The 144179-nt window shown below is 45.3% G+C and overlaps 1 pseudogene; it reads right to left on the bottom strand.

Moving 5' to 3' along the window:
• Nucleotides 1-76342: 76342 nt before the first annotated feature.
• LOC123426012 lies at nt 76343-112130 on the bottom strand (annotated as a pseudogene).
• Nucleotides 112131-144179: the final 32049 nt, after the last annotated feature.

Raw genomic sequence — 144179 nt, 5'->3', positions numbered from 1 at the left:
ACCACAACATCTCACACCACTCATAAACATGCTAGCACTACCATGATGGAACAACTCCTAGCAACACAAGAAAGGTAAGCCAAAAAAGCAAGTGGATCTCATGATGCAAAATGATGACATGAAATGAAGCCACATAAAATGACAACTTTATATAACATCCAAAACATGGTTCCTAAAAATAGGAAAGGAGCACAAATATGGAAAGGAATACATTTGGGCTGTTACAAGTGCCTTGGGGCATGTCTACGTAGTTCTCGAACCGTAGGGTCTGCACACTTAAGGTTCGGTGATGTTTTAGTATAGTTGAGTTATATGTGTTGTTACCGAATGTTGTTCGGAGTACCGGATGATATCACGAACATCATGAGGGTTTCCGAAATGGTTGGGAAACAAAGATTGATATATAGGATGGCTTCATTTGGTTACTGAAAGGTTTTCGGGCATTACCGGGAATGACGAATGGGTTCCGGAAGTTCACCGGGAGGGGGCAACCCACCCGGGGGAAGCCCAATGGACCTAGGGGTGGCGCACCAGCCCTTAGTGGGCTGGTGGGATAGCCCAAGAGGGCTTGGCGCCATAAGAAGATAACCAAAGAAAAAAAAGGGAGGTGGGAAGGAAAGAAGGACTCCACTTTCCAATCCTATTTTGAGTAGGATTGGAGTAGGAATCCTACTCCCTTCCTGGCCGGCGCACCCTTGGGGACTTTATCCTCAAGGAAAACCTCCCCCCCTTCCTCCTATATATAGTGGTGATTTAGGGCTGATGTGAGACAACTTTGTGATGTGCAACTCAGATCTAGACACCATAGTTTTACCTCTAGATCCTATTTCTGCGGAGCTCGGGCGGAGCCCTGCAGGAGTAGATCCTCACCACCACCAGAGCACCGTCATGCTGTCGGAGAACTCATCTACTTCTCCGTCTTTCTTGCTGGATCAAGAAGGCCGAGATCATCGTCGAGCTGAACGCGGAGGTGCCGTTCGTTCGGCACTAGATCGGAACGGATCGTGGGCCGGATCACGGGACGGTTTGTGGGACGGTTCGCGGGGCGAATCGAGGGATGTGAGGACATTCCACTACATCAATCGCGTTTCTTAACGCTTCCTGTTGTGCGATCTACAAGGGTACGTAGATCCAAATCTCCTCTCGTAGATGGACATCACCATGATAGGTCTTCGTGTCTGTAGGAATTTTTTTGTTTCCCACGCAACTTTCCCCAACAGTGGCATCATGAGCTAGGTTCATGCGTAGATGTTATCTCGAGTAGAACATAAAGGGTTTTGTGGACGGTGATGTTCGATTTGCTGCCCTCGTTAGTCTTTTCTCGATTCAGCGGTATTGTTGGATTGAAGCGGCCCGGAGCGACATTGTTCGTACGCTTACGAAAGACTGGTTTCACCGATTGACATGCAACCTCGTTGCATAAAGATGACTGGCGGGTGTCGGTTTCTTCAACTTTAGTTGAATTGGTTTTGACTGAGGCGGTCCTTGGAGAGGTTAAATAGCAATTTGCACATCTCCATTGTGGTCTTTGCGTAAGTAAGATGCGATCATACTAGATACCCATAGCGGCCACGTAAAACATGTAACAACAAATTAGAGGACGTCTAACTTGTTTTTGCAGGGTATGCTTGTGGTATGATATGTCCAATGACGTGATGTGATATATTGGATGTATGAGATGATCATGTTGTAATAGTTAATATCGACTTGCACGTCGATGGTACGGCAACCGGCAGGAGCCATAGGGTTGTCTTTAAACTAACATTCGTGTTTGCAGATGTGTTTACTATATTGCTAGGACGTAGCTTTAGTAGTAATAGCATAAGTAGCATGACAACCACGATGGCGACATGTTGTTGGAGATCATGATGATGAAGATCATGGTGTGGCGCCAGTGACAAGAAGATTGTGCTGGTGCTTTGGTGATGGAGATCAAGAGGCACATGATGATGGCCATATCATGTCACTTATGAATTGCATGTGATGTTAATCCTTTTATGCACCTTATTTTGCTTAGAACAGCGGTAGCATTATGAGGTGATCACTCTCTAAAATTTCAAGACGAAATTGTGTTCTCCCCGACTGGGCACCAATGCTATAGTTCGTCGTTTCGAGACACCACGTGATGATCGGGTGTGATAGACTCAACGTTCACGTACAACAGGTGCGAAATAGTTGCACACGTGGAACACTCGGGTTAAGATTGACGAGCCTAGCATGAGCATACATGGCCTCAGAACACATGAGACTGAAAGGTCGAGCATGAATCGTATAGTTGATATGATTAGCATAGAGATGCTTACCACTGAAACTATTCTCAACTCACGTGATGATCGGACTTGAGTTAGTGGATTTGGATCATACACCACTCAAATGACTAGAGAGATGTACTTTTTGAGTGGGAGTTCTTAAGTAATATGATTAATTGAACTAATTATCATGAACATAGTCTAATGGTCTTTTTGAATTACGATGTAGCTTACGCTATAGCTATACTGTTTTTATATGTTCCTAGAGAAAATTTAGTTGAAAGTTGATAGTAGCAACTTTGCGGACTGAATCTGTAATACTGAGGATTGTCCTCATTGCTGCGCAGAAGGCTTATGTCCTTAATGCACTACTCGGTGTGCTGCACCTCAAGCATCGTCTGTGGATGTTGCGAACATCTGACATACACGTTTTGATGACTACGTGATAGTTCAGTGCATAATAATTAATGGCTGAGAAGCAAGGCGTCGAAGACGTTTTAAAACATCGCGGAACTTTTGAGATGTTTTAAGAGATGAAATTGATATTTCATGCTCATGCCCTTGTTAAGAGGTATGAGACCTTCGACAAGATTCTTTTCCTACAAAGTAAAGGAGAAAAGCTCAAATCGTTGAGCATGTTCTCAAATTATCTCAGTACAACAATCGCTTGAATCAAGTGGGAGTTAATCTTCCAGATGAGATAGTGATGCTTCTCCAAAGTCACTGCCACTAAGCTGCTAGAGCTTCGTGATGCACTATAACATATCAAGTATAGATATGATGATCCTTGAGTAAATCGCAATGTTTGACACTGCGAAAGTAGAAATCAAGAAGGAGCATCAATTTCTGATGGTTAGTAAAACCACTAGTTTCAAGAAGGGCAAGGCCTAGAAGGGATACTTCATCAAACGGCAAACCAGTTGCTGCTCTAATGAAGAAACCCAAGATGAAACCCAAACCCGAGACTAAGTGCTTCCGTTATGAGGGGAACGGTCACTGATGCACAGCTACCCTAGATACATGGTACATAAGAAGTCTCGCAAAGTCGACAGATGTATATTTGATATACGTGACATTGATGTGTACTTTACTAGTACTCCTAGTAGCACGAGGGTATTAGATACCGGTTCGATTGCTAAGTGATTAGTAACTCGAAGTAAAAGCTACGGAATAAATGGAGACTAGCTAAAGGCGAGGTGACGATAAGTGTTGGAAGTGTTTCCAAGGTTGATGTGATCAAACATCGCATGCTCCCTCTACCATCGGGATTGGTGTTAAACCTAAATAATTGTTGTTTGGTTTTCGCGTTGAGCATGAACATGATTGGATCGTTTTTATTGCAATACGATTATTCATTTAAAGAGAACAATGGTTATTCTATTTGCTTGAATAATTACCTTTAATGGTTTATTGAATCTCGATCATAGTGTTACACATATTCATAATATTGGTGCCAAAAGATACAAAGTAATAATGATAGTACCACTTACTTGTGGCACTGCCACTTGAGTCATGATGGTATAAAATGCATGAAGAAGCTCCATGCGGATGGATCTTTGTACTCAATCATTTTTGAAATGTTTGAGACATGCAAACAATACCTGTTGGTATTAATGCATGAAGAAACTCCATGTAGATGGATCGTTTGGACTCGCTTGATTTTGAATCACTTGAGACATGCAAAACATACCACATGGAACAAGAGAGTAACTTGTTGGGAGTGATACATTTTTTATGTGTGCAATCCAATGAGTACTGAGGCGTGTAGTGGATATCGTTATGTTCTTACTTCACTCACGATTTGAGTAGATACAGGAATATTTACTTGATGAATCACAAGTCTGAAATATTGAAAAGTTCAAAGCTATTTCAGAGTGAAGATCGTCGTGACAAAAGGATAAACTGTCTACGATATGATCATAGAGATCTGAGTTGTGAGTTTTTGGTACACAGTTAAGACAATGTGGAAATTGTTTCACAATTTATGCCACCTACAACACCATAGTTTGATGGTGTGTCCGAACATCATAGCCGCGCCCTATTTGATATGGTGCATACTATGATGTCTCTTATCGAATTACCACTATCGTTTATGGGTTATGCATTAGAGACAACCGCATTCACTTTAAATAGGGCACCGTGTATTTCCGTTGAGATGACACAGTATAGATTATGGTTTGGAGAAACCTAACTTGTCGTTTCTTGAAAGTTTGGAGCTGCGATGCTTATGTGAAAAAGTTTCATTCTCATAAGCTCGAACCCAAAGCGGATAAACGCATCTTCATAGGATATACAAAACAGTTGGATACATCTCCTATCTCAGATCCGGAAGCAAAGTGTTTGTTTCTAGAAACGGGTACTTTCTCGAGGAAATTTTTCTCTCAAAAGAATTGAGTGGGAGGGTGGTGGAACTTTACGAGGTTAGTGTACCGTCACTTCAAACAGTGTGTAGCAGGGCGCAGGAAGATGTTCCTGTGGCGCCTACACCAATTGAAGTGGAAACTGATGATGGTGTTCAGTGAGCTTCGGATCAAGTTACTACAAACCTTGTAGGTCGACAAAGGTCGCGTACTAGTACAGAGTGGTACGGTAACCCTGTCTTGGAGGTCATGTTGTTGAACAACAATGAACCTACGAGCTATGGAGAAGCGATGGTGGGCCCGGATTCAGACAAATGGCTGGAGGCCATGAAATCCGAGAGAGGATCCATGAAAGAAAACAAAGTATAGACTTTGGAAGAACTACTTGATGGTCATAGGACTATTAAGTAAAGATGGATCTTTAAAAGGAAGACAGACGATGATGGTGAAAAGTCACTATTAAGAAAAGCTTGACTTGTCGCGAATATGTTTTTGCACGGTATGTTGTGATATGATATGGCCAAAGAATTGTTCTTGCTAGACAACCATAGAAGACACGTAAAACATGCAACAACAAATTAGAGGATGTCTAACTTGTTTTTGCACGGTATGTTGTGATATGATATGGCCAAAGACATGAAGATATATATTTGATGTATTAGATGAGCGTGTTTTGTAATAGGTTAGATCGACTTGCATGGCAATGAGTACGGCAACAGGAAGGAGCCATAGGGTTGTCTTTAATTAATTTGTGTCATTTTCTTTACTTTATCGCTACGTGTTAGCAATAGTTGTAGAAACAATAGTTGGCATGGCAACGTCATGGCGGCATGTTGATGGAGATCAAGATGATAGAGATCATGGTGTTATGCCAGTGATGATGGAGATCATGTCTGTGCTTTGGAGATGGAGATCAAAAGCACAAGTTCATGGCCATATCATGTCACTTATGATTTGCATGTGATGTTAATCCTTTTAGGCATCTTATTTTGCTTAGGACGACGGTAGCATTTTAAGGTGATCTCTCACTAAAATTTTAAGATAAAATTGTGTTCTCCCCGAGTGTACACCGTTGCAAAAGTTCGTTCTTTCGAAGCAACACGTGATGATCGGGTGTTATAGACTCTACGTTCGCATACAACGGGTGCAAGCCAATTTTGCACATGCGGAACACTCGGGTTAAACTTGACAAGCCTAGCATGTAAACAGATGGCCTGACAACACAAGAGACTGAAAGGTCGAACATAAGTTATATTGTAGATATGATCAACATGGAGATGTTCACCATTGAAACCACCTCATTTGACATGATGATCGGACTTGGGTTGGTGAATTTGGATCATGTAGCACTCGGATGACCGGAGGGATGTCAATTTGAGTGGGAGTTTGAAGTAATATGATTAACTAAACTCATTGTCTTGAAAAATAGTCTAAGTAATGTTTGCAAATCTATGTTGTAGATCAATGGCTCGCGCAGTAGCACCCCTGAATTTCAATGCATTCCTAGTGAAAGCCAAGCTGAAAGATGATGGAAGTAACTTTGTAGATTGAGGCCATAGTCTGAGGATTATCCTCACGACTTTCCAAAAGTATTATGTCGTTTGCAGACGTTACGACTGCCTGGCTGGCGCGTTCTGATGACTACTCCGTAGTTCAATGTGCAATATTGTTTGGCTTAGAACCGGGACTTCAAAGACGTTCTAAATGTCATGGAGCATATGAGATGTTTCAGGAGTTGAAGTTTATTTTTCAAAAGAATGCTCAGATCGAGAGGTATGAGACCTCCAATAAGTTCTATGCTTGCAAGATGGAGGAGAACGGGCGTGTAAGTGAGCACATACTCAGAATGTGTGGGTACTCCAACCGTCTGGCTGAGCTCGGAGTTACTCTTCCGCTAGAGGTGATCACTGAGAGAGTTCTTCAATCACTTCCACCTAGCTAAAAAAGCTTTGTGTTGAACTATAATATGCAAGGGATAAATAAGTTAGTCGCTGAGCTATTTGCGTTCCTGAAAGTCGCTGAGTCAGAAATTTAGAAGGAGCATCAAGTGTTGATGGTCAATGATGGGGTTATAGTACCAGGGTAGGGTCATAGGTCTGCTCTATAGGTCCTACCCAAGGACTACCCTTCATAGAAGAGAAGGCCCTTAGACAGTTCCGACTGAACTAAGGGCGCCCCCATCATCCAGTCGGAGACGATCCACTCGGAGCATATCTAACGTACCGACTGGAATCCACTCTGTACATCGTAACCTCCTAGGAGGGCAATGGTCATACGTTTTCATACACCATTGTTAGCATTTAAAGCTTACGTTACTTGTAACCTAAGCATTTACTCGCCACTATTCCACCCTTGTCCACTGGGCCATTATGAAGGGAAGCGCACTCTATATAAGCCGCCCTTCCCCGCCGGTGCAAGTGTTGGCACTTGGTGTAATCCTATAATCCACCCGACACAAAGCTCCCAAGAGCACTGAGATGTAGGGCTTTTACCTCCATCGTAGAGGGGCATGAACTCATACATCCTCGCCGTAGCTAAGGCTCTGCCCATATACTTTCGTACCCTATACTTCTACTGTCAGACTTATACCCACGACAGTTGGCGCCCACCGTGGGGCAGGCGTCTAAGCGACTTTCGGCGAGTTTGCGATTTCATGTTTTCGTCATGTCGTCCGGCGGAGATCTGTGCATGGGTCGTGAGAACCTCTTCGGTGCCCTCTCCTTCATCGCCGATGATTCGGCATGGCTTCGGGATGCGCCCCTCATCATTGAGGCACTTCCCAATCGCGGGGCAACGCACTTCCGTGCCAGTTCCTGCGGTGTTGTTCTTCTCCAGCCATCGACCCCGGCGTCGATCTTCGCCCCCGTCACGCGCCGCAACAAGCGATCCCGTCATCCGCGGCTCCAGCGTTGGCTGCGACACGCCCAGGCGCGACGAAACGCGTCCTCTCAAGTGGCGGTGCTTGAATCGGTTGTGGTCCCGCCGCCATCCCAGTGCTTGGAGTCAGTTCCGACTGAACTACCTTCCGAGTATCGGGGACGCGGGCCTGCAGCCGAAGTTCTCATGGCCGATTCCCACGAAAGTCCCCTCAGGACTGGGCGGAACGAGCGTGAGTTCGGAGAATCATCCAGCGCTCGTCGCCAGCACCATCATTCTTCCAGTGGACGCACTCGCCAGAGCAACGTCGAGGTGTTCCGCACACCCATCCTCAACTTGGCTGCAGCCGCCAGAATAGCCAATTCTCTCCAGCCGACTGATTCAGAGACTGGTAGGGGAATCGAGCAGATCCATGCCTTGTTGCATACGGTGCAGCAACAAAATTCGGCGGTCTCCCAGTCGCACAACATAATCCACAACAGTTCTGTTCAAGCGAACATGCATCGGTCAGTTTTAAGTCCCGAATCTCACCAGCGACACAGAGGGGGCAGCCGTCCCATGGACCCGAGTCGGAATCCGCTTCCCATTCGGTCTCATCCTGAAGATCGTCACCGTTCGCGCACTCCTCCGCGGAGTGGGCCTTATGGGCCCCGGCATTACGATGATCGTCGTTCGGGCGGTGGAGTGCATGATCCAAGGCCTGATGCAAGTGGGTACATCGCCCAGAAGAAGGTCAACAGAAGTCGAGCCCACCGTGATGGTCACGATAGAGACCGTCCGAGTGGAAGCAGAACCGTTATTTCTGGCCCCGAGTGCTTCAGTCGGGCCATCCGCTCAGATGACATCCCTCCTAACTTCCGATTGGCGACGCGAATCAGCAAATTCACAGGGGAGTCCAAACCACAAACTTGGTTGGACGAATACAGAGTGGCGGAGATGACCATGTCGCCATGAACCATCTCCCACTGATGCTCGACGGTTCGGCGCAAGCTTGGCTAAACCAGTTAGCTCCTTCAAGCATCTACAGTTGGGAAGATCTGGCCTGAGTCTTCATCAGGACCTTTGAGGGAACGTGCAAACGCCCTGCTGGTCTCGTGGAGCTTCAACACTGTGTCCGGAAGCAAAATGAGCCCTTGCGCGATTTCATCCAACGCTGGATGACCCTCTACCACACGGTGGAGAATGTCATAGAGCACCAAGCAGTCCGCGCCTTCAAGGCAGGCGTTCGGTACAGAGATCTGTACCTGAAGTTTGGTCGGACAGGCGACATCTCCATGAGCAAGATGATGGAGATAGCCGCGCGCTATGCAAATGGCGAAGAGGAGGACCGCATACGTAGCAGCAAGCATAAGTCAGTCACCGATGGAGATGGGAACAACAGTCAGAAGCAGAAGCAGAAAGCTCAATCCACTCCGCGGGCAGAGGCAGCAGCCGTTAGAAATGCCAAGTTCAAAGGCAAGGGGAAAGCACAATACACCCCCAAGAGGAGGCAGTCAGGAAATTCCATCCTAGATCAACCGTGTCCAATCCACATGAAGACGGATGAAGAAGGCAATGTCATATTGCCTAAGCATACCACTCGACAGTGTCACCTCCTGATCCAAGTATTCGGTGAAGGACAGCCGAGTGAGAAGGACACCGAGCAGGATGATGAGGAAAAGGAGGATCCGTTCCCCCAACTCCATGCAACGTTGACGATTTTTGCTGATGTGGAAAGCAAGAGTAGACTGAAGCTGGTCAACAGGGAGGTAAACATGGCAACCCCATCCACTCCCATGTTCCTCAAGTGGTCACAGACTGCAATCACCTTTGATCACTCAGACCACCCAGCACACGTACCCACCCGAGGGAGGCAAGCTCTGGTCGTCGACCCGGTGGTGGAAGGAGTTAGGCTGCACAAAGTCCTCATGGACGGCGACAGCGGACTGAATATTATGTACACTGATACTCTCAAGGGAGTGGGCATTCCGATGTCCAAACTTAGCGAGAGCAGTATGCAGTTCCATGGAGTCGTCCCAGGAAGAAAGGCCAAATCACTCGGCCAGATTGCGTTGGATGTCGTCTTCGGCTCGGACAAGAACTTCCGCAAGGAGAAGCTGACATTCGAGGTGGTAGACTTCCAGAGTGCATAGCATGCGATTCTGGGCCGTCCGGCATATGCGCGTTTCATGGCCCATCCATGTTACGTCTATTTGAAGCTGAAGATGCCCGGTCCCAAAGGTGTGATTACTGTCACACGCAATCGGCAGCGGGCCGAGGAGTGTCTGCAGCAGGGGTCGAGAATTGCCGATCATCAGATGGCTATACTCGAGCTGGATGAGTACAAGAAGACCGCCGACCCCGCTGACCTGATGCGTTCAAAGAAGCCAGCTTCCGAGTCCACACTCCAGTCGGAGGGAGACACGAAGAAAGTCAGCATCCACCCGACGGACGACGTCGCCGCCCTGACTTACATCTCCACCACCCTTGATCCAAAATAGGAAGCCGAGCTCATCCAATTCCTCCATGAGAATTGGGACATTTTTGCATGGAAGCCTGCTGACATGCGAGGTGTGCCCAGGGAGTTGGCTGAGCACCGACTGCATGTGGATCCTGCCGCTCGGCCCGTCCGAGAACGCCTGCGTCGGTCCGCCGTGCACAAGAGGAAAGCAATCGGAGAGGAGGTGGCTAAACTTTTGGCAGCCAACTTCATTCGCGAGGTACACCACTCCGAGTGGCTCGCTAATGTTGTCATGGTGCCCAAGAAGGACAAGTCTCTCCGTATGTGCATCGATTTCAAGCATCTCAATAAGGTCTGTCCGAAAGACCACTTCCCGCTCCCCCGCATTGATCAAATCGTTGATTCGACTGTGGGTTGCGAGCGCTTATCCTTCCTTGATGCCTATTCGGGCTATCATCAGATCCGTTTGTATGGTCTAGATAAATTAAAAACAGCCTTCATCACCCCATTCGGGTGCTTCTGTTACATCACTATGCCATTCGATTTGAAGAATGCAGGAGCAACTTTATGCGCATGATCCAAAAATGCCTCCTAGACCAGATCGGTCGAAATGTGGAGGCATATATGGATGATATTGTCGTCAAGTCACGCAAAGTTTCCGACCTGCTGACTGACTTGGCAGAAACATGAGCCAACCTACGTAGGTACGATATCAAGCTCAACCCAGCCAAGTGTTCATTCGGCGTTCCCAGCGGGAAGTTACTCGATTTCTTCGTTTCCGAACGAGGGATCGATGTCAACCCCGAAAAGATCGGGACCATTGTTCGAATGGAGCGGCCGGTAAGAGTACATGATGTTCAAAAGCTCACAGGTTGCCTAGCGGCTTTGAGCAGGTTTATCGCTCGACTCGGCGAGAAGGCGTTACCTCTGTACCGTCTCATGAAGAAGTCAGATACCTTCGAGTGGACAGACGAAGCCCAAATCGCATTCGATGACCTGAAAGCCCTGCTTTCCACCCAGCCGGTTCTTACTTTCCCGCTCAGTAAAGAACCCCTTCTTCTGTACATCGCGGCTACAAATCAAGTCGTCAGCATTGTTCTGACAGTCGAACGCGAAGAAGAAGGCAAAGTGCACAAGGTTCAGCAGCCAGTATATTATGTTTTCGAAGTCCTGACTCCTTCCAAGAAGAGGTATCCCCATTATCAGAAGCTTATTTATGGGATCTACATGACTGCAAAGAAGGTGGCGCATTATTTCCAAGACCACTCAGTATCTGTCATATCTGATGCTCCGTTGTTGGAAATTCTCCACAATCGGGACGCGTCAGGCCGAGTGGCAAAGTGGGCAATGGAGATGCTATACTGCGACATCAAGTTCGAAGCCAAGAAAGCTATAAAGTCTCAAGCTCTCGCTGACTTCATAGCAGAATGGGTAGAACAACAGCAACCGACTCGCATCTACTCGGCTCATTGGACCATGTTCTTCGATGGGTCCAAGATGTTGAATGGCTCCGGCGCCGGCGTAGTGCTCATATCCCCAAAAGGTGATAAACTCAAGTATGTGTTGCAGATCCATTTGGATTCTTCCAACAATTAAGCAGAGTACGAAGCTCTCCTTTATGGGTTGCGCATGGCCATCACACTCGGCGTCCGTCGCTTGATGGTCTATGGCGACTCAGATCTAGTGGTTAATCAAGTAATGAAGGAGTGGGATGTAAGGAACCCCACCATGACTGCATACTGCAACGCAATAAGGAAGCTCGAGAAGAAGTTCGAAGGTCTAGAACTTCACCATGTTCCCCGACTGAAAAACCAAGCAGCAGATGAATTGGCAAAACTTGGATCCACTGGGAGACCGGTCCCGAGTGATGTCTACCTCGAGCACCTACACCTCCCCTCGGTAAAATAAGATCCTTTGACAGAGGAACCAGTACAACCGAAGAGCTCAACAGATCCGACTGAAATCGAGGTCCCCGCTGTGGTTGATTTGATCATGGAGATTCTAGCTGTCATTCCCGAATGCACTATGCCGTTCATTGCGTACATCATCAGGCGAGAGTTACCAGAAGATGAAGTCCAGGCTAGGCTAATCGTTCCCAGGTCAAAGTCCTTCACCGTCATTGATGACCAGTTATACAGGGAAAGTGTTTCAGGCGTCCTTCAGCGGTGTATCTCTCTTGAGGAGGGACGGTTAATCTTGGAAGAAATTCACCCGGGAACCTGCGGTCATCATGCCTCCTCAAGGGAAATCGTCGCCAAAGCATTCAGAGCTGGTTTCTTCTGGTTGCAGGAGAATCAAATGGCAAAAGATATGGTCGACCGTTGTGAAGGTTGTCAGTTCTATTCAAACAAGTCCCACAAGCCAACGTCTGTGCTGAAGACAATTCCTCTTGCTTGGCCATTCGCCGTGTGGGGATTAGATACAGTCAGACCATTCAGAATAGGACAAGGACGATTCACCCATCTGCTGGTAGCAGTCGACAAGTTTACCAAGTGGATTGAAGCCAAGCCTATCAAGAAGCTTGATGCCCTTACGGCCATCAAATTTATCAGAGACATCATCGCCAGATACGGGGTTCCGCACAGCATAATCACCGACAATGGCACAAACTTTGACTCGGACAGGTTCAAAGGTTTTTGCGCAGGCCAAGGTATCCGAGTGGATTTTGCTTCCGTCGCGCACCCCCAAACAAATGGACAAGCAGAGCGGGCGAATGGACTTATTCTTCAAGGGTTGAAGCCTCGACTCCTGTGAGAAGTTGGACATGCCGCTGGCGCATGGGTCACCGAGCTTCCTTCGGTGCTGTGGGGCTTCCGCACAACTCCGAATAGATCGACAGGGCGATCCCCTTTTTCCTCGTTTATGGATCAGAGGCAGTCCTTCCGAGTGACTTGTTTCCCAACTCTCCACGAGTCGAACTCTTCTCCGAAGCCGAAGCAGAGCAAGCCAGGCAAGAAGGAGTGGACCTTTTAGAAGAGGAGCGCGAGATGCCACTGATCCATTCAAGAATTTATCAACAAGATATGCGGCAATTTCATACGCGGCACGTCAGGAGCCACACATTCCAAGCAGGAAACCTGGTGCTCCGAGTGGATCAACAGAGACCACACAAGTTAGCTCCCGCCTCGGAAGGACCGTTCATCATCTCTAAGGTGCTCAACAACGGAGCTTATCGACTCTACACCCTCTACAGGGAGACGGACGAGCCGCGAGCATGAAATGGAGATCTACTGAAGCGCTTCTACACATAACCGCCGACTGAGACAATGTAAAGAACAAGTATCATTGAAGTAATACAAAGCAGATTGATTTCTTGCCGATTCTAAATTCTTCCGCGTTTGCAGACTCCAGTCTAAAAAACTAACTCCGAGTGTGCACTAAAAGTCACGCTCGGGGACTTAGCCGCGACCCAGAGTCACCTAAGTAACAACTCGCTTCGAGTGTGCACGAAAAAGTCACACTCGGAGGCTTAGCTGCGACCCAGAGTCGCCTAAGTACAAACTCGCTCCGAGTGTGCACTAAAAGTCACACTCGGAGGCTTAGCTAAGACCCAGAGTCGCCTAAGTACAAACTCGTTTCGAGTGTGCACTAAAAGTCACACTCGGAGACTTAGCTGCGACCCAAAGTCGCCTCAGTACAAACTCGCTCCGAGTGTGCACGAAAAGTCAGACTCAGAGACTTAGCTGCGACCCAGAGTCGCCTAAGTACAAACTCGCTCCGAGTGTGCACTAAAAGTCACACTCGGAGACTTAGCTGTGACCCAGAGTTGCCTAAGTACAAACTCGCTCCGAGTGTGCACTAAAAGTCAAGCTCGAGGACTTAGCCGCGACCCAGAGTGGCCTAAGTAACAACTCGCTCCAAGTGTGCACTAAAAATCACACTCGGGGACTTAGCTGCGACCCAGAGTCGCCTAAGTACAAACTCGCTCCGAGTGTGCACTAAAAGTCACGCTCGGGGACTTAGCCGCGACCCAGAGTCGCCTAAGTAACAACTCGCTCCGAGTGTGCACTAAAAATCACACTCGGGGACTTAGCTGCGACCTAGAGTCACCTAAGTACAAACTCGCTCCGAGTGTGCACTAAAAGTCACACTCGGGGACTTAGCTGCGACCCAGAGTCGTCTAAGTACAAACTCGCTCCGAGCGTGCACTAAAAGTCACACTCGGAGACTTAGCTGTGACCCAGGGTCGCCTAAGTACAAACTCGCTCCGAGTGTGCACTAAAAGTCACACTCGGGGACTTAGTTGTGACCCAGAATCGCCTAAGTAAACAAATCACTCCGAGTGTGCACGAAAAATCACACTCGGGGACTTAGCTGCGACTCAGAGTCGCCTAAGGAAAAAGCTTCCTCCGAGTGTATACTCGAGATACACTCGGAGACTTAGCAGACCCTCATTGAGGCTCATGTGGATGTCAAGACAACTCACAACTACATGAGTAACAACTCGCTTCGAGTGTGCACGAAAAGTCACACTCAGGGACTTAGCTGTGACCTAGATTTGCCTAAGTAAACAACTCGCTCCGAGGGCGCACTAACAGTCACACTCGGGGACTTAGCTGCGACCCAGAGTTGCCTAAGTAAAAACTCGCTCCGAGTGTGCACCAAAAGTCACACTCGGGGACTTAGTCGCGACCCATAGTCGCCTAAGTAAAAATTCGCTCCGAGTGTGCACCAAAAGTCACACTCAGAGACTTAGCTGCGACTCAGAGTTGCCTAAGTAAACAAATTGCTCCGAGTGTGCATTTGAAGTCACACTCGGAGACTTAGATGCGAACCAGAGTCGCCTAAGTAAAAAAGCTTCCTCCGAGTAGGCACTCGAGATACACTCGGAGGCTTCGCAGACCCTCATTGAGGCTCATGTGGATGTGAAGACAACTGAAAACTACATGCTCCGCATGTTTGCCATTGGCTTCACCAAGAGACGTCCAAACAAAAACCACGAGCCAAAATCATGTCAAAAAAACTTAGCAAAAGAAAAGCAAAAGATCCGATTCGAATTCAAATTGGTTCTACTATCAGTCGGCTTGGTGTGAATCACGTTTATCGACACCGAGCCACGAATGTACCGGCCAACAGCAGTGGCCAAAGTTTATTACAGACTCCACTCGGCATACCGAGGTAAGTGTGCGTTCAGCATAAAGTTTATCAAGCGTCGTCGGGACTGGCAGGCTCCACAAAGGTGTCGACGTCGATGCCATCTACAATCCGAGTGGCTGTGTCGAGGAAGGTCTCCATGAAATCTTCAAATCGAAGCTTCTTGGTGTTGGCGACCTGCAACGTCTTCAGTTTGTCTTCACGGGCTTCCTTTCAGTGCACTCGGACCAGAGACAGCGCCACGTCTGCACCACACCGAGCAGCAGACTTCTTCCATGCCTGCACTCTGCTTGGAACGTCCTCCAGTCGAGTCATCAACCCCTCTATCTCGTTCCGGGAGTCATCTTCAGGCCACAGCTCCTTGTCGATTCGGCCGACAAGTCTTCTGAGACGACCAATGAAAGGGCCCACCCTGTTAAGGCGAGAATGCACTCGGAACATATCCCGGTTAGCTTCATCGCCGAGTGGGACATTCGGAACAAGCGACCGTTCAATTTCGGTTGTTTTGGCCTCAACGTCCCGACAGAAATCTGCAAAGAAAAGACAACCGGAAAATAAGAGCGGAGTGAACTTCAAAGTCAAAAAACACTCGGCAAGAACTTACCACCAAGCAGTGTGACCATCTTCTTCGCCCAGTCGTCGACGTAGTTCTCCTGCGCTCTGCACCGAGTGTTCATTACCTTCAGCTGGCCCATCCATTCGGATATGTGCCTCTTCATTTTTTCCACCTCGGCTAGCAGTGCCGTGTTAGCCTCCCGAGACTCCTCCAAAGATTTCTCTCGGTCAACGAGAGCCTTCTTCACGCCAGCCAGGTCATTCACAGCCACCTCCAAGTCCGCAGAAAGTTGAATCTTCTCAGCCTTCAGAGCATTGTACATCGATCCCATTTCACAAGTCTTCTGTCAAAGAGACACAAAGGGAGGATCAAACACATTCAACAAAGAAAAAGTCTCGATAGATATTACAAAACAATCAAAACTCAAGATTCTTCAGACCCCGGCCGATGCAAGCAATCGACAACGGTCTCGGGGACTGCACCCAGTGGGTTCACTAAGAGTGACCCCACTGGTATGAAGCTCGAACAGGTCGGTCCTATTGAGCTCCATAGCAAACCAACAACACTATGAGATTACTATCACTCGACCCGAGTAACACTACTCTCGGGGACTACACCCAGTGGGTGCACTCGGCATGCCCCCACTGGTACCATTCGGGCAGATCAGCTCTGATCTTTTCAGACTATGGAAAATACATATAAAGACAACTACCGGTGCAAGCACTCGGCAGAAGTCTCGGGGACTACACCCACTGTGTTGACTCGGAGTGAACCCACTGCAAAACCAACCTATTGCATCCGGGTACCTCGCTGAAACCCCCAGTGGGTACCAAGAGGAATGTAAACACTTACTAGCGCACTTACTCGGATGTCGTCCCGAAGCTCCAAGCTTTTCTTGTACAGGGACGCGATGGAGTCATACGCTCCCTTGGCGTCGCCCACCATCAGCTCCACCTGCACCATGGCGTCCTTGGCGGCTCCTACCTGATCTTCCGGGAGGCGTCGGTCATCATATTGAACAGCCGACGGACCCGGTGCGGCAGAAGGCTCCGTGGGCATCCCGAGCTCCGCTCCAGTCGGTTCCGCCGTGAGGGCTCCCGTCTCAGTCGGCGGCACCATCTGAGTCGGCGACACGCTCATGGCGGGATTGGCAGCAGGTTGGGTAACCCCAGGGACAGGCGCCAAAGCTGGCTCCGACCTCCTTTGATCATCGTCATCCAGATAGATCACCTCCGAAGGAAGCCCGACTGAACATAATAAAATTACAAAAAAAGGTCAAGATCAAAGACAAGACTCGCGAAACAGTAATACAGCTCTCGGAGTCGTGACAACGTACCTTGCTGGGACGTGGAGGCGTTATCAGTGTCCATGGGATCATCGTCCTGGCGTGGCAGAGAGGTGGCGGAGGTAGCAGCTTTGTTGACTGAAATCCACTCGACGGATAAACATGAGTTCCCAAAAAGAAGAGTCCAATCAGATACTGAAGGAAGATGGAAGAGTAAAGATACTTATGCTGAGGCGACCGAAACAGCGATCCTCATCCGGGGCAAGGCTTTCCGAGGTTTAGGCCCACTAGGTTTAGCCACCTTGGACGGCTAGTTCACGGGCTCGGCAGAAGCACCCCTGGTTCTCTTCATACTCCGAGCACTCGGAGCCACGGGAGGAGCTGGCGGAGCACTCGGGGCCGCGGGAGGAGCCGGCGGAGCAGCAGGGTCATGATGGCGCTTGGTTCGGTGCTCTGGTGGTGAGGGTGACGAGCTCTGCTCTCCACTCTCCTCCTCCTCCTCTTCCGTCTCCTCCTCCGTCTCCCCACTGTCGGAGACGTACTCGGCGCTATCCGCGCTGTCCTCCATGCTGCCCTCCTCTTCCTCGACTGGATTCCCGTTCGAGACTGCAGAATGCCAGTTTCTCCACTCCTGCACAAAACACAGTCGGCAACGTCAGTCAGCGAGACAAGAAAAGCAATAAAGCTGAGAAGGGTAAAAGCACTCGACAACATGTACTCACCTCATTCGGAGGAGGATTTTCAACGCGAAAGGGCTTCACCCGCCGGGCTCCCATGGGGTTATCACACGTGCCTGTGATGCTGCGGACCCATGCACTCACAGTCTCCCCGCTCACGTCCTCTGGATGAGACCGAGTGGTATCCGAAGGCCCCGTGTAATGCCACATAGCATGGTCTCGGGCCTGCAGTGGCTGGATGCGCCGACCGAGAAAAGTCTCCAGCAGGTCCATGCCGGTGACTCCCCTCCGGACAACGGCTATCAGCGCGTCGAACAAAGGCTGGATCTGGGTTCTTTCTCCCTTAGAGAGCGCAAGCTTCCTGGGAGGGCCCGGACATTCTAAACTGAAAGGTGGCAACCCACTCGAAGCATTAGGACAAGCAATGTCCTGGCAATAGAACCAGGACGATTGCCAGTTCGTAACTGACTCGGATAGCTGGAGGGAGGAATAGCTACTCTTTGTTTTCTTCTGGAAGCCTAAACCCCCGCAGAGCTGGAGGATGTGTGTCTTATCATCCGACTGGCTAAGCTTCTTAACAGTTTGGGATCTAGCGGAGAAGACATATTTAAAGAGCCCCCAGTGGGGAGGACATCCTATGAAGTACTCGCAGAGGGTGACGAACGCGGAAAGATGAGCTATTGCATTCGGAGGAAAGTGATGGAGCTGCGCCCCGAAGTAATTCATGATACCTCGGAAGAAAGGATGGGGAGGCAAGGAGAAACCTCTGGCCACGTGGCTGAGCAGCAGAACACGCTCCCCCTCCTTCGGCGCCGGCTCCGTCTCGCCTTCCAGCAGCCTCCAGGACTTGTTGGCGACCATGTCGTGCTCCACCAGCTCCAGCACGTCGTTCTCCGTCACCGAGGAGGGGAGGAAGTCCCCCTGGATCCAGTCTCCCGGCAACGCCCGCTACCGCCGCTGAGTGGAGGCCGCCCGCTTCTTCTTCTTCTTCTGCGCCTCGAGCTTGCTGGTCTGCCCCTTCGTCATGGTGAGTACGACGGATCCGCAGAGGAGGAGAGGTAGGAGGTGGCTTGAGTTGTGCTGAGAACTACGGGAGGAGCGAGATTAATTGGAGGAGGATGAGCAGCGCAACAGGAAATCCCGCCGGGGAGGATTTAATAGGCCTCCGACTGGGTCACTTACAGGTGGGCCCAGGATCGTATCCCCCCAACCGGCCGCTGCAAGATTAGTGGAGAAGATAACGGCGCGGTAATCGAGGAGGCGAAACCTATTCGATGGCGATGTCGTCATCCCCGCTGAGCGCGCGGCAACCGAAATTTGAGGATCCCGGAAAATCCGGCGCTATCAGTTTGACCAGTCACGTCAAAAGATTCCGCGAAAGCACTCGGTCCCTGACGGTTCATTTCACTCGTGTATTCACTCGGATCACTGGCTGAAAGGATAAAATGGATCGAGGCAAACAACGCTAAAGTCACCTCAATACCAGTCGGTTCCAAACTCCAGACACCACTTCATCGTTCCAACCCCGATCCATTCGGGGACTAATGATGGGGTTATAGTCCCAGGGTAGGGTCATAGGTCTGCCCTATTGGTCCTACCCAAGGACTACCCTTCATAGAAGACAAGGCCCTTAGACAGTTCCGACTGAACTAAGGGCGCCCCCATCATCCAGTCGGAGACTATCCACTCGGAGCATATCTAACGTACCGACTGGAATCCACTCTGTAGATCATAACCTCCCAGGAGGGCAATGGTCATACCTTTTCATACACCATTATTAGCATTTAAAGCTTACGTTACTTGTAACGTAAGCATTTACACTCCACTATTCCACCCTTGTCCACCGGGCCATTATGAAGGGTAGTGCACTCTATATAAGCCGCCCTTCCCCGCCGGTGCAAGGGTTGGCACTTGTTGTAATCCTATAATCCACTCGACACAAAGCTCCCAAGAGCACTGAGACGTAGGGCTTTTACCTCCACCGTAGAGGGGCCTGAACTCATACATCCTCGCCGTAGCTAAGGCTCTGCCCATATACTTTCGTACCCTATACTTCTACTGTCAGACTTATACCCACGACGGTCAATAAAACCACTAGTTTCAAGAAGAATGGCAAGGGTAAAAAAGGTAACTCCAAGAAGAGTGGAAACATAGTTGATCCTCCCATGAAGAAACCCAAGGCTGGACCCAAGCTAGAAAGTGAGTGCTTTCATTCTAAGGGAACTGACCACTGGAAGCGGAACTGTCCCAAGTATCTACCCGACAAGAAGGCGGCCAACACCAAACAAGGTATATGTGATATACATGTTATTGATGTGTACCTTACCAACTCTCGTTGTAGTGCCTGGGTATTTGATACCGGTCCGGTTGCTCACATTTGCAACTCAAAGTAGGAACTATGAAATAGATGAAGGCTAGCAAAGGACGAAGTGATGATGCGCGTGGGAAATGGTTCCAAGGTTGATGTGATCTCCATCGGCACGCTCTCTCTCCGATTACTATCATGATTAGTGATGAACATGAATAATTGTTATTTAGTGTCTGCGTTGAGCATGAACATTATATTTGGATCTTGTTTTGATGTGAAACGGTTACTCATTTAACTTAGAGAATAATGGTTGTTCTATTTATATGGGTAATATCTTTTATGGTCATGCACCCAATGTGAGGGGTTTATTCTTATTGAATCTCGGTAGTGATGATACACATGTTCATAACATTGATGCCAAAAGATGTAGAGTTTATAACGATAGTACCACTTTGTTGTGGCACTACCACCTAGGTCATATTGGTGTAAAACAATTGAAGAAGCTCCATGCTGATGGACTTTTGGAGTCACTGGATTTTGAATCACTTGACACATGTGAACCATGCCTCATGGGAAAGATGACTAAGACCCTGTTCTTTGAACAACAGAATGGGCAAGTGACTTATTGGAAATCATACATACTGATGCGTGCGGTCCGATGAGCATTGAGGTGTGCGGTGGATATCGTTATTTTCTCACCTTCACCGATGACTTGAGTACATATGGGTATATTTACTTAATGAAACACAAGTCTGAAACGTTTGAAAAGTTCAAACAATTTTAGAGTGAAGTTGAGAATCATCGTAACAATAAAATTAAATTCCTACAATCTGATCGAGGAGGAGAATATCTGAGTTATGAGTTTGGCAATCACTTAGACAATGTGAAATTGTTTCACACTTGACGCCACCTAGAACACCACAGCGTAATGGTGTGTCCGAACATCGTAATCAAACCTTATTGGATATGGTACGTTCTATGATGTCTCTTGCCGATTTGCAACTATCATTTTGGGGTTATGCATTAGAGACAAATGCATTCACTTTAAATAGGGAACCATATAAATCCGTTGATACGGCGTCGTATCAACTATGGTTTGGCAAGAAACCAAAGTTGTCGTTTATTGAAGTTTGGGGATGTGATGCTTATGTCAAAAAGCTTCAGCCAGAAAATCTGGAACCCAAGGCGGAGAAATGCGTCTTCATAGGATACCAAAAGAGACGGTTACCTTCTATCTCAGATCCGAAGGCAAAGTTTTTGTCGCTAAGAACAACTCATTTCTCGAGAAAGAATTTCTCTCAAAAGAATTGAGTGAAAAGAAGATATAACTTGATGAGGTCATTGAACCTTTGTTTCAACCAAGTAGCGCAGCGTAGAAAGATGCTTCTGTCGACCATGCATCGGTTGAAGAGGAAGCTGATGATGTTGATCCTGAAGCTTCGGATCAAGTTACAATCGAACATCGTAGGTCGACAAGGGCACGCACTGCTCTTGAATGGTATGGTAACCCTGTCTTGGAGGTCATTTTGTTGGACAACGATGAACCTACGAGCTTTGGAAAAGTGATGGTGGGCCCAGATTCCGACAAATGGTTAGAGGCCATGAAATCCGAGAAGGTATTCATGTATGAAAACAAAGTATGAACTTTGGAAGTATTACCTCAGGGGCGAAAAGCCATTCAGAATGGATTGATCTTTTAGAAGAAGATGTACACGGACGGTAATGTCACCATCTATAAAGCTTGACTTGTGGAAAAATGTTTTTCACAAGTTCAAGCAGTTGACTGCGATGAGACTTTCTCACCCGTAGTGATTCTTAAGTCCATCCGAATCATGTTAGCAATAGTTGCATATTTCAGTTATGAAATTTGGCAGATGAATGTCAAAACATCATTTCTTAATGGTTTCCTTAAGGAAGACACTACTAGAAAAAGGGCTATTAGTGGCGCACCTACTTTATCTATTAATGGTGCACTGTAGGTGCGCCATTATTATCACGCCACTACTAATAAATAGTAATGCGCACCCCTGGTGCGCCACTGTTAAGCACCACCTGATGGTCCGAGTTGAAATCTAAACTACCATCACATAGAAGAGGGTTTGTCTTAACATTACAAGTCGATATCGAAACTACCATCACATAGAAGAGGGTTGCGGTCACGATGAGCATCATCGCGATGAAACTAATCTTCATCCGGTTCCTCCTCCGCTCCCTCCTCTCTCCCGCTAGATAGCGCATGTATCTAGCTTCCGCCTCCGCCCTAGTGGTGTACCCTTTGTAACTATTGCCGCTGAAATGGTGAACCTGTCTCCGACACTCCTCCCAGTCGTCGTAGACTCCGGGAACCTCACCCTTGTACACGACATACGACGGCATCTCTATGCACTAGACAAACAAAAGCAACTAACAGATAATATATAAGCAATATATAAGTATGCAACAAAAGGGTCGGAAGAGAAAAGCAACACATTAATAGCATGATTCATGGTCCTACTAATAAATAGCATCGACTACACATATAAGTTCAACGACTGTCCAAACTAAAGAGACATACAAGTTCATTAAAGTTTAAATACAACATAGCATCATTACTTTCGACTCGACTCAGGGACCGGAGCATGGATGAAGCCGCTGTCTTTCGTGATGGTCATGAATGTGCGGTCGTTGTCAGCCTGCATATGTAGCGTTGTGTCAATATCATTGTTGGACGGTGGACAGTTTAGGTAGAACTGCCCCGATCTAGCAAGGACATCTTGATAGTTGATTTCCCCCAACTCCGACTGGATGCGAAAGAATTCTTGTCTGATGTCCTCGTCCTCGATTGCCGACAAGCGTGTGGCCCAATCTTTGAGCTCATTTGGTAGCATACCGTGATGCTGGTCCCGTATGATCGCCCGCATGTGATGGAGGGCGTAGTAGGCATCCTTCTGACTGCCAGGCGGCTGCTTGACGCAGGAGAACGTCGTTACGTGGGTGAACACGTGCTTGCCATACCTAAGAATTGGCCTCCTGAAGGTGCCTCCAAATTTGGCGTAGCCGGGGAGGACATCATAAAGAACTTTCTTGATATTTGTGTATCTTTCTTTGACTGATGGTCCGAGTCGAAATACGTGGCCATGAAATATTTCGGGCTTAAGAGGATGAGTGTGCAATGTGTGTCACTGCAAAAAACACGGAATCATATGTTAGAAAAAAAAGAACGATGGAAATCTAAGAAATCATATGTTACGGGGCGATGAGGGGACGACTTACTCAGAAAAGTAAGGCACGAGGAAGTTATCCTTATCTGTGTTCACCAGAATGACACCTTCGAGGTATGAACTCGCGACTTGCCGGTCCCTAGCGTCGTCCAAGAGCTTGGCACGCATGTAGAAGGGGTCGACTATCACGATGTCTGGGGTCTTGTCTATAATGATCTACATCTCCATACTGAGCGAAAATAGCCGAATGAAGGTGTAGTGCGGCGGATAAAGGTTAAGCATAGCGAAGATGTCATCAAACAGCAGGACGATCATACGCCAGGTGATGCTATCGACAAAGCCCTTGCCCTCTTGCACCTTGGCCACGAAAACCGGGTATGCCCCATCATTCTCGGAGAGACGCCGCTTCTCCATATAAAGAACAGCGTCATGCATACGCCACATAGCACAGGTTGCAGCATTGTGCATATTAGTCCATAGCATCGGCCTACCCGCCACATGCACCCTCCTCTCAATATCCTTAGATATTGGTGGCCGTCCTGATCATGTATCGTACTCGGTGCCGGCTGGCTCGCACCCTTGTTAGTTTTTCTTTTTCGTCCCTTCTACTTCTTCTACTATAATGGGATCGAGTTCTGCTCAGAGACCACCTTGTTGAGTGTGTTGGGGCTGATAATATTTGGCACCTCGTCTATTTGAGTCTCGGTGAAGGAGGGAGCTGGAGGCCTCTCCTGAGAACTGAACAGCCGACGCTTGTTGAAATTGGGTTTCTCCGCGGTACCAGCTAGATCACCATCTTCTTTTGCAGGGTTGGGTTCTTGAGAAGGAGGCCCGAACAAGTCGTCATCGTCACCCTACCCATGTTCGTTGATGTACTTATCGATGTGCCATATCCATGTCCGGATCAGCTGACGGCGGTAGCGTTGCGGCGGTCTTGCCATGGCTTGACGCCGACACGACTGGCGGTGTTGTCTGTGGGGTGGTGTCCCCTGCCCCAAACGAATCTGGCTCTTCGGCCAAAGCATGGACCAGTTTAAGAAGGCGCTGAGGGTCATCACATCATCTTCGTCGGCCCCAGCGGGTCGATACAGAGGTAACCAGTCGTCGCAGCCCCGCAGCACCCGAACTAGTTGAACCCTATAACGGTGGGTGCCATCGGATTACCGTGGAACAGGCGGTTGCCCGGTTCAACAATTTTGGCCTTGGCGACATCAATCAACTCGCCATCCACGAAGTGTAGGAGAGTGCATGGAACGTTGGCGGCGCCCTGCGAAAACATGTAGGGCGTCAGGGATGCCCAGTCAAAAAGGCAAGGAGATGAAGTCATTGGACGAGGTTTATAGTTACCGTGATGGCGTCGAGCTCAGCTAATGTCGAGGCACCGCCAACAGCGGGCGTGCAAGTGACGGAGGGGCCGCTTGATGCCGAGGTGCCGGCCGGCGTATTCTTCCCACACACGGGTGCATTTACCTCCAATACCAGCGCTGACGCCGGAAGCACCTGCAATGTCGCCTCCGCCGGAGACACCGATGCTGGCGGTTGTGCGAGTTACTGCCCGTGAAGCTGGGAATCGGGGGCGGCCCCTGTTGGCCGCTCGCAATCCACCCCCGCAGCCCCTCAAGCAAGGCAGGCATACTCGCGGTGATCGTCGCTCCAAGTTGGTCTCGCACTTGCTCTTGGACTATCTCCGCAATCCGCGCCACTTGTGCCTTGAGTTCTTTAACCTCGCGCTCCTTGCTATCCGAGATGGTCTTTCTGTCCTTTCGCCCAGCCTTATAGTATTCCGACCATTTCGTTGACAAGCCTTCACCGGCCACACGACCAGCTGATGACGGCTTACTGAGCTTATCCTTGTGTTTCATTACGTTCAACGCCCTATTTAAAGTGTTTTGCCAAGGGGCATACGGGGAGCTCGGAGACCCCGCGCTACTGCTTTCAGTTTCCTGCAGAAGGAATGTGAACCATTTAGAAATTTGGCTTCATTAATTAGAATGCAACCATATGGAGCGAATTACACGGGGGTGTATTGTAATGCCCCAAGTGTGTAGCTTACCATATTTGGAACCTTCCCATGTGGGTCCAACTTGTCATTGTCTTGAGAGCTATCAATGTATGTGATTTCATGTGACACCTTGTTATTTTCTTCCTTTGCATGCATGCATTCCATATCATGCCATGTGTCATGTGTTGTTGCTTGTGGTCATATGAGGTGATGTGTTATCTTGTGTGATATGTGGTTTTGTGTAATGTGTGGTGTGGTGCAAGTCTAGTAGATTGCATGTGATAGTAGGAATAGATGTGGTTTGCATAGCCTTCAAAACTATTTCCCTCCTATTTATCTCAAGCCCAAATATTTTTGCCTCTTCTCTGTTTAAAAAAAATGCCCATGTGTTAGCATATTTTGTTGTGATTTTTGAGATATGGAAATCCTGTTTTAAAAGGTGTTTCAACACGTGCAAAAATTCCCAAAACAGCCAATAATAATATTGTCTTGTAGATATTTAGAAGCTCCATATAATTCTTTCCCATTTTATTCAAATAGGTCATGATTTATCATGACCAGGGACATTTTTTTTTATTTAATCCCCAACAGATTTTTCTTGGCTTTCATCTCTTTCTCTGAGTATTTTTTATATTGGAAAGCCTCAGGGTTTTACTTCTATCAATCTGGCGCCACTAGTGGGCTTACTCCCACTAGCAGGCCCATCTTCCCCTCTTCTCTTTCTCTCGCAACCCAGCTTCCCAATTATCCTGTAGACGGTGTCCTGTTCCCCCCTTCCTCCGTCAGCTCTCCTTCAGAGTTGCAGGTTCAGAGCGACGGCAACAAACGCCGTCACGAACGTCGAGGAGCGTCCCTCGCCCCTCCTACTCCATAAAAGGAGCCCCCCTTGTCGTTCGTGAAAGATAGGGTTTCCCTCTCGCGCCGCCACCACCATTCCCTCACCATCTCTCTCTGTGTCATCGAACTTCAGGTAAGGGGATCAGTCCCTCCGCCACGGCCGAGAGTTGAGGAGCTCCCCGTCATCACTCCCGTGCTTCTTCTTCCCCTCTGACGACTCGGGAGCACGCAGGACCCTCCAGGGATCCATCCCCGCGGCTAGTACGTCAAGATCTGCCCTGCTTCCTCTCCTCCACGACGGCGCCTTCCTTCCCCGACGAGCATCACCGATCGGCTACTTCCCGCTCCTTCCCCCACTTCCTCTCCGGCCAAAGATTCCCCTCATTCTGTAGGTGAGGTAGAGCCATCTCCCCTTCCTCCCAGTCCCAGATCTCGAGTAGCAGGCCACAGGGTCGTCGGCGTCTCTTCACTGTCGCTGGAGCCGCCGCGTTACGTCGAGCCACCGTTGTAGAGCCTCTCGGGGAGAGTTAGGCATAGAAATGGAACCGTGGGAACTTGTTTTCCCTTCCATCTAGGAGCCGTAGTGTGATTTGCAGCATATCGCCGGCGAGTAACGTCCCCTGTTCTGGCCACCGTCGGGCAGAGGAGTTGCTGAGAGGGGTTACTCAAAAGAGTAAACTCCCCTCTCATGTTAGGCTCCGAAGTAGTAGTGCAGTGGTGGGAATGTTTTGTGCTAGTTGGAGGTTGCGGGTTCGATCCCCCCTCGGCACCCTTTTGTGTTTATTATTTTTCCTTTGGCACTGTGGCTAGCAGAGATCATTCCTTGCTCTCTTGCCTTCTGTGTCGAACCAAGTGCACCTAGCCGAGTGGTAGTCTTGCTGTAATATGTCCAGGAGGTGCAGGGATTGATTCCTGCCCCCTCCTTTATTTTTTCCCTGTTGCATTTTTTTAGCCTTAGGCAGGTTTGTGTAGATGTTGCTGTGGCGTGTTTTGCACCATGGGGATTTTTCCCTTCACTCAAAACAGCTTGTGGTGCTTGGTGAATTAGCTAGCTTGTAGATACTTTGGTGTAGGTTTGTGTGGGTTGTCTTGCTTACATGTTAGTATATATTGGGTGGATGATGTGTGTGTGCACCTTGTGGATTCGCACATACCTAGAGTTGTGTGTGTGTGAGCAGCTCATCCTCTTGGGGAGGATTTGATGCACTAGTGAGTGTAATTTGGTGATGTGTGTGTGAGGGTTTCCCACATACCTAGTGTGTGTGTCATATGTAGATGCTTTGGTATTGTGAGTGTGATGTTGATGGTGTGTGTGTCCACATACATGCCCAAAGCATGGAGGGCCTTGTTGATCTCATGAGCATGCTTTTGTAGTAGGGTTGTAGAAACTATGGTATCACTAGTGTGTGTGCCCTCAATATCATGTGTAGGTGTCTTTATTGTGTTGTGGTAGATTCATGTGAGAGTGTGGTGGTGTACCATGGCACATGGGCATGAGGTCTACCCGTCATGTGCCCCCTTGATGTTTTGGACATATGCATATGATAGTGTAGGTGTGTTCTAGTGAATAGCAGATGTGATGATGCACTATTCACTACATATGATTCTGTATAGTTTTTCCTTTCTAGTTTGTGCTCATTTGTTCCAAGCAAGTGCATAGGTATTTTATATGCTTTTGGGGTAGAATCATCCTAGGAATCCATTGGTGAAATCAGTTTTTCCATTGGAACACTTTCTGGAGATGACTTATTTCAGATTTGTTCTATGTTTAGAGCTTGGTTCCATGTGTTGTGGTCAGCCCAAGGGTTTGATTCTTGGTTGTGGTAGTAGAGGGTGACCCCCCCTCTACCACATATTGTTTTTGTTTCATGCTTAGGGAACCATATGTGCAAGTTGTGCCCAATCAAAGTAGGCATGTGGCTGAAATTCCAGATTAGTGAAAATCTGAGATTTTCACAAAGTCTGAGAATCTGTTTATATTTTCTTCTCCTGTTGATGAGCTTGTGCAGGTCAATGTGTTATGATTAAGCCTTAGCTTTCAACTGGAAAGTTGAAGCTTATGTGTTTGTGTAGCTTCCTGTAAATTTTCATTCCATTTGGAGTCCTGTAGATATTTTTTTGGCTGTTGTCAAAATGCTTCAGAGCATAAACAGATAGTGAGAATCTGGAATTTTCACTACGTCCCTGAAATCTGATATTTTGGGCAAGTTTCCAGCTGTGTAACTTTCTGTGTATAACTCCTTTGTGTGATATTTTTGCTTGTGCTTGTAGTACTCTTGGATAGCTACTGCCACATATCTTATTTGGCATGTTTGGGTGGTTGTAGGTGCTTTGCATGTAGCTCACAAAGTGTTATGATGTTGTTTATGGCAGATTGTGTAGTTTTGGTACTTTGATGTTTGTGAATGCATAGTTGATGGTGTGGTGATATTCTTTGCACCACCCCATCCATATTGGTTTGTTTTATGTCTTGGCAACCTGGAAATACCAGAGTTATGCCATTGGATTGTGTGGTGATGTATTTGACACGTAGGACGTCATTTGTTGTTTCGTTGTTTCCAGTTGATCCGTAGCTCCGTTTGTAATGTTCTTTATATGCGTTTGCATTGCTTTCACGAGACGCATCTGATCATGTCATTCTCATGCATGTCAAGATAGTTTAGGGTACAGTTCTTTCCAGGAACTTGCATTCCCTTCGCATGCTTGTGCTAGTGAGTAGTATAGAGATGCATGCTCATATTCATCTCATGCATCATGTGCTTGTTGCATCTTGAAGTGTTGTTGTTCATTGGATGTTATTTTTATGTTGGGTAGCACCGGGATCGAAGAACGAGTACGTGGATTCGGGAGAGTACGTGCAGGACGAACAAGAGCAGTTCCAAGCTGAGGATATCACAGGCAAGATGATATGACCTTGATTCCATCTCTAGACTTGTCATGCTAGATTACGTTTCTTCCATAAAATGCTTGCTCCCTACCACTGAAATAATTGCCTCCTGATATGCCATGAAACCCAAACACTTATCCCTTCCTAGTAAATCTTGAATGGCTAAGTAGGCTTGCTAAGCTTCTAATGTTAGCGTTGCTAGTTGCAGGTGCTTTGTCTCATGTGATAACATGAGTTGATATAATTATGTTAAATCTGTTATTTATTTAATGCACCTATATACTTGGTAAATAACGGAAGGCCTAGCCTTTTGCCGGGTGTTTTGTTCCGTTATTGCTGCCTTAGTAACCGGCTACCGGTGTTTGATTCCATAATGATCACTCCTAACACGTTCGGGGTTGTTATGGGGACCCCCTTGATAAATCGCATAGTGATAAGACTTGTCCGGCAGGACCCAACATTGGTGTTAATTTGCTAATCACTTAATAATAATTTGCATAGGGAATGATCACCCCGAGGATCTTTAATCAACAACCCGGGCCAGTGCTCCTCATGAGTGTTGGTCCAAATTAGAGTCGTGTGCGGGGCCAACCCGGGGCAACTCGGGAGATGTCTATCAGGCCACTGTACGCAGTGCTCATCCGGCGTGTCCTGAGACTGAGATACGCGACTCTTCTCAGGGTCGTCGACACGTCGGGAGGTCCTGCTAGTCTTGTCTTACCTTAGCGATATAGCTTGCGTATAGGAATCCCGATGAAGCTTGGGTTCTCCCCAGATTTGAGGTTTTCCTCTAAGGAATCAGACGAGATCATGAGATACGTGATAGAGGATTACTTTTCGGCCCGTGTATGTTTGTGATGGACTAGTTGGAGCACCCCTGTAGGGTTTAATCTTTCAGAAAGCCATGCCCGCGGTTATGTGGCAACTTGGAATATTTGTTAACATCCGGTAATAGGTAACTTAAACATAAGCTAATAAAATTGCCAACTATGTGCGTAACCGTGACTATCCCCTTCGAAGATCTCTCTTCGACCGGGAACATGGTGGGGTTACGATTGACGTAGGTAGGTGTTCAGGATCACTTAGTGATCATCTCTTATCGACCGCTAGAATAAACCACCTTCAATTCAAGTTGTACGTAAGTTAGCCACCATATAAGGCTTAGGATGCTGCAACCTAAATACTTCACTTTCCCAACCTCATAACTTGACTAGTTCTGGCACCGAGGTCATAGATTGCTAAGTCCCCGTGGCTCACAGATTCCTTCACAACACCAACAGGTTTAGGTACCCCCGAGACAGGTGATCTCGACGGCACGCAGCTGGCGTGGCAGTACGATGAGGAGAACTACCGCGTGTACGTGAACTATCCAGAAGACGGAGGCGTGGTCGTGATCATGGGAAAGCATGCAGGGTAGCATAGTCATTTCCCTTGTTTTGTAGTCAGTAGCGGAACTACCTTGTTTGCATGCGTGATGTAACTCTGATATATTTTTGAGATGACAGTTGAATCCCTTATTGTCATTCCTCTATTATTTATGTATGTGCTATGTTACCATGTTTGTGAAACGCTTAGATGCGCTTCTTTCCAATTCGGGGCCTCGATCCCCAAATCGGAAAGGACCGCATCTTAGTCGTTACAAGTTGGTAATCAGAGCCTTACGACCATAGGAGCCTTTGTGTGATCGTACTTGGCCGAGTCGAGTCTAGTAAATGTTTTGAGTCTTAGTTATATCGGAGAGTAGGATTCTTTTTTCTCCTCTTCCATGCTCTGGTGAGGTTCCCGTCTTAGGAAATCTTAATTCTACTCCTCTTCTCGCTCAAAAAAAAAATTAGGATCACGCGGGTATTTGTGAAATCTATATGATTTCGATGTGACGGAGTTCTGTCTTGGTGCCTCCTGTCTGCCTTGATTTCTTCCGGGGAGTTGAGCTCCAGGTGATTCTTGCGCACATCGAATCATTCAGATTTCTGAGTATCTAAGAACGAAGGATGTTCGTAATTGCTTCAATACTAGCTAGTAGTGGCGAGAAAACCCCGATGTCCCAAGTACTGGTGTAGATTGTTCGGGAGTACTGCCATACTTTGTATCGTTGTGATCACGAGGGTCTGTTGTACATGAAGGTCCGAGATTCTGGTTGTGTTGACGGATGTGATACAGTTGACGGGTTAGTATAGGAGTTGTGTGATATTACTCCTTGTATCCGTGTACACAATTGCATGACTAGATATTTCGGGAATTCATAGGTGGGATATCAAGTAGTATCTTATAGGACTATCTTCCTACAGATGCATGATTGAGGTTGGGATTCGATGTTCAGTGGGTATGTTTGTTCACGGTCGACTTACAGCAGTTCTCGTTGTGTCTTAAAGAGTCCTTGTAGATCGCGACGACTCGGGGATACTTCGTAAGTCATGTGCACTACCTTGCACAGGATGGCTACTGTAAATTCGAGCCCGTGTGATCTTGTCCACAAAGATATCGGATGAAATCTCGATCATATGTTTGTTCCGAGCAGTTCTAGCTCATACTTGTTTGAAGTGGTCTTAATCATAATTTTGTCGACCTTCACTTTGAGGAAGCATTATTACTATTTTGTTCGAGTGCAATTACTTTATTCCTGTTCAGATATTCCTGTCATTTTGATTCAGCAATATCTTCAATTTATTCTGTGGGCTAATGTGTTGTCCATCTTCAGGACGGCTCCACCAACTCGTCAGAATCCAGGGCATGAGGATGTGCCGCCACCACCTCCTCCTTCGGAGAATCCTCCGCCGCCGCCTCCTCCTGTAGAGGCTTGGCAAGCGGTGATGGTTCCTACAAATGCAAACACCCATATGCTGCTAAAGTTGTTGCAAGAGAGAGCTAATTAGCAGCAAAGCAATTTCCAGCATGGTGGCAATCAATTTGCTAATCTGAGTGAGCTCCTGTCGAATTAGCCGAAGACTTACACTTCCTGTGACCAGCCGTTTGATGCTGAGGATTGGATCCGCGACATGAACAAGTATTTCGAGTGTAGCAATGTTCATCCTGAGGATTTTGTCAAATTTACAACATTCCAGTTGAAGGGGCAAGCATCTATCTAGTGGCAATAGTTGAAGGATTCCAGAGGCGCTAGAGTGATCACTTGGGATGAGTTCTGCCGTGACTTCAGATCCCACTACATTCCTTCCAGCTTCGTGGAGGAGATGCGTGAGAAGTTCATGCGCTTGAAGCAGGGTGGTAACTCCGTGTACAAGTACAACGTTGAGTTCCATGAGCTAGCCCGATACGCCTTCTAGGATATCCCTGATCAGAAGAGCAAGATTTGTCAGTTCAGAGGTGGCTTGAAAGAATATTTGCAATTAGCTCTTGCTTTGCACGATCCTGAGGAGTTCGACAAGTTCTACAACTTAGCTCTCAGAGCAGAGGCAGCCTTGCTCAGGGTGGAGAATTCTAAGAAGCGCTTCAGAGATTCCAGCTCTTCCTCTACTCAGGTGGTTCAGAAGCAATAGAAGTTTTGGGTGGCTCCTCCTCCTCCTCGGCACTCGCAGCAGCTCAAGCATTCTGGTGACCGTGGTTCTTCCCACCCACCCAACCCAGTCTTTCAGCAGAGATTCCAGCATCAGAAGCAAGGGCCTCCTTAGACTCAGTATCGACAGCCAGTTGATCTTACTTGTCACAAATGTGGGCAGAAGGGTCATTATGCCAACAAGTGCACTTCTCAACTCCAACTACCGCCTCCTCCTCCAGGCAAACCTCCAAGCAATGCTCTTGTCAAGTTCAACCCCAGATCAGCTCAAGTCAACATGGTGAATGCAGCTGAGGCAGAAAACTCGTCAGATGAGATTATGGGTAACCTCCTCGTTAATGATATTCCTGCTAAAATGTTATTTGATTCTGGTGCATCACATTTCTTCATGTCCCGTCCATTTTTTGCAAAGCATGAGTTTGTTTGTCAAGATTTGGTTAAGCCTATCTCTGTAGTTTCTCCTCAGAGATTGATGAATTCCAATTGTCGGGTCCCGGATGTCTCTGTCAGAATGGGCAGTTATTCTTTTCTGGCGTCTCCTATTGTCTTGGGCAACTCCAACATTGATTTGATCCTTGGTATGGACTGGTTGGCCATGAACAAGGCATCGGTTGATTGTGAAGCTAAAGAATTGAAGCTTACCCACACTTCCGAGGACGTGATTATATTCACGGCGCGCGATGATACAATCCGTTTGTTCTCTTTGAATGAAAAGGGTGAGATTAATCCTATTTCGCAAGTCCCAGTGGTTTGCGAATATGAAGATGTGTTTCCAGAAGAGCTGCCATGCATGCCTCTGCCAAGAGAAGTTGAATTCGTGATTGAGCTTGAGCCAGGTACCGAGCCGGTGTGCAAACGGTCGTACAAATTGGGTCCAGAAGAATTGAAGGAACTTAAGAGGCAACTCGATGAGCAGGAGCGTTTTGGTCTGATCAGACCAAGCTCGTCTCCGTGGGGCTGTGGAGTTATGTTTGTCAAGAAGAAGGATGGCACGGACCGGCTGTGTGTCGATTACCGTCCATTGAACAAGAAGACAATAAGGAACAAATATCCACTTCCGAACATAACTAAGTTGTTTGAACAGTTGAAAGGTGCTAAGGTCTTCTCCAAGCTTGATCTGAGAATGGGCTATCATCAAATTCACATTCAGGAAGAAGATATTCCGAAGACTGCCTTCAGGACTAGTTTTGGCTCGTATGAGTATACGGTCATGTCTTTTGGTCTGGCAAATGCTCCTCCGACATTCTGTCGATTGATGAACTACATATTCTCTCCGTTCAAGAATGACTTTGTCTTGCTCTACCTCAACGACATTCTGGTCTTTTCTGAAACTGAGGAAGAACATGAAGAACATCTCAGATTGGTGCTTGATAAGCTGAGGGAGTACAAATTGTACGCCAAGTTTTCCAAGTGTGAGTTCTGGCTGAAAGAAGTTGTCTATCTTGGGCACATTATCTCTGCCGAGGGCATTAAAGTTGATCCGTCCAAGGTGCAAGCCATTATTGAATGGGAGCCTCCGCAGAATGTGAAGCAGCTTCGAAGCTTTCTCGGGCTTGCAGGCTATTGCAGAAGGTTCGTTGAGAACTTCTCCAAGATTGCGAAGCCGCTCTCAAGTCTTCTACAGAAAGGTGTGAAGTATGCTTGGTCTCCAGAGTGTCAGTTGGCCTTCAACACACTCAAAGAGAAGCTCACCTCCACTCCAGTCTTGGTTCCTCCGGATGATTCCAAGTCTTACCACGTGTTCTGCGACGCTTCTCTCCAGGGTCTTGGTGCAGTTCTGATGCAAGAAAAGAAAGTGGTTTCTTATACCTCCAAGTAGTTGAAGCTAGCGGAGAACAACTATCCTGTGCATGATCTTGAGCTAGCAGCTGTGGTACACGCTCTGATGACTTGGAGACACCTCTTGTTGGAACGAAAGGTTGAAGTTTTCACCGATCACAAGAGTCTCAAGTACATCTTCACTCAGCCTAACCTGAATCTTCGGCAAACACGTTGGGTGGAAATGCTCCAAGATTTTAATCCGAGTGTTGAGTACACGCCAGGAAAAGCTAATGTCGTGGCAGATGCCTTGAGCAGGAAGGCGTACTGCAACAGTCTGATTCTGCAACCTCTCTAGACTGAGCTTTGTGAGTCTTTCAGGAAGCTCAACCTTCAGTTAGTACCACAAGGATTTCTTGCACACCTTCGGATCTCTCCTACCTTGGAAGATCAGGTCCGAGCAGCACAACTTCTTGACACTATGGTGAAGAAAGTCAAGATTGGCGTGGAAAAGAGTCTTCCTAAGTATAAGTTCTTCACTGTTCATGCCAGAGACACGTTGTTCTTCGAGGATCGTCTTGTCGTCCCGAAAGGTGATCTCAGAAAGGTAATCATGGAAGAAGTGCATAACTCTCTGCTCTCTATTCATCCTGGAAGCTCCAAGATGTACCACGACTTGAAACAGACCTTCTGGTGGACTCGCATGAAGCGTGAGATTGCTCAGTTCGTAAATGAATGTGATGTATGTCGAAGGGTGAAAGCAGAGCATCAACGTCTAGCAGGTCTTTTGCATCCATTGCCCATTCCCGAGTGGAAGTTTGATCACATTGAGATGGATTTCGTCACCGGGTTTCCGAAGTCGAATAAGGGTAATGATGCCATTTTCGTTGTCATCGACAAGTTGAGTAAACTGGCTCATTTTCTTCTAGTCAAGGAATCCATTTCAGCAGCTCAGCTTGCAGAGTTGTACACCTCCAGGATTGTGTCTTTGCACGATGTGCCTATGATGATCTCTTCAGATCGCACAAGTATCTTCACTTCCAAGTTCTGGGACTCTTTTCAGTCTGCGATGGGCACGAAGATCCGCTTCAGCACAACTTTTCATCCTCAGACTAGTGGTCAAGTGGAGCCAGTCAATCAAGTTCTTGAGGATATGCTGAGAGCCTGTGTTATCTCTTTTGGTATGAAGTGGGAGGATTGTCTGCCTTTTGCGGAGTTCTCGTATAACAACAGTTATCAAGCTAGTTCTGGCAAGGCTCCGTTTGAAATTCTCTATGGCAGGAAGTGTCGTACCCCGCTCAACTGGTCCGAGACCGGTGAGCGTCAGATCCTTGGGAATGACCTGATAGAAGAAGCTTAGGAGATGTGTCGGGTCATTCACGACAACCTCAGAGCAGCTCAGTCCCGTCAGAAGAGCTATTATGATAGCAAGCACCGTGCGATGTCTTACGAGCTTGATGACTTTGTCTATCTCAAGGTGTCGCATATGAAGGGTATGCAGCGCTTTGGCATCAAAGGCAAGCTTGCGCCTCGTTTCGTGGGCCCGTTTAGAGTTGTTGGCCACAGAGGCGACCTTGCGTACCAGCTTGAGCTCCCGTCAAACTTTGCGAATGTCCATGATGTGTTCCATGTTTCTCAGCTCCGGAGGTGCTTCAAGACCCCCGAGCGCACTGTTCATCTTCAAGACATCGATCTTCAGCCTGACCTATCTTATCGTGAGCATCCAGTTGCGGTTCTCAAGGCGACTGAGCGCAAGACCCGCAACAAGACTGTCAAATTTCTCAAAGTGCAATGGTCACACCATTCTGATAAAGTGGCTACTTGGGAACGCGAGGATCACCTCCGTTCTGAATTTCCGGAGTTCTTTCAGGCGTAGATCTCGGCGCGAGATCTTTTTGTAGTGTGGGAGAGTTTGTAATGCCCCAAGTGTGTAGCTTACCATATTTGGAACCTTCCCGTGTGGGTCCAACTTGTCATTTGTCTTGAGAGTTATCAATGCATGTGATTTCATGTGACACCTTGTTATTTTCTTCCTTTGCATGCATGCATTCCATATCATGCCACGTGTCATGTGTTGTTGCTTGTGGTCATATGAGGTGATGTGTTATCTTGTGTGATATGTGGTTTTGTGTAATGTGTGGTGTGGTGCAAGTCTAGTAGATTGCATGTGATAGTAGGAATAGATGTGGTTTGCATAGCCTTCAAAACTATCTCCCTCCTATTTATCTCAAGCCCAAATATTTTTGCCTCTTCTCTGTTTAAAAAAAATGCCCATGTGTTAGCGTATTTTGTGGTGATTTTTGAGATGTGGAAATGCTGTTTTAAAAGGTGTTTCAACAGGTGCAAATATTCCCAAAACAACCAATAATAATGTTGTTTTGTAAATATTTAGAAGCTCCATATAATTCTTTCCCATTTTATTCAAATTGGTCATGATTTATCATGACCAGGGACTTTTTTTTGATTTAATCCGCAACAGATTTTTCTTGACTTTCCTTTCTTTCTCTGAGTATTTTTTATATTGGTAAGCCTCAGGGTTTTACTTCTATCAATCTGGCGCCACTAGTGGGCTTACTCCCACTAGCAGGCCCATCTTCCCCTCTTCTCTTTCTATCGCAACCCAGCTTCCCAATTATCCTGTAGACGGCGTCATGTTCCCCCCTTCCTCCGTCAGCTCTCCTTCAGAGTTGGAGGTTCAGAGCGACGGCAACAGACACCGTCACGGACGTCGAGGAGCGTCCCTCTCCCCTCCTCCTCCGTAAAAGGAGCCCCCCTTGGCGTCCCTGCAAGATATGGTTTCCCTCTCGCGCCGCCACCACCATTCACTCGCCATCTCTCTCTCTGTCGTCGAACTTCAGGTAAGGGGATCAGTCCCTCCGCCATGGCCGAGAGTTGAGGAGCTCCCCGCCGTCGCGCTCATGCCTCTTCTTCCCCGCTGACGACTCGAAGAGCACGCGGGACCCTCCAGGGATCCATCCCCGCGGCTAGGACGTCAAGATCTGCCCTGCTTCCTCTCCTCCATGACGGTGGCTTCTTTCCCCGACGAGCATCACCGATCGGCTACTTCCCGCTTCTTGCCCTACTTCCTCTCCGGCCGAAGATTCCCCGCATTCCGTAGGTGAGGTAGAGCCATCTCCCCTTCCTCCCAGTCCCAGATCTCGAGTAGCAGGCCACTGGGTCGTCGGCGTCTCTTCTTTGTCACCGGAGCGGGCGCGTTACGTCGAGGCGCCGTTGCAGAGCCTCTCGGGCAGAGTTAGGCATAGAAATGGAACCGTGGGAACTTGTTTTCCCTTCCATCTAGGAGCCGTAGTGTGATTTGCAGCATATCGCCGGCGAGCAACGTCCCCTGTCCCGGCCACCGTCGGGCAGAGGAGTTGCTGAGAGGGGTTACTCAAAAGAGTAAACTCCCCTCTCCTGTTAAGCTCCGAAGTAGTAGTGCAGTGGTGGGAAGGTTTTCTGCTAGTTAGAGGTTGCGGGTTTGATCCCCCCCCTCGGCACCCTTTTGTGTTTATTATTTTTCCTTCGGCACTGTGGCTAGCAGAGATCATTCCCTGCTCTCTTGCCTTCTCTGTCGAACCAAGTGCACCTAGCCCAGTGGTAGTCTTGCTGTAATATGTCCAGGAGGTGCAGGGATCGATTCCTGCCCCCTCCTTTCTTTTTTTCCCTTTTGCATTTTTTTAGCCTTAGGCAGGCTTGCGTAGATGTTGTTGTGGTGTGTATTGCACCATGGGGATTATTATTTTTTCCCTTCTCTCAAAACAGCATGTGGTGCTTGGTGAATTAGCTAGCTTGTAGATACTTTGGTGTAGGTTTGTGTGGGTTGTCTTGCTTACATATTAGTATATGTTGGGTGGATGATGTGTGTGTGCACCTTGTGGCTTTGCACATACCTAGAGTTGTGTTTGTGTGAGCAGCTCATCCTCTTGGGGAGGAGTTGATGCACTAGTGAGTGCAATTTGGTGATGTGTGTGTGTGTGGGTTTCCCACATACCTAGTGTGTGTGTCATATGTAGACGCTTTGGTATTGTGAGTGTGATGTTGATGGTGAGTGTGTCCACAAACATGCCCAAAGCATGGAGGACCTTGTTGATCTCATGAGCATGCTTTTGTAGTAGGGGTGTAGATATTATGGTGTCACTAGTGTGTGTGCCCTCAATATCATGGGTAGGTGTCTTTATTGTGTTGTGGTAGATTCATGTGAGAGTGTGGTGGTGTGCCATGGCACATGGGCATGAGGTCTATGTTGGAATTATGCCCTAGAGGCAATAATAAATATAGTTATTATTACAATTCTTGTATCAAGATAATCGTTTATTATCCATGCTATAATTGTATTGAATAAATACTTATATACATGTGTGGATACATAGACAAAACACTGTCCCTAGCAAGCCTCTAGTTGGCTAGCAAGTTGATCAAAGATAGTCAGGGTCTTCTGATTATGAACAAGGTGTTGTTGCTTGATAACTGGATCACGTCATTAGGAGAATCACGTGATGGACTAGACCCAAACTAATAGACGTAGCATGTTGATCGTGTCATTTTGTTGCTACTGTTTTCTGCGTGTCAAGTATTTGTTCCTATGCCCATGAGATCATATAACTCACTGACACCGGAGGAATGCTTTGTGTGTGTCAAACGTCGCAACGTAACTGGGTGACTATAAAGATGCTCTACAGGTATCTCCGAAGGTGTTCATTGAGTTAGTATGGATCGAGACTGGGATTTGTCACTCCGTGTGACGGAGAGGTATCTCGGGGCCCACTCGGTAATACAACATCACACACAAGCCTTGCAAGCAATGTGACTTAGTGTAAGTTGCGGGATCTTGTATTACGGAACGAGTAAAGAGACTTGCCGGTAAACGAGATTGAAATAGGTATGCGGATACTGACGATCGAATCTCGGGCAAGTAACATACCGAAGGACAAAGGGAATGACATACGGGATTATATGAATCGTTGGCACTGAGGTTCAAACGATAAGATCTTCGTAGAATATGTAGGATCCAATATGGGCATCCAGGTCCCACTAATGGATATTGACCGAGGAGTCTCTCGGGTCATGTCTACATAGTTCTCGAACCCGCAGGGTCTGCACACTTAAGGTTCGACGTTGTTTTATGCGTGTTTGAGTTATATGGTTGGTTACCGAATGTTGTTCGGAGTCCCGGATGAGATCACGGACGTCACGAGGGTTTCCGGAATGGTCCGGAAACGAAGATTGATATATAGGATGACCTCATTTGATTACCGGAAGGTTTTCGGAGTTACCCGGAATGTACCGGGAATGACGAATGGGTTCCGGGTGTTCACCGGGGGGGCAACGCACCCCGGGGAAGCCCATAGGCCTTGGGGGTGGCGCACCAGCCCTTAGTGGGCTGGTGGGACAGCCCAAGAAGGCCCTATGCGCCATAGGAAGAACATCAAAGAGAAAAGAAAGAAAAAAAAGAGGAGGTGGGAAAAGGGGGAAGGACTCCTCCTTCCAAACCTAGTTGGACTCTGTTTGGAAGGGGAGGGTTGCCCCCCTTGGCTCGGCCGAACCCCTTGGTGGTCCTTGGACCCCAAGGCAAGGCTCCCCCTCTTCCCCCTATATATACGGAGGTTTTAGGGATGATTTGAGACAACTTTGCCATGGCAGCCCGACCACCTATCTCCACGGTTTTACCTCTAGATCGCATTTCTCCGGATCTCGGGCGGAGCCCTGCTGAGATAAGATCATCACCAACCTCCGGAGCGCCGTCACGCTGCAGGAGAACTCATCTACCTTTTCGTCTCTCTTGCTGGATCAAGAAGGCCAAGATCATCGTCGAGCTGTACGTGTGCTGAACGCGGAGGTGCCGTCCGTTCGGCACTAGATCGTGGGACTGATCGCAGGATGGTTCGCGGGGCGGATCGAGGGACGTGAGGACGTTCCACTACATCAACCGCGTTTCTTAACGCTTCTGCTGTGCGGTCTACAAGGGTACATAGATCGAATATCCCCTCTCGTAGATGGACATCACCATGATAGGTCTTCGTGCGCGTAGAAAATTTTTTGTTTCCCATGCGACGTTCGCCAACAGTGGTATCAGAGCTAGGTTCATGTGTAGATGTCTTCTCGAGTAGAACACAAAAGTTTTTGTGGGCGGTGATGTGCGTTTTGCTGCCCTCCTTAGTCCTTTCTTGATTCCGCGGTATTGTTGGATTGAAGCGGCTTGGACCGACATTACTCGTACACTTACGAGAGACTGGTTTCATCGCTACGAGTAACCCCGTTGCTCAAAGATGACTGGCAAGTGTCAGTTTCTCCAACATTAGTTGAATCGGATTTGACCGAGGAGGTCCTTGGATGAGGTTAAATAGCAACTCATATATCTCCGTTGTGGTGTTTGCGTAAGTAAGGTGCGATCCTACTAGATACCCTTGGTCACCACGTAAAACATGCAACAACAAAATTAGAGGACGTCTAACTTGTTTTTGCAGGGTATGCTTGTGATATGATATGGCCAACGATGTGATGTGATATATTGGATGTATGAGATGATCATGTTGTAATAGATAATATCGACTTGCACGTCGATGGTACGGCAACCTGCAGGAGCCATAGGGTTGTCTTTATACTAACGTTTGTGCTTGCAGATGCGTTTACTATTTTGCTAGGATGTAGCTTTAGTAGTAATAGCATGAGTAGCACGACAACCCCGATGGCGACACATTGATGGAGATCATGGTGTGGCGCCGGTGACAAGAAGATCGTGTTGGTGCTTTGCTGATGGAGATCAAGGAGCACGTGATGATGGCCATATCATGTCACTTATGAATTGCATGTGATGTTAATCCTTTTATGCACCTTATTTTGCTTAGAACGACGGTAGCATTATGAGGTGATCTCTCACTAAAATTTCAAGACGAAATTGTGTTCTCCCCGACTGTGCACCGTTGCTACAGTTCGTCGTTTCGAGACACCACGTGATGATCGGGTGTGATAGACTCAACGTTCACATACAACGGGTTCAAAACAGTTGCGCACGCGGAACACTCGGGTTAAGCTTGACGAACCTAGCATGTGCACACATGGCCTCGGAACACATGAGACCAAAAGGTCGATCATGAATCATATAGATGATATGATTAGCATAGGGATGCTTACCACTGAAACTATACTCAACTCACGTGATGATCGGACTTGAGCTAGTGTAAGTGGATCATGAACCACTCAAATGACTAGAGAGATGTACTTTTTGAGTGGGAGTTTAGCAAGTAATTTGATTAAGTTAAACTCTAATTATCTTGAACATAGTCTAAGTCCACTTTGAATATATTTGTGTTGTAGATCATGGCTCACGCGACAATCACCCTGAATTTTAATACGTTCCTAGAGAAAGCTAAGTTGAAAGATGATGGAAGCAACTTTGTAGACTGGGCTCGTAATCTTAAGCTAATCTTACAAGCTGGGAAGAAGGATTATGTCCTTAATGCTGCGCTAGGAGATGAACCACCGCTACGGCTGACCAGGCTGTTAAGAACGCTTGGTTAACACGTAAGGAGGACTACTCAGTAGTTCAATGTGCAGTCTTGTATGGCTTAGAACCGGGACTTCAACGTCGCTTTGAGTGTCATGGAGCATTTGAGATGTTCCAGGAGTTGAAGTTCATCTTTCAGAAGAACGCCCGGATCGAGAGGTATGAGACCTCCGATAAATTCTATGCTTGCAAGATGGAGGAGAACTCGTCTGTCAGTGAACATGTGCTCAAAATGTCTGGGTACTCAAACCGTCTAGCTGAGCTGGGGATTGAACTCCCGCAAGAGGCTATCACTGACAGAATCCTTCAATCACTGCCGCCAAGCTATAAAGGCTTTGTGTTGAACTACAACATGCAAGGGATGAACAAGTCACCCGGCGAGTTGTTTGCGATGCTGAAAGTCGCAGAGTCTGAACTCCGTAAAGAGCATCAAGTGTTGATGGTGAATAAGACCACTAGTTTCAAGAGAAACGGCAAAGGCAAGAAGGGTAATTCAAAGAAGGGTAATTCAAAGAAGAGCGGCAAGCCTGTTGCCAATCCGATGAAGAAACCCAAAGCTGGACCTAAGCCTGAAACAGAGTGTTACTATTGCAAGGGTATGGGTCACTGGAAGCGCAATTGCCCCAAGTATCTGGCTGATAAGAAGGCGGCTAAAGAAAAATCAGGTATATTTGATATACATGTTATTGATGTGTACTTAACCGGTTCTCGTAGTAGTGCCTGGGTATTCGATACCGGTTCTGTTGCTCATATTTGCAACTCGAAACAGGAACTGCGGAATAGACGAAGGCTGGCGAAAGATGAAGTGACGATGCGCGTAGGAAATGGTTCCAAGGTTGATGCAATCGCCGTCGGCACAGTTTCACTTCAGTTACCATCAGGATTAGTTATGAACTTGAATCATTGTTATTTAGTGCCTGCGTTGAGCATGAACATTATATCTGGATCTTGTTTATTGCGAGACAGTTACTCTTTTAAGTCAGAGAATAATGGTTGTTCTATTTCTATGAGTAACATCTTTTATGGTCATGCACCCAATGTGAGAGGATTGTTCATATTGAATCTTGATAGTGATACACACATACATAACATTGAGACCAAAAGAGTTAGAGTTAACAATGATAGCGCCATATTTTTGTGGCACTGCCGCTTAGGTCATATTGGTATAAAGCACATGAAGAAACTCCATGCCGATGGACTTTTGGAGTCACTTGACTTTGATTCACTTGACACGTGCAAACCATGCCTCATGGGCAAGATGATTAAAACTCCGTTCTCCGGAACAATGGAGCGTGCAAGTGACTTGTTGGAAATCATACATACCGATGTGTGTGGTCCGATGAGCGTAGAGGCACCAGGCGGATATCGTTATTTTCTCACCTTCACTGACGATTTAAGTAGATATGGTTATGTCTACTTAATGAAGCACAAGTCTGAAACATTTGAAAAGTTCAAGCAATTTCAGAGTGAAGTTGAAAATCATCGTAACAAGAAGATCAAGTTCCTACGGTCTGATCGTGGGCGTGAATATCTGAGTTTCGAGTTTGGTGCTCACTTAAGACAATGTGGAATTGTTTCACAGTTAACACCGCCTGGAACACCACATCGTAATGGTGTGTCCGAACGTCGTAATCGTACTTTCTTAGAGATGGTGCAATCTATGATGTCCCTTACCGATTTGCCGTTATCATTTTGGGGTTATGCATTAGAAACAGCTGCATTCACTTTAAATAGGGCACCATCAAAATCCGTTGAGACGACACCATACGAACTGTGGTATGGCAAAAGGCCAAAGTTGTCGTTTCTTAAAGTTTGGGGATGTTATGCTTATGTCAAAAATCTTCAGCCTGAAAAGCTGGAACCCAAAGCGGAAATGTGCATCTTCATAGGTTACCCAAAAGAGACAGTTGGGTACACCTTCTATCTCAAATCCGAGGGCAAAGTGTTTGTTGCCAAAAACGGAGCTTTTCTCGAGAAGGAGTTTCTCTCGAGAGAATTGAGTGGGAGGAAGATAGAACTTGATGAGGTTGTCGAACCTCTCATCCCTCTAGATGGTGGCGCAGGGCAAGGGGAAACCTCTGTCATTGCGACGCCGGTTGAGGAGGAAGTTAATGATGATGATCATGAAACTCCGGTTCAAGTTCCTGTCGAACCACGCAGGTCGACGAGACCACGTGCTGCTCCAGAGTGGTACGGTAATCCCGTTTTGTCAATCATGTTGTTAGACAACAATGAACCTGCAAGTTATGAAGAAGCAATGGTGGGCCCAGATTCCAACAAATGGCTAGAAGCCATGAAGTCCGAGATAGGATCCATGTATGAGAACAAAGTGTGGACTTTGGAAGTACTACCTGAGGGCCGCAAGCCTATTCAAAACAAATGGATCTTCAAGAGGAAGACGGACACTGACGGCAATGTGACCGTTTATAAAGCTCGACTTGTGGCAAAGGGTTTTTCACAAGTTCAAGGAGTTGACTACGATGAGACATTCTCACCCGTAGCGATGCTTAAGTCCGTCAGAATCATGTTAGCCATAGCTGCATTTTTCGATTATGAAATCTAGCGGATAGATGTCAAAACGGCGTTCCTTAATGGTTTCCTTAAGGAAGAGTTGTATATGATGCAACCCGAAGGTTTTGTCGATCCTAAGAATGCTAACAAGGTGTGCAAGCTCCAGCGATCCATTTATGGACTGGTGCAAGCATCTCGGAGTTGGAACAAACGCTTTGATGAGGTGATCAAAGCATTTGGGTTTATACAAGTGGATGGAGAATCTTGTATTTACAAGAAAGTGAGTGGGAGCTCTGTGGCGTTTCTAATATTATATGTGGATGACATATTGCTGATTGGAAACAACGTAGAGTTTTTGGAGAGCATAAAGCATTACTTGAATAAAAGTTTCTCTATGAAGGACCTAGGAGAAGCTGCTTACATTCTAGGCATTAAGATCTACAGGGATAGATCGAAACGCCTGATAGGACTTTCACAGAGCACATACCTTGATAAAGTTTTGAAGAGGTTCAAAATGGAACAGTCCAAGAAAGGGTTCTTGCCAGTTTTACAAGGTACGAGATTGAGTAAGACTCAGTGCCCAGCAACTGATGAGGATAGAGAGCATATGAGCATCGTCCCCTATGCTTCAGCCATAGGTTCTATCATGTATGCAATGTTGTGCACTAGACCGGACATAAGCTTGGCCATAAGTATGGCAGGCAGGTTCCAGAGTAATCCAGGAGTGGATCACTGGACGGAGGTCAAGAATATCCTGAAGTACCTGAAAAGGACTAAGGAGATGTTTCTCGTGTATGGAGGTGACGAAGAGCTCGCCGTAAAGGGTTACGTCGATGCAAGCTTTGACACAGATCCGGACGACTCTAAGTCGCAGACCGGATACGTATTTATTCTTAATGGGGGTGCGGTCAGCTGTTGCAGTTCTAAGCAAAGCGTCGTAGCAGATTCTACATGTGAAGCGGAGTACATGGCTGCCTCGGAAGCGGCTAAGGAGGGTGTTTGGATGAAGCAGTTCATGACGGATCTTGGAGTGGTGCCCAGCACACTGAATCCAATAACCTTGTTCTGTGACAACACGGGTGCCATTGCCCTAGCAAAGGAACCACGGTTTCACAAGAAGTCCAGACACATCAAACGACGCTTCAACCTCATCCGCGACTACGTCGAAGGGGAGGACGTAAACATATGCAAAGTGCACATGGATCTGAATGTAGCAGACCCGCTGACTAAACCTCTTCCACGAGAAAATCATCATCAACACCAGAACTGTATGGGTGTTAGATTTATTACAATATAATTCGCATGATGATGTGAGGGCTAGATTATTGACTCTAGTGCAAGTGGGGGACTGTTGGAATTATGCCCTAGAGGCAATAATAAATATAGTTATTATTATAATTCCTGTATCAAGATAATCGTTTATTATCCATGCTATAATTGTATTGAATAAAGACTTATATACATGTGTGGATACATAGACAAAACACTGTCCCTAGCAAGCCTCTAGTTGGCTAGCAAGTTGATCAAAGATAGTCAGGGTCTTCTGATTATGAACAAGGTGTTGTTGCTTGATAACTGGATCACGTCATTAGGAGAATCACGTGATGGACTAGACCCAAACTAATAGACGTAGCATGTTGATCGTGTCATTTTGTTGCTACTGTTTTCTGCGTGTCAAGTATTTGTTCCTATGACCATGACTTCATATAACTCACTGACACCGGAGGAATGCTTTGTGTGTGTCAAACGTCGCAACGTAACTGGATGACTATAAAGATGCTCTACAGGTATCTCCGAAGGTGTTCGTTGAGTTAGTATGGATCGAGACAGGGATTTGTCACTCTGTGTGACGGAGAGGTATCTCGGGGCCCACTCGGTAATACAACATCACACACAAGCCTTGCAAGCAATGTGACTTAGTGTAAGTTGCGGGATCTTGTATTACGGAACGAGTAAAGAGACTTGCCGGTAAACGAGATTGAAATAGGTATGTGGATACTGACGATCGAATCTCGGGCAAGTAACATACCGAAGGACAAAGGGAATGACATACGGGATTATATGAATCCTATTCACTGAGGTTCAAATGATAAGATCTTCGTAGAATATGTAGGATCCAATATGGGCATCCAGGTCCCGCTATTGGATATTGACCGAGGAGTCTCTCGGGTCATGTGTACATAGTTCTCGAACCCGCAGGGTCTGCACACTTAAGGTTCGACGTTGTTTTATGCATATTGGAGTTATATGGTTGGTTACCGAATGTTGTTCGAAGTCCCGGATGAGATCACGGATGTCACGAGGGTTTTCGGAATGGTCCAGAAACAAAGATTTATATATAGGATGACCTCATTTCATTACCGGAAGGTTTTCGGAGTTACCGGGAATGTACCGGGAATGACGAATGGGTTCCGAGTGTTCGCCGGGGGGGGCCAACCCACCCCGGGGAAGCCCATAGGCCTTGGGGGTGGCGCACCAGCCCTTAGTGGGCTGGTGGGACAGCCCAAGAAGGCCCTATCCGCCATAGTAAGAAAATCAAAGAGAAAAGAAAGAAAAAAAAGAGGAGGTGGGAAAAGGGGGAAGGACTCCTCCTTCCAAACCTAGTTGGACTCGGTTTGGAAGGGGAGGGTTGCCCCCCTTGGCTCGGCCGAACCCCTTGGGGGTCCTTGGACCCCAAGGCAAGGCTCCCCCTCTTCCCCCTATATATACGCAGGTTTTAGGGCTGATTTGAGACAACTTTGCCACGGCAGCCCGACCACATATCTCCACGGTTTTACCTCTAGATCGCGTTTCTGCGGAGCTCGGGCGGAGCCCTGCTGAGATAAGATCATCACCAACCTCCGGAGCGCCGTCACACTGCCGGAGAACTCATCTACCTCTCTGTCTCTCTTGCTGGATCAACAAGGCCGAGATCATCGTCGAGCTGTACCTGTGCTGAACGCGGAGGTGCCGTCCGTTCGGCACTAGATCGTGGGACTAATCGCGGGACGGTTCGCGGGGCGGATCGAGGGATGTGAGGACGTTCCACTACATCAACCGCATTTCGTAACGCTTCTGCTGTGCGGTCTACAAGGGTACGTAGATCGAATATCCCCTCTCGTAGATGGACATCATCATGATAGGTCTTCGTGCGCGTAGGAAAATTTTTGTTTCCCATGCGACGTTCCCCAACAGTCTACCCCTCATGTGCCCCCTTGATGTTGTGGACATATGCATGTGCTAGTGTATGTGTGTTCTAGTGAATAGCACATGTGATGATGCACTATTCACTACATATGATTCTATATAGTTTTTCCTTTCTAGTTTGGGATCATTTGTTCCAAGCAAGTTCATAGGTATTTTATATGGTTTTGGGGTAGAATCATCCCAGGAATCCATTGGTGAAATCAGTTTTGCCATTGGAACACTTTCTGGAGATGACTTATTTCAGATTTGTTCTATGTTTAGAGCTTGGTTCTATGTGTTGTGGTGAGACCAAGGGTTTGATTCTTGATTGCGGTAGTAGATGGTGACCCCCCTCTACCACATATTTGTTTTGTTTCATGCTTAGGGAACCATATGAGCAAATTTTGCCCAATTAAAGTAGGCATGTGGCTGAAATTCCAGATTTTCACTAAGTTGAAGCAGGTCAATGTGTTGTGATTCAGCCTTAGATTTCAACTAGAAAGTTGAAGCTTATGTATTTGTCTAGCTCCTTGTAAATTTTCATTCCATTTCGAGTCCTGTAGATATTGTTTTGGCTGCTGTCGAAATGCTTCAGAGCATAAACAGATAGTTATAATCTGGAATTTTCACTAAGTCCCTGAAATCTGATATTTTGGGCAAGTTTGCAGCTGTGTAACTTTCTGTGTATAACTCCTTTGTGTGATATTTTTTCTTGTGATTGTAGTACTCTTGGATAGATACTGCCACATATCTTATTTGGCATGTTTGGGTGGCTGTAGGTGCTTTGCATATAGCTCACAAAGTGCTATGATGCTGTTTATGGCAGATTGTGTAGTTTTGGTACTTTGATGTTTGTGAGTGCATAGTTGATGGTGTGGTGATATTGTTTGCACCACCCCATCCATGTTGGTTTGTTTTATGTTTTTGCAACCTGGAAATACCAGAGTTATTTCATTGGAGTGTGTGGTGATGTATTTGACACGTAGGACGTCATTTCTTGTTTCGTTGTTTCCCGTTGATCCGTAGCTTCGTTTGTAATGTTCTTTATATGGTTTTGCATTGTTTCCATGAGACACATCTGATCATGTCATTCTCATGCATGTCAAGATAGTTTAGGGTACAGTTCTGTCCAGGAACTTGCATTCCCTTCTCATGCTTGTGCTAGTGAGTAGTATGGAGATGCATGCTCATATTCATCTCATGCATCATGTGTTTGTTGCATCTTGAAGTGTTGTTGTTCATTGGATGTTATTTTTATGTTGGGTAGCACTGGGATCGGACAACGAGTACGTGGACTCAAGAGAGTACGTGCAGGACGAACAAGAGCAGTTCCAAGATGAGCATATCACAGGCAAGATGATATGACCTTGATTCCATCTCTAGACTTGTTATGCTAGATTATGTTTCTTCCATAAAATTCTCGCTGCCTACCACTGAAATAATTGCCTCCTGATATGCCATGAAACCCAAACACTTATCCCTTCCTAGCAAATCATGAATGGCTAAGTAGGCTTGCTAAGCTTCTAATGTTAGCGTTGCTAGTTGCAGGTGCTTTGTCTCATGTGATAACATGAGTTGATATCATTATGTTAAATTTGTTATTTAATTAATGCACCTATATACTTGATAAATAACGGAAGGCCTAGCCTTTTGCCGGCTGTTTTGTTCCATTATTGCCGCCTTAGTTACCGGCTACCGGTGTTTGATTCCATAATGATCGCTCCTAACACGTTCGAGGTTATTATGGGGACCCCCTTGATAAATCGTGTAGTGATAAGACTTGTCCGGCATGATCCAACATTGGTGTTAATTTGCTAATCACTTAATAATAATCTGCATAGGGAATGATCACCCCGAGGATCTTTAATCAACAACCCGGGCCAGTGCTCCTCATGAGTGTTGGTCCAAACTAGAGTCGTGTGCGTGGCCAACCCGGGGCAACTCGGGAGATGTCTATTAGGCCACTATACACTGTTCTCATCTGGCGTGTCCTGAGACTGAGATACACGGCTCTTAGCAGGGTCGTCGACACGTCGGGAGGTCCTGCTAGTCTTGTCTTACCTTAGCGATATATCTTGCGTATAGGAATCCCGGTGAAGCTTTGGTTCTCCCAAGACTTGAGGTTTTCCTCTAAGGAATCCGACAAGATCACGAGATTCGTGATAGAGGATTACTTTGTGGCCCGTGTACGTTTGTGATGGACTAGTTGGAGCACCCCTGCAGGGTCTAATCTTTCGGAAAGCCGTGCCCGCGGTTATGTGGCAACTTGGAATATTTGTTAACATTCGGTAATAGGTAACTTAAACATAAGCTAATAAAATTGCCAACTGTGTGCGTAACCGTGACTATCCCCTTCGAAGATCTCTCTTCGACCGGGAACATGGTGGGGTTATGATTGACGTAGGTAGGTGTTAAGGATCACTTAGTGTTCATCTTTTATCGACCGCTAGAATAGACCACCTTCAATTCATGTTATACGTAAGTTAGCTACCATAGAAGGCTTAGGATGCTGCAACCTAAATACTTCACCTTCCCAACCTAATAACTTGACTAGTTCTGGCACCGAAGTCATAGATTGCTGAGTCCTCGTGGCTCACAGATTCCTTCACAACACCAACAGGTTCAGGTACCCCCGAGACATGTGATCCCTACGGCACGCAACTGGCGTGGCAGTACGATGAGGAGAACGACCGCCTGTATGTGAACTATCCAGAAGACTGAGGCGTGGTCGTGATCATGGGCAAGCATGCATGGTAGCATAGTCATTTCCCTTGTTTTGTAGTCCGTAGCGGAACTACCTTGTTTGGATGCGTGATGTAACTCTGATATATTTTTGAGATGACAGTTGAATCCCTTATTGTCATTCCTCTATTATTTATGTATGTGCTATGTTACCATGTTTACGAAACGCTTAGATGCCCTTCTTTCCAATTCGGGGCCTCGATCCCCAAATCGGAAAGGACAACATCTTGTCGTTACATGTATTCCTTACCAGAACACGCTCCAGCTCCTTCACCTTGGGATCCGTGGTAAGCTCCTTTGTTACCGGTTCCACCTTGTACCGGGCCCTGACATAGTTCCCTGTCTGCTCTTCAGGGTATTTATCAAAGAGGGGCGGTAGGCCTTGCTCGGCACGCTCCGCGTCCTCCTTGTCCCATTTAGGTTCCGCCACTCTGTAACCGCCGGGACCGAGTTTGTGGACCCCTAAGTTCAAGTCCCGCATATCTTTCCCCCACTGACTTGATTCCGCGGATGCGTTGCCCTCGCACTTGATCTTGAAGTCCTGGTAGTCAGCTTAGCTGATCGAAGGATTTGTCTCCTTGATGTTCTCATAACTATCACCTCTTAGAATCCTTCTCTTTCCCAAGGCTCTCCAAGTAGTCAGGGCCATGCTCATCTTCGTGAGGGCGGCACTATTCACTTTATTCCCTGCAAGGCGTGTGTTTGCGATGTCACCGGGGAACTTGTATCGTTCGTGCAGTTTCGTGAAGAGGAGGTTGCGCAAATTCGCTCGGCCTTGATGCCTTAGGTTTTCGGTGTTGATCGAGACGGTGCTGCGGAGAATGCACCCGAGTTGTCCCGCGTACCCACCGACTAATTCTTTGGGCGCCGTTGGATTCCCACTGGAGGACACTTCAGTAAATTCCTCCCTAACGGTGCCGAGCACGTTTGGGCGCCGATCCTTCCTTTGCTTCTTCGGTTGGCTGCCATCTGTGCATTCGCTGCCATCATCAGTGGTGGCATCCCCGGCGGCACCATCAGTTGTGTCATCCCCGACGCCACTAGGAGTTGTGTAGTCGTGATCGGTGTCTTCTGCGGCGTCCTCATAGCGGTGAGGTTCTTCCTCCAGCTCCTGGGGCAGCTCCCCGAATGGCTTGCCCGAACCGCCGGCCTCATCGTTGTTGGCCATGTTCGCTCTAAATAGGAAAAAAAGGCTACTAGAGTTATTGCACGGGGTTGAATTATCACCAACTATAATTCCACCGTATCCAATTTTACTTTTCTTTTACCCCATAGGATCGCAAAACATGACACACGAGAAGTTCCAACATATCCATACCAAAAAGTAGTAATAGTGAGTGTTTCATTTTTAGGCCCTTTTAGTGAAGAAAAAGAAAACAAAAATAATGTGCTAGTATAACAAGATAACACTAATCCAGTAGTGTGATAGTATTGATAATGTCATGTAATCTAACATTTGAATAGATCATTTTGGACCTGTTTCACTCACATAAAAAATAAACATAAGAATTAAAAAGAAATAAGCTCTGTTTTCAAGAAAGGATAAGGATTTTGTTTCCGTTGAGAATCGGGCACCTTCTAGGTAAAGAAAATTGGGCATGACCTTTGCTAATTTTCTTGACCTAGGAGTGCCCAATTCTCAACCGAAACGGTAATTAATCTACGTTTCAGGAGAAAGGGGTAACAAATATGAGTCATTACAACCTTACTGCACAAGCAGGATGCCAATAAATAGTACGATGGAAGATTTAAATACTTCAGAAATAAATTTAACATAACCACTACAATCAAAAGGCATAAATCAGTGATCAACATAAAAAATTCATTGTCCAAGTAATAAAATTCATTCTCCACCGTAAGTAAGTAAGTAAATGTGTTTGAGATTTCAGATAAGCTCATTGTCCAAGTAATATCATTATTTCACCAAGCAATAAGCTAACCAAATACACCTATGGAGATCCATGATCCAGGGCATGTTGCATGTGGTAGAAAATTTGTAATCATTAAGAAATTTCCTTACTGGAATGGCAGCTCTTGGTAATGCTAAGAAATTAATTGGTTGAAAGAACAATGTACTTTCAGCACCACCAACAACAGTACATTGACGATTGCCAGCATTTCCTTCAAAGTGATACTTACTGAATCGACCGACATTAAAATCAAGACACGATTGCAATTCTGTGTGTTGAAATAAATCGGAATAGATGCCAGGAGCACCTATGCAGATGATAAATAAAGCTATGAGTCTTGGACCACTCACAGCTATTATCTAAGTAACAAAAATATTTTGATAGCGAGCATTACCAAAGTGATCGAACATCACAGATACAAGCTCATAAATGTAGCGTTGGTCGCCCTAAATCAGTGCCTAAGGATCAACTAAAACTTGCACGACCGAGACACACAATCCCATCCGAAGTGCAATTCCACTGCTGAACATCTTCTATTCATTAGGACATAGGACATTGATCTAGTTTCTTACCGAGTTACGGATGGAGGAACACCGACCGGTGTCGATTAGCAGATGCGGGTTGAGGAGTTCGAGCAGTCAGCCGCGGGCGCGGGAGTCAGCAGCGGCAGGTCGGCACAACGACCAGGCGCAACGGGGCTCCGGAGGTAGCCGAGGGGTGACGGCGGGAGTGCGACGATGCGGGCGGCGTAGCGGATGGCCGGGGAGCGCGTGCGGGTCGGCAGGGAGTCGGTTATTGGCGGGAGACTGGTGGTGGAGTAGAGGCTTGGAGGGCGGCGGTGGTGGCTGACTAGGGGGCCGCGGCGGTGGCCGGGGCATGGGGCAATGATGAAGGGGCCGCGGCGGTGGCTGACGAGGAGGGCGGCGGCGGTGGCTGACGAGGGGAGATGGGAGGGAGGGAGGGGTACGGTTGGAGTGGAGATGTGGGGGAGAGGCGAGTGAGGGGAGGGAAGAAGGGGATAGTGCGGGGAAGGGTTAGCAATGGCGCACCATTTAGGGGTGCGCCATAAGTGGCATATGAGTGGCGCACCTTTTAGTGGCGCGCCATAAGTGGGGAGGGATAGCAATGGCGCACCTTCTAGTGGTGCGCCATAAGTTAGGTGATAGCAATGGCGCACCTTCTAGTGGTGCGCCATAAGTAAGGTGATAGCAATGGCGCACCTTCTAGTGGTGCACCATAAGTAAGGTGATAGCAATAGCGCACCATTCCCTTGGTGCGCCATTACTAACTTTTTTTTATTTTTAGTTGCATGCATGTAATAGTTTCGCCACCTATCTAGTATACTTTGTATTTACTTCATCTATTTTCTTACTAAGAACTATGAAAAGAGTCAATCACTCATTTTTCCACTTGTTTAGCCAAACGAGCTAATGTGTTTTATGAGTAGCGCGAGAAAAGCATGTTTTACACCTAACCCGTCCATAAAGCTCACGGAGAGAGACACTTAGAAAAAACATGTTATGAGGTGATATCACATTGTGCAAAGATTTAGAATTACATGACATGGTTGAAATCAACTGACGTGAAATAACAGTCATCAAAGATTGAGCTTTCCACTGACACACACACGCGGCTGACATGTGATTCGATCTTAATTAGCTATCTTTTCACAATGATCTTCTTGCCCTTGTTTCTCACGGTTGAATAATTTAGCCTTGGAACCACTTGAATTCTTCTTTTGAACGGACGTCCTTTAGGTAGGGTGGTCCTGCTTCTTCTTGTGTTGTGTGCTCCTTCATCGTCGTCGTCGTCATCTTCCATCTTCGGGTCGCCGTACTTGTCGAAGTCTTGCTCATTGGCGACTCCATCCATTCCGATGATGTTCCTTTTGCCTCTCCTCAAGTCAACACGATTGGGCTTTGACGGGTCGGTAATGAAGAAGCATTGGTCCACTTGGCAAGCCAGTACCCATGGCTCATTTTTCGCAGTGACGTTTGCGCCTGCGGTCTTCGATTTGGCTTCGTGTATAACCATGGTGGTGAAATACCGGTCTTCTATTAGGACGCTCTTGGCCCATCTGACACGGAACATCGAAACCTTCTCTCCAGCATAGCTTAGCTCCCAGATCTCCTCGATCCTTCCGTAGTATCTGTCCTTGTCGTTACTGGTGTAGGATTCCATCGTTACCCCGGAGTTCTGATAATCGCTCGTCATGTCCTTTTCCTCGGTGTAGAATGTGTAACCGTTGATATCGTATGCCTCATAGGTCATCAGGTTGCGCTCGACACCCTGTGACAAGGCGAATATGAGTTTTTTTTCCGTGGAAGAATCCTCGTGTAAAGGGTACGACAGAAGCTTGTCCTTGAACGAACGCGTGAAATATGAGTTGTGCTCTTTGATTATATCTCCATCCATCCTCTGTTGGCCTCGCTCATTGTACGTCTTCTCAATAAAGGTTTTGTGCTCTACCACCCAAGGATGGACCACGTCTATGTGTTGTAGCGCGACTAGGTTTGCTATTTCAAAGTCGGCGAGTTGACCCTTGAAGTCGACAAGCATTTCGCGGCGACCCTCACGGTGACCCCATCCAGCGAGCCTGCCGAGGTGCCTGTTGACGGGCAGACCAATGGGGTTCTTGATTCCTAGATAATTCATGCAGAAGGAGATGCACTCTTCGGTCAGAAAGCCCTAGGCTATGCTTCCATCTGGTCGTGCCCTGTTGCGAACGTATCCTTTGATGACACCATTCATCCTTTCGAACGACATCATGCTGTGCAAGAACGTCGGCCCGAGTTGGATGATATCCTCCACGATATGGACCAGCAGATGCACTGATAACCCACAAGTATAGGGGATCAATTGTAGCCTTTCTCGATAAGTAAGAGTGTCGAACCCAATGAGGAGCTAAAGGTAGGACAAATATTCCCTCAAGTTCTATCGACCACCGCTACAACTCTACGCACACTTTACGTTCGCTTCACCTAGAACAAGTATGAAAATAGAAGTACCTTGTAGGAGTGATAGGAAAGGCTTGCAAGAAAGTAAAGAACACGTAAATAAAACGAGGGGCTGGTTAGAAAAATAAACAACTACGAGTGTCTAACGAGTGTGGAAAAGTGGTGGTAGGAGTTGCGGAATTGTCCCTAAGCAATTGACTACGTTACTAGATCGATAGCAAGTATTATGTGGGAGAGGCCTCTGCTAGCATGTCATCCCTTACTTGGAATTCTATGCACTTATGATTGGAACTATTAGCAAGCCTCTGCAACTACTAACGTTCATTAAGGTAAAACACAACCATAGCAATAAGATATATTGGTTCCCGTTCAATCCCATATGCATCAATTTCTATGCTAGGTCTGAAGCTTCTGTCACTCTAGCCTACCAATACATAGTCCTATAAACATACAACTAACCCTATGGTGTGATCCACGCGCGCGATCATATGATGGGCACCAAAGGACAGCAACATAACCACAAGCAAATTAAACCAACCATAGCAATTCATCAATCACCGATAGGACAACGATAATCTACTCAGACATCATAGGATAGCAACACATCATTGGATAATAATATGTAGCATAAAACACCAAGTTCAAGTAGAGGGTACAGCGGGTTGCAGGAGAGGGACCGCTGAATATAGATGGGGGAAGGTGATGGAGATGTTGGTGAAGATGACGGAGGTGTTGGTGTAGATCACCGTCACACGATGATGTCCCGAGCGGCGTTCCGGCACCGCCAGGAGAGAGGGGGAGAGATCCCCCTCCTTCTTATTCTTCCTTGACCTCCTCCCTAGATGAGAGAAGGGTTTCCCCTCTGGTCCATGGTCTCCATGGCGGCGGAGGGGCGAGAGCCCCTTCCAGATTGGATCTCTCTCTCTCTCTGTGTCCTTCTGTTTCTGCGCTCCCAGATTGTGTCTTTCACCGTTTAATAAATTCCCGGAGATCCGTAACTCCGATTGGGCTGAAATTTTAACACGATTTTCTTCCGGATATTATCTTCCTTGCGGCGAAAGAAGGGCTCCAACCGCCTTAAGAAGTGGCCACAAGCCCGCCTGCCGCGGGCCCACCCCTGGCCGCGGCGACAGGACTTGTGGGTACTCCGTGCATCGCCTCGCGTTGATTCTTCTTCCCAAAAATCATAAATATTCCAAAAAAATCCCCGTAAGTTTCTATTATGTTTGGACTTCGTTTGGTATGAATATTCTGCGTAACAAAAAACATGCAACAAACAGGAACTGGCACTTGGCACTAGATCAATATGTTAGTCCGAAAAAAAGTATAAAATGTTGCGAAAAGTATATGAAAGTTGTAGAATATTGGCATGAAACAATCAAAGATTATAGATACGACGGAGACGTATCAGCATCCCCAAGCTTAATTCCTGCTCGTCCTCGAATAGGTAAATGATAAAAAGATAATTTTTTATGTGGCATGCTACCTAGCATAATCTTGATCATATAATCTAATCATGGCATGAATACTAAAAGATGAGTGATTCGAAGCAATAGTCTATCATTTGACATAAAGAAAATAATATTTCAAGCATACTAACAAAGCAATCATGTCTTCTTAAAATATCATCCCCAAGAATGTTATCCCTACAAAATCATATAGTCTTGCTATGCTCCATCTTCCCCACGACGTATTTAAATCATGCACAACCCCAGTTTTAGCCAAGCAATTGTTTCATACTTTAGTGTTCTCAAACTTTTTTCAACTTTCATGCAATACATGAGCGTGAGCCATGGACATAGCACTATAGGTGGAATACAATATGGTGGTTGTGGAGAAGACAAAAAAGGAGGAGATAGTCTCACATCAACTAGGCGTATCAACGGGCTATGGAGATGCCCATCAATAGATATCAATGTGAGTGAGTAGGGATTGCCATGCAACGGATGCACTAGAGCTTATAAGTCTATGAAAGCTCACAAAAGAAACTAGTGGATGTGCACCAAACTTACTTGCTCACGAAGACCTAGGGCAATTTTGAGGAAGCCCATCATTGCAATATACAAGCCAAGTTATATAATGAAAACTTCCCACTAGTATATGGAAGTGACAACATAGGAGACTCTCTGTCATGAAGATCATAGTGCTATTTGAAGCACAAGTGTGGAAAGAGGATAGTAGCAATTGTCCCTTCTCTCTTTTCTCTCATTTTTTTTGTGGGCTCTTTGGCATTTTTTTATATTTTCATTTTTTTGTGGGCTCTTTGGCCTCTTTTATTACTTCCTCACATGGGACAATGCTCTAATAATGATGATCATCACACTTTTATTTACTTACAACTCGATGCTTAGAGCAATGATGACTCTATATGAAATGCCTTCGGTAGTGTACCATGACAATGATCTAGCATAGCAATGACATCAAAAAATGGACAAGCCATGGAAACATCATGCTAGCTATCTTACGATCATGCAATGGCAATATGGAAGTGGTGGCACATGTCATGAGACGGAACGGTGGTAGTTGCATGGCAATAAATCTCAGAATGGCTATGAAAATGCCATAATAGGTAGGTATGGTGGCTGTTTTGAGGAAGGCTATATGGTGGGTGTAATGCACCGGCGAAAGTTGCGCGGTACTAGAGAGGCTAGCAATGGTGGAAGGGTGAGAGTGCGTATAATCCATGGACTCAACATTAGTCATAAAGAACTCACATACTTATTGCAGAAGTCTACTAGTCATGGAAACAAGGTAGTACACGCATGCTCCTAGGGGAAAGGTTGGTAGGAGTTAACCATCGCGTGATCCCGACCTCCACACAAAGGATGACAATCCTTAAATAAATCATGCTCCGACTTCATAACATAACGGTTCACCATACGTGCATGCTACGGGAATCACAAACCTTAACACAAGTATTTCTACGAATACACAATTACTCACTAGCATGACTCTAATATCACATATTCCTGTCGCAAAACTATTGCAAGGAATCAAACATATCATATTCAGTGATCTACAAGTTTTATGTAGGATTTTATGACTAACCATGTGAATGGCCAACTCCTGTTAACTCTCTAAATAGGTATAAGTGAAGCATGAGAGCTTAATTCTTTCTACAAAATATATGCCCCGCTCTAACAAATATAAGTGAAGCAAAAGAGCATTCTACAAATGGCGGTTTTCTATGTGTAGGGAAACAGGCAATCCAAACTTCAAATGATATAAGTGAAGCACATGAGTCATTCTATAAAGCCAACCAAGGACTATCTCATACCAGCATGGTGCATAAAATAAAAAGGTAAAATAAACACAAAAGACGCTCCAAGCATTTGCATATATCATGTGACGAATTAAAATATAGCTTCGAGTAAAATTACCGATAGATTGTAGACGAAAGAGGGGATGCATTCCGGGGCATCCCCAAGCTTAGACACTTGAGTCTTCCTTGAATATTACCTTGGGGTGCCTCGAGCATCCCCAATCTTAGGCTCTTGGATCTCCTTATTCCTTCATCCATCGTGCTCTCACCCAAAACTTGAAAACATCAATCACACAAAACTCAACAAAACTTCGTGAGATCCGTTAGTATAATAAAATAAATCACCACTTCAAGTACTATTGTGAACTCATTCTAAATTCATACTAGCATTATATCTACTGTAATCCAACTTCATCATGGTTCATACCCCCCGATACTACCCATAGATTCATCAAAATAAGAGAACAATGCATAGAAAACAGAATCTGTTAAAAGAGAACAGTGTGTAGCAATCTGTATATTCCGTATACTTCTGATATCTAAAAAAACCTGAAAAATTACGAACGTCTGGAAAATTTGCATATCAATCATCAGCAAAAAGAATTAACTCAAAAGCTCTTCCATAATAAAAATGAAAATTAATTTTGTGAGCAGAAAGTTTCTGTCTTTTCTCAGTGTGATCAAACAACTATCACCCAAACTAATCGTAAAGGCTTTGCTTGGCACATTATTTTTAAAAACACAAAGGAATTGTACAATGGGATAATTATTTTTGTGATAAACTTCCATGAAAAATTCTACATTGTTTCCATGAGCATGAACACAAGTGTTCAAGGTCGACCCTCACTTCCGCAATGCATCACCTTTCAATCGCTTCTCTTTTTGAAAAAGTTTTAAGTCCCCTCTATATATTTGTTTGTTTTTAAACTAAATAAAAGCACTCAAAAGAAATAAATGACTCTCTAAAACTTCCGGGTTGTCTCCCAGGCAGCGCTTTATTTAAAGCCATTAATCTAGGCATAAAGTGCTCAAGTAATGGATCCACCCAGATCCCAAGGTATATCAAAGCCAATTTTAATTAGCAATGATTTGAAATTTAGTAGTGAGCACAACGTAACATATATCATGCAATGAATAAGTCTAACTCTCTTCCTATGCATTGGCATGTCATAAAGGAACAATTCATGCACATCAAGTAAAGGCCAATACATAGCATAAGCAGTTTCTTGCAATTTTATCGTATTAGAAACATAGAGCGATGTACTTCCTCTCTCATAATAACTGCAAGTAGGAGTAGCAAGCACATGCATATTATATTCATCAAAATCATCATGTGTAACATAAGGAACTATAGCTAGCTCATCTTCATAAGCATCATTCATATTGGCATCATGGACACAAGCATAGAAAGCATCAAGTTCATCAAAAAGGGATATTTCAAACGAATCCAAGGGATCATAGCATTCATCCTTCGGTAAGAACGAAGGGAAATTAAATAATGTATGAGTAGAAGAGTTACTCTCATTAGAAGGTGGACATGGGTAGCTAGTCCATTCTTCCTCCTTTTGTTCTTCGCTCTCCTCTTCATCTTTTTCATCTAATGAGCTCGCAATTTCAGCATTTTCTTCTTTCATAGTTTCCTGCAAAATAATAGTCTCTTCTTGGGCAGCATAGAATTTCTCCTTAAATCGTTCAATATGGGCATTATATACATAATTAGTATAACAATAACGGAGCATAGCCAAATTTTCAGATCGGTAAGGAGCATCATCATTATCATCACACCTTTTAAACAGAGACTCAATTTCATAAGCACCCATAAAAACAACAAACTCTTCTATTTGATCCACATCATAGTAATCATATATACCATTAGCATAAGAAGCCAAGGTTCTATGATCATTAAACTCACAAGAAAAGGGAAGGTGTGGAGCCTTCATCCTAGAGCAACAAGTAACACCATATCTCTTGCATAGTTCCCAAGCATACCATTTCAACAAATGGATTTGATCCCATAAAATTTTCCCTTTTTGAGTCGAGCGATAATCCCTAAAATATTCACGTTGATCCAATGTGTATCCCATTATATAATTGAATGGGGCTTTCTTAGGATTATTTAAGAAGTGCATAATATTTTCCACATAACGAGCCTCGAGGGTTTTAGGAGGTTCCCCATCTCCATGAGTAGCAAATACACCTAATTTTTTTGTATTTCGTGTTCCATATCCATAACTAAAGATAGAGAACAACTTAGAACAGAAAAATAAATCTACTTAGTGATAAAGCAAACAAGCACACACGAGGATATTCACCCCACGCTATCTCTCCCCAGCAACGGCGCCAGAAAAAGGTCTTGATAACCCACAAGTATAGGGGATCAATTGTAGCCTTTCTCGATAAGTAAGAGTGTCGAACCCAATGAGGAGCTAAAGGTAGGACAAATATTCCTTCAAGTTCTATCGACCACCGATACAACTCTATGCACACTTTACGTTCGCTTTACCTAGAACAAGTATGAAACTAGAAGTACCTTGTAGGAGTGATAGGAAAGGCTTGCAAGAAAGTAAAGAACACGTAAATAAAACTAGGGGCTGGTTAGAAAAAGAAACAACTCCGATTGGGATGAAATTTTAACACGATTTTCTTCCGGATATTATCTTTCTTGCAGGGAAAGAAGGGCTCCAACCGCCTTAAGGAGTGGCCACAAGCCCCCTGCCGCGGGCCCACCCCCCTGGACGCGGCGACAGGGCTTGTGGGCACTCCGTGCATCGCCTCGCTTTGATTCTTCTTTCCAAAAATCATAAATATTCCAAATAAAATCCCCGTAAGTTTTTATTACGTTTGCACTTCGTTTGGTATGGATATTCTGTGAAAAAAAACATGCAACAAACAGGAACTGGCACTTGGCACTGGATCAATATGTTAGTCCCAATAATAGTATAAAAAGTTGCCAAAAGTATATGAAAGTTGTAGAATATTGGAATGAAACAATCAAAAATTATAGATACGACGGAGACGTATCATGCACCATAACGTCGAAGAATGCGGGCGAGAAGTACATCTCAAGCTCGCATAGTATCACCACGATCTCTTCTTGTAGCCTTCTGAGTTGCCTCACGCCAACCGACTTCCGAGAGATGACGTCGAAAAAGTTGCATAGGCCGAATAGTGTTTCACGGACGTGCGCGTCCATGATCCCACGGATTGCAACTGGAAGTATCTGCGTCATCAGCACGTGACAGTCGTGAGACTTCATCCCACTGAACTTCTGCTTCGCTGAGTCTAGGTATCTGCTTATCTTCCCTGCGTAACCGTAAGGAAGTTTTACTCCTACGAGGCAGGTGAAAAACTGATCGGTCTCCTTCTCACTTAGAGTGAAGCACGCGGGAGGGCAGTCATATTCGATCTTCTTGGCCTTTTTGCCTTTGCGACGACTTTTCGTGTCCTTCTCCTCCTCCTCCTCATCATCATCATTAGGGCATTTTGCGTGAAGCTCCTCCCTGATGCCCATTGATTGCAAGTCTGCCCTTGCTTTCGGCCCATTTTTGGTCCTCTCTGGCATGTTGAGCAGGGTACAAAAGCAGACTCTCGCACACGTTCTTCGTGATATGCATGACATCAAGGCTGTGAGGCACACGGAGAATCTTCCAGTACGGCAAGTCCCAGAAAACAAACCTCGTTTTCCATACCTTCAGAAGCGGCTCTGGCGCCTTTTGCTTCTTTCCCGGCGGTGGGCACTCTTTCCAATTTTTCAACAGCTCGTCTATTTCCTCGTCGCTCCTCGTACGTGGGGGTCTTAGGGGTTCGGTTTCACCATCGAACAGATCCTTGCGTTATCTCCATGCGTCATCGTCGTGAAGCCACCTTCGATGTCCCATGAACATGATTTTCAAAGACCGAGGATCTCTATCTAGCTGGTGATACGTTGTGTCATCCATGCACCTGATGCATGCACAAAATCCGTGGACCACCTAACCCGCGACATATCCGTAACCGAGATAGTCGTGCACCGTCGTGAGCAGTGCGACTCTCATAGGGAAATATTGTTTCGTTGCGGCATCCCACGTATTGGCTGGCGTTTTCCACAGCATGTCTAGCTCCTCTTTCATCAGCCCCAGATACAGATTGATGTCGTTCCCTGGTTGTTTTGGCCCTTCAATTAGCATACTCATGTGAATGTACTTCCTATTCATGCACATCTATGGGGAAGGTTGTACATCCACACAAACATAGGCCAGGTGCTATGTGTGCTTCTCTGGCTGCCAAACAGGCAGACTCCATTGGTGCTCGCGCCCAGCATGATGTTCCTTGGATCGTCCCCAAATTCTGGGTGTTCGAAGTTCAACGGTTTCCACTGGCTCGCATCCTTAGGGTGACTCAGCATCTTGTCTTTTTTATTTATCTCTGGATCATTTCCGTCATATTCTCGCTTCTTCTCCTCCCTATCCGCGTGCCAACGCAGGAGCTCTACTTGCCTAGGGTCCACGAAATACCGCTACAGACGAGGAGTGATTGGAAAGTACCACACCACTTTTCGAGGAGCTTTCTTCCTCTTCTTGTATTGAGTGACACCGCACGCTGGACATATGGTAGACTCCGCATGCTCGTCCTGATGAATGATGCAATCGTTCATGCACACATGGTATTTCACGTGCGGTAGATCCAGAGAACACACGATTTTCTTCGCCTCCTCGAAACTGTTCGGGCACTTGTTCCCCATGGGAAGACGTTCGTGCCAGAATGACATGTTCTCGTCGAAGCATGTGTCGGTCATTTTGTGTTTTACCTTCATCTCCAGAGCCATGAGCGTTACGTTCAGGCTGGTATCCTCAGGCCTGCATCCTTCATACAATGGATTAACCGCGTCTATCTCTAGGTGATCCAGCTTGGCTTTCTCTCGGGCGGCAGCTCTTGTGTTACCCGTCTGCTTGAGAAGCAGCTCTTGAATATGAGGGTCCTGCACCCAGCCCATTGATGGTCCATCATCATCTGCTCCGGCATCTTCATCTTCATGATCATGCCCTTTGTCTTGATCTTCCTCATCATCATGTCCGGCATCTTCTACATGTAGTGCCAAATTCTCGCCGAAACGGAAATGAATCAACATTCCGGCAAAATATTGGCAACTATCGCATTTCAAATACCGGTACCTGCAAACACAAACAAATGCAACACCACAAACATACGTAGATATAGGCCATAAAATGTGTGTACACGTGTTGGAGGGAGAAAAAAGTAGATCTAGAACATAAAGAAAGATTTCCCCTTACTTACCTATCAAAAAAAAAAGAAATTTAACCACTTAATTTGGATGAATATATGGTGCAAATGAGGTGAGGAGTAGGAGGCAGCCGAGACTAGTGAGTGTGAAGCAGTGGAGAGAATGAAATGGGGGGAAAGTGAGTGTGAAGTGGGCTGTCAAAAATAACTACTCCTCCCAGGTTACCAATGGCGCACCCAGATAGAATGCGCCATTAGTAACCAGGATTACTAATGGAGCACCTAGTAAGAATGCGCCATTAGTAGTTTTAAAAAAACTGGAAAAAAATGTTAGTAGTGGCGCACCGTGGACGTGGTGCGCCATTACTAGTTAAAACTAGTAATGGCGCACTTTCCATGATGCGCCACTAATAAGTGTAGGAAACGGTGTGGGGCCAGGACAAAGATAGTAATGGCGCACCAGACACAAGGTGCGCCATTAGTAATATGGACACTAATGGCGCACCACATGCATGGTGCGCCATTAATGTTCATATTAGCTATAGGCCTTTTTCTAGTAGTGAGAGTTGTATATGATACAACCAGAAGGTTTTGCCGATCAAAGAATGCTGACAAAGCATTCGGGTTCATACAAGTTAACGGAGAAGCTTGTATTTAAAAGAAAGTGAGTGGGAGCTCTATAGCGTTCCTAATATTATATGTGGATGACATATTGTTGATTGGAAACAATATAGAATTTTTGGAAAGCGTAAAGGAATACTTGAACAAGAGTTTTTCAATGAAGGACCTAGGAGAAGCTGCTTTCATATTAGGTATCAAGATCTATAGAGATAGATCGAGATGCTTAATAGGACTTTCACAGAGCACATACCTTGACAAAGTTTTGAAGAAGTTCAAAATGGAGTAGTCCAAGAAAGGGTTCTTGCCTGTATTGCAAGGTGTGAAGTTGAGTAAGACTCAATGCCCAGCGACTGCAAAGGATAGAGAAAAGATGAGTGTCATCCCCTATGCTTCTGCCATAGGCTCTATCATGTATGCAATGTTGTGCACCAGGCCAGATGTCAGCTTTGCCATAAGTATGGCCGGAAAGTTTCAAAGTGATCCAGGAATGGAACACTGGACGGCGGTCAAGAATATCCTTAAGTACCTGAAAAGGACTAAGGAAATGTTTCTCGTTTATGGAGGTGATTAAGAGCTCATCGTAAAGGGATACGTTGATGCAAGCTTTAATACTGATTCGGATCACTCTAAGTCTCAAACCGGGTACGTATATATTCTCAATGGGGGAGCAGTAAGTTGGTGCAGTTCCAAGCAAAGCGTGGAAGCTGATTCTACATGCGAAGCACAATACATAGATGCCTCTGAGGCAGCAAAGGAAGGTGTCTGGATGAAGGAGTTCATGACAAATCTTGGAGTGGTGCCCAATGCACTAGACCCAATGACTCTGTTCTGTGACAACACTCGTGCCATTGTTGTGGCCAAGAAACCAAGGTTTCACAAGAGGACCAAACACATAAAGCGACGCTTCAATTTCATCCGCAATTATGTCAAGGAGGAGGGCATAAATATTTGCAAAGTACACACGGATCTGAATGTCGCGGACCTATTGACTAAACCTCTTCCACGGGCTAAACATGATCAGCACCAGAACTGTATGGGTGTTAGATTCATTACAATGTAATTCACATACCGATGTGAGTTAGATTATTGACTCTCGTGCAAGTGGGAGACTGTTGGAAATATGCCCTATAGGCAATAATAAAATGTTTATTATTATATTTCCTTGTTCATGATAATCGTTCATTATCCATGATATAATTGTATTGATTGGAAAGTCAAATACATGTGTGGATACATAGACAACACGGTGTCCCTAGTGAGCCTTTAATGGACTAGCTCATTGATCAAAGATGGTCGAGGTTTCCTGGCCATAGACATGAGTTGTCATTTGATAACGGGATCACATCATTGCGAGAATGATGTGATGGGCAAGACCCAAACTAGGAATGAAGCATTTGATCGTGTCAGCTTATTGCTATTGTTTTCTGCATGTCAAGTATCTGTTCCTATGACCATGAGATCATGCAACTCACTAACACTGGAGGAGTACCTTGTGTGCATCAAACGTCGCAACGTAACTGGGTGACTATAAAGGTGCTCTACAGGTATCTATGAGGATATCTGCTATCGTATTACCGAACGAGTAAAGAGACTTGCCAGTGACGATATTGAACAAGGTATGGAGATACCACCGATCGAATCTCGGGTAAGTAGAATACCGAAGAACAAAGGGAACTACATACGGGATTAGCTGAATCCTTGACATCGAGGTTCGAGCAATAAAGATCTTCATGGAATATATAGGAACCAATATGGGCATCTAGGTCCCGCTATTGGTTATTGACTGTGGAGGTGTGTCAGTCATGTCTACATAGTTCTTGAACCCGCAGGGTCTACACACTTAACGTTTGACGACGATATAAGTATATAGTCGAGTTATTATGTTGGTGACCGAAGGTTGTTCGGAGTCCCGTATGAGATCCCGGATGTGACGAGAAACTCTAGAATGGTCTGGAGATGAAGATTGATATATAGGATGAAGGGAATCGGAGTCCGGAAGTGTTCCGGGGCATATCGGGGATTCACCAGAATACTGAAAGGAGTTTCAGGGGCCCCGACAAAGTGTTGGGGGGCTCATGGGACAAGGAAGGGGGCACACCAACCCACTAGGGGTTGGGCGCCGTCCAACCTCAGCCCACCACGGCTAGGAGGTGTCCACATCACCAAAGGTCGTTGGCCACCCCTTACTTGGGAGGCAAGGCGCCTTGGGGGGGCACCCAAACCATAGCTGTCGCCCTCTTAGACATCGTCATCTCCTAGATTGATCTTGGTGAACATAGGATTTTTTTTGTTTCCCATGCAACGTTTCCCAACAGGTGGGTGGTATGGAGGATCGAACACTGAACCTCCTATTTTGTATACAAGATGTCGTTGTGAACAAGCTAGATCGTGTTGTGTGTTAACATTAGGTTAATTCGCCTTTTAAATAGTCCCACATCATCCCCTGATGTCTAATCCCCTGATGTCTAACACATCCAATTTATATAATTTTTTGGCTTCCCAGCTATTAAGAAGCCGTCTCGGGAAAGAGGAAATAGAGGGTAATTAATTGCATGACCCCTTGAAATAAAGGAGCAAGGAGATCGAGGATGCGGCATATATTCCCTGACGTATCCCCCCGCCTCTCATTGTTGTAATTGATCAGAGCATCTTCAATGGTTGTAAGATAGTTGTTGGTAGATTTTGACATATAGGATTTTTGATTATGTGTCATGCAATAAATGAAGAAATAGAACAAGGTTGTATGTAATTAACCAACACCCTTGCACAAGCTTCAATGTAGAATGAGAGAGCACCTTATTTATTATCTCACATCCTATTGGACAAACTAGATATAACCTATTGGAGTAGTTGTGTGTTAAGGTGTTGGTTGATGACATGACATATTTTACCAACAAGCTAACCAACAAACTATTGGAGATGCCCTCATATGGTTGTTTTTGCCATATCCCACTTCAGCGCATCAATTAAGGTTTTGTATATTACTCTAAAAAAATAAGGTTTTTTTGTATTGGACCAATATTTATTTGGTTGACTTCGATAGAAACTTTTACAACCAGCTGCATAGTATGTAAATCATTAAATGTAATGCTTCAGTCTTCATGTGTTCTAAAAACAAAATGCTTGGAATTTTAGGTTATCAACCAATGAGTTTATTTACTCATGTGTATTATTGTTTGATTCAAAGGCTTACAATAACTTTTGAAAAACTATAGGGTGAACAATATCTTATCTTAGGAACAGATGTATTATTAAGTTTAGAATAATCAATGTAATTTGCTTCACAGTCTGCCATGTAATTCATGTTTTTTTGGCATAAGAAAAACTTTTCATAATTTCCGCCACTTATTGTCTAGCTATCCACCAATGATTGAGTGATGGAACAAGAAATATTTATGTCGCAGATAAACGATAGTGCAAAATAGATGATTGGCTAATAAAGGTAAAGACATCAGATAGCATATGTACGACAAAGAGCTAGATAGCAGAGAGTGAAGATGAAACGAGCTCTAAAGATTATGCTTTTTCGTATAATAGTCGGCCGAAGAACCACACTCTACACATGTCGTGAATGTTTATTAGGTGTTCGTTCCTTGCAAGCTTCACCCGGGAGAGACTCAATGGTCATTGGTTGTCTCCAGTGGCGGAGGCAGGGGTGCTGGCACCGGCCTTGCCCCCCCCCCCCCCCCCCATGCTCTCATCACAAATACATCTATATGTACTCTTAATCCTTCATTTGTCAAACAAAATTAGCTAGGATAAGGTGATTTGGCCCCCTCTAACATTATATGACATGTTTTTGCCCCCTCTATATCCATTTTCTGGCTCCGCCACTAGTTGTCTCGCACCAAGCACATAGCCTTGGCATTGGTCAAGGTTAGACACATCATGATCGGATGGACCCAGAGAACCGACGATATGGGTTTTTTTGAACAACGGTAGGCACCAAAAGGTTCCAATATATTCAGCTCGAGCACATAGTAGTACATCTGAGATTACAGGATTTGTCGTAAGATATAAAAGAGAAGAAAAGTAGAAGTAGAGAAAGTAGAGCTGAATAAAAGTCCTAGAGGGCAGCAAGGAAAAACTCCTTGCTGAATCACAGCATGACTAATAAAGCCTGTCAAAGTGGAAGATGAGAGATTAAGACGGCAGCGATTGGATTGTCGTTTTCAACCCTGTTACACATGTAAAATATACACATCATAATCCGTTGTTTTTATTTCCTACTGAAAATCATACATGACCAATAAAATACAGTTATAAAACTAATACGGGTGTATTAGAATACACCGATTCCAAGCGGCCCCTAACAGGTTTAACAAAGTAGCAGGCCAAATACTTCCAAAAGGACGAGGAAGCAGCATGCTCTCTTGCTCCTTGGCGCATCAGACCAGACAAAGGTCTGGTGGCCCGTGCGAGTCAAGCAAGCAGCATGCTTCCCAGCTCGGTGGCACATCACACCAGACAAAGGTCTGGTGACCAGCACGGCTGGCTGGAGCTGTGAATGCACATGCACAATTTAACTGCTTCTCATCCTTTCTCATAAAATGGAGAACTGATATTGTTGAAGGGACTCCAGTGGAACAACAACCCTGCAAACGGAAAGCTAGAGAGAAACGACTGATCCAAATTAAAGCAATGGACCGTATGAAGCTGAATTCCTGGAGGAATTTTTTTTAGCAAGAAGACCCAACACTGGATAGGAAGAAGGCGAGTGTAAACGAACAAAACATGCCATTTGAGTCCCTTGAGTAGATCTGAAAACCTGCTGCGCCAAATTATGGGCCACACCATTGATTTCCCTAGAAACATGAAACACCTGAGGAGCTAGATTAGTTGTGTTATTAACAAAAATAGCCAGCTCTTTTCTAATATTCCCAGGGGTAGATGAAAGAGTGGTGAGAATGAGCATAAGTTACAGCACGGTTGGGACGCCATATATTGAAATAAAGTATGTGGACATGTTTGTGTGGAGGGGGTGTTATGAGGGAGTTTACAGCTATGTTTTTTTTATAGGGGCATGTAATATTATTTTTCTTCCGTTACAACGGACGAGCATGTTTGCTAGTTATAATAATGGAAGAACCCTCGTTGATATGTATAGGCCTGTGATTTGATATTTATGTTATTTCCTTGTGGATGCTTTCAGAAAATGACAAGATTGTGGCATGGACAAAATAAGATCTTAAAAATCTCAAAGATTTGTTTCTTTTAGACTTTACTCCTATTTTGTACTAGTAAGCTTTCACGTGCAATGCACGTCTCGATTAATATATATAGTTCTTCAAACATATTAAAATCACTAAAGTTCAAATTGTTGGTGAAACTACATAACTACTCATTCAAGTACAAGAAAACATTTTTTCTTGCACAAAATGGTAGACAAGTTGTATCACACTTCTAACTATGAGCTGATAAATTAGTTTCATTAAAATCAGCTCCCAACATGTTTTTGAAATGACAGTTGTAAGCACAATGAATGCATATGGTGCAGGAGCAACACAAAAAGTCACTTTGGTGGACAGGTACATTGGAGCTCTATATTTTAGACAGTGTCAAAATGGTATTTTTGAAGTTCTATAAAATCTAAAACTAATTCCACATGTTCATATGGATGTATGTTACACCAGTGCAAATTCTGATGGTGAGATAAGTAACCATGTGAGTAATACACAAATGACAAAATCGTGATTTTAGAAAGATGAACAGTGCACATATTATTCACTATTTAAAAATCTTCATTTTTTTATTTTCATATACCTCACATGTTTACTTATTTCATCACAGAATTTTACACATGTGTAATATTGATCCATATGAGCATGTAGAATTCTTTTCGGTATTTTTTTGATACTTTAAATGTGATTTTTCAACTATTTAAAATAAAGTCCTCCAATGCACCCATGTTACAAAAATCCACTCTCACGAACAACACCCTCAGTCCCTTCATGCATTTACTGTTGTGGTAACTGGGGTAACTTTTAGGAACTCTTGTGTCAAAATTATATAACATATCTTTAGTTAAGTTCCATGAAGGTTGAAACCAAATGTAAGGTTGTTGCATCATCTACCGTTGACAACAAGCATCTGCAACAGCTACCTCACTCCCTTCATGCATTTATCTATTTGGAAGGACAATGCGTGTAGTAGTATAAGGACAAAGCATGGATTGGATCATGGGTTTTGCAAACTGAAATTTTGGCAAATCTACAATCAGTATACATATAAGCAAGAAATCAATGAAATTAACACTTCTGAAATAGAAGAATAATGGTAGACAAATAGGAACCCCGTTTAACATCTCATACCAGCTTGTTGGTATATAAAGGATGATAAGTCGAGTATATCATGTGTGTTGTTCTGAAACATTATAATGTGCAGAGTAACATGATGTTCTTTAACTCCATGCATGGAAAACAGAAGTAGAGATGGTATGAGACATTATGTGTTTCATAAAGATAGAAGGGCTATAAAAATTGGGCATGCACAGATAAAGGGCATTGAAAATTATTGTTTTGCAAAGCTAACCAGGACAAAATTTAGGATGACCAAAGCCATACAAAGACCTTCCTAACTAATATGAATATACCATTAGGAGAAGAAATCACACTAAATTATAACGGATATGTAAGTCAATTTAAAAGGCTAAAATGAAGGAAATGCCTAATGTCATGGCTCCTTTAGTTATTCATGTGCACATCCAATAGTAAGCATGATCTAATGAAAGAAGCAAAGATTCAAAGTTATCAGTTGATATAAAATGTGCTGCAAGAATATATATTTGATAAACTATTCAACAGTAAGCATGTTAGAGGAAAAGAAACTAAACAAAATCCTGGTAAATTTAAGAAGAGAGATGACGCTAAGCTGTGTAGAAAGATCTTATCAGCGCTTGGAAATGAGTCAATTGCAGTAGTAGTTGCGTAAGAGATGATGCACTGATGATCTCCAACTATTCATGACTTCAAACCAGCGGCAGAGTATATGAGGTAGAATTCCCATATACGGATGAAGTTATCAAAGCCTGGTTTCAAAAAATGACTGCAAGAAAAAAGGAAGTGATAAGAAATTAATACTAACTGAGAAACCAACTGGAACATATATGCACATAATCATGACAGCAGTATTCATCCTATAGTCACTGCTGTCTACCAATGCGCCGCGCCTCCCCGCTGATGTCGCCTCCCAGGACGAACCCATAACCATTCATATCCCGTTTTCACATTAATTATCCCGTACGTTGTTCTATAAAGATGACCACAAATTCTGAATATCCCTTCCCACACTACAGTATAGACGAAAAACAACAAAATCCGAGAAGGGTGAGTATTGAATACAAAGAAATCACCAGAGAACGCAAGAGTCGCAGAAGGGGGGTGATGTAACCTTCCATTCAACGAAGAAGCCAAGGCGCGTGGAAAGGGTGGCGCTGCCGCCCTAGCAGAGGGCGCAGAGCATTACCACTTCTCCTCACATGCTCATAGCGACCTATCCTATCTGCACTTCTCCTCTTCGCCTCCATCATCGCCGGAGTAGGCAAGGGAGAAGGGGTCGGGTTCCTACCACCGCCACCATTGCAAGAATTACTCCCTCCCACGTAGGGTGGTTCCGCCATGTTGGTCGCCACCGGATTCAATAGTATGTACCAGGGCATTGTTCTGACTGCCTTACATACATAGCAGAGGACTTTTGGAGCACTTGAAAAACTACACAACCAAAGAGAGAAAAATACAATTGTTATTGCCTTGCTGATCTGAAAATATACAACCCCCCTTCTTGAGTGTTTAACATGGAGGAACCAAATCTGAGATTAATTAGATGTTTTCTCATCTAATCTACGTCGTCCATCCGTTTTTTTTTGTGAGGACAGTGTTTAGCATTCACTTTAGTATCAAGTCTATCAAAAACTCTCTTATTTCTATCTAGAAATCTAGTAAGAAAAGCATATGTAGTTCAACCAACATTGGAAGATATGAGCATATAATTCTTTAATCATCCTTCGACGTCTACACTATTCAAGTATCTTAACGAATCTGAACAAAAGAATTTAAACTGAAAGGCAAATATTCTTTAATTACAACCTCAGTTTCAACATTCAGCACACTCATAAGGATCATAGTAATTAACATCAGAACTGACAAAGGTCAAAGCTAATACATAGAAATTAACCCAATAAAAACTATACAACGATGTATGCATACACGAAGAATGGTTGATCACGTTAAAGCAGAATGATTTATGCACGTGTATATATGAGTACAGTGCATTGCATATACTTTATTCTGTCATGACATTCTTTTTAGGACATATAGGAACAAAATAACTTGCTTGGATCAGACCTGTAGATTCCTTGGAGGCAAACAGAAAATATTTTAACCTTCGGTGTACAACAAACATGCGATTAAATTTTTTCTAATCTAATATACGCTGCCCATCCAGAATTTAGGATTGAATAAATAATGTGTACAAAAATCACTAGGCTTAGAAGGCAATTATTATAGATCTTTTTGTGTAGGGAAATGTTCAAGAGCTTAGAAAACAGAAAAATATTACGACTTCAAAGCGTAGAGAAATGAAATATTAGGACTCAAGGATTAAAATGAAAGAGGCTCAACTCGCATAAAATTCACAAACCTCTGCTTGGAAGGCTGCATATTCTACCAGCTCCGTGTTAGGAGAAAAACAACAGTTTGATACGAGGGAAAGTCTGTATGAAATATACACACGATATATTTACGGAAATTATGTGGCCAAAATAAACCTTATCTTTCTTACATGACCATAAAATAACATATCCAGAAACAACATGAGGGAGAGGAGTTTATCTTTCACTACATCATATAGATTACCTTGATTCACCTCATATGCAGCCTTCCTGGATTTCTCATCAAACACCCTTGTCGACATGACACATAAAACATCTTCAGAAACAACATGAGAGAGAGGGAGAGAGGTGGTTAAGTTAGCAAATGGTAATAAGAAGGGTAAATCAAGAATCAATGTAGATGAACTGCAGCAGCACCAATCATTCTTCTTTAACATTACACTCAACAAAAACAAAAGGCGAACTCAGGAATCCTATTACCTTCCTATGAGAATACTTCTACACATGAAGTTGGTAGAATATGCAGCCTTCAAACAGATGGAAACAAATGTGCAGATTAGGGTTTAGGGTTTAGGGCACAAATAACTTTTGTTTCACTCTGAACATTAAGAGAAACAAGCTAACTTTCTCGCCCCAAAGTGAAAGGAGCAATAATTACTTACTTTTTCTTATATAAGCTTTCCAAGGAGAATCTACACTCCATAATGTTTTCCACCAAAATATTTGTCTTTCTTCTAGAAAAGAATAATCGACGAAGGAAAAAAAGGAAATAGGATGCCCCACTTTTTTAAACTTTGGTCATTTCCTGCAGAAAAGGAACGATAACTTGGACTCACATACACTGAAATAAAAGGTATGAAGGTGACAAAAGCTCTGAAGGACAAGGCCATTGCCGAGGTATAATTTGCTTCATGAGTGAGTTTCCTTGAGTCATTTACAAGTTAACTTGCGCTCTTTTTCTTCCGAGCTTAAGATAACTTTGTGCGCTGCAAATTGGATGCAAACTGGACTTAACTTTACCTGGTGGCTGCATTCAGCTGAGCAAGGAATTGAAGAAACACGACGAGAGGTTGACCATCCTAGAGAAGTAGCTTCAGTAGAAGGTTGCTTAGTGCTTACTTACCTAGCTCATTTGGTTTGACATCACATCAACTACCTCTATTCTTCTTCTTTTTTTGGTTACATGACGGGTAAATTAGATCTGATATGATAGAATCTGGATGTGAGAAGGTTATGCAATGAGCGCAAGGAAGTGTTGTGTGCACCATTCGTCGTTGAGGAATCGCTCAGGAGGATCCACTCGGCCCACAGAGAAGAGGAAGTGGTTCCCTTTGATGCCATCATAGGGCCCTTGGAGTGTGACATCAAGAAGTACAAGTATGAGGTGCAGAAATGTGAAGTTTGATTCGGCGCCATTTGAGCAGAGTGAGTAACAAGGCCTGCATAGTTGCATATCATGCTTACGTGTTGCTGCTCGTTTGGTTCTTGCCAGATTGCGGTCCTCCGGGACGACAAGAAGGTGCTCGAACGACACCTGAAGATCAATGAGGCGGCGTTTGTTGAGGCTGGGGACATTCTGCGCAACGCACTCAAGAGAGTGCTGATCATAGAGGATGTCCAGAACCGGGATATTGAGTTGAAGAAACAGAAGATTACACAAGATTAGGTATGCCACATATACATGTGTTCATAATTTTTTTCCTTTTAAATCTCATTAATGAATAAGTGTATCAGAAGATAACACAGGACTCCTTTGGTTAAATCAATGCATATAGAAAACATATATGCTAGCGAAAAAATTGCACATTGTCATAACCTTGCTCCAATATGAAGTAACATGAGTAGAAAACAGATATAATCTTGACTGATTTGTGCATTAGGAGAAGACAAATAGATATGCCATATCCAATTGTCCAGAAGAATTTACATGCTCATGTGGGAAAAGAATAAAGACACAACACATTTTCGCAGTTTCCTAATTAAACATATAGGTGGCTTATCTGTATAATCCAAATTGGTATTGCTTGAGAGTGAAATTTGGGGACAGGATCTACAATACTCTGCATAAATGTGATATGTCTTGTGCCTCATTTGCACATAAGGGTAAGAAAACTATTTAAAGCACAAATCCTAGTAACCTACGGATTATAACAATTAACCCATACTAAACAAAACATGTCGATGCATTATCAACAGCTACAATGAGAACTACACAATCATTACATTTCCAAAAAGGGTTGAGATCATGTTGTTTTTGAAAGTTTAATGTCCAAGTCCACACTGCGAAAGACATAGAGAACTCACTTCAGTTTGTAGCAGAAGCCCAATAACTTAGAATCGTCAACCTACATATATCAAAAACAAAGCAAGAGAAATGCTTTTGTGATTTGAAAAACTGATATCCTATAAAAGAAACAACACAAGTTGAACCAAATCATTGGTTCGGTTAAGAAATCAGCAAACACATAACACTCGCATTGGTTTGCCATGAACCGAGGTATTGAAAGAGGTACTATTCCTCTTTACTTTTACCTTTTCCTTTCTAGAATGAAATAATCCTGGTCTAGACATTTTTTGAACCTACTTCGACGAAGGACGCAACTCCTTATATCATATACACAAAGTTGAACCTATAATATATTGGAAACTTAAATAAGGCACGAAAGATAATATAGAAGACATGTATCAACTATTAGAATAGAAAACTGAGCAGCTCGGTGCAGGACACCATATCACTTTAACATGTGACGAAACAATAAACACAACTAAAATAAACAGTAAATCATAATCACCTGAAGTTGCATTTTTTTCTTATAGGTGGCAGATAAAATATCAAGATTTAGTACTCCATAACAGATTTCGTACTTAGAAGAAAATACCAAATGCATGTATCGGATAATGTACAAAAAAACTATGGTATGTGTAAAACTAAAATGTCCATTTAGATGTTTCAAGCTAATAATAATAATGTGTATAGATCGTATACAACAAAAGTACTACCTCCGTTTGGCATCCTATTCGGAACTATTGCTGTACAACAGAACTTCAAAGCAGAAGACATGTTTTCATTTATCGTCTATGTTTGGATGCATCATGTTTAATACATACTGCAAAAATATATTTCCCAGGTCTTCACTTGATCCATACTGAGTGAAATTACCAAGGTCTTCACATGATTCCATTTCACCAATAGCTACAAGAAAATAGTTATATTGTCTTGCGAAAGCATGAGAAATAAATCTTGTTGAATGAATAAAACACATACCAACAATCAACTACATAAATGCAGGTTTTGAGTGGAAAACTAAAACACAAATAAATTATTATTTTTCTAGTACAGGGATGGAGAGAACATTCCAAGGGGAAGAAAGTCGGAGCCTTCGCATCGAAGATGCATTACCTGTGATTGGAAATTTGGATATGTTACCAAAATCAGAATGATCAAAATTATCCAAAAGAAGGTATTTTTACTGTCAAAGTAATTCTAGTACAGGGATGGAGAGAACATTCCAAGGGGAAGAAAGTCGGAGCCTTCGCATCGAAGATGCATTACCTGCGATTGGAAATCTGGATATGTTTGCAAAAACAGAATAATCAAAATGATCCAAATGAAGGTATTTTTACTGTCAAAGTAATGATACACATATGTTGTGACCATGGAAGTTAATGGTGAAAGGTCCTCATCGATGTAATGTGTAAGAAGATCAATACACATCGAGAGCAAAATAATTATGTTGCATAAACAGCAGAAATAATATAGCATCCTGAAGTAAATATATCGACCTTAGTTAGTAGCATTACTCACTTGATTGCAGCCTTAATCTTCTCATATGTGGATGCATTCCCAAGTATAAGGGTGAGATCAAGAACTCAAACATTGAGAGTGGGAACATGGAATTCCATTCAATTTTCCTTCAAGTTCTAGAAGTACCTTACAAACAGACTGCAAGAATGCAAGAAATCAAGTAGTTAAATACACATATAAAACCACAAGTGAAAATGTAAGCTTAGCGCAAACTAAAAAATGATCATCCAATATACAATGTGAGATGCATAAAAGTCAAAACAAAAAAATGTTGATATCATCTTAGAGTACTGTACACAAATTACAAGAAAAGGCTAGATGGATTTTACTAACCTTTGCAACAACAGTACTGCTAGGAACGATTTTGAACCTGGTACCCTTCCACCTCTCCAGTTCTTGCTCGAGAGACCATCAACGGTCTTCTGGTTTGTTATAAATTCAAATTTCATACGGATATAACCTCACAAAGATAGACACACCAAGTGTTTGCCTAGAACCTCAAACGAGTGTAATGTTTACCCATTATGGCATGAACAATGGTCGTCAAACCATCAATGCTGCCAAACCTTTCATTGATAACCAGAAAGAAACTATGACAATTTTTTACAATGGCAAAATTCAGGTCGAGCAGTAGAATGTAACATCCCAAATTTCCTAATTTGGAATGTCTTACACTTGTAGCTAAGCATCTATGCATTTTGATTTTAATAAAGGTGGCATTTGCATTTCTTTCGATTTTTGCTTTGCATTGTATTTTTCTTCACTCACGAAATGCAAGGAATATTATCTTGCCAAGCAAGAAAAAGAGAGGAGGAACATGACCCTCCAAGCGAGGGGTAATTCTTTGAAATATTTGAACCATAAAACCCAAGGGGTTGTTTGAAAAATATTTGCAAAAAGTAAATAAACCAATTTAGGGATTTTTTGAAAAACATTTTTTCTCAAGTATTTATTTTGGCCGTGGAAAAATGTCCATCTTATTGGATTTATTTTTCTGATAATTTTGATATATAATACCCCTATATTCCGAGTATATCCTATTTCCTTTTATACGTTTTTATTTCCTTTTTTCAAAAAAGGAATGAAATCTTTTTATTAGGAAACTTCCGCTCGTCCATTAATGCAAATCGGATCCAGCTTAGACCCCGTCACCCTAACCTCGCGCCACTTTCCTTCCTGGCCATGGCCGGCGCCCAGGGGAAGTTTCCTCCCCCCGATCTCCGGATTGCCTTCCTCCCCGCGCCTCCCTGGCCCCTATAAGTACCCCCACCCTGGTCGCACCCCATTCCCCTCGCCCCAGCCTCGTTTCGCCGCCTCGTCACCCCCGTGCAGAGCTCGTCGGAGCCGAGCTCCACGAGAATCCCAGCGCCCTTGCCGCGCCTCCCCGCGCCTCTTGCCGTCGCCAGGAGCCTCCTCCACCCCACCGCACTCCCTTCCCCCAACCCCGAGCTCCACCACCTCCAAACCCCACGCCGACATCACCTCTGGCCGGCCAACCTCCCCGCCACGGTGAGGTCTCTTTCCCCCTTCTATTTTTTTTTCTTTTCTTTCCCACCGTACGATCTACGGCATACGATGTAGATTAGAAAGGGACTTACCCCTTCGGTTCCTTAAAAGAATCATCCGGTCGGTTAATTTATTTACTTAGCCGAAGCATTTTTTTACATATCGGCCATTTGTTAGATTAGCTCTAGCAGCGCACAGGTCTAGACCAATCAGAGCATGCCACGTCACCGTTCCCTTTTCTATTTTAAATCTGTAACAGAAATAGTTCACAAATTTTACGTAGTTTCTGAAAATATAAAATTTTACTATGTTTGAATTTATAAATTTTGAGTTAAAACATATTTAATTCAAATCTTATTTTGTGAGTACCGGGAGTTTAAAAATAGATTTTTAATTGATTCTTTTTGCTACTGATCACTAGTGATCTTATTTATCAGTAGGTTAAGTTTCAGAATTTTTAAGATATCTTATCTTGGGGTTTTCACCAAAATAGATTCTGATTTGGTTATGGAAAGACAATTTTACTCCTTGTGCTATAACTATTCCTTATTACATGCTTTATTTTGATTACTTCTCATTGTGGTGCTTATTGTGTGAATTTGTTTGTGTCGATAGATCACCCGAAGTGCGAATCTTGTTATCTAGAAGCGTTCGAGTTCGACAGTCATCAGCAAGCCAAGTCACGTTGATCATATTTCCAATGTTTTATACGCATTGTAGATCAACCTTTCTTCACCTATTGCATTCTAAGTAGGAACTCGAAAAATTGGTTCTTGATGTAGTATCATGTGGTAGGCACCCATCACCCTTGTTACTTGGCCCGGGACGATACATGTTATTTTGCTATGCTTAAGTAGACGGGGTTTTGGTTGAGAGTCTATCACGAGTGTTGTGCGAAATTTTTAATAATCAAGACCGGATATGTCAAGACTTTCGAGACCTCGTGATGTAATGCAACTCTGGGTGAAGGACGGTTTAGATGGGCTCCCTGGGATAAACCAGCGGAGGACCCGGGATGCATGGAGAAGCGTCATGACATTTTCCGGAAAGCTTCACCCAGGCACGAAGAGATGGATGGATGCTTCAAGACCCAAGGATTACCTGCACAGCCACAAGTCATTATGGGCTCTGGCTTGGTTGGACAACACGGCGACTCTTGGCGGGCGGTGCTACGAGAAGAAGAAGAACCGTAGGATTGGATGGGCACCGACAAAGTCTCAGAGGAACCCGTTGAAAGACCATGTTTTGATCATCCGGTCCTCAAACACTCTGTAGTGCGAGGACATTCAACGGAGGCGATCAAATCTTGTGGGGAACGTGTGCAAAACTCTGCAGAGTACCCAAACCTAATCGATTAGCCGTGTCCACAGTCATGAACAACTTGAGCCGAAGGAACTGAAACTATCTGGAATTCTCAACACAATTAATAATGATGTTGGTATTATTGACAACTTGGGTACGAGAATTGGTTGGTGGAACCATCTCGTTAACAACGAACAATGTAGTAATATTTTGCTTTCAGCCCTTCCTTGTTGTAGGAGAAAACTTTGTTTTCCGCTAAAAACTTACAAGCCCCACCTGCCATATATGCATGTAGTATAGATGATACTTTTCACCTATCTCTTTTGTGACTTGCCGGCATATTCAATATGCTGACCTACACGGCTGCAACGTGTCATATTGCGGAGTACTTTTCCTACCAGGAGTGAGGTCACGATCTACGCTCCGTGATATGCCCTGGAGTCAGATGGACTCTACTACTTTTGAAGCTTCCGCTAGTCTTCATTTAGTTATCTCATGAGTTTGGCCTTCAGCCTCTTTATTGTAATCTTTATTGTAATAAAGTACTCGATATGAGAGCCGATTAATAAAGTTGTGTGATTGAACTCTCGATATATACATTGATGTATTGTGTGTGTACCAGCATGATCTTGGGATGGTACAGAAACACCAGAGACTTGGCCATTTCAGGTTGGGTCGCTACAGATATGGTATCAGAGCACACGCTGACCGTAGGACGTAACCTCTAGGATTGGAAAAGCCTTAGGAAGAAACTATTTTATTATATCTTTAAATCTTCTATATGTTCTCTTCTGCTCATTTCTGACTTCTCTCCGATCTTCCAATATTTTCTAGATGGCCACCTTCATCCCCGTTAAGATCACGGAGTTTTGCCAGCCCGACGCCTCAATGCCCTTCGGAAAGGAGCTGGTGCAGATCACCAAGGACTTAAGGATTGCTCTACCAACCATCACCAAGAAGCCTACCTCGTCTTACCCGGAAGATACACGCTACAGGATTGAGGTGCACATCCTCGGAAGAACTTTTGAGATGCGCACAGAACATGTGGTGTTCAAGTTCATCGCACCCAGCTGGATTCTCGGCAGGGACATAGCGGTTCACTGTGCACTCAGAAGAATCAAGGAGGAGTACAGAGGTTGTCCCATCTCACCGGACTTATTCACGGTCTCTCGGAGAGGAGCTGATGGAGAAGTCATTCTGACCAAGACTGAAGACGCTCTCCTGTCCTATGCCCAGACCATGGAGGCACATATCAGAACTCTAGAGATTCGTGTTGGCAAGGACACGAAGAGGATCAAGCAACTGTCGCTCCGCGAACTCGAACTCGAAGACGAAGCCCGAGAAGCCAACTACGAGCACGAATTGGAGGTGAAGGACTTCTTGGAGAGGATCGAGAAGCTGAAGGTCGCGTCGCATATCTGGAGGAAAATTGGACATGGGCGGGAACCTTCACCCTAAAGGAGACGTAGACACCTTGATCAGCAATGAGGAGGACTACGAAGCAAGATCTACCAACGGACCCACCACCATTCTTTTTTGAGGAGGACACATAGACAAGTCCACTGATACGTCTCCGTCGTATCTACTTTTCCGAACTCTTTTGCCCTTGTTTTGGACTCTAATTTGCATGATTTGAATGGAACTAACCCGGAGTGACGTTGTTTTCAGCAGAATTGCCATGGTGTTGTTTTTGTGCAGAAATAAAAGTTCTCGTAATGTCCTGAAAATTTACGGAGATTTTTTCTGGAATAAAAGAAAAATACCTGCGCAAAGATCCACCGGAGGGGGTGTGCGAGTGGGCCACAAGCCCATAGGCCGCGGACACCCCCTATGGCTGCACCGTGCAGGCTTGTGGGGCCCACGTGGCACCACTGACCCCAATCTCAGCTCTACATCTTCCATTTCGCCTGGAAAAAAATCAGAGAGAAGGTTGCATCGCGTTTTGCGATACGGAGGCGCCGCCACATCCTATTCTTCATCTGGAGGGCAGATCTGGAGTCCGTTTCGGGCTCCGGAGAGGGGAAATTGTCGCCATCGTCATCATCAACCTTTCTCCATCGACAATTCCATGATGATCTTCATCGTTCGTGAGTAATCTCATTGTAGGCTCGCTGGACGGTGATGAGTTGGATGAGATCTATCATGTAATCGAGTTAGTTTTTTACGGGGATTGATCCCTAGTATCCACTATGTTCTAGATTGATGTTGCTACTACTTGGCTATGCTTAATGCTTGTCACTAGGGCCCGAGTGCCATGATTTCAGATCTGAACCTATTATGTCGTCGCCAATATATGTGTGTTTTAGATCTTATCTTGCAAGCTGTAGTCACCTACTATGTGCTATGACCCAACAACCCCGGAGTGACAATAGCCGGAACCACTCCCGGAGATGACCATAGTATGAGGAGTTCTTGTATTCACCGCGTGTTAATGCGTTGGTCCGGTTCTTTATTAGAAGGAGAACCTTAATATCCCGTAGTTTCCACTAGGACCCCGCTGCCGCGGGAGGAATGGACAATAGATGTCATGCAAGTTCTTTTCCCTAAGCACGTATGACTACATACGGAATACATGCCTACATTACATTGACGAATGGGAGCTAGTTACATATCTCTCCGTGTTATAGTTGTTACATGATGAATCACATCCGTCACACTCATCCATCACTGATCCTCTGCCTACGAGTCTTTTGCTACTGGTTCTCGCTACGTTACTTTGTCTAGACTTGTCCCTCGCTACAAAAGGGATTGGGCCAATTTGCTGCTGCTATTACTTGTTAGTTTGCTGCTGCTGCTACTGTTGTTCCTTGCTACTCCGCTGTTACTTGTTGCAAGACTTTGTTGGAGCCATAGCCGGGGAAGCATTCTTCTCAAGAATAATCCCCCGTCAACGTGCTGGCGCCATTGATACAACAGTTAGGAATAGTCTGCCGTCAACAGATCGTTTCTGGCACCTTTGCTATCATACTACCTTGCTACTGATACTTTGCTTGCAGACACTAATCTTTCAGGTGTGGTTGAATCTGACACATTCAGCTGCTAATACTTGAGAATATTATTTCGCTTCCCGTCTTGGCGAATCAACAAATTTGGGTTATAATACTCTACCCTCGAAAATTGCTACGATCCCATACGCTTGTGGGACATCAAGGCTTTTTCTGGCGCCGTTGCCGGGGAGGCATAGCTATATTCTCTGAGTCACTTGGGATTGACGTCTGCTGATCACTATGAGGAATCAGAAAGATCCAAGAACTAAAATCCTACCTTCCACTACGAGGAGAGGTAAGGAACTGCCATCTAGCTTTGCACTTGATTCACCTTCAGTTTTGAGTAAGTTTGCGACTGTGCTTCCTGCTAGAAATCTTGATATGTCGCATGTGCTTGATGATGCTACTTCTGCTGCACATGATGCTTATGATGCTATGCTTGATACTATGCCTGATGATGCTATGCTTGATACTATGCCTGATGATGCTATGCTTGATACTATTCCTGATGATGCTATGCCTAATATTGCTTGGCCACTAGGTGCCCTTGATGCACATATTGCTAGAGTTGCGGCTAGACGTGATGATACTTCTGAAACTGTTGATACTATTGAAGTAGAACCAGCTACTATGCTTGAATTGCCTGATATGCCTGATATGCGTTATGTTATGGAAGGAGAGATAGCTGAGGACTTTCTTGCGTGTAAGGATAGCTATGATGTTGAGAAACTTCTGCGCAAGTGGAAAGAAAAATCTCTGAACGCTAGGATGAAATACGACCCGAAGTTTGCCACTTCGCCTATCTTTGTGACCGATATGGATTATGAATTCTCTTTCGACCCTGAGTTAATCACTCTGGTCGAATCTAATCCTTTTCATGGTTATGAGTCTGAAACGGTTGTAGCCCATCTTACCAAACTGCACGATATAGCCACCCTATTCACTAGTGAGGAAAAGATCCGCCACTACTATATACTCAAGTTGTTTCCTTCCTCGCTAAAGGATGATGCTAAGACCTGGTTCACTTCTCTTGCTCCTGGTTGTGTGCGTATCCCCCGGGATATGGTCTACTACTTCTCTAAAAAATATTTCCCTGCCCATAAGAAGCAAGCTCCCTGCACGAAATATACAACTTTGCTCAAGCTGAAGAAGAGAGTCTCCCACAAGCTTGGGGGAGGCTCATCCAGCTACTGAATGCTTTGCCTGATCACCCTCTTGAGAAGAATGAGATACTTGATATCTTCTATAATGGACTTACCGATGCTTCTAAAGACCACCTAGATAGTTGTGTCGGTAGTGTTTTTAGGGAACGAACCGTAGAACAAGCGGAGATTCTGTTGAATAACATCTTGTGCAATGAGAATGCTTGGACTATTCCCGAACCACCTCCTAAGCCAACTCCGAAGAAAAGAGGTATTCTATTCCTCGGTCTTGAAGATATGCAAGAAGCCAAGAAATCTATGCGAGAGAAAGGCATTAAATCTGAAGATGTCAAAAATCTACCACCTATCGAAGAGATCCATGGTCTCGATAACTCGATACAAGTAGTAGAAGTAAATTCTCTGCATAGGTTTGATGAGAGTGATATTCCTTTTGCTAAACCTGCTAGCTTATGCATGGATGAATTTGATAACTTCGTTGTCAAACAACAGAGTTTCAATGATTATGTTAGCAGACAATTGGAAAATAATGCTCGTATGCTTAGTCATTTAAGTGCTTGTGTGGACAGAAATGTCAATGATCTTAAGCTTCTGAGAAAACATGCCTCTATGGTTACTACTTAGGTAGAACAAGTACTTAAAGCTCAGAATGACTTGCTCAGTGAGTTCAATGACAATTCCGTCAGAGTCGTCACTAGAGGCTGTAGAATGACCCAGGAACTCTGTATCCTGAGTGTCATCCGAAGAGAATTGAACAAGATTCTCAAGGAGTTAGCATTGATGCACCTAGTCATCCTAGATAGAAGAAGAAAGATGATAGGAACCTGCACGCTAGCAACCTTGTTGCTGCTACACCTGAGAGTCCAAACGATGCCTCTATCTGTGATGCTGAAACACAATATGGTGATGAACAAGAGCCTAATGATAATATCAATGGTGATGTTCATGATGATGCTCAACCTAGCAATGAAAAGGATGTGGAGATTGAACCTGGTGTTGATCTTGATAACCCACGGCCTAAGAATAAGAGATACGATAAGAATGACTTCGCTGCTAGGAAGCATGGTAAAGAAAGGGAACCATGGGTTCAGAAACACATGCCCTTTCCTGCCAAACCATCCAAGAAAAAGGATGATGAGGATTTTGAGCGCTTTGTTGAAATGGTCAGACCTGTCTTTCTGCAAATGCGTTTGACAGATATGCTCAAGATGCCTCTGTATGCTAAGTACATGAAAGATATTGTGACTAATAAGAGGAGGATACCTGATCTTGAGATCTCCGCCATGCTTGCCAATTACACCTTCAAGGGTGGAACTCCGAAGAAACTAGGTGATCCCGGTGTGCCCACTATACCTTGCTCCATTAAAGGCAACTACGTTAGAACTGCGTTATGCGACCTTGGAGCCGGTGTTAGTGTTATGCCTCTCTCTCTTTATCGTAGACATGAACTGGATAAGTTGACACCCACTGAAATCTCTCTGCAAATGGCCGACAAATCAACTGATTTCCCCATCGGCATTTGCGAGGATGTGCATGTTGTGGTTGCTAACACCATTATCTTATCAGACTTTGTTATCTTGGATATTCCCGAGGACGATGCCATGGCGGTCATCCTCGGAAGACCCTTTTTAAACACTGCAGGGGCTGTTATAGATTGCAACAAAGGCATTGTCACTTTCCATGTCAACGGTAATGAGCATACGGTGCACTTTCCGAAGAAACAATATCGAGTACATTGCATCAATGCTATCTAAAAAACATCAACGATTCTTATTGGGAGCTTTGAATGCCCTATTCCTCGTGTCAAGATGAAGTATGATTTTCTTGTTGGGGAGATACACATCCGCATTGAGGTGACCTAGTGACTATTCTAAAATGCTTTGTTCTCTTTTGCGATTCGAGAATGTTTTGTCGACGGGATTTGATCAACCTCATTGACAGATTTCTTTCGATGACCATGAGATGGATGAATCAAGGAGTCACAAACCTGTGTTCCAAGCTTTCACTTTAGGTTGCTTAGAAGAAAAATGATAGGTTTAGTTTAGCTTTCCCTGTTTCCTGTCTTAGTGTCCGGTGGAAAAGTACCCCGAAAATAAAAGTTCTCCGAACGCTGTGAAAATCAAGTATGATTTTTTCTGGATTTTTTGAAAAATACTGGGACAAAGAGTCTATCTGGGGGCCACACCAGTGGGCCACAAGCCCTAGAGGCGCAGGCACCCCCTGGCCGTGCCACCCAGGCTTGTGGGGCCCACAGGCACTCCCTCCACTCATTCTTGCTCTCATCTGCTTCTCCTACATCCAGAAAAAATCGTTTCGCAGCTCAAACATGTGTTCTTGCTCCTCTTGCTGGGATTTTTGATCTCTTTGCTCAAATCACCGTTCTTCGAACTGTTTTAGGGAAATTACTCCTTGGTAAGTGACTCCTCCATTGGTCCAATTAGTTTTTGCTCTAGTGCCTTATACTCCGCGTATTTTTGTTGCCTTGGTGATCATGTTCTTGAGCTTAGTATGCTGATTTTAGCTGGTCCCAAGTAGTTTTGATGCGTAATATGGCCTCTAGGCATTTGTTGGAGTAGTTGCTACAAGTTTACTTGAACGTTGTTCACCTTTCCTTCGGGTCACTGAAATTTTCAGAAAAGGAAGATGTTCAGGAGAAACTTTCATGGTGGTTCCTCAAGCAAGAGAGGCCCCCGTCTTGCGATTCGGGAGCCTGATCCTTACCAACCTAGGGACGCGTAGGTACAACCATGTGAATGGCCTTCTGATGAATTTATGATTGAGGCAGGTTTCAAAGATGAGTTTGATGCACTTGTTCGCAATATCGGACTTGAAGAATTCATCTCTGATAAATGTGAACAGTATGTTGCTCTCACTGCCTCTTTTGTTCGTAGATTCAAATTTTCAGCTGGCCGTGAGCCGTCGGCACTGTTTGATCTCTATGATAAATCATATACCAAGGATTTAGAGGATTTCAATAGAATTTGCAAGATACCTACGTGGGGTAGCCTCAATGATCCTCCTAAATCTTCGGTTAGAGATTTTTGCTCTGGTATTACAGTTGGAGAAACTAGAGACATTACGCAAGCTACCATGGGGAGTATTCATTTTCCTGCCTTGCACTACTTTGCCCTCTTCATAGGCAGATGCATTAATGGCAAGATTGAGCATTGTCACCTCTGCGCACCCGACATTAGTATCCTTAAGAGCGCAATGACACGTGACAAAAGCTTCAACATGGGAGCTATAATAGCAAGGAGGCTGAATAAGAATGCTATTGAAGGGATTTCTTTGGTGGGATCTATGCCACTCGCATAGAAAATTTTCTTGGAGTACCCATCCGCGAAGGAGATCCCCTGCGCCGTACAGCTTTCCTTGATCGCGTCGCTTTGACACACTACCAGTTCCTTGAGAGGGATGATGAATCCCTCCTATACCGATTGATATTTAACCGGCAGCGTGTTTTCCATATTACCCTTCATGCTCCTGCTCTCTTTGACTTTCAGATAAAACAGAGATATTACATAACCAGAGGAGAGACAGAGGAGTATGAGAGGGAGGCGAAGGCTGCTCGTCTCCTTGAGGCAGCTATTCAGGCAGTGTCTGCAGCGCTCCCGTATAACCCCGATTATGATTTTGGGTTTCGCCAGGACCATCCTTGGGAGTAGACCAAGTTAGGCCAAAAGCCTAAGCTTGGGGGAGTACGTGTTCTCACCGACTTTACATTCTTGCTTATGCTTTCACTTTGTTAGCCGGTGTTCACACTTTGCCACTGTATCATCCATGCTAGTTTATTTTCTTTTTCTCGTTTTCTTTTCGTGTGTTTGTCTAGTTTGAGAAAACCCAAAAATATTTTCTTTTTCTTCTTTTGCTTGTTGGGAGCTTTCCCGTGTAGATAGTTTTATTTTTCTTTGGGTCAAGGTAGAAGATATTGGTTACAATGTTTAGTGGCTCTTGCATGCATACCTGTTTAGCTTCCAAAGGGCCATATTACTTTGTCTTCTCCTTTGTGTTTGCCTGCAGATTCCAGCTTTAGTCCAATGCATGAGCATGCTTATTATTGTTCACATCATTCAGTCGTGCAAGTGAAAGGCAATAATGACGATATATGATGAAGTGACTTAGCCTGGAAAAGCTCGTATGAACTCGATCTATTTTGTTTTTGTAAATATGACTAGCTCATCATGCCTGATTCAGCTTTGTTGTGAGAGAAACATGTTTGCAATGACAACTTAGAGATCATAGTTGCTTATGCCATGCTTACTTAGCTAGGAGCTTATAATGGTTTGCCTTGGATGCCCACATGAATGTTGAGATGACTATGATGTAGTATGATAGGATGGTATCCTCCTTTGAATGATTCAAGTGGCTTGACTTGGCGCATGTTCACGCATGTAGTTGAAACTAAATCAACATAGCCTCTATGATGTTCATGTTCATGGTGATTTATGTCCTACTCATGCTTGCACTCAATGTTAGTTAATATCAATGCATTTTGATGACTCTTGTCGCTCTCTAGTTGGTCGCTTCCCAGTCTTTTGCTAGCCTTCACTTGTACTAAGCGGGAATACTGCTTGTGCATCCACCTCCATAAACCCAAAGTTGTTCCATATGAGTCCACCATACCTACCTATGTGCAGTATCTACCTGTCGTTCCAAGTAAATTTGCATGTGCCACTCTCTAAATCTTCAAGAAATAATCTGTTTTGCATGCCCGAACCGCTCATGTGGTAACAGGGGGCTATTGATATCTTCCATGCTAGGCGTGTTATCCTCGATATGTGTTTATTCACTATGATTCACGAGAAAGGGGCCGGTAATTGGAATTCCAAGTTCCGTGCTCAAATCGAAAAGATAATTGCAAACAAAACTCCCCCAGGATTGATGTTGGTATGGACGGTACCCGAGGATTCGGCTAGCCGTGGAGTGTGATTGATTGGTGGTGGGGGAGTCAAAAATTTACTTTTCTGTTTGGGAACTGCCTATAGCATGTGTAGCATGGAAGATGTTGAGAACTCTTAGTCATTGCGTTGACAATGAAAGCTTGTCACCCAAAATTATTATCTCTGTTTTCAAAGCTTGAGCTCTCGCACCTCTACAAATCAATGCTTCCCTCTGCGAAGGGCCTGTCTATTTATGTTCCTATTGAGTCATCCTCCTCTTACAAAAGCACCAATTAGAGAGCACCTCTGTCATTTTTATGCTTTGCTTTTAACTGTGTTGAGTATGACTATGACTGGATCTTCATTGCTTTGAATTACAATGTTTAGACAACCCTTGTTCTTTGAAGGTGCTCTGCATTTATGTTTTGCGGTCTCAGAAAGAGCTAGCGAGATACCATCTATTCGTACTGCTTCACGTTGTTTTGATTGAAGTGTTGACGTTTGAGGCTTATTATTATTTGCTCGCTAGTTGATTATGCCATTGATATGAGTTTAACATGAGACCTGGATGTCATTTGCTTATGTGGTTTGCTTGTGATGTTGCTGAAATTTTGGTTATGAGTTAGACATAGTTGCAACAACAAGATCAAACAAAGTTCGTCAAAGTGTTTGTTTTGTCTCTCTCAGTTTGTCAACTGAGTTGCTTGAGGACAAGCAAGGCTTTAAGCTTGGGGGAGTTGATACGTCTCCGTCGTATCTACTTTTCCGAACTCTTTTGCCCTTGTTTTGGACTCTAATTTGCATGATTTGAATGGAACTAACCCGGGTTGACGTTGTTTTCAGCCGAATTTCCATGGTGTTGTTCTTGTGCAGAAATAAAAGTTCTCGGAATGTCCTCAAAATTTACGGAGATTTTTTCTGGAATAAAATAAAAATGCCTACGCAAAGATCCACCGGAGGGGGCGTTCCAGTGGGCCACAAGCCCACAGGCCGCGACCACCTCCTATGGTCGCTCCGTGCAGACTTGTGGGGCCCACGTGGAACCACTGCCCCAATCTCAGCTCTATATCTTCTGTTTCGCGTGGAATAAAAATCAGAGAGAAGTTTTCATCGCGTTTTGCGATATGGAGGCGCCGCCACATCCCGTTCTTCATCTGGAGGGCAGATCTGGAGTCTGTTTCGGGCTCCGGAGAGGGGAAATCATCGCCATCGTCATCATCAACCTTTCTCCATCGACAATTCCATGATGCTCTTCATCGTTCGTGAGTAATCTCATTGTAGGCTTGCTGGACGGCGATGAGTTGGATGAGATCTATCATGTAATCGAGTTAGTTTTTGACGGGGATTGATCCCTAGTATCCACTATGTTCTAGATTGATGTTGCTACTACTTGGCTATGCTTAATGCTTGTCACTAGGGTCCGAGTGCCATGATTTCAGATCTGAACCTATTATATTGTCGCCAATATATGTGTGTTTTAGATCCTATCTTGCAAGTTGTAGTCACCTACTATGTGTTATGACCCGGCAACCCCGGAGTGACAATAGCCGGAACCACTCCCGGAGATTACCATAGCATGAGGAGTTCATGTATTCACCGCGTGTTAATGCATTGGTCCGGTTCTTTATAAAAAGGAGAACCTTAATATCCCGAAGTTTCCATTAGGACCCCGCTGCCACGGGAGGGATGGACAATAGATGGCATGCAAGTTCTTTTCCCTAAGCACGTATGACTACATACGGAATACATGCCTACATTAGATTGACGAACGGGAGCTAGTTACATATCTCTCCATGTTATAGCTGTTACATGATGATTCACATCCGTCACACTCATCCATCACCGATCCACTGCCTACAAGTCTTTTAATACTGGTTCTCGCTACGTTACTTTGTCTAGGCTTGTCCCTTGCTACAAAAGGGATTGGGCCACTTTGCTGCTGCTGTTACTTGTTACTTTGATGTTGCTGCTACTGTTGTTCCTTGCTACTCTGCTGTTACTTGTTGCAAGACTTTGTTGGAGCCGTAGCCGGGGATGCATTCTTCTCAAGAATAATCCTCCGTCAACGTGCTCGCGCCATTGATACAAGAGTTAGGAATAGTCTACCGTTAAGAGATCGTTTCTGGCACCGTTGCTATCATACTACCTTGCTACTGATACTTTGCTTGCAGCCACTAATCTTTCAAGTGTGGTTGAATCTAACACGTTCAGCTGCTAATACTTGAGAATATTCTTTCGCTTCCCATCTTGGTGAATCAACAAATTTGGGTTGAATACTCTACCCTTGAAAACTACTGCGATCCCATACGCTTGTGGGATATCATCCACCAATTTATCTTATCGTTAAACGTTTAGCCGAATGTATAGGATATCCCAACTTGTATCCCCATGATTGAACCTTTTGAGGTGATTAATGAATAAATGTGTGGCGTGATAATTGTTTGTTGCATTTCATATGGGTAGTGTAATTACTCTTTAGACCCTTGTTCTATGCTAATCCCATCCCTCTACAAACACCAGATGCCTCCAAGACGTGACCCTGCTTCAATCTTCCTACCGGAACTTGCTCAGTTGATCGAACAACAGAACACCCTGATGCAGTTGCTCATTCAGAATCAGAACAACAACAACCACCATCATCCACCCCAGGCCGACAATCTCACCCGCTTTCTGAGGTTGAACCCTCCAACTTTCTCCAACAGCCTTGAGCCCATTGTGGCAGATGATTGGCTCCGCAAGATGGAGAGAGAACTAATCACTGCTGGATTTACTGAAGATGAGAAGGTACGCTTAGCCGCGCAACAACTCGAAGGACCCGCAACTGCTTGGTCGGAGAACTACACCACCACATACCCCATTGTTGGAGTGACTTGGGAGCAGTTCAAGCAAGCCTTCCGCACCGCTCATGTCTCAGCTGGAGCCATGAGTCTGAAGAAGCGTGAGTTTCGCAACTTACGCCAGGGAACTCGCTTTGTGGCTCAGTATGTTGATGAATTCAGCATGCTTGCCCAATATGCACCCGGAGATGTGGCTGATGATGCGGCCAAGCAGGAGAAGTTCATGGAAGGACTCAAGGATGAGTTGAGCATTCAGCTGACTGTGGCCAACTTCAACAACTACCAGGAACTGGTAGATAAGGCCCTCATCTTGGAGGGGAAACAACGGCCGATGGAGAACCGCAAACGGAAGTATGGACATGGGAAGTTCAATTCTGGCGTTCAGCAGAGCCTCGTTACAACCCCTATCCAGGGAACACTGGAGCAGGAGCCGGTAAGTTTGGAGGACACGTCCAGCATAACCATCCATTACACAACCATGGAGGCCACAACCATGAAGGAAATTGGAACAACCGCAATGGTGGAAATTTCAAGAATGGTAATGGAGGTAATGGCACTCAGCACCATCTCGCTCTAGCTCACAAGGATCTGAACCATATCACCTGCTTCAAGTGCCAGAAGACGGGACACTATGCCACTGAATGTCCCCAGAACAAGAAGGGAAATGGAAACGGCAATGGCAACTCAGCAGCAAGGAACCACAATCCTTTTCCCCGAGCTCAGGTAAACCACATTGATGTTGAAGAGGTCTATGATCACCTCGATACAGTGGTTGGTAAGTTTTTGCTAAATTCACGTCCAGTATTGGTACTATTTGATTCTGGTGCAACACATTCATTTATATCAAGGGTAGTTGTGGAAAAGTATAGTTTACCAACTAGAACCCTGAGCCAGCCCATTAAGGTCAGTTCCCCAAGAGGCATGATGACAGCCGGGATAGGATGCCATACATTGAGTCTCAACATTGGGAACCATAAGTTTCCCACCGACCTCATCGTATTAGAGTCTCAGGGATTGGATGTAATCCTAGGCATGGATTGGTTGGCCAAGTATGAAGGAAATATTGATTGTGCCCTTAAGTCTATTTTGCTCACCACCCCCGAGCAAAAAACGATTAAGTACGTATCCCATCACCCGTCACAGAGTAAACGGGTAAATTCTCTCACGGGAGTAGTTCAGGAGCAAGTGCCGATTGTACAAGACTTCCCAAATGTATTTCTGGAGGAATTGCTGGGCATGCCACCGGATAGGGAGATTGAGTTCCTGATTGAGCTATTACCCGGAACAGCCCCAATATCCAAGAGACCCTATCGGATGCCCGCAAATTATTTAGAGGAAATCATGAAGCAAATTAAGGACTTGCTGGACAAGGGGTATATTTGCCCGAGTTCTTCACCTCGGGGAGCCCGAGTTCTCTTGGTTGAAAAGAAGGATAAATCCTTGAGAATGGTAGTTGATTATTGTGCGTTGAACGAGGCGACCATCAAGAACAAATGTCTCTTGCCGATGATCAACGATCTATTTGACCAGTTAGTTGGAGCCCGAGTGTTCTCCAAGATCGATCTTCGGTCCGGGTATCATCAGCAGAAAATTTGTGAACAAGATATACCCAAGAGAGCCTTCACGACAAGGTATGGTTTGTATGAGTAAACAGTCATGTCATTTGGTTTGACTAATGCTCCGGCATATTTTATGAGTATGATGAACAAGGTATTTATGGAATACTTGGACAAGTTTGTCGTGGTGTTCATCGATGCCATACTGTTATTCTCCAAGAACGAGGAAGAACACAAGGAACACTTGCGTCTAGTTTTGGAGAAACTTCGAGAGCATCAAATGTATGTGAAGTTCAGCAAATGTGAATTTTGGCTGAAGGAAGTCGGATTCCTTGGACATATTATTTCGGGAGATGGAATAGCAGTGGATCCTGCCAAGGTTGCAGCAGTCACCGAATGGGTAGCACCCACTTTAGTTAAGGAGATCCGCAGTTTCCTCAGACTTTCCGGATATTACCGGAGGTTTATCGAGAATTTCTCAAAGATTGCCAAGCCCATGACAGAGTTGTTGAAGAAAGAGTCCATGTATAATTGGACCGAGGAATGTGAAGCTTCTCGTCAAGGACTCGGAGGAGTACTCATGCAAGAAAGAAAAGTTCTATCCTATGCATCCAGACAGCTCAGAACTCATGAGTTGAATTATGCCACGCATGATTTGGAGTTCGCAGCCGTAGTACACGCACTCAAGACGTGGAAACATTTCCTTATAGGACATAGTTGTGATATTTACACTGATCACAAGAGCCTAAAATATATCTTCACGTAGAAGGAGTTGAACCTCAGACAGGGGAGATGGCTAGAGTTGATCAAGGACTACGACATGAGATTGCATTATCATCGAGGGAAGGCAAATGTTGTAGCAGATGCTTTGAGCCGTAAGAGTTATGTGAACACACTCATAGCGGGAGGATTACCCCAGGAGTTAGCCGACGATCTCAGAGAGCTCAAACTGGAGATAGTCCCAAGAGGATATGTGGCCACGCTGGAAATTCAGTCCACCTTGACCGGAAAAATCCGTGAAGCTCAGAAGACAGACAAGGAAATAGCTGAGATTAAGCAAAGAATGAATGATGGGAAGTCTAAAGGTTTTCGTGAGGATGAACATGGAACTATATGGTTTGAGGACCGCATATATGTGCCTAATGATCCTGAACTCAAGAAGTTGATACTTGAGGAAGCCCACGATTCCCCATACTCGATACATCCAGGAAACAACAAGATGTATCTGGAATTGAAGGAAAATTTCTTGTGGACAGGAATGAAGAAGGACATTGCCGAGTTTGTAGCAATATGCGATGTTTGTCAGCGAGTAAAAGCCGAGCATCAGAAGCCAGCAGGATTACTTCAACCTTTGCTGATACCCGAGTGGAAATGGGAGAAGCTTGGTAAGGACTTCATCACAGGATTACCCAGGACCCGTTCAGGTTATGATTCTATCTGGGTAGTGGTCGATTGTTTGACCAAGGTAGCTCACTTCATTCCCGTGAAGACTACCTACACGAGTGCTAAGCTGGCCAAGATCTATATGACCAGGATCGTATGTCTGCATGGAGTTCCGAGGAGTATCGTGTCAGATAGAGGAACTTAATTCACGTCAAAGTTTTGGCACCAACTACACGAAACCTTGGGAGCGAGATTGGAATTTAGTACAGCTTTTCACCCACAGACCGATGGACAGACCGAGAGAGTCAATCAGATTCTGGAGGACATGTTGAGAGCTTGCGCACTAGACTATGGGTCTAGCTGGGACGATAATTTGCCTTACGCCGAGTTCTCATACAACAATAGCTATCAGACAAGTCTGAAGATGGCCCCTTTCGAAGATCTATATGGAAGGAGGTGCAGAACACCATTGATGTGGGATGGTGTTGGAGACCGAAAACTTTTTGGTCCCGACCTTATCCGAGATTCTGAAGAGAAGGTCAAGCTGATTCGTGACTGACTCAAGATAGCTCAGTCGAGACAGAAGAGTTATGCTGATAGCAAACGCAAGGAAGTAACATACGAAGTGGGAGACCGAGCATACCTTCGTGTGTACCCACTTCGAGGAATCAAGAGGTTTGGTGTAAAAAGAAAGTTAGCACCCAGATTCATTAGCCCCTACAAAATTCTTGAATGTAGAGGCGAAGTTGCATACAAGTTGGAATTGCCGGAAGGATTGTCCGGAGTTCATGACGTTTTCCATGTTTTCTAGTTGAAGAAATGCCATGCTGATATAACTGACATTCCGCTGAGAGATACAGTGCCCCTAGAGGCCATACAGCTTGACAGTGATCTGACTTATGAGGAGAAACTCGTCAGGATTCTCAAGACTGCCAACAGAGTTACTCGCAGCAAGATCATCAAGTTTTGCAAGGTTTTGTGGAGTCATCACACCGAGGAAGAAGCCACCTGGGAACGAGAAGAAGATCTCCGTCGAGACCACCCGCACCTATTTTCTAGCCAACCCGAATCTCGAGGGCGAGATTCATTTTAAGGTGGGTAGGTTTGTAACATCCCAAATTTCCTAATTTGGAATGTTTTACAATTGTAGCTAAGCATCTATGCATTTTGATTTTAATAAAGGTGGCATTTGCATTTCTTTCGACTTTTGCTTTGCATTTTATTTTTCTTCACTCATGGAATGACAGGAATATTATCTTACCAAGCAAGAAAAAGAGAGGAGGAACATGACCCTCCAAGCCAGGGGCAATTCTTTGAAATATTTGAACCATAAAACCCAAGGGGTTATTTGAAAAATATTTGCAAAAAGTAAATAAACCAACTTAGGGATTTTCTTAAAAACATTTTTTCTCAAGTATTTATTTTGGCCGTGGAAAAATGTCCATCTTACTGGATTTATTTTTCTGATAATTTTGATATATAATACCCCTATATTCCGAGTATATCCTATTTCCTTTTATACGTTTTTATTTCCTGTTTTTCAAAAAAGGAATAAAATATTTTTATTAGGAAACTTCCGCTCGCGACGCTGGCAAATCGGATCCAGCCCAGACCCCGTCACCCCTAACCTCGCGCCACTATCCTTCCTGGCCATGGCCGGTGCCCACGGGAAGTTTCCTCCCCCCCCCCCCGATCTCCGGATTTCCTACCTCCCCGCGCCTCCCTCGCCCCCTATAAGTACCCCCCCCACCCCGGCCGCACCCCATTCCCCTCGCCCCAGCCCCGTTTCGCCGCCTCGTCACCCCCCTACACAGCTCACCGGAGCCGAGCTCCAGGAGAAGCCTGACGCCCCTACCGCGCCTCCCCGCACCTCCTGACGCCGCCAGGAGCCTCCTTCACCCCACCGCACTCCCTTCCCCCCCCCCCAACCCCGAGCTCCACCACCTCCAAGCCCCACGCTGACATCACCTCCGGCCAGCCAACCTCCCTGCCACGGTGAGGTCTCTTTCCCCCTTATGTTTTTTTTTCTTTTTCTTCCCACCGTAGGATCTAGGGCACACGGTGTAGATTAGACAGGGACTTACCACTTCGGTTCCTTAAAAAGAACCGACCAGTCGGTTAATTTATTTACTTAACCGAAGCATTTTTTTACATATCGGCCATTTGTTAGATTAGCTCTAGCAGCGCACAGGTCTAGACCAATCAGAGCATGCCATGTCAGCGTTCCCTTTTCTATTCTAAATCTGTAACAGAAATAGTTCTGTTTTTCTTTTCTTGATAACTTTTAATCTATAGATCCAATTAAGGTGATTCTTTTTGCATTAGATCATAAAGTTTATGTAGTTCATGAAAATATAAAATTTGACTATGTTTGAATTTATAAAATTTGATTTAAAACAGATTTGATTCAAATCTTATTTTATGAGTACCGGGAGTTTAAAAATAGATTTGTAATTGATTATTTTTGCTATTCGTCACTAGTGATCTTATTCATAAGTAGGTTAAGTTTCAGCATTTTTAAGATATTTTATCTTGGGGTTTTCACCAAAACAGATTCTTATTTGGTTATGGAAAGACAATTTTACTCCTTGTGCTATAGCTATTCCTTATTAGATGCTTTATTTCGATTACTTGTCATTGTGGTGCTTATTGTGTGAATTTGTTTGTGTCGATAGATCACCCGGAGTGTGAAGCTCGTTATCTAGAAGCATTCGAGTTCGACAGTCGTCAGCAAGGCAAGTCACGTTGATCATATTTCCTATGTTTTATACGCATTCTAGATCAACCTTTCTTCACCTATTGCATGCTAAGTAGGAACTCGAAAAATTGGTTCTTGATGTAGTATCATGTGGTAGGCACCCATCACCCTTGCTACTTGGCCCGGGACCATACATGTTATTTTGCTATGCTTAAGTAGACAGGGTTTTGGTTGAGTGTCTATCACGAGTGTTGTGAGAAAATTTTAATAATCAAGACCGGATATGTCAAGATTTTCGAGACCTCATGATGTAATGGAACTCTAGGTGAAGGACGGTTCAGATGGGCTCCCTGGGATAAACCAGCGAAGGACCCGGGATGCATGGAGAAGCGCCATGACCTCTTGCGGAAAGTGTCACGCCCAAGATGCGACCCTATCCTCAATTTGGCTCGAAGGCCTCGTCAGGGATAGAATCGCATCTCGTCGTGTCGCAAGAATGGATATCGTTACAAGTACATGTACTGAAAAGAAGAGATATATATATATATATATATACAGAGTTGGCTTACACTCGCCACAAGCTACATCAGAGTCACATCAGTACATTACATCATCATCAAGGGTAAGAACAGGGTCCGACTACGGACGAAAACAAACGACAAAAGAAGAACGACGTCCATCCTTGCTATCCCAGGCTGCCGGCCCGGAACCCATCCTAGATCGATGAAGAAGAAGAAGAAGTAGCAACTCCAAATGAATAATCAACGCGCTCGCGTCAAGTAACCTTTACCTGAACCTGCAACTGGTGTTGTAGTAATCTGTGAGCCACAGGGGACTCAGCAATCTCATTTCCAAAGGTATCAAGACTAGCAAAGCTTAATGGGTGAGGTAAGGTTAAGTGGTGAGGTTGCAGCAGCGGCTAAGCATATGTTTGGTGGCTAAACTTACGAGTACCAGAAATAAGAGGGGGAAGATCTACGCATAGAGGACGTGAACTACAGATGATCAAATGAATGATCCTGAACACCTACCTACGTCAGACATAACCCCACCGTGTCCTCGATCGGAGAAGGAACTCACGAAAGAGACAATCACGGTTACGCACACAGTTGGCATATTTTAATTAAGTTAACTTCAAGTTATCTAGAACCAGTGTTAAACAAAGTTTCCACATTGCCACATAACCGCGGGCACGGCTTTCCGAAAGATTTAACCCTGCAGGGGTGCTCCAACTAGTACATCACAAATTACCAGAAGCCGCATGGAAATCCTCAATCACGAAGCTCGCGATTTCGTCGGATTCCCTAGTGGAAAACCTCAACTCTGAGATTACTCAAAGCATCACCGGAATCCCGATGCACAAGATATCTCGTCAAAGGTAAAACTAATCCAGCAAGGCCGCCCGACGTGTCGACGATCCAGATAGGAGTCGCGTACCTCGTTCTCAGGACACGACGGATAAGCGATGCGTACAAGTGCCAAACCTCGAGTTACCTCACGGTGGTCCCGCACAGTGCTCTGTTTTGGACCAACACTCATGAGGAGCACTAGCCCAGGGGTTGATTAAAATAGTCCGCGGGTGCCGGCGGGTCCCTATGCATTATTATTAGGTTATTAGGCAAATGTAGTACCAAAGTTGGGCCTTGCCAGACCAGCTTTAATCTAAAACGAATTATCAAGGGGGTCCCCATAACAACCCCGATCGTGTTAGGAGCGCTCGTTTATGGAACATAGCACCGGTAGCCGGTAACTAAAGGGGGCAAAGGTGGAACAAAACACCAGGCTAGAAAGGCCGAACCTTCCACCTTTTACCAAGTATATAGGTGCATTAAATTAAATAACATTTAATATGGTGATATAACAAGGAACCCATGTTATCACATGGAAGCAACTACACCTGCAACTAGCAACGCTACCAACAGGGTTAAGCAAGCAGTATCATAGCCAAACAGTGGTTTGCTAGGTCAAACAGGTTGAAGGTAATCATGGCATTGTTGAGAGGCTGATATTTAACAGGTGGTAGGCAAGGAGACATAAATGATAGAAGCAATAAACTAGCATGGCAAGGATAGTAATGGTATCTGGGAAATGATCATCTTGCCTGAGATCCCGCTTGGAAGAAGAACGCCTCCGTGAAGCAGACGAACCGACGTAGTCGAACGAGTCCTCACTTTCCGACACGCTTGCGGAACTCTAACGAGACAAAGGAAACCGGAAACAAGAATCAACACACGATATTCACCACACGATGCACAACACAGATGATGCATGAGCAGCGGAATACATGCAAGTCACGGCATGACAATTCACACAATCAAACACTACACATTAAGTGAAGTTCAATATGCAACGAGGTGCATATTGACGAAACTCCACGTTTAATTATTTAGTTCACTCCCGATTAGGTACACGACAATATTACCTGTGGTTAAATATGGCAAGAGGTGAAGCGTAACTTAAACTACCTATCTAGACATTTTAAATGAGGTCGGAAATGTCATATAACACCTCTGAAACGACCTCGCAAGTTAATTTACAATTCTGTCCAGATCTGAACTAATGCATTTAATTAGTTGTTAAACAGCAAAACAAATAGGTTAACGTGATTCTACGCGTCAAGGCAAGCAACCTACACATAGAGATCATCTCCAACGGAGCTACGGATCAAAAGTTACAAGCACCGCAAGATATGATGGCATGAATGCAATATGTGTGCAACGACGGCTACGAGCACTTCAACACATGCAACCAGCAAGAGAAAATGAAACTACACGAGATTCTAAGCAAGTTTCATGTAGGACACGATCAAATCGGAGCTACGGTTCATCAACTACGAGTAAAACAAGAAATGACTACAATCTGCCAAAATCGCCACATAGCTACTTCTACGCCCCACAACTACGGCTACACAACTCCGATATGCTCAAGCGAGGCATGGCACGGAAGAGGGCAAGAAGCACTACTACAAACAACTAACAACAACTAGCATGGCAGCAAGGAGCACTAGGAAAAGAAGACACAAAATAGCCTCTCACACTATTTCAGACATAGTGAAAATTACACCTCATGAAAGTGCAGTTTTCAGCCTGAAGCAATATTGACAGCAGCAAAAACTATAGCTACAGGACTCCAAAAGGCATGAACATTTACAGCATGCTAGAGAAACACAAGGGGTACAACTAAATCCATTGGACCAACCTCAAAAGAGCTACACATCACAAGATAGAAGCAAGACAAGACAGCGACAAAATATAACAGATTCCAGACTTAGAAATATTTCACCACATCCAAAACTGCACTATTTCTAGCAACTTGAGAGCAATCAAACCACACCTAAACATGCATTTATATTGCAACTAAAAATACCAGAGGCTATACCAAACATCCAAGATCGAATCTCTAGTTGACAACTCCGTCAAACGACGCACGGAATAAATCCTACGAATTAAACAAAAGGGCAACATAGCAAAATATCGCGCGAACTAACTTACTCAAAAGCTAAAACTAATTGCACAGAAAAAATCACATGGATTTTTCTACCCCGGAACATATAAAATATGTGGGGTTTGCAACACAAAATAATGCCACACATTAATGCGAGATAATCTCCTATATACGGGAAAATAAACTACCGGCAATCCCTACACGCAAAAATACGAGTGACCGCTCTAAATTACATGGCAAATGGGTCCCTAGAGCATGAACATTTTATCTAAGGCATTCGCGCAAACCGGACACGCACGAGAAATAATTACGGGACGAAACCTATAAAAACAGCATGTTATTCTAGGCATCCGGCACGCTAAACGACGTCAAACTATTATGCAAGTTGGATAATCGAATTCTACGCGAAATTCTATGCCAAAATCATATACAATACATTGCGATCCGATACACAGTTTTAAAGTTACGGTCATCTAAATATCGTCTAATTCCTGAAAATTAATATACTCTCAGGGAAAAAAATATTAAGCTAAAGGGGCCTAACAGGGGGCGCTGGATACTAACTAGCGCTGGGGCGGGAATAGAGGCTACCTTGGGGGAAGGCCTCTTGGGCCGGCGGTGGACAGGCGTCCTGGCCTGGGGCGGATAAGGTGATGGGCCGGCCGGGCGCTGGGGAGGCCGGCCCGGTCGAGCGCCGGGGAGGCACGCCGCTGGGGGGGCGCTGGAGGCCCACGCGCCAGGAGCGTTGAGGCTCGTCGTGCTTCTCCCCTGGCGGTGGCTCGGTCCCTGCAGCGGATGGCGGCGGGACGACGGCACGGGGCGACCACCGACGAGGGGCGGCGGGATCCGGCCGGGAACCACCGGATCTGGATGGGGGGAGGAGCGGCCGGTGCTTCGGCGAGCGCTCGAGGCGGCGGCCGGCGAGGAGCTGCGGGGAACGGCGCGAGGCGGCCGGGGCTGCAGTTTTTTTCACGTGGCGGGGCAAATCGGGGCGGCCGGCGGCAGGACGCGATGGCCGGCGGGGACGGCAGGTGCCTCGCCGGTGAGGGGCTCCGGCTGGCGCGGCTGCTGGCCGGTGGCGAGCACGTCTCCCGGTGGCGAAGGGGCGATGCTCCGCGGGGCTGCGGGCGCCATGGGAGGAACGGCCGAGGCGACGGCGCCAGTCCGGGCCCGGCGGGCTACAGATGGGCCTAGGCAGGCCCGCGGGAGGAGAGAGGAGAGAGCAGGTGGGGGCGGCTAGGGTTTCGGGACGGCGCGGATCCCGAGGTGGAGAGGGGTTGGTTGCCTAAAATTAAGGAGGAGGTCTATTTATAACAAATGGGGGGGGCTAGGTTTAGCGGAATTACGACCCGGTTCCAACCGCGGGGTCGGATTCGACTAATTCTGAACGCGTGACGGACGAGTGGCTGTGTAGAGGGGATATCCGGAGACGAGAGGGGGAACGGGCGGCGCGGCAACGATTTTTAAAACACCGACACACGTCCGACGGTAGACCGAATATGGTGCCGCTACGGGCGACCGTTCGGGTACCAGACGGTCTCCGATCGCGACGAAATTCAACAGGCGGTCTAGCGATAACTATTTACGACCGCACGTCAAATTTCAACCCGATCATAGGAAGTTTTACGCATATTTTAAAAACAAGTTTCGAACGATGCCGCGGGCGCGTGCAAGTGCGGCTGGGGTCAGAATGGACAACGACGAGAACCGGCAACTAACAACAGATGCAACTTTTGAAAACTGGCAGCAACGGAGACGCCGATGCAATGCAGATGATGCGAATGATGCGAGAAAATAAAACAGACACACAACGAAAACTGAAAGGAAAGGGAATCTTCTCGAACGTCGGCATCGGGCTGTCACAACTCTCCTACACTACAAGAAGATCTCGCCCCGAGATCCAAGAATGAAAGGGGAAGAGGATGAGAAGGAACAAGAGGTAAAAACTTAGTCGCTTCTTTGACAAACGAGTGAAACCAACGATCCTTGAAGGTTGCAAAGAGATGAAGAATGATATGAGAAAGAAGCAAGAATTCACGGAAAATTTCGGCAACACTTCGGTAGGAAAATGGGACAAAAAATATGAAAAGGTAGGAGAAATAGACAATAATCACAACAAACAAGTACAATAGAGCAAGGGAAACCATGATCTTGATAGAACAACAAAATAGACCCAAAAGAGCAACATCACAATGCCTCCGGAACAATAGAATAGGAACTAGCTCATACGCAAGAAGAGAATGAAGGGAGAATGACAACTACTACCTCAAACGAACTTGGCAAGCACCCTTGCAAGAAGAATTGAACGAAATTGTTGGAAAACAACAACGAAAGGAACAAGATAGTAGTGGGCTTAAGAAGATCATCTCAACATATATGAGGTGACAACCAACCACTAAAGAAACAAGGATTGATTGGGAGAAACAAGATATGGACAATCTCTTACACCAAGAGGATGCATTGAGAACTTGGATTAATGACAAGCACCATGATAGTGTAATCCATAGGAAAAGCTTTAGGTGAAATCCAAACCAAGATAGCTCAAATGAAGAAATCATGGGTTGAAAATATTTCATGATCAAAGAATTGGTGGATTTAATTATATCATTCTTGAAATAAAATCTCTTCAAGACTCCTACACTAACAAGAATGCTATAATACCACCTCAAAGGATAACGAAAGAAAGATTGCACATAAAAATGCAAGAGAAAGGATAGTTGAGGTTCTCCAACAAGAATCTTGAAGAACACTTGAGAATGGATTGAAACCTTGATGAACCACCATGATGGACCTCCGTATACAAATGAATGATGCAAAGATATGAAGGATGAAAGAATAAGATTGGAGCCTTGCAAAGTCTTCGATGAAGCTTCACGAAGAGAAACTTGAGAAAACTTGGAACTCCGGAAAAGAAATATAGGCACTTGAGAAAAGAATTGATATCATGAGTCCTCCGAAAGAAGAATTGAAATCACTATGAACAAGAATAAGAATTATGTTAAGCTTATCCTTCATCAAGTTAAACTGATGACAAGCAATGGATTTAGCGTACCACTTATTCTACTAGAAATGAATCTTGGAGAAACAGAGAGGAAAGCACCACTTGAGGCAAAAATTGAAGGAAGCACCGGTAAGAATTCCAATTAAATGGGAACACCACGAATTAATGGAGATACATGAGAATGAAGAGAACATAAGCCACCTGAGAGAAACTTGAACAAGGCACCAGATAAACGAGAGACGAACGAAGAGACAACAATTGAGAAGAATCGAGGATGAAAGCTGAAAGCTGAGAACGAAGAATCTTCGGAAATGATGGCCTTCGGAGGATCGAGAAATAAAAACAACTCAGAGAAGCACCGGATAACAAGAAATAGAATCTCATGATTGGAGACAAATTCAAGATGATAAGACGAACCTGAAATGATGAATCCTCAAGAGAATGGACCAAGATTGAGAGAAACACTCCTTCGGATTTGCAAGCTGAGAATGATGACGAGGAACAACACCAAGAACTACTGAGACACTCCGGAATAATGAAGAAAGAAAGGTTGAGCCACTATGAGAATTAATTCCAACAGGTCTTGAAGAAGGGATATGACTGATGAAATTCATACTTACGTCACAGTTGAAAAGATATAGAGGTCTCCGGGAAAGATTACAAAAGCCAGATAAGATCTTGGGAAAGAACCTGTGGGTTATGGGCCCACTCGAAGAAACCACCGTTGAAAAGATCGTTGAAAAGATTGATATTGCACCGGTATGAACAGAACTAGATGAGGTTAGCACCTCGAAATAATTAAAATAATTGAAAACGAGAAACTACTGAAATATCTTCAACGCTCCGGATGAAAAGAGAGGAATGAAAAACAAGATATGCTCATAAGAATTTAACATAGGAAAGAATTACAAGGATAAATAGGATATGATGAAAACGGACAACTGAATTAAGTTCACCAGAAAGATAACAAGATTGAATAAAGATGAGCACGAAGGTCCTGAGAATCTTCGCGATGAATCACCGGTTACGAAAGAAAGAAGAGATAGCGGAAGCATCACTGAAATGAAATGCAGTTGGATGAAATCCAATCACTGAAGAAAAAGGGCGGGAGGGCGGGGAAAAACAAAGACAACTTGGGACGGATGAGATGAACTCCGGAATAAAATGAGAGAATGATCTTGCAAAATTGGATAGGATATGATTACTTGAAGAGAAACACACCGGTTGAAAAAGAATTAGCACGACGACTCCGGTTGACAAGAAATGATAATACAATCTGATTGAGCAAAGAATTGCATTCACATAAAAATATGAGAACACAGATTAGGAAAGATCTGAAATCACCATTGACATCGGAGCAACTCGAATTACCATATTCCAACAAAACAAGGATGCGGCTTATGAAACAAGCCAGTACAAACTCATGAGGAAGATTTTCGTCCGATATTTTCGTGGACAGGATCGCACGGGCTCGAACCTTACAGAAGCCATCAAGTGCAAGGCAGTGCACCCGACATACGAAGCGTCCCCGAGTCGTAGCAAGCTACAAGGACTCTTTAAGACACAACGTGTACCACTGTAAGTCGACCGTGAACAAACGAATCCACTAGATGTCGAACCCCAACCTAACATCATGCATTTGTTGGAAGAATGTCCTATAAGTAACTACTTGAATTCCCACCTATGAATTCCCGAAATATCTGGTCATGCAATCTGGTACACGGATACAAGGAGTAATAATCACACAACTCCTATACTAACCCGTCACCTGTATCACATCCGTCAACACACAACCAGAATCTCGGACCTTCATCTACAACAGACCCTCGTGATCACAACAATACAAAGTATGGCAGTACTCCCGAACAATCTGCACCAGTACTGGGGACATCGGGGCTATCTCGCCACTACTAGTATTGAAGCAATTACGAACATCCTTCGTCCTAAGATACTAAGAAATCTGAATGATAACGATGTGCTCAAGAATCCCCTGGAGCTCAACTCCCCGGAAGAAGATCAAGTTAGACAGGAGGCACCAAGACAGAACTCCATCACATCGTTATCATATAGATCCCAAAAATATCCGCATGATCCTAAAAAAAATTTGAGTGAGAAGAGGAGTAGAATAAATTATTACATCAAGATCCCTCACCAGAGCATAGAAGAGGAGAAAAAAGAATCCTACTCTCCGATATATAACTAGACTCAAAGCAGTTTTTTCACTAGACTCGACTCGGCCAAGTTTGATCAATCAAGGGGGCTCCTAGGTCGGTACTGCTCTGATACCAACTTGTCATGCCCAAGATGCGACCCTATCCTCAATTTGGCTCGAAGGCCTCATCAGGGATAGAAGCGCATCTCGTCGTGTCGCAAGAATGGATATCGTTACAAGTACATGTACTGAAAAGAAGAGATATATATATATATATACAGAGTTGGCTTACACTCGCCACAAGCTACATCAGAGTCACATCAGTACATTACATCATCATCAAGGGTAAGAACAGGGTCCGACTACGGACGAAAACAAACGACAAAAGAAGAACGACGTCCATCCTTGCTATCCCAGGCTGCCGGCCCGAAACCCATCCTAGATCGATGAAGAAGAAGAAGTAGCAACTCCAAATGAATAATCAACGCGCTCGCGTCAAGTAACCTTTACCTGAACCTGCAACTGGTGTTGTAGTAATCTGTGAGCCACAGGGGACTCAGCAATCTCATTTCCAAAGGTATCAAGATTAGGAAAGCTTAATGGGTGAGGTAAGGTTAAGTGGTGAGGTTGCAGCAGCGGCTAAGCATATGTTTGGTGGCTAAACTTACGAGTACCAGAAATAAGAGGGGGAAGATCTACGCATAGAGGACGTGAACTACAGATGATCAAATGAATGATCCTGAACACCTACATACGTCAGACATAACCCCACCGTGTCCTCGATCGGAGAAGGAACTCACGAAAGAGACAATCACGGTTACGCACACAGTTGGCATATTTTAATTAAGTTAACTTCAAGTTATCTAGAACCAGTGTTAAACAAAGTTTCCACATTGCCACATAACCGCGGGCACGGCTTTCCGAAAGATTTAACCCTGCAGGGGTGCTCCAACTAGTCCATCACAAATTACCAGAAGCCGCATGGAAATCCTCAATCACGAAGCTCGCGATTTCGTCGGATTCCCTAGTGGAAAACCTCAACTCTGAGATTACTCAAAGCATCACCGGAATCCCGAAGCACAAGATATCTCGTCAAAGGTAAAACTAATCCAGCAAGGCCGCCCGACGTGTCGACGATCCCGATAGGAGTCGCGTACCTCGTTCTCAGGACACGACGGATAAGCGATGCGTACAAGTGCCAAACCTCGAGTTACCTCGCGGTGGTCCCGCACAGTGCTCTGTTTTGGACCAACACTCATGAGGAGCACTAGCCCGGGGGTTGATTAAAATAGTCCGCGGGTGCCGGCGGGTCCCTATGCATTATTATTAGGTTATTAGGCAAATGTAGTACCAAAGTTGGGCCTTGCCAGACCAGCTTTAATCTAAATCGAATTATCAAGGGGGTCCCCATAACAACCCCGATCGTGTTAAGAGCGCTCGTTTATGGAACATAACACCGGTAGCCGGTAACTAAAGGGGGCAAAGGTGGAACAAACCACCAGGCTAGAAAGGCCGAGCCTTCCACCTTTTACCAAGTATATAGGTGCATTAAATTAAATAACATTTAATATGGTGATATAACAAGGAACCCATGTTATCACATGGAAGCAACTACACCTGCAACTAGCAACGCTACCAACAGGGTTAAGCAAGCAGTATCATAGCCAAACAGTGGTTTGCTAGGTCAAACAGGTTGAAGGTAATCATGGCATTGTTGAGAGGCTGATATTTAACAGGTGGTAGGCAAGGAGACATAAATGATAGAAGCAATAAACTAGCATGCCAAGGATAGTAATGGTATCTGGGGAAATGATCATCTTGCCTGAGATCCCGCTTGGAAGAAGAACGCCTCCGTGAAGCAGACGAACCGACGTAGTCGAACGAGTCCTCACTTTCCAACACGCTTGCGGAACTCTAACGAGACGAAGGAAACCGGAAACAAGAATCAACACACGATATTCACCACACGATGCACAACACAGATGATGCATGAGCAGCGGAATACATGCAAGTCACGGCATGACAATTCACGCAATCAAACACTACACATTAAGTGAAGTTCAATATGCAACGAGGTGCATATTGACGAAACTCCACGTTTAATTATTTAGTTCACTCCCGATTAGGTACACGACAATATTAACTGTGGTTAAACATGGAAAGAGGTGAAGCGTAACTTAAACTACCTATCTAGACAGTTTAAATGAGGTCGGAAATGTCATATAGCACCTCCGAAACGACCTCGCAAGTTAATTTACAATTCTGTCCAGATCTGAACTAATGCATTTAATTAGTTGTTAAACATCAAAACAAATAGGTTCACGTGATTCTACGCGTCAAGGCAAGCAACCTACACATAGAGATCATCTCCAACGGAGCTACGGATCAAAAGTTACAAGCACCGCAAGATATGATGGCATGAATGCAATATGTGTGCAACGGCGGCTACGAGCACTTCAACACATGCAACCAGCAAGAGAAAATGAAACTACACGAGATTCTAAGAAAGTTTCATGTAGGACACGATCAAATCGGAGCTACGGTTCATCAACTACGAGTAAAACAAGAAATGACTACAATCTGCCAAAATCGCCACATAGCTACTTCTACACCCCACAACTACGGCTACACAACTCCGATATGCTCAAGCAAGGCATGACACGGAAGAGGGCAAGAAGCACTACTACAAACAACTAACAACAACTAGCATGGCAGCAAGGAGCACTAGGAAAAGAAGACACAAAATAGCCTCTCACACACTATTTCAGACATAGTGAAAATTACACCTCATGAAAGTGCAGTTTTCAGCCTGAAGCAATATTGACAGCAGCAAAAACTATAGCTACAGGACTCCAAAAGGCATGAAAATTTACAGCATGCTAGAGAAACACAAGGGGTACAACTAACTCCATTGGACCAACCTCAAAAGAGCTACACATCACAAGATACAAGCAAGACAAGACAGCGACAAAATATAACAGATTCCAGACTTAGAAATATTTCAGCACGTCCAAAACAGCACTATTTCTAGCAACTTGTGAGCAATCAAACCACACCTAAACATGCATTTCTATTGCAACTAAAAATACCAGAGGCTATACCAAACATCCAAGATCGAATCTCTAGTTGACAACTCCGTCAAACGACGCACGGAATAAATCCAACGAATTAAACAAAGGGCAACATAGCAAAATATCGCGCGAACTAACTTACTCAAAAGCTAAAACTAATTGCACAGAAAAATCACATGGATTTTTCTACCCCGGAACATATAAAATATGTGGGGTTTGCAACACAAAATAATGCCACAAATTAATGCGAGATAATCTCCTATATACGGGAAAATAAACTACCGGCAATCCCTACACGCAAAAATACGAGTGACCGCTCTAAAGTACATGGCAAATGGGTCCCTAGAGCATGAACATTTTATATAAGGCATTCGCGCAAACCGGACACGCACGAGAAATAATTACGGGACGAAACCTATAAAAACAGCACGTTATTCTAGGCATCCGGCACGCTAAACGACGTCAAACTATTATGCAAGTTGGATAATCGAATTCTACGCGAAATTCTACGCCAAAATCATATACAATACATCGCGATTCGATACACGGTTCTAATGTTACGGTCATCTAAATATCGTCTAATTCCTGAAAATTAATATACTCTCAGGGAAAAAATATTAAGCTAAAGGGGCCTAACAGGGGGCGCTGGATACTAACTAGCGCTGGGGCGGGAATAGAGGATACCTTGGGGGAGGGCCTCTTGGGCCGGCGGTGGACAGGCGTCCTGGCCTGGGGCGGATGAGGTGATGGGCCGGCGGGGCGCTGGGGAGGCCGGCCCGGTCGAGCGCCGGGGAGGCAGGCCGCTTGGGGGGGGGGGCTGGAGGCCCACGCGACAGGAGCGTTGAGGCTCGTCGTGCTTCTCCCCTGGCGGCGGCTCGGTCCCTGCAGCGGATGGCGGCGGGACGACGGCACGGGGCGACCACCGACGAGGGGCGGCGGGATCCGGCCGGGAACCACCGGATCTGGAGGGGTGAGGAGCGGCCGGTGCTCCGACGAGCGCTCGAGGCGGCGACCGGCGAGGAGCTGCGGGGAACGGCGCGAGGCGGCCGGGGCTGCAGTTTTTTTCACGTGGCGGGGCGAATCGGGGCGGCCGGCGGCAGGACACGACGGCCGGCGGGGACGGCAGGTGCCTCGCCGGCGAGGGGCTCCGGCTGGCGCGGCTGCTGGCCAGTGGCGAGCACGTCTCCCTGTGGCGAAGGGGCGATGCTCCGCGGGGCTGCGGGCGCCATGGGAGGAACGGCCGAGGCGACGGCGGCAGTCCGGGCCCGGCGGGCTCCAGATGGGCCTGGGCGGGCCCGCGGGAGGAGAGAGGAGAGAGCAGTTGGGGCGGCTAGGGTTTCGGGACGGCGCGGATCCCGACGTGGAGAGGGGTTGGTTGCCTAAAATTAAGGAGGAGGTCTATTTGTAACAAATGGGGGGCTAGGTTTAGCAGAATTACGACCCGGTTCCAACCGCGGGGTCGGATTCGACTAATTCCGAACGCGTGACGGACGAGTGGCTGTGTAGAGGGGATATCCCGAGACGAGAGGGAGAACAAGCGGCGCGGCAACGATTTTTAAAACACCGACAGACGTCCGACGGTAGACCGAATATGGTGCCGCTACGGGCGACCGTTCGGGTACCAGACGGTCTCCGATCGCGACGAAATTCAACAGGCGGTCTAGCGATAACTATTTACGACCGCACGTCAAATTTCAACCCGATCATAGGAAGTTTTACGCATATTTTAAAAACAAGTTTCGAACGATGCTGCGGGCGCGTGCGAGTGCGGTTGGGCTCAGAACGGACAACGACGAGAACCGGCAACTAACAACGGATGCAACTTTTGAAAACTGGCGGCAACGGAGACGCCGATGCAATGCAGATGATGCGAATGATGCGACAAAATAAAACAGACACACGACGAAAACGGAAAGGAAAGGGAATCTTCTGGAACGTCGGCATCGGGCTGTCACAGAAAGCTTCACCCAGGCACGAAGAGATGGATGGATGCTTCAAGACCCAAGGTTTACCTGCACAGCCACAAGTCATTATGGGCTCTGGTTTGGTTGGAAAATGCGGCGACTCTGGACGAGCGGTGCTACGAGATGTAGAAGAACGGTAGGATTGGATGGGCACCGACAGAGGCTCAGAGGAACCCGTTGAAAGACCATGTTTTGATCATCCGGTACTCAAACACTCTGTAGTGCGAGGACATTCAACGAAGGCAATCAAATGTTGTGGGGAACGTGTGCAAAACTCTACAGAGTACCCAAACCTAATCGATTAGCCGTGTCCACGGTCATGGACAACTTGAGCCGAAGGAACTGAAACTATCTGGAATTCTCAACACAATTAATAATGATGTGGGTATTATTGATAACTTGGGTACGAGAATTGGTTGGTGGAACCATCTCGTTAACAACCAACAATATAGTAATATTTTGCTTTTAGCCCTCCCTCGTTGTAGGATAAAACTTTGCTTTCCGCTAAAAACTTACAAGCCCCACCTGCCATATATGCATGTAGTATAGATGATACTTTTCACCTATCTCTTTTGTGACTTGACGACATATTTAATATGTTGACCTACACGGCTGCAACGTGTCATGTTGCAGAGTACTTTTCCGACCAGGAGTGAGGTCACGATCTACGCTCGGTGATATGCCCTGGAGTCAGATGGACTCTACTACTTTTGAAGCTTCCGCTAGTCTTCATTTAGTTATCTCATGAGTTTGCCTTCAGCCTCTTTATTGTAATCTTTATTGTAATAAAGTACTCGATATGGGATCCGATTAATAAAGCTGTGTGATTGAACTCTCGATATATACATTGATGTATTGTGTGTGTACCAACATGATCTTGGGATGGTACAGAAACACCAGAGACTTGGTCGTTTCAGTTCGGATCGCTACACAGAAGCAGGTTGCTTGGGTGCCCATTATTATTGGTATCTTCTGGACTATTTGGTCACCTCGCAGCATAAAGTTCTTCGGCAATATAGTCATCTCAAAGACGAGAGTTGCAAGAAAATGTATGGTTATAGTGAGGTTATGGGCAAAGAGAGCTAAGAAAGATGAGGTGTTTAGGTTATTAGTTCTTTAGCGGACTGGCCTAGATAATTTATTTTCTTCTTCCCTAACCCCATTGTTCTGTGAAGTCTGCATGTAATAATTGATGTAAGAACAACCATCCAAAACTCTTTTGGTTTGGCTTCTAAATTTAAATAGTTAGGGGCCACCACTCCCTACTGTTACTAAAAAAACATAAAGAGACAAATTATCAGCATATGATTCAAATCACAAACGGTTTATTTGAACAACACAAAATTATGACAACAAGATCCTTATAAAGAAGAGCAAGGAAGTTAGTGGTGTAGCTAGCATTGGAGAGAATGTTGATGTCAGAATTCTCCTCCTCATTAACACCACATGCAACCATGGGAACACCTCTTGTAAATTGACGCTCTTAGCAGTAAATTTCTTGGCACCACCCTGTAAATAGCAACACATAAAACTATGAATGCATATATGCACATGAATGGTTCAGGGTACCCTCAAAGTCATACCATGAAGGAAAGTACCTTAATTAATATGAGCTGCAACCTTGTCCTTGTCAGTGGAAACAAAATGTGGGATCAGCAACACACTCAGCATCAGCGTCACCCACGGACTCAGGATATCTACAAAAGATTTTTTGGTAATCAGTCTGTATAGCTTTTATATGGAAATCAACTACATAGCCACCCAATTGAATGGTAACGAACCTTCAGCCAAACACGATAACCTCAATCTCATTGAAGAGCAGGATCTTTAACTTGAAGTCCATTGCCTTAACATCGTGATTCTTGGTGGGCGGTGATGATGATACATGAGCGGCAGACCGCAGACCAGGTCAAGGTCCTCATGGAGGCCCTCGTCGAACACAAGGTCTGTGTGTTGTAGGAGTACAATTCCACTGAAGCGACGTAGTGGCGGTGGCAAAGGCAGAGTCGAGTAGGTAGTAAAGGGGCAGAGCGACGACGACCGGTGATGGATCCAGGTGAAGTGGCACAAGGTGTTGGTGAATCAGTCCACGTGGTTGACGACAGGCAGCCACGGGGCGGCTCTCACGCTAGGCTCAGGCAGTTGTGTGGGGACGGGCAAGTGAGCAGCCTCAACGGGGATGGCGGCAGACGCCCCCCAGTTTACCATGTATGTGCACACAACAATACATTATCGACATGACAGCCAGATCTCATTTTTCTTATGCAGCAAAACATGCATAACTGAACCTTTTTTCTTATTTGCGTGAACGTGCAGGAGGAGAACATGCTTCTGGAGAAGAGCAACATGCGGCGGGGCTGGCTGGCCGGGGGCCATGCTGCAGGGCGACAGATTGCCCCGTTCTTGTCTGCTGGCCGGCGGGGATGGGCTGCAGGGCGGCGGGGCTGGGCTGGGGACGTGCTTCAAGGCGGCGGGGGGCTGTGCTGCGGCGCGGCGGCATCGCGGCTGTGGGCCTGTGCTGCGGGGCGATGGGGCTGGACTGCGGGTGGCGGCGCGACGGGGCCGGTCTGGGCTGCGGGGCAGCAGGGCTGTGCGGTGGTGCGGGGGCTGGGCGGGGCGTGGATGCTAGGCGGGTGCAGGGCTGGGCGATGGGCGAACGCGGGTGATGGTGGGTTATTGTTTCGTTAATGATGTCCTTTCGTTAACAACGTAATTTGGCCGTTGATGATGTAATTAGACGGTGCAGATTTATAGTTGGATCTGCCTTCTCTTCCTTTTTTAATGGTAGTAGAAGTAGATAGTACATAGATAGTAGATAATCGTCATAGTCAGCATGTATCTCTGTCATGTATTACAATTCATTACTATAAATATTAGGCTAACCCTAACTCAAAATCATACCATCCTCCGATAGCCCTCCCCTAACCCACGACTCAAAATCATCATCCGATGAAGGCGCACGTCAAGTCCTGTGAAACATGGCGTCGAGCAGTGCGCTGCCCAACCAACCAGCCGTGCAAGCGTATTGCCGTCAAGAAAAGCGTGCACGCATCGCCTGGGTCGCCAGTCTGCCTCAGGGGCGCTGCGGTTCGTCCGCTGCCGACCCTAACTGGTACGTACGTGAGTTTCGCAATTCCGCCGATCCGTAGCAAAGAATATGTCATCTCATCTGACTGAACTCGGTCGTGCTATGCGGTTTCCGTTGCAGGAGGGACTGGGTGAACCTGACCGCCGGGCCGGCAGGCCTGATCGGCGAGCGCGTCCTCGAGAAAAATATCGTCGGCTACCTCCGCTTCCGCGCGGTGTGCAAGTCGTGGCGGCGATGCACCGCCTCCCAGCACGCGAACGGCGGCCTGGAGCACCGGTTCCATCCTCGAAGGTGGATCATGCTCTCGCGGACCTCCGGGTCCCTCCGGCGGCGCCACGACTTCCTCAACGTCTCCACTGGGCAGCGCATCCAGGTGGACATACCGAAGATCCGCTACCAGCACGTGTTCGGGGCCACCTTCGAGGGCCTTCTCGTGTTGTGCCACAAGCGCACCTACGCCGTCCGCCGCCTCAACTCGCTCACCCGGTAGCTCGTCAACCTCCCGAATGCGACCACGCTGGTGTACAACCCTAACACCCAGTGGAGCAGGAACGAGTGTTCCCTAGAGTACCTGCGCGTGTCGGGCGCCGGTCTCGCCGGCGGCTCAAGCGTGGCGCTCCACTTGGGCACGTGCTCGCTGTACATCGCGAAGCCCGGCGACGATCGGTGGACGTCGTTGCCCGTCGATCACCGCGGCAACAACGCGATCATTGCAACATTGTCATTCAACATCCGCTTCTACTACGTCACCGAGAAGGCCGTCATGGTGGTGGACACCACCGTAGGCCAGCCGCTGCAGATGGTGATGGTGGCGGGGCTAAGCAACTGGGATTTCAAGCGTTATGATCCTAGGGTGAAACTAGTGTGAGAATAGCTCCTGTGCGACGTTTTTGAGGTGAATTGGAGGAAGTGCGACGTCTTTCGTCTGAATTGCCTCGGTGCGACATTTCTGAACGAGGAAATATCCCACACACGACACGGCCCTTAATCTGAACTGATGCCCTCATTAGCTGTTAGGCGCTGGACCCACAACTTATCCACGTAAGTGCGGGCCCTTCTTGACAGTGCATCTAGTTACGGGCCCCACTTGTCAGTGCATCAGGTCAAACGTGTCCCCGTGCCTGTCCGAATGCGTATCCCTGTCTGAACCTGTGTTGCTCCCTCCTCTTTGTTCCCGGTGGTGAGCCAGCGACGGCGGCAGAGCTTTTGTTCTGGGTGACAGCAGCGGCGGCGCTTTCGTTCTGGGCGATGTCGGCGGCTGTCTCCTCTCTAATTGCTTTTCATCGTCTCTTTGCGTTTACCCTATTTTCGTGACTATCCTCTCTTTCTTCTCCCGTACCATTATTTTGATCATTTCTGAATCTTGAGATTGCTTCAATGCATGTGATCCCTCTCCTCAGCCTTCCCCTCCTAAATCTTAGAATCCTAATGCCGCAGGTGCTATGTCGGAAATCCATTTTTTTATCCTCTGCCCCAAGGAAAATCAAAGAAGAAGAAAGCCCTGGTATTCTCTACTTGAATTCAGGAAGATTCAGATACCGAAAGCAATAGGAATGGGAAAGCGGAGCGGGCAATAGGTTTATGACTGAGCACTAGAGCCTCGAATAGCGGGAATGAAGGTTGGGACCCCTGTCCTGTTCGGGTACCCGTCCTGTTCTGCTCCGTGTTGAGTTAGATATCACCACATCGCCTCTGTTTCCCTCTATTTTTGGTCGATTTGATCCAGATTGCTGGTTAGGCGAACGAGTACATCATTTGGTCTGTGAGGACCAAAAATAATCTAAACCTAATGCGATGGAAATCTTCAAGGATTGTGACACCAACAAGATGAAGGGCATGACTATACCTTTCAAAGCCACTTTTGTAAGTCCTTACTCCTCATGCCTTTGAACTCCGGTGATGCACTTCAATGGTTGTAAAATATATTTGTATACGCAACACCGCAATAATTTGCCAATCAGAGCGTTGGGTCACCGCATGGTGCACCTTTCCTCATGGTCGGCGACGACGGGCCATCGGACTAGGTACGATGAGGAGAAGCATCGTCCCAGTCAAAGACGACGAGAAAGATGGAAAAATGAAGAAAAAACTTGCACCAACTCACAACTATTATGGGTCATACAGCGAGTGGTGCTAGTAGTGCCAATTACTATTTTGATTTTCCGGCTGCTTCACTCTCATTGCAGATCTTACTAAAACAGATACATGACACCAATGCCTGCTGAATTTATGCACACCATTTTTTCTTTAGAAAATAAGCCCAATCCCAGGACCTTTCCTTGTTGTTATGCCTACTTTGAGGGTTTCTAGCTTTTTTAGCTGCTGGTAGTTTATGTGAGATGTAAATCGAATGATGTCTGCTTTCTTTAAAAAAAGACTTTGATTTTATCTGATGGTAACCAGCTCTCAGATCTGATCTGCTTCATGTAATCTTATTAAAACCAAACAGCACAAGATAACTCATCCAGCTCTCAGATCTGATCCAGCTTAGTAAACCAAACAGAACAAGATAACTCATCCAACAATTCTTCAACTACATGCATTGGGTATTTCTCTGTTTTGCTAGCAGGAGAAGTAGTTTGTGAAAAGGACGTGGGTGTCGCCTAGAGGGGGGGTGAATAGCGCTTTAAAATAGTTAAGGTTTAGGCTTGAACAAATGCGGAATAAAACTAACGTTTAATATGTCAAGCACAAAACCTACTAACAACTAGGCTCACCTATGTGCACCAACAACTTATGCTAAGCAAGACAAACAACTAAGTGATAGCAAGATATATTACCATAAACAATATGTCTATCACAAAGTAAATTGCATGAGTAAAGGGTTCGGGTAAGAGATAACCGAGGCACGGGGAGACGATGATGTATCCCGAAGTTCACACCCTTGCGGATGCTAATCTCCGTTAGAGCGGTGTGGAGGCACAATGCCCCCCAAGATGCCACTAAGGCCACCGTAATCTCCTCACGCCCTCGCACAATGCAAGATGCCGTGATTCCACTAAGAGACCCTTGAGGGCGGTCACCGAACCCGTACAAATGGCAACCCTTGGGGGCGGTCACCGAACCCGTACACGTGGCAACCCTTGGGGGCGGTTACCGGTACCCGTACAAATTGCTCGGGGCAATCTCCACAACCTAATTGGAGACCCCGACGCTTCCCGGAGCTTCACACCACACTGATTGAGCTCCGAGACACCACCAAGCTTCTAGGACGCCAAAGCATCCACGAAGAACAATATCAAGGGTACTAAGTACCAAAGGTAGTAAGCTTCTCAGCTTCTCACTTCCACGTATCACCGTGGAGAACTCAAACCGATGCAACTAATGCAATGGCAAGAACACACAAAGTGGTCAAGTCCCTCACACTCAAATCCCTCCACAACAACAAAAGCTATGGAGAAATATGAGAGGAAGAACAAGGAGCTCACAAAGAACTCCAAGATCAAGATCCAAGGGGTTCCCCTCACATAGAGGAGAAAGTGATTGGTGGAGATGTGGATCTAGATCTCCTCTCTCTTTTCCCTCAAGAACAAGCAAGAATCATTGGAGGGATAGAGAGTAATCAAGCTCTAAGAATGTCAACAATGAAGATAGAACAAGAGCTCAACAGATGGATAAGGCCAAGGGGGAAGAAGACCCCCTTTATATAGTGGGGGGAAGAATCAGACCGTTACCCCCACTCTCTGCCCGAGCTCCAGCGGTACTACCGCTGGCTGCAGCGGTACTACCGCTGGCACTCCAGCGGTACTACCGTTGTCACTCCAGCGGTACTACCGCTAGCTAGCGGTACTACCGCTGGCTGCAGCGGTACTACCGCCAGCTAGCGGTACTACCGCTGGCACTCCAGCGGTACTACCGCTGGCCCCAATGGTACTACCGCTCGGCCCCTGGTAGTGCAAAGGCACTACCACCGCCAAGAAAGTCTTCGCAAAAAGGTCCGTCCACGAACAACCGCCAGGTAGGCGGTACTACCGCTGACCAGGGGCGGTACTACTGCGAGCCAGCGGTACTACCGCTTGGGCCAGCGGTACTACCGCCAACTCTAGCGGTACTACCGCTAGGTCCAGCGGTACTACCGCTCGCCACTGAAACAGCCATAACTTTCGCATACGAGCTCCGAATCGAGCAAACCCAAGCTTGTTGAATTCAGGACGACAAGGGCTATCCAAACAGCGATATGAAAAATGCCAATGATATAGAAATGTGAGATCTCTATGAATGAAGAACCGGCAAAAACTCCAACATCGAAAACATCATAGTAGATGCATATGGACTCCGTTTTCGATGAACTCGAGCTTGTCACGAAGATGACCATAAGCTCTAAAACTCACAAAGAGAAACACCAAACAAGAACCAAGAAGTATGATGCAAGGATGCAAATGGTTTGAGCTCTCAATGAACGATACGATCAAGCTATTCACTTGAGAGCCCCCCTTGATAGAACAGCAATCTATCCTAACCAGAAAACCTATCAAGGGCAAACCTATACCTTGCACCTCGTCCTCTTGAGCTAGATGATGATGATCTTGGCTTCCTCAAGATGGACCACCTTTCTTGATTGTGTTGGCTTGATGAAGACTAGTTGATTGCTCCCCCATACTCACTATGGGTGAGCCACTCTTCAGCATATCTTCACAAGTCCATTGCCACCACAATGGACGGCAAGCTTCAAGCATGCTATCTTCGTGCTGATCCACTTGAACTTGCACATCGCAATCTTGATGACGATCACAACTTGACGTCATACTCCATGGGTTGTATGAGATCTTCCTTTTGACGCAAGCCCATGGAAACACACCTAACCCCCACATAGAACTCTCACGAAGACCATGGGTTAGTACACAAACACGTAATGGACAATGCTTACCATACCATGGGATCACTTGATCCCTCTCGGTACATCTTGTACGCTTTGTGTGTTGATCATCTTGATTTACTCTTTGTCTGAGATCTTGATCAACCATTGATGATGATCACAACTTGACGTCATACTCCATGGGTTGTATGAGATCTTCCCTTTGACGCAAGCCCATGGAAACACACCTAACCCCCACATAGAACTCTCACGAAGACCATGGGTTAGTACACAAACACGTAATGGACAATGCTTGCCATACCATGGGATCACTTGATCCCTCTCGGCACATCTTGTACGCTTTGTGTGTTGATCATCTTGATTTACTCTTTGTCTGAGATCTTGATCAACCATGTGTCTCTATGACCATTCTTTGGATAATACCTTGAATACCATCTTGGTCATCATATAAACTCCTTGAACCCAACAGATGGACTTCAAGAAGTGCCTATGGACAAATCCATACCATGGGATCACTTGATCCCTCTCGGCACATCTTGTACGCTTTGTGTGTTGATCATCTTGATTTACTCTTTGTCTGAGATCTTGATCAACCATGTGTCTCTATGACCATTCTTTGGATAATACCTTGAATACCATCTTGGTCATCATATAAACTCCTTGAACCCAACAGATGGACTTCAAGAAGTGCCTATGGACAAATCCATACCATGGGATCACTTGATCCCTCTCGGCACATCTTGTACGCTTTGTGTGTTGATCATCTTGATTTACTCTTTGTCTGAGATCTTGATCAACCATGTGTCTCTATGACCATTCTTTGGATAATACCTTGAATACCATCTTGGTCATCATATAAACTCCTTGAACCCAACAGATGGACTTCAAGAAGTGCCTATGGACAAATCCTATAAATGTAACTTAAGGCAACCATTAGTCCATAGGAATTGTCATCAAGTACCAAAACCACATATGGAGATATATGCTCAATATATGCTCCAACAGTTTGTTCAGCCCAGACTTCAAAGTAGTCTCCCCCCTGCGTCCCCTCACTCTTGTCGCATGGAATTGACGTCCTTGAGCCCTCCCCCTCGTCCGCAACCTTGGCCACGACAACACTGCACTCTCTGGTAGTGCAGCAATTCTTCAGTTAACATAGTGCAGCAATTCTTCAGTTAATCAATATGGAGGAGCGTAACGTGTTGGTGGAGCTGGGCCGACCAATGAAAGCGCAGCCCGCGGATCGCTCACGTAGCCCTACTTCCTGATTCAGACCGTCCATTCACGGTGATCCAATGGTCCGGACGGGTGCGGGATATTGATGGGGGTTTTGAGGGGGTTTTGATGGGGTTTTGAGAGATTTTCAAACGTTAGGGTTGAGCATAAGTAATTCAAAAAAATCAAAAAATAGGAAACTTGTGGCAATCATCATTCTATGTGACTAACTCCATAGGAAAATAAGAAATATGGACTATGGAGTTTTTCATGAAAAACCCTTCACAAACTTGGCTATCACGAACGAGGTTGTAGGGTTTTCAAACGTTAGGGTTGAGCATAAGTAATTCAAAAAAAAATCGAAAAAATAGGAAACTATGGCAATCATCATTCTATGTGACTAACTCCATAGGAAAAATAAGAAATCTGGACTATGGAGTTTTTCATGAAAAAACCTTCACAAACTTGGCTATCACGAACGAGGTTGTAGGGTTTTCAAAGGTTAGGGTTGAGCATAAGTAATTCAGAAAAATCAAAAAAATAGAAAACTGGTGCCAATCAATTTGAGTTGTTAGTATATGACAAAGTAAGAACATGAGTACTGTTTTTCCAATATTTTAATTTTTTTAGGAAATTTTATGCTCATTTCAAACTTGGTCAAACCTAAGTTTGACAAACATTTAAACAAGTTTCAAACATGAAAATGACAAACCAAGCCTGGATCCTTCTTAGTCATTTCGAAATGAAGCTTTTGTGACGTTTTTAAAAGTTTGAAGTTCAACACCCAAAACCACTTGTCTTCACACACGAGTTTCAAATTAGCCCCAAAGGGGGTAAATACCCCATTTCTAAACAAGTTTTTTTGTCCACGATGTCTAAAACAGCCAAATCAATTTGAGTTGTTAGTATATGACAAAGTAAGAACATGTGTACTGGTTTTCCAATATATTTTTTAAAAATTAATTTTTTATGCTCATTTCAAACTTGGTCAAACCTAAGTTTGACAAAATTTAAACAAGTTTCAAACATGAAAATGGCAAACCAAGCGTGGATCCTTCTTATTCACTCCAAAATGAAGTTTTTGTGAGGTTTTTGAAAGTTTGAAGTTCAAAATCCAAAACCACTTGTCTTCACACATGAGTTTCAAATTAGCTCCAAAGGGGGTAAATACCCCATTTGTAAACAAGTTGTTTTGTCCACCATGTCTAAAACAGCCAAATCAATTTGAGTTGTTAGTATATGACAAAGTAAGAACATGTGCACTGGTTTTCCAATATTTTTAATTTTTATTTTATTTTTATGCTCATTTCAAACTTGGTCAAACCTAAGTTTGACAAACATTTAAACAAGTTTCAAACATGAACAAGAGAAGTTCAATGAGGTGCAAACGCAAGAATAAGATCTCAAAGGATGGCATGCCTATTCAGCAACGTGCAGAAAGATGATGGCTCAACTGAAAAGAGGGCAACGTTCGAAATGTTCAAAAACAGAGCAGGGGGCTGACTGGTCAATCTAACCCAGGGGCCAGGGAAGTCAGCGGGCGTCACATCAGTGTCGCACCCGAGCTACTTATACAGTGAAATGTGTCGTATCTAGCTATTTTCAAATCTGCGCTGCTCTCGCCCCCTCTCGCCCCTCGCCGCCGGCGACCCCCACCAAAACCATGCAATCCAGCCCCGCCGCCGCAGATCAAGCGCCACCGTGCGACGATCATGAGGGCAGGCTCTTCTAGCTCGCGGGCGGCCATTCCGACGGCGGAAACCGGAATGGGGTGAAGCGGCTGGCGCCTGACTCTGACCGCGAACGGGCAGCGCGGGTTGCTTCCGACGCTGCTCGGAAGCGCGACGCATGCAGGTACACCAACTGGGGGATCGACCCACCGCGTGCATTCGCTCGGCGTGAGGTGGAGGAGTACGACCGCCATATGGTGGTAGCGGCGCGCTCCTCTGCCGCGGGTGGCGCGGGGAGCTCCGCCATTGCACCCGCACCGCTGCCGCCTCCGAACAGGGAGGGGGAGGAGCGGGTCGAGCTGGGCTTTCTGCTGGAAGACTACGTCGATGATGATGACCTCGACGGCGTCATCACCGAGGTTATGAAGCGCACAAAGGAAGAGGCCAGCAGGTCGCCGTGCGCCGGCAGAGGGAAGAGGAGATCGACGAGATCCGCCTCCGCCAAGCCATCGATGAATCACGCACCGACAGGGGATGGGGCGCCTTCGACTGTGACTTCGACTGACCGGCGCCGCCTCCTCGTCGGGGCTGCACCCCTGGGGCTCAGGTGAGCCCACTTTTGGAGATCTAGTAGGGGTGAGGTAGGAGCATAGGAGCCCGTGTAATCGAAGGTCGAACCTGTATGTTTCTGGAATATTGCTCCGACGAGCCCTTGTAATCGAACCCTACCTATGTTGCTCTTTGTTTGCTGGGAAAGGGGATCTATGTTGTTTGAATTTGATCGATTTTCTTTTAAATGCTTGTAAATTTGCTTTTCTGAATCGGAGCTCGCCGGCGTTGCCTTGCTTCATCGCCGGAGAAGAAGAATAGGAGGATGCGCTCGCAGGGGAAAACTGTTTGGCAGTAGTCGCCGTCATTTCGGTCCCATGCCGACATGGATAAGTTGTGGGTCCCGCCCGACTCCACCTAATCCTGATAGATATTGTGCTTAAGGTCCATGTTGCGTTTGGGCTATTTGTGCGTACAAAGGTGTCGCGACAGAACCATTCTTGCGAACGATGCCGATTTGATGCCGATTTGCAGTCAGTTCGTATCAAAAACGTCGCACAAGAGCTATTGATCTGAAACTAGTCGACAACGACGGGGAGCTCATTCTGGTACACACGGCCCGGCGTGACAATAACAACAACGCTTTCCGCGGTTTTCAGGGAAGCTATGAGGTGCACCAGGTGGATCCGGAGGCGGGAATCACCCTGCCTATGCAGGGACTGGGACTCGGTGGCGGCCACGCCTTGTTCATCGGAATGTGTAAGCTAGGGCAAAGAGTAGGGCAGTAGGGCTCGCGCTGTTGGTGAATGCGGGGCGGTTCGCTTACCTCAGGGCCGACACCATCTAGTCGTTCATGGATGACGGCAGAAAGTATGACCCACCGAGAATGCAGGCCTACCATCTCCCATATGGGGATGGACGCATACAAGGCAGAATTGATGGTGCCGGGTCGTTCAGGGTCATTGGAGACTACGTGTCCCGCGACGTCTGTGGTCGAAAGATCGTGAGGGTAAAACGGCGGCGCCGTCAACAAAACACGCACCGCGCCGAACATCAGTGTAGTAATATGGGTAGCCAAAAGTGATGTTGAATTCCCTATTGCGCTTCTTAGTTATACTAGAATTGCTACTCTACGGTTCATGCTCAGTTCCTTATGATGCTGCTTAACTGTACCGGAATTGCTACTCTGTGGTCGATGCTCAGTTGATTAATGCTTGGATCCAAGAAACTAAAGCTAGTATGACTAAAACTAGTCTCTTTAAGAGGCTAAAGTTCCAAGCACCCCTGACTAAAGAGAGGCTAAAACTAGTCTTGAGGCTAAAATCTTTTAGTCAGGGATATCCCTACTAAAATGTGCATTAGTCTTCTCTCTCCTCATTTAACTCCTTAGACGAGTTCTGGATTGGAGGGTTTGCGGGATAATAAATACTCATTAACTTGATTTTAGTCTCTTTAGTATTTGAATCCAAGCATGGGTGAGGCTAGCAAGTTTTAATCTCACTACTTTTAGTCATGGGACTAAAACGTATCCAAGCACCCTCTAACTATACCGGAATTGCTACTTTATGGTCGATGCTCGGTTGATTAATGTTGCTTATACTATACCGGAATTGCTAGTTCATTGTCGGTGGCAAACATTGACTTTACGAGAACATTGAACATTTTTTGAAATTAATATATAATGGATACGAATGTTTAGTAGTACTAATGGTATATTTTGCTTTAGTACTATATATCTCAGCCCTGATTTTGCTTTAGTACCAATGGTATATTTTGATTACCATCATGGCTGTCACACGTTGAGCTAAGCAAGTTTGATCAAACTAAGCTCACCCTTGGTTCATAGCCATGAGGCCATATCCCAGGCTCAAGTGCGGCCATTATATTATCTCAGCTGAGCAGATTGAAACCTAGCATAAGAATCAACAAAACATCAGTATCCAGTCTAGACATGATATGCAGTCACCATACTGATTATATATGTTTATCCGTTAACCCTACACACTGCCAACATTGTCATGTTTTTATTAACTAACAATAGCACTGCAATCTCATGAACAAAGAGGTCCAAATCTTGCACCTTAGAGCATCAATAGCCAGACCCCTCAAATCATTCTCAAATGCCCGGGCTGGCTACCGGGTCACTGACCGGTCACAAAAAATCAATCCAGCCGGACCCCTTAAACGGGCGTCAAACGCCCGAGCTGACCGACACCCCTCATATCCATCCCAAATATGGGGTTGTGACAGCCCGATGCCGACGTCCCAGAAGATTCCCCTTTATTTCCGATTCCGTCGTGTGATTAGTTTTATTTGTTGCATCATCATTTATTTTGCATCGTCGCATCATGCATGGCATCTTGCATCGTCTGTCGCGTGTGGTGTTTTGAGAGTTGTGCTTCGAGTGATCACCGAGTCGTAGAGCGATAGTAGTTCCCCCTCTCTCCCCTCTTATTTCCTTTTTGTGGTTTGGCTAAAGACTTTAGTTTTAACCCTTATTTTAAAAATAAAGATTCGTCTTCTTTTAAAACCCTTTTATTAAATGCGGGGGCAACCCTTGGATTCTCTTTATTTTTCTCCTTTGGTTTTATTTTAAAACAGTCTCATTTTCTTTTCCTCTTTAAAGAGCTTTATTTTATTCTTTAAATAAAAGAGGTTTTATTTTGTTCTCCTGTCAAAAGTGGTTTAAATTTTATTCTTTTGTAAAAGGGTTTTAATTTAATTCTTAAGAAAAAAAGGTTTCATTTTTTTATTTCGTTTAAACATGCCCAAACTATTTTTAAAGTTGGGGTGTATTTTTTTTAAAGGAGCAAAGGCATTTTTTTATTTTTTTATCTCTTTGATTAAAAGCCTTTCTTTATTAAAAAAAGGATTTCTGTTTTAAAAGTTAAAAAAAAATCAAAAGAGGGAGAGGCCCACTTGGGCAAGGCCCAGCAGGCCCCTGCCCTAGCGAACCGCTGCGCCTCTCCCTCATTCCCCCCGAGCGCCGTCGCCTCCCTCTCTGCTCGTTCTCCTTTTCCTCCCGTTCCCCTCTTCCTGCCAGCGCCGAGCCCCCTGCTCGCAGGCCTCCCCTCGCCGCCGCTCGCCGGCCTCCCCTTGCCGCGCCGACATCGCCGTGCTCCTCCCCTCCAGGCCCCCTCGCCTCCCTCGGCCTCGCCTTCCCTCCAGGCACCGTGCTCGCGCCGCCCCGTCGCACTTGTTCGCGCGCCGACCTCGCCCCTCCCTGCACCGTGCTGCCCCGCCATGGCGCTCCCCCTGGCCTCTCTGCTCGTCGTGGTCGCCACCCGAGCAGCGCCCTCGCCCTCGGCCTCGCCTCATTCCCCTGCACGAGGTGCTCCAGAGCCCGACCTTCTCATGCCATTTTCTGCTGCCGCCTTGGCTTCCTCGGCCGAGGTCGTCCGTCGTGCCCGTCCGCCGCCGGCTTGCCTGCCCGCGTCGGGTTGCCCTGCTGCCAGATGTGCCGTTGCCGCTGTAGTTGCTAGCTGTTGCTGTTGCGTTTTGCTGCCGTTAGCTGCTGCTGGTAGCCGTTGCGTGCGTGTGCTTTGCTGCTAGGAGATGCCCTGCTGCCTAGTGCTTGTTGCTATAGATGTTGCTATTGCTTGCTTGCTAGTAGATGCTGCCGCCGCTGTAGTTAGATGCTTGCTGATGCTAGTTGCTGCTAGGTAGATTTTGCTGTTGCTTGCTAGCTGTTGCTAATGTTGCTATCCCACCGTCGCTTGCTTGTGTCGTCGCTTGCTGTCGCCGCGTGCACCATCCCCGCCGTCGTGGGTCGTCGACAAGATCGCCGTGTTCCACGACGTCCTCGACGACCCCCGGAACGTGATCAACTACCGACGCCGAAGAACCTGTGCCGACGAGAAGAACCGTGTACGACTACCGTCGACGAGACCGGCGTACCACTACGACCATGACGACCGTTGTTCCCCTTCACCGAACCGATCCGCTCCGATATGCACGCCTCGAAGGTATACCGATGGGAAGTGTCGTGTACCGTAATGTTGTGATGTATGACATGAATGTATGTTTGCGCCGTATATTAGCCCGTTGCACGTTGTCTTCTTTCCGTCGCGCCTCGACACATGGGAACCCGGTAACCGGGATCACCCCATCTTTATTTAACGTTCCCGCACACGCTCCCTATACGTTGGCACGATATCTCGACGAGTTATCGGGATAGGAACGTTGTCGTGGCATCGTTTCCATTTTGCCGCCATGGTTCCCTTTCGCTCGTCGTGGCGACACCTGCTTCTTTCCCTTCTTTCCATGGTTGAACTTGCATGCATGATGCATTCATGGCATTTATATCTTGTGTTGCATGTCTCGTGTGCCGTAGCTCTGATCTTTGTTTCGCGTGTACCCGACTAGGATGACACGTAGGATCAACGCTTCATCCCTTGCCATGTTAACAACAATTTAATATTGTCGTGTAAATAATCGGGAGTGAATTAAATAATTAATCGTGGAGTTTCGTCGATATGCAACCCGTTGCATATCGAGCTTCACTTAATGTGTAGTGTTTGCGTGAGGTGAATTGCCATGCCATCCCTTGCATCGATGAACTGATCATGCATCATATTAGGGTATGCATCATGTTGTGCATCGTGTGGTGAATATTTGTGTTGATGTTGTTTCCGGTTTGCCCGTCTCGATAGAGTTCCGCAAGCGTGTCGGATTGTGAGGAACCGTTCGACTACGTTGGTTCGCCGACTTCTCGGAGTTGTTCTTCTTCCAAGCGGGATCTCAGGCAAGATGACCATTTCCCCAGATACCATTACTATCATTGCCATGCTAGTTTATCGCTTCTATCGTTTATCTCTCGTTGCCTATCACTTGTTAAATATCAGCCTCTCAACAATGCCATGATAACCTTCAACCTGTTCGACCTAGCAAACCACTGATTGGCTATGTTACTGCTTGCTTAACCATGTTGTAGCGTTGCTAGTTGCAGGAGTAGTTGCTTCCATGTGATAACATGGGTTCCTTGTCATATAGCCATACTTAAATGCTATTTAATTTAATGCACCTATATACTTGGTAAAAGGTGGAAGGCTCGGCCTTTCTAGCCTGGTGTTTTGTTCCACCTTTGCCCCCTTAGTTTCCGGCTACCGTTGTTATGTTCCATAAATGAGCACTCCTAACACGATCGGGATTGTTATGGGGACCCCCTTGATAATTCTTTTTAGGTTAAAGCTGGTCTGGCAGGGCCCAACTTTGGTACTACATTTGCCTAATAACTAATGAACTGCATTGGGAGTAATTAACCCGAGGATAATTTAATCAACCCCCGGGCCAGTGCTCCTCATGAGTGTTGGTCCAAAATGGACAGACCGTGGGGCCACCACGGGGCAACTCGAGGTTTGGTACCTGTAGGGTTTTCCATCCGCCGTGTCCTGAGAACGAGGTACACGACTCCTATCGAGTTCGTCGACACGTCGGGTGGCCTTGCTGGATTAGTTTTACCTTTGACGGAATGTCTTGTGCATCGGGATTCCGGTGATGCTTTGGGTAATCTCAGAGTTGAAGTTTTCCAATAGGGAATCCGATGAGATCGCGAGCTTCGTGATTGAGGATTTCTATGCGGCTTGTGGCAATTTGTGATGGACTAGTTGGAGCACCCCTGCAGGGTTAAATCTTTCGGAAAGCTGTGCCCGCGGTTATGTGGCAACGTGGAAACTTTGTTTAACACTGGTTCTAGATAACTTGAAGTTAACTTAATTAAAATATGCCAACTGTGTGCGTAACCGTGACTGTCTCTTTCGTGAGTTCTTACTCCGATCGAGGACACGGTGGGGTTATGTGTGACGTAGGTAGGTGTTCAGGATCATTCATTTGATCATCAGTAGTTCACGTCCGTTATGCGTAGATCTTCCCTCTCTTATTTCTTGTACTCGTCAGTTAGCCACCAAATATATGCTTAGCCGCTACTGCAACCTCACCACTTAACCATACCTCACCCATTAAGCTTTGCTAGTCTTGATACCTTTGGAAATGAGATTGCTGAGTCCCTTGTGGCTCACAGATTACTACAACACCAGTTGCAGGTACAGGTAAAGGTTACTTGACGCGAGCACGTTGATTGTTCATTTGGAGTTGCTTCTTCTTCTTCTTCTTCTTCATCGATCTAGGATGGGTTCCAGGCCGGCAGCCTGGGATAGCAAGGATGGACGTCGTTCTTCTTTTCTCGTTTGTTTTCGTCTGTAGTCGGACCCTGCTCTTACTCTTGATGATTATGTAATGTACTGATGTGACTCTGATGTAGCTTGCGGCGAGTGTAAGCCAATTCTTTTATATATATCTCTTCCTTTCAGTACATGTACTTGTAACGATATCCATTCTTGCGACACGATGAGATGCGCTTCTATCCCTGACGAGGCCCTCGTGCCAAATTGAGGATAGGGTCGCATCTTGGGCATGACAGGGGTGGATATGGGGGAGTCCGGGCACGCCCGTCACGTCAGACCCAACATCCCGATCCTATCATAAATTACACCAAATCCACCCTCACATAACTGTCGGATCCATTTCCCGTTTTCCTCTCTTCTTCCTCCGTGCGTCGTCCGTCTCACACCTCCGCCGTCGCGCATGCTCCATCGCCTAGTAGCCTCTGCCACCCCGGTCCCTCGGCCAGAAGGATCATCTCTCCCGACCTCTCCATAGAGGACGTGATTGCCGGCCCGGAAGACATCGTGGTACGTTCGGCAACTCTCTGGTTGCGCTTGTGCCGAATGTCTTCGACAAAATGTTTGACCGGATTTGTTGGTCAAATTGAAGAGGAAACAATGTATCTTGATGCTTCATCAGACGACTACTATGGACCGACGGAGTTTGATCTACTAATTCAAGATGAGTCCTTTGATTCGCCGGATTCGGACGAATAAGTTGACATGATAATGCTCACGAGCATGCAAGATAAATGGACCGGAAAGTAGAGCACATTCTCAATTTCGAGGGCTCAATCAAAGGCAGAAGAGTCATTAATCGGGATAGGGTATCCGGAGCAAAGCTACTACAAAAGGATTACCTTGATCTGGACCCAACTTTCCTGGATGATACATTTTTTCGTCATCGTTTTCGCATGCGAAACCATTGTTTTTGCGCATTCTGGAGGGAATGGAGGCACATGATGACTTCTCCAAGCTCACAAGGTATTATTGAGGTCAACTCTCTTTCTCTCCCAAGCAGAAGTGCACGGCTGCTATGAGGATGCTTGCACATGGTACCGCGGCAGATGCGTTGGTGAGATGGTCTGGATGGGGGAGAGCACATGCCGGAAAACTACTGTCAAATTTGCCTGTGTTGCGCTCAAGGTGTTTGGAGCAGAGTATCCGAAAGAGCCAAATAAACTAGACACGGATGTTAGGGCATATTTCTCCCTAAGTGGTTTTGGTCATTGATGACAGTACCTCTGCGGACTAATCGTGTGCATTGAGCATTTCAGATAATATATGATTAGGCACAAGACGATTCGGTGCCCCTCGGTGTATTTCAAGAACAGTGGTCTTCTATGATTCTTTGCGATGGATTTGTGTCGTAGGAAAGTCATACTATTAAGAGGGGGTCCGCATCGGAAAGGTTTTGGGTGGAATCAACACATACACATTCATTTGCACCACCTTCCCATTGCCAATGGAGCTCCAACCTTCCCATTTCAACTCTTTGCAAAAAGGTCTAGCGGTAATACCGCTCTCGGCGCGGTAGTAATTTTTTACTACCGCGCTCAGGGCGGTAGTACCGCTCTAGGGGCGGTAGTACCGCTCCAGGTGGGGTATTAATTTTTTTACTATCGCTCCCTCGGACTTTTTTGCGCATCTTTTTCCCAACAGTGCTAGGCACGGTAGTATTTTTTTACTACCGTGGTAGGTGAGCTTGTCAAGCGGTAGTACCGCTCCTAGCAACGGTAGTACCGCTCGGCGAAAGGCTATGAGTGGGGGGTAACAGTTGGATTTGTCCCCCCCACTATATAAGGGTGTCTTTTTCCCTAGAACAAGCACCTCTTACCTCCCCAAGCTCCATTGTTGCTCAAAAGCTCATTCTTGCCCGATCTCTCTCCCTAGCCAATCAAACTTGTTGATTTTTTAGGGATTGGTTGAGAAGGCCCTGATCTACACTTCTAGCAAGAGATATTTGATTCCCCCCACTAACCCCTTGCGGATCTTGTTACTCCTGGGTGTTTGAGGACCCTAGACGGTTGCGATCACCTCGGGGCAATATCCATTGCGGTGAAGCTCCGTGGTCTTGTTAGGAGCCTCCGAACATTTTGTGGAGATAGACCCAGCCTTGTTTGTAAAGGTCCGGTCGCCGCCTTCAAAGGGACCAATAGTGGAATCACGACATCTCGCATTGTGTGAGGGCGTGAGGAGAATAAGGTGGCCCTAGTTGCTTCTTGGGGAGCATTGTGTGTCCACACCGCTCCAACGGAGACGTACTTCCTGTCAAAGGGAAGGAACTTCGGTAACACATCCTCGTCTCCACCGGTTCCACTTGCGGTTATCTCTTACCTTTATTTTGTATTTACTTTTGCTGTGGTGTATTCTTTGCTTGCTCTTGTTGTTGTGGTTGTTAGCATCATATAGGTTGCTCACCTAGTTGTTCATCTAGAGAAACTTTTGTTGCTAACCCTAATTTGATAAGAAAAGCTAAAAATTGGTAGTTTCCTATTCACCTCCCCTCTAGTCAACCATATCGATCCTTTCAATTGGTATCAGATCTACGTCTCTTTATTAAGGGTTTAATCACCTAAAGAGTATGGTTGACGACGGAGGTGGTACGAGTGGACCACCCGAGGTCGTGGTGATGAGCTCGGTCAAACGGGATGACTTGAATGAAGCTATGGCTTCACTCAAGACGTCCATGACGGTCGAAGTTAAAACCATGCTTAAAGAGCTGCTTGAGGGGATGAAGAATTCTCCCGATCCGGTGTTGGTGGTTAATGTTGGAAATATTGCCCTAGAGGCAATAATAAAATAGTTATTATTATATTTCCTGATTCAAGATAATCATTTATTGTCCATGCTATAATTGTATTGAATGGAAACATAAATGCATATGTGGATGTATAGACAAAACAATGTCCCTAGTAAGCCTCTAGTTGACTAGCTCATTGATCAAGGATGGTTAAGGTTTCCTAGCCATAGGCAAGTGTTGTCACTTGATAGTGGGATCACATCATTAGGAGAATGATGTGACGAACAAGACCCAAACTATAAATGTAGCATGTGATCGTGTCATTTTGTTGCTATTGTTTTCTGCATGTCAAGTGTACATTCCTATGACCATGAGATCATGTAAGTCACTGACAGCAGAGGAATGCCTTGTGTGTATCAAATGTCGCAACATTATGTTGGAAACATGCCCTAGAGGCAATAATAAATTGATAATTTTTATCTTTCCTTGTTCATGATATTCATTTATTATCCATGCTAGAATTGTATTGATTGGAAACTCAAATACATGTGTGGATACATAGACAACACATTGTCCCTAGTGAGCCTCTAGTTGACTAGCTCGTTGATCAAAGATGGTCAAGGTTTCTTGGCCATAGACAAGTGTTGTCACTTGATAACAGGATCACATCATTAAGAGAATGATGTGATGGACAAGACCCAAACTATAAACGTAGCATGTGATCGTGTCAGTTTATTGCTACTATTTTCCGCATGTCAATGTATATGTCCCTATGACCATGAGATCATGCAACTCCCGTACACCGTAGGAATACCTTGTGTGTATCAAATGTCGCAATGTAACTGGGTGACTATAAAGGTAATCTACAGGTATCTCCGAAGGTGTCTGTTGGGTTGACATGGATCAAGACTGAGATTTCTCACTCCGTGTGACGGAGAGGTATCTCAGGGCCCACTCGGTAATACAACATCACAATAAGCCATGCAAGCAATGTGACTAAGGAGTTAGCCATGGGATCTTGTATTACGGAACGAGTAAAGAGACTTGCTGGTAACAAGATTGAACTAGGTATGGAGATACCGACGATCGAATCTCGGGCAAGTAACATACCGAAGGAAAAAAGGGAACATCATACGGGATTAACTGTATCCTTGACATAGAGGTTCAACTGATAATATTATCGTAGAATATGTAGGATCCAATATGGGCATCTAGGTCCTGCTATTGGATTTTGAGCGAAGAATGTCTCAGGTCATGTCTACATAGTTCTCGAACTCGCATGGTCTGAATACTTAAGGTTCAGTGACATTTTTAGTACAGTTGAGTTATAGGTGTTGGTAACCTAAAGTTGTTAGGGGTCCCGGATGAGATCCCAGACGTCACGAGGAGCTCCGCAATGGTTCGGAGGTAAAGATTGATATACAGGAAGTCCTGTTTTGGTCACCGGAAAAGTTTTGGACTCATCGGTAGTCTATTGGGAGTGTTGGGAGGGTACCGGGGACCATCGGAAGCGGTGTCACGCCCCGAGGGGCCTTATGGGCTGTGGGAGGATACAAACCAGCCCCTAGTGGACTGACATAAGATCCCACTAAGGCCCATGAGGTTTGATAACCCACAAGTGTAGGGGATCGCAACTGTTTTCGAGGGTAGAGTATTCGACCCAAATTTATTGATTCGCTCTCAAGGGGAAGCTAAAGAATATTCTCAAGTATTAGCAGCTGAGTTTGTCAGATTCAACCACACCTGAAAGATTACTGTCTGCAAGCAAAGTATCAGTAGCAAAGTAGTATGATAACAACGGTGCCAAAAACGATGTGTTGACGGCAGACTATTCCTAACTGTTGTATCAATGGCGCCAGTAAGTTGCACGTGGACGGGGAATTATTCTTCCCCGACAACGGAGACGAAAAAGGATCTTGCAACAAGTAACAGGGAAGTAGCAAGGAACAACAGCAGCAGCAACAACAGAGTAACGGCAGTAGCAGCAAAGTGGCCCAATCCCTTTTGTAGAAAGGGACAAGCCTAGACAAAGTAACGTAGCAAGGACCAGTAGTAAAAGACTCATAGGCAGTGGATCGGTGATGGATGAGTATTACGGATGCGATTCATCATGTAACAGCTATAACACGGAGAGATATGTAACTAGCTCCCGTTCGTCAATCTAATGTAGGCATCTAGTCCGTATGTAGTCATACGTGCTTAGGGAAAAGAACTTGCATGACATCTATTGTCCATCCCTCCCGTGGCAGCGGGGTCCTAATGGAAACTACGGGATATTAAGGTTCTCCTTTTAATAAACAACCGGACCAACGCATTAACACTTGGTGAATACATGAACTCCTCATACTATGGTCATCCCCGGGAGTGGTTCCGGCTATTGTCACTCCGGGGTTGTCGGGTCATAACACATAGTAGGTGACTACAACTTGCAAGATAGGATATAAAACACACATATATTGGCGACAACATAATAGGTTCAGATCTGAAATCATGACACTCGGGCCCTAGTGACAAGCATTAAGCATGGCAAAGTAGTAGCAACATCAATCTCAGAACATAGTGGATACTAGGGATCAATCCCCGTCAAAACTAACTCGATTACATGATAGATCTCATCCAACTCATCACCGTCCAGAAAGCCTACGATGAGATTACTCACGAACGATGAAGAGCATCATGGAATTGTCGATGGAGGAAGGTTGATGATGACGATGGCGACGATTTCCCCTCTCCGGAGCCCCAAACGGACTCCAGATCTACCCTCCACATGAAGAACAGGAGGTGCCGGCGCCTCCGTATCATAAAACGCGATGAAACCTTCTCTATGATTTTTTTTCCGGGCGAGACGGAAGATATAGAGCTGAGTTTGGGGGCGGTGCTGCCACATGGGCCCCACAAGCCCTCACGGCGCGGCCTAGGGGGTGGCCGCGGCCCAGGGGCTTGTGGCCCACTGGCACGCCCCCTCCGGTGGTTCTTTGTGCAGGTATTTTTCTTTTATTCCAGAAAAATTCTCCGTAAATTTTCAGGACATTCCGAGAACTTTTATTTCTGCACAAAAACAACACCATGGCAATTCTGCTGAAAACAGCGGTAGTCCGGGTTAGTTCCATTCAAATCATGCAAATTAGAGTCCAAAACAAGGGCAAAAGAGTTCGGAAAAGTAGATACGACGGAGACGTATCAACTCCCCCAAGCTTAAATCCTTGCTTGTCCTCAAGCAATTCAGTTGACAAACTGAAAGAGACAAAAGAAAAACTTTGACGAACTCTGTTTGATCTTGTTGTTGCAACTATGTCTAACTCATATCCAGAGTTTCAGCAAGATCACGAGCAACCCCACATAAGCAAATGACATCTAGGTCTCACGGTAAACTCATATCAATGGCATAATCAACTAGCAAGCAAACAATAATAAGTCTCAAATGTCAACACTTCAATCAAAATAGCATGAAGCAGTGCGAACAGATGGTATCTCGCTAGCTCTTTCTGAGACCGCAAACCATAAATGCAGAGCACCTTTAAAGACCAAGGGCTGACTAAACATTGTAATTCTTGGCAAAGAAGATCCATTCACAATCATACTCAACACAGTTAAAAGCAAAGCATAAAAATGACAGAGGTGCTCTCTAATTGGTGCTTTTATGAGACGAGGATGACTCAACAGGAACATAAATAGACAGGCCCTTCGCAGAGGGAAGCATTGATTTGCAGAGGTGCCAGAGCTCAAGCTTTGTAAACAGAGATAATAATTTTGGGTGGCATGCTTTCATTGTCAATGCAATGACTAAGAGTTCTCAACATCTTCCACGCTACACATGCTATAGGCGGTTCCCAAACATAAAAGTAAAGTTTTGACTCCCCCACCACCAATCAATCACACTCCACGGCTAGCCGAATCCTCGGGTACCGTCCATACCAACATCAATCCTGGGGGAGTTTTGTTTGCAATTATCTTTTCGATTTGAGTATGGAACTGGGAATTCCAATTACCGGCCCCTTTCTCGTGAATGATAGTGAATAAACACATATCGAGGATAATACGCCTAGCATGGAAGATATTGATAGCCCCCTGTCACTACATGAGTGGTTCGGGCATGCAAAACAGATTATTTCTTGAAGGTTTAGAGAATGGCACATGCAAATTTACTTGGAACGGCATGTAGATACCGCACATAGGTAGGTATGGTGGACTCATTTGGAACAACTTTGGTTTTATGGAAGTGGATGCACAAGCAGTATTCCCGCTTAGTACAAGTGAAGGCTAGCAAAAGACTCAGAAGCGACCAACTAGAGAGCGATAACAGTCATCAAAATTCATTGAGATTAACTAACATTGAGTGCAAGCATGCGTAGGACATAAATCACCATGAACATGAACATCATAGAGGCTATGTTGATTTTGTTTCAACTACATGTGTGAACATGCGCCAAGTCAAGCCACTTGAATCATTCAAAGGAGGATACCATCTTATCATACTACATCATAGTCATCTCAACATTCATGTGGGCATCCAAGTCAAACCATTATAAGCTCCTAGCTAAGTAAGCATGGCATAAGAAACTATGATCTCTAAGTTTTTCATTGCAAACATGTTTCTCTCATAACAAAGCTGAACTAGGAACAGTGAGCTAGTCATATTTACAAAAACAAAATAGATCGAGTTTATACCAGCTTTTCCAGGCTCAGTCACTTCATCATATATCGTCATTATTGCCTTTCACTTGCACGACCGAGCGATGTGAACAATAATAGGAGTGCTCGTGCATTGGACTAAAGCTGGAATCTGCAGGCAAACACAAAGGAGAAGACAAAGTAATATGGCTCTATGAAAGCTAAACATGTATGCATGCAAGAGCCACTAAACATTGTAACCATGGTCTTCTACCTTGACCCAAAGAAAAAGAAAACTATTTACACGGGAAAGCTCCCAACAAGCAAAAGAAGAAAAAGAAAATATTTTTTGGTTTTCTTCAAACTAGAGAGACACACGAAAAGAAAACTAGAAAAATAAAATAAACTAGCATGTATGATATAGTGGCAAAGTGTGAACACCGACGAACAAAGTGAAAGCATACTCCCCCAAGCTTAGGCTTTTGGCCTAAGTTGGTCTACTCCCATGGAGGGAAATAACCAGCTCCGGGGTACTCCGGAGTGGACTAAGGATGCCACTGCTGTGTGAGCTCCTCTGGCTCCCACTGATAAACTGGCGTCAGGTACTCGACTGGTGGCTCGGGCACGGGCACGTGTGGTTGGGCCAAGCCCCAATATGCGTAGATGTCCGTGGGCATAATAATGTACCTGACTGCATGAAGGTTGAACAAAGAAGGAGCAGGCAAAGTAATAGTCTCACGAGTACCCTGAATAAATAACAGGTTATAAATCATCCTTCTATTTATATCTCTATCAAGAAAGTCATGGCGAACCATGCTATCATAATCTAGATATCTCTCGGGAAGAAGAATCTCTTCTTCCTCCTCCAGTCTAATAGGTATCTCAAAGTGTCTAGCAAGACGAGTAGCATAGATACCTCCGTAGACAACACCTTTAGAACAGTTCAGGTACAACCGTTGAGCTACTATAGCGCCCAAGCTATAAGTTTTATCGTTATAAAGGGCTTCGCGCAAGACCACAAGATGTGGGGAACTAAGTGACCCAGCTTTCCCACGGCCAATCAAAAAAATTCCCACAAATAATGAGAAGTACCTAAGCACGGGAAAATGAATGCTAGCAGCTCTAGCACAAGACACTCCTCTCTCCTCTCCTACAACAATTGTACCAATAAAAGCTTCTAAGTCCCGTGGACGAGGTTCATGAATATCCCCAACGTAAGGTAATTTGCAAACATTGCAAAAATCCTGGAGTGACATGCGCTGGGGGATATCATAAAGTTTGAACTCAACCATAGGAGGATTCTTCCTGGGATAAAAGTTAAAACTTTGTACGAAGATATTAGTGAGGAGGAGGTATTGCCGACACTTATCTTCAACGAAGGCGGTAAGGCCTGCGTTCTCCACCAAGTGATAAAAGTCCTCATAAATTCCAGCGGCGCGTAAGAACACGTCGCTTGGCCATTCGCACGATCGAACTTCTGCGATTTGAGGGACCAGATACTTGTGCTTCTTCTCACTCCCATCATCCTTGGGGTCACGGCTTGACGAGCCTCTTAGGAACCTCCTCATCTTTTCCCTTTTCTATCTCTGAAAATTTCTGAAATTTTTAGTGATTCTAAGGAAAAGTGAACAAGGCTCAACGAAACTCGTAGCAACTGATCCAACAAGTGCCTAGAGGCCATATTACGCATCAAAACTACTTGGGACCAGCTAAAATCAGCATGCAAAGCTCAAGAACATGGTCACCAATGCAGCAAAAATACGCGGAGTATAAGGCACTAGAGCAAAAACTAATTGGACCAATGGAGGAGTAACTTACCAAGGAGTAATTTCCCCAAAACAGTTCGGAATGGTGATTTGAGCAAAGAGGTCGAAAATCCCAGCATGAGGAGCAAGAACACGGGTTTGAGCTGCGAAACGATTTTTTCTGGAGGTAGGAGAAGGAGATGAGAGCAAGAATGAGTGGAGGGGGTGCCTGTGGGCACCACAAGCCTGGGTGGCGTGGCCAGGGGGTGCCCGCGCCGTCAGGGCTTGTGGCCCACTGGTGCCGCCACCAGACAAGCTCTTTGTCTTAGAATTTTTCAAAAAATCCAGAAAAAATCATACTTGATTTTCAGGACGTTCGAAGAACTTCTATTTTTGGGGTACTTTTCTACCGGACGCTAAAACAGAAAACAGGGAAAACTAAACTAAATCTATCATTTTTCTTCTAAGCAACCTAAAGTGAAAGCTTGGAACAGAGGTTTGTGACTCCTTGATTCATCCATCTCATGGTCATCGAAAGAAATCCGTCAATGGGGTTGATCAAATACCCTCGACAAAACTTTCTCGAATCGCAAAAGAAGACGGAGAACTTTCGAACAGTCACTAGGTAACCTCAATGGGGATGTGTATCTCCCCAACATGCAAATCATACTTCATCTTGACACGAGGAATAGGGCATTCAAAGCTCCCAATAAGAATCGATGAAGTTTTTTCGATAGCATTGATGCAATGTACTCGATATCATTTCTTCGGAAAGTGCACCGTATGCTCATTACCGTTGACATGGAAAGTGACATTGCAATCTATAACAGCCCCTACGGTGTTTAAAAAGGGTCTTCCGAGGATGACCGCCATGGCATCGTCCTTAGGAATATCCAAGATAACGAAGTCTGTTAAGATAGTGACGTTAGCAACCACAACACGCACGTCCTCGCAAATGCCGATAGGGAAAGCAATTGATTTGTCAGCCATTTGCAGAGAGATTTCAGTGGGTGTCAACTTATCCAATTCAAGTCTACGATAAAGAGAGAGAGGCATAACACTAACACCGGCTCCAAGGTCGCATAAAGCAGTTCTCACGTAGTTACCTTTAATGGAGCAAGGTATAGTGGGCACACCGGGATCACCTAGTTTCTTAGGAGTTCCACCCTTGAAGGTATAATTAGCGAGCATGGTGGAAATCTCAACCTCAGGTATCCTCCTCTTATTAGTCACAATATCTTTCATGTATTTAGCATACGGAGATATCTTGAGCATATCCATCAAACGCATTTGCAGAAAGACAGGTCTGATCATCTCAACGAATCGCTCAAAATCCTCATCATCCTTTTTCTTAGATGGTTTGCGAGGAAAGGGCATGGGTTTCTGAACCCATGGTTCCCTTTCTTTGCCATGCTTCCTAGCAGCAAAGTCATTCTTATCGTATCTCTTAGTCTTAGGTTGTGGGTTATCAAGATCAACAAGTTCAATCTCCACATCCTTATCATTGCTAGGTTGAGCATCATCATGAACATCACTATTGATATTATCATTAGGCTCATGTTCATCACCAGATTGTGTTTCAGCATCAGAGACAGAGGCATCGTTTGGACTCTCAGGTGTAGTAGTAATAGCGTTGCTAGCGTGCAGGTTCCTATCATCTTTCTTCTTCTATCTAGGATGACTAGGTGCATCAGTGCTAACTCCTTGAGAATCTTGTTCAATTCTCTTCGGATGACCCTCAGGATACAGAGGTTCCTAGGTCATTCTACAGCCTCTAGTGACGACTCTGACGGAATTGTCATTGAACTCACTGAGCAAGTCATTCTGAGCTTTAAGTACTTGTTCTACCTAAGTAGTAACCATGGAAGCATGTTTACTCAGAAGTTTAAGATCATTGACATTTCTGTCCACACAAGCACTCAAATGACTAAGCATACGAGCATTCTGTTCCAATTGTCTGCTAACATAATCATTGAAACTCTGTTGTTTGGCAACGAAGTTATCAAATTCATCCATGCATAAGCTAGCAGGTTTATCAAAAGAAATATCACTCTCATCAAACCTACGCAGAGAATTTACTTCTACTACGTGTATCGGGTTATCGAGACCATGGATCTCTTCGATAGGTGGTAGATTTTTGACATCTTCAGATTTAATGCGTGTCTTTTGCATAGATTTCTTGGCTTCTTGCATATCTTCGGGACTGAGTAATAGAATACCTCTTTTCTTCGGAGTTGTCTTAGGAGGTAGTTCGGGAATAGTCCAAGCATTCTCATTGCACAAGATGTTATTCGACAGAATCTCAGCTTGTTCTATGGTTCGTTCCCTAAAAACACTACCGGCACAACTATCTAGGTGGTCTTTACAAGCATCGGTAAGTCCATTATAGAAGATATCAAGTATGTTGTTCTTCTCAAGAGGGTGATCAGGCAAAGCATTCAGTAGTTGGATTAGCCTCCCCCAAGCTTGTGGGAGACTCTCTTCTTCAGCTTGACAAAAGTTGTATATTTCCTGCAAGGCAGCTTGCTTCTTATGGGCAGGGAAATAGTTTTCAGAGAAGTAGTAGACCATATCCTGGGGGCTACGCACACAACCAGGAGCAAGAGAAGTGAACCATGTCTTAGCATCATCCTTTAGCGAGAAAGGAAACAGCTTGAGCATATAGTAGTGGTGGATCTTTTCCTCACTAGTGAATAGGGTGGCTATATCGTGCAGTTTGGTAAGATGGGCTACAACCATTTTAGAATCATAACCGTGAAAAGGATCAGATTCGACCAGAGTGATTAACTCAGGGTCGATAGAGAATTCATAATCCTTATCGGTCACAAAGATAGGCGAAGTGGCAAACTTCGGGTCGTATTTCATCCTAGCATTCAGAGATTTTTCTTTCCACTTGCGCAGTAGTTTCTCAACATCATAGCTATCCTTACACGCAAGAAAATCCTCAGCTATCTCTCCCTCCATAACATAGCGCGTATCAGGCATAACAGACAATTCAGGCATAGTAGCAGGTTCTACTTCAATAGTATCAGCAATTTCAGAAGTATCATCACATCTAGCAGCAACTCTAGAAATTTGTGCATCAAGGAATGCACCTAGTGGCAAAGCAGTATCATGCATAGTATCAAGCATAGCATCATCACGCATAGTATCAAGCATAGCATCATTAGGCATAGTATCAAGCATAGCATCATCAGGCATAGTATCAAGCATAGCATCCTCAGGCATAGTATCAAGCATAGCATCATCATAAGCATCATGGACAGCAGAAGTAGCATCATCAAGCAGAGGCGAGATATCAAGATTTGTAGCAGGAGGTGATGTCGCAAACTTACTCAAAACTAAAGGTGAATCAAGTCCAGAGCTAGATGGCAGTTCCTTACCTCTCCTCGTAGTGGAAGGCAAGATTTTAGTTCTTGAATCTTTCGGATTCCTCATAGTGATCAGCAGACGTAAATCCCAAGTGACTCAGAGAATATAGATGTGCTTCCCCGGCAACGGCGCTAGAAAAAGGTCTTGATAACCCACAAGTGTAGGGGATCTCAACAGTTTTCGAGGGTAGAGTATTCGACCCAAATTTATTGATTCACTCTCAAGGGGAAGCTAAAGAATATTCTCAAGTATTAGCAGCTGAGTTTGTTAGATTAAACCACACCTGAAAGATTAGTGTCTGCAAGCAAAGTATCAGTAGAAAAGTAGTATGATAACAACGGTGCGAGAAACGATCTGTTGACGGCAGACTATTCCTAACTGTTGTATCAATGGCGCCAGTAAGTTGCACGTCGACGGGGAATTATTCTTCCCCGGCAACGGAGACGAAAAAGGATCTTCCAACAAGTAACAACGAAGTAGCAAGGAAAAGTAGTAGCAACAGCAACAAAGTAACAACAGTAGCAGCAAAGTGGCCCAATCCCTTTTGTAGCAAGGGACAAGCCTAGACAAAGTAACGTAGCAAGGACCAGTAGTAAAAGACTCCTAGGCAGTGGATCGGTCATGGATGAGTATTACGGATGTAATTCATCATGTAACAGCTATAACACGGAGAGATATGTAACTAGCTCCCGTTCGTCAACCTAATGTAGGCATGTATTCCGTATGTAGTCATACGTGCTTAGGGAAAAGAACTTGCATGACATCTATTGTACATCCCTCCCATGGCAGTGGGGTCCTAATGGAAACTACGGGATATTAAGGTTCTCCTTTTAATAAAGAACCGGACCAACGCATTAACACTTGGTGAATACATGAACTCCTCATACTATGGTCATCTCCGGGAGTGGTTCCGGCTATTGTTACTCCGGGGTTGCCAGGTCATAACACATAGTAGGTGACTACAACTTGCAAGATAGGATCTAAAACACACATATATTAGCGACAACATAATAGGTTTAGATCTCAAATCATGGCACTCGGGCCCTAGTGACAAGCATTAAGCATGGCAAAGTAGTAGCAACATCAATCTCAGAACATAGTGGATACTAGGGATCAATCCCCGTCAAAACTAACTCAATTACATGATAGATCTCGTCCAACTCATCACCGTCCAACAAGCCTACTATGAGATTACTCACAAACGATGAAGAGCATCATGGAATTGTCGATGGAGGAAGGTTGATGATGACGATGGCGACGATTTCCCCTCTCTGAAACCCCGAACAGACTCCAGATCTGCCCTCCAGATGAAGAACAGGAGGTGGCGGCGCTTCCGTATCGTAAAACGCGATGAAACCTTCTCTTTGATTTTTTTTCGGGCGAGACGGAAGATATAGAGCTGAGTTGTGGGGCGGTGCTGCCATGTGGGCCCCACAAGCCCTCATGGCGCGACCTAGGGGGGTGGCCGCGGCCCAGGGGCTTGTGGCCCACTGGCACGCCCCCTCCGGTGGATCTTTGCGCAGGTATTTTTCTTTTATTCCAGAAAAAATCTCCGTACATTTTCAAGACATTCCGAGAACTTTTATTTCTGCACAAAAACAACACCATGGCAATTCTGCTGAAAACAGCATCAGTCCGGGTTAGTTCCATTCAAATCATGCAAATTAGAGTCCAAAACAAGGGCAAAAGAGTTCGGAAAAATAGATACGACGGAGACGTATCAAGGTTTGAGAAGGAAAAAAACACATGGTGGAAAGAGTTTCCAAGTGGGAAGGAGGAGTCCTAATCCTACTAGAATTGGAGGAGGACTCCTCCTCTCCTCCTTGCCCTAAGGAAAGGGGCCAGCCCTAGGGTGCAGACTCCTCCCTCCCTCCTCCTATATATACTGGAGGTTCCTAAGGGTTTTGAGACACAGAAAAAAAGCCACGTGCTACCCTCTCTCTCTAGATCTGTTTCTCCTCTAGTATCAGCGGTGCTTAGGCGAAGCCCTGCTAGAATAGTTTCACCACCACCACTACCATGTCGCCGTGCCGGGGAACTCATCTACCTCTCCGCCCCTCTTGCTGGATCAAGAAGGCGGAGATCGTCATCGAGCTGTACGTGTGGAGAACACGGAGGTGCCATCCGTTCGGCACTAGATAAGGAAGGATCATGATGGGATCGCGGGACGGGCTGCGATTTGGATCGTGAAGATGTTCCACTACATCAACCGAGTTATATACGCTTCCGCTTAGCGATCTACAAGGGTATGTAGATTCACTCTCCCCACTCGTAGATGATCATCACCATGGATAGGTATTGCATGTGCGTAGGAAATTTTTTGTTTCGCATGCTATGTTCCCCAAAAGTGGTATCAGAGCCAGGTTCATGAGTAGGACACAAAGGAGTTTGTGGGTGTTGATGTTCGATTTGCTGCCCTCCTTAGTCTTCTCTTGATTCGGCGGTATTGTTGAATCGAAGCAGCCCGGACCAACATTACTCGTATGCTTACGAGAGACCAGTTTCATCGACTAACATGCAACTTGTTGCATAAAGATGACTAGCGGGTGTCTATTTCTTCAACTTTAGTCCGAGGGAGTCCTTGGAGAAGGTTAAATAGCAATTTTCTTATCATCATTGTGGTTTTGCGTAAGTAAGATGCGATCATACTAGATACCCATAGCAGCCACGTAAAATTTGCAACAACAAATTAGAGGACGTCTAACTTGTTTTTGCACGGTATGCATGTGCTGTGATATGGCCAAACACACGATATGATATGTTGGATGTATGAGATGATCATGTTGTAATAGTTAATATTGACTTGCACGTCGATGCTACGGCATCCGGTGGGAGCCATAGGGTTGTCTTTAAAGTAACGTGTGTGCTTGCAGATGCTTTTACTATATCGCTAGGTTGTAGCTTTAGTGGTGATATCATAAATAGCACGACAGCCATGACGGCGGCACGATGATGGAGATCATGGCGCGGCGCCGGTGACGATGGAGATCATGCCGATGCTTTGGTGATGGAGATCAAGAAGCACAAATTCATAGCCATATCATGTCACTTATGATTTGCATGTGATGCTAATTCTTTTATGCACCTTATTTTTCTTAGGACGACAGTAGCATTATAAGGTGATCCCTCAATAAAATTTCAAGATGAAATTGTGTTCCCCCCGACTATGCACCGTTGTGACAGTTCTTCGTTTCGAGACACCACGTGATTATCGGGTGTGATAGACTCAGCGTTCACATACAACGGGTGCAAAACAGTTGCACACGCGGAACACTCGGTTTAAACTTGACGAGCCTAGCATGTACAGACTTGTCCTCGGAACACAAGAGTCCGAAAGGTCGAGCATGAATCATATAGTTGATATGATCAACATGGAGATGTTCACCATTGACACTACTCTCGACTCATGTGATGATCGGACTTGAGTTAGTGGATTTGGATCATCCGCCACTCAAATTACTATAGGGATGTCTATTTGAGTGGGAGTTCTTTAGTAATATGATTAATTGAACTCATTATCATGAACATCGTCAAAATGTCTTTGCAAATTATGTTGTAGCTCGCGCTGTAGCTCTACTGTTTTGATATGTTCCTAGAGAAAATTTAGTTGAAAGATGATAGTAGCAATTATGCGGACTAGGTCCGTAAACTGAGGATTGTCCTCATTCCTGCACAAAAGGCTTATGTCCTTAATGCAGTGCTCAGTGTGCCAAACCACGAGCATTGTCTGTAGATGTTGCGAACATCTGGCATACACATTTTTGATGACTACATGATAGTTCAGTGCGTAATGCTTAAACGGCGTCGAAGTAAGGCACCGAAGACGTTATGAACATCACGGGACATAAGAGATGTTCAGAGAGATGAAATTGAGATCTCAGGCTCGTGCCCGTGTTGAGAGGTATGAGACCTTCGACATGAT

This window comes from Hordeum vulgare, chromosome 2H (assembly GCF_904849725.1).
Source record: "Hordeum vulgare subsp. vulgare chromosome 2H, MorexV3_pseudomolecules_assembly, whole genome shotgun sequence".
In the NCBI taxonomy this organism is placed as follows: domain Eukaryota; kingdom Viridiplantae; phylum Streptophyta; class Magnoliopsida; order Poales; family Poaceae; genus Hordeum; species Hordeum vulgare.
The sequence above is the reverse complement of the archived record's forward strand: the minus strand, read 5'-3'. Positions and strand labels throughout refer to the sequence as shown.